The following is a 144,179-nucleotide window of genomic DNA, read 5'->3' as shown; positions in this document are numbered from 1 at the left end:
TATGTGGATAAAACCATTCGTAGATTGAGGGACAGGATAGGCGAACATGTAAGGGCTATAAGGAATAAAGACATACATAATGCTCTTTTTATACATTCCGAAAGATGCATTAATTTTAAAAAGTTTGTGTTTTTTGTGATAGAGTTTTCACGAATGAACATGGAGGTGATAATGATCTGTTGTTGGAAAGTAAAGAATCTTTATGGCAGTTGAAGCTAAATGCTTCTATGGAACCTGGTTTAAATGATTTTATTTCCATTAAGCCATTTTTGAAGATTAGACATAACCAAATTTCTTGACATATCTAATTTTCAGGATTTATTTTAAAAATCATGCAGAATGTAATTTTAATAATTTCAAGTAGATTTAGTATGTTGCTTAATGAATGATTAGGAAGTATTTTGTTACAATGTAGAAAAATTTGGAGTATTTTTTTTAAGAAGAATAGGCATTTGATAGATGTACTGTCTTTTTAAAAGTCTGGGCGGGAAAATTGTGGGTGGGTGCTTGTGTAGTTACAAACAGTATCTGTTACTATTTAACCTGTTTGGAGACAATGTTTAAACAACTCTGAAGATGCCTTTAGATTATCTGGCGAAAGCACTTAGTTGTTTGAATTGCAAGTACTTTAGATTGCAATAAACGGTTAACTGCACTGGTTTTGGTAATTTTTTTTTTTTTTTTTTTCTACATCTTCAAATTGATTATAATACAATTCACAACTGTACCCAGTTTAGACACCGTGTGTGGATTATTAACATTCAAATGTAATATCCTACAAAACATACTTTTTTATGCAATAATACAAAACACATAACTTTCTCCAGTGGGCAGAAGACTTTAATAAAGAAAAAGAAAGAACCAAAACCACACCAGTAAAAAAATGGAAAAAGTATATTAAGTTAAAAAAAAACCCTCAAGAAAAATGCCTCAATCTGCCATGTCCTTTGAAGCTTGATATCTCATGTCCAATAAAGTTGAAATGACAGCTGGAACCTTTGTATGGAGTTGAGTTATATAATTTCTACCCCACAATTCATGTCTGGCTTCTAAAGCTTAATTGAAAGTTAAGGTACTGATTTCAAAACAATTCAAAATTTAACTGGGTACAAAAATTTAGATTTAATATCTTTTCCCAAAGCAGAGTTCTAATTCCAGCAAAAGAAATTCCTCTGTTTGATAATTTCTTGTGGTAAATCTGCAAAAAAAAAAAAAAAATGAAAATTTGTCCACTTCATATTGTTTCTTTTTTTTTTTTTTCTTATAGCAGAAGCTATTTTTTCTCCATCATTATGTCTGGCAAACTTTATCATAACTACATGATAAATGTTTTTTGAATTTAGGTACTAGACCCATGGCTTTAAGCAATGGCATCTGTCCATCTCCACTCCTACTGGTACTGCTTTGTAGTCTAACAAAGTAGAAAATATTCCTTGCAACATGTTATCAAGCTCTCAGTGGTGTTACACTCATTTAGAATTCCTATAAGGTGCAGGTACCTCCACCTATAACTTTCCCCAAAACTGGTTATTTGAGCTTTCAGGAAATTATTTTTTTTTTCCTGAATTTCAGCTACTTGGTCTTGCATAGCTTTCATATTAAAATCTTCTGATTCATTTTCCTCCAAAGACTAATCTGCTCAGCTTGAGCTGCACGTTGTTTTTCTGTCTCTGTAACTGTATTTTGTTTTTATGTAATATTAGCCCCAGCAAGTTCTAGCCAATTTAGTTTATAAACTATTGTCTGAAGTCTTGGGGCAAAATCATTAGAAAAGTTGTAATCCTGCACTTTTTTAAATTCATCTGTTGTAGTTACACTGTTAGAAGGAGATTTATTAGGCATTGCATTTACATTGTTTTCAGAGAGAGCAAATTGGAGACTTAAAACTCCATTAACATTAAAGCTTTCTATTCCCAATCTTGACATGAGAACCTTACAGCACATACTTCCAGTGTTGCTTTCCTTGTCTTCAGGACAAATCAAGTCTTTATATTGTTTATTTGCTGGGGCAATTCTTAACTCCAAACTAACTTACTTAGCCATTTCTTTACAATAACATAGTTAATGTCCTTATGTTTTCACCCTAGGAAGGTTCATTGGGGTTTGAGGAAGTTTTAGTTCTTTATTTTTGCCAATAGATACTTTTTAAGCTTTGGACATATTCTTTTCCTGTTTTCAAATAATCCTCCAACATAAGCTCAACCCCCCACCCCCCATCTACGATATCTCCAACATTCAGTCTTGGTGTCTAATGCTTCTCCATACCCATATTGTCTATTGTCAGATCCTGCATTCAACTTATTTATTTTTCTTGCCCTTTTTATTTATAAACATGATGCATAGAACCCTCTTTCTTCTGTTTAGTACTCCTGCACTTCAACTCAGCAGTGATATTATTACAGCTCCATTCAAGATTATTTTGACGCTCAGAATGAACTATTCTCTTTTTTTTTCTGTCATAGGATCATTAGTTTATATGACAAAGCCTAACTCAGTTTCATAATTTCATCAGACCACTGGTTAAGTGATTTGCTGAGTAAAGGAAGACTATAGTAGCAAAGGCTAATGAAAAATTAGCACACAATGATGTAGTAGTGAGACTACAATGTATAATTTGGTATTGTATAAAGTAAGGAGATTAAATCCAAATTTAACACTAAGTAACTCATTTTCCCACATTTAAAAGAGAGCATGTTTACAGGTGATGCCTTCAGTCTCTGATCAGAATTTCACATGAGCTGTCACACAAGTTTAGACACATCAGATTTTATCATAATTTCATCACTTAACAGTCTCTCTGTTAGTGCAACAAATATTTCAGTATCTTTAGGACCATTTTAAAACACAAGTTCATAAAGTAGTAGGCAAAGATATTTTTTTTATTTTTTGCTAGAATTTCTATCACAGAACATTCAAAATGTTGACCCTCGAGATTTAATCACAACTTAATTATCTGTTCCACCTCACATTATTGAGAGCTCAGCTTATTAGAAGAAATGTAAAGCTTTCAGAACTCAGAGCTTGTTTTACGAGTAACAACAGTTCAAGCTAGTAGTGTTTGTTTCTCTTTGTCATAATCTTAATAGTCATGTTCTTCCATGCCCTTTAAAGCTTTCACTGGTACTCCACTAAGCTGGAAAAAGGAGTCTTCATCCAGTCAGTTCTATGCTATTCCTATTAGAGATAATACTGTTCAAAAGTTGCTAGGTATCCTGCAGTGCCATCTTCCTTGCTCAGATTCCTCAGTGACAGAAATGATTTTAGAATTCCCAGTTATTTAACAGTGGAACACATACTTTCAGTTACAGTGGCTATGACTTTTAACAACTGTTCCACTACAGTCATTCTTTATTCAGGTAAAACAGTCAGATACTTGCCACCTAACAAAGTTTGGAGAATGGACAAAGTGTACATGGGCACACTGAATGGAAAATGAACAGTCTCCAGCAGGGTGTTAACCTACAAGTAATGCTCCTGAGAAATCAATCCAATGCTTCACACAGCTTATCAAGCTGCCGTGGACCTTCGACTGAAAGAAAGTTAACATCTGCCATTATTTTACACTCGTTAAGCTATGTGTTATCTGTTTAGAGAGTATAAAATGAAAAAAGAAACATGCTCGTGTGCGTGTGTCTGTGTGTGTGTGTGTGTGTGTGTGTGTGTGTGTGTGTGTGTGTGTGTGTGTGTGTTTATGTCTCTGTGTGTGACTGCATGTGTGCTTGCTTGAATGACAGCAAAAGTGTGTGTGTGTGTGTGTGTGTGTGTGTGTGTGTGTGTGTGTGTGTGTGTGTGTGTGTGTGTGTGTGTGTGTGTGTGTGTGTGTGTGTGTGTGTGTGTGTGTGTGTGTGTGTGTGTGTGTGTGTGCATGTGTGCATGTATGTGTGTGTATCAGACATTGTGTAGTCTTAGAGTTTGCATATATATATATATATATATAATTAACAGGGGGTATAGACCACAGCAAAAAAAAAAATCTTTTGTGCTATTTTTAAAAATTTTGATTTGCATGCGCCACATTTTTTTTGCTCTGTGCAAGAGTAGTAGAATATCGATATTTGCAAAGTGAGCCTTTTGTGGTTGACCTTGCAAATGCCAATATTTGGGTAATTTGTTCTTTTCACTAAATCTACATACCACAGTGGTATAGTAGTTAATGTAGTTGCCTCACAGCAAGAGGATCTTTGATTTTATTCTTGGTTGGGGTGACTTATGTGTGGAGTCTGCATGTCCTCCCTGCATTCATGTGTTTTTTTCTCTGGGTGCTCAGATTTCCTCCCATGTTACAAAGACATGTGCCGAGTGTTTCTTCCTGGGCTTCCACTGAAAATTGTCTCATTCCATGTTGGACTTTCCTGGTAAACAAATGTTAAATAAATACAATTATAATATATATATATATATATATATATATATATATATATATATATATATATATATATATATATATATATATATATATATATTTGTGTGTGTGTAGAAAGAGAGAGAAATATGTGATTGCAGTGCACTCTGCCAAATGCATTGTTTGTTGATAGATACTTGTGGTGACAGAAAATTTGCATCTACTTTGGAAGCTCAAACTTTCAAAACTTCAAACTTTTTTATGTTTATGCAGGGGGACAATCCTCCCCTGCACCCCCCACAGACCCCCTGCTAATTAAATTTACCAACTCCGAGACCACACTACAGTGAAGAGAATGGCAAATATCCCATTCCATGCTGTATGATGATCTCCATTTAAACTGTTTGAAGTTTCAAAAGTTCAGTCTTATGGTTGAAACTTTGAGCTTCCCAAGTAGACCTATATATATATATATATATATATATATATATATATATATATATATATATATATATATATATATATGTGTGTGTGTGTGTGTGTATATATACATGTATATATATATATATATATATATATATATATATATATATATATATATATATATGTTTGTGTGTGTATGAAGAGAGAGAGAGAGAGAGAGAGAGAGAGAGATGTCTGTGTGTGTATGTATACAGAGAGAGAGAGAGAGGGAGAGAGAGACAGACAGCTATGAAAAGGAAGTTACATTGACATATGTGTACGTGCATGTATATATGCACATATTTATATTATATAATAAGAAATATTGTATGTCTTTAAAGTATTCTATTTATTCCCTATAGAGTTGATTGAGCATGTCAATTTACATTAAAAAGTTAGGCTTTTTAGTTTTCAAAATATGTGCCACAGCATAAAGCATATTGTTGAAGAAACTCCCTTATCTCTTTCAAGTGGCTTGTCTGCCATTTGAATATAATGAAAACACATTGCTATGAATATTTTCTTCATCTTTGCTCCTAAGGTTATTTGATGATTTATTTTAAATGTAGCCCATTTAGCTGTAATATATTCATAGAAAACATCACTGGGCAAAATGCATAGTGTTATTCAATTTCCTAGCTTGCAGAAATCAAAGTAGAAAATAACATTAGGAAAATAAACATTTAGTAATCTTCTGTACTTAAGACACAATTTAAGAAAAAATAAGCAGACGCAAGTGGTTATGAACTGCATCTGAATAACAGAATTGCCTCTCTGAGAATTAAAGGCACCAAGCTATATTTAGTATAGATTAATCTGATCACAATAAAATAAGATGTTACACTAACTGTGCCTCTATTTATCTTTTCTGGTAATCAAGTGCCTGTAAAATTATTAACACTTTTATCATTTTAAAACAGTCGCTGCTCAGAGACAAAAAATGTGTGTATACATTTATACAGATACCAACTAAGTATTCAGTTTTTAGGATTTCCAGGGACAGACCGGTGATGCTCAATTTAAAACGTGCAAGCAAGCAACATTTTCCATACTAAGCTGTACCACTCAGATGACTAGAACAGTCTTATAAACATGCAGAACAAACATTCATTAATATATCAACTAACATATCAGAGGGAAAGCATGGCCATCAATACGTAATAAGCAAGATACATGATATGAAAATAAGGGAAGAAAGTGCAATTTCTATATATGAAGAGAACCGAAAACAAGTTGTCAGAATGTAGGGTAATGCCAGATTGCACATTTAATGGCTTTGACAGTGATAAATGTAAGAAATTAGAAGCCACTCATTAAAAGGTAAATACATTTCAAAGTTTCACTGTGTCTTTATATGAGAGGCACGTTTGGGATATCTATATGTAACACCCTAGGACTGACCCACTCAGATACCACCCAGGTCCTACAGCTTCCAGGATCTGTCCACTGAAGTTAGTTGGCACAGCCAGCTGCTGGAGTCATCAACAAAACTGATGCCATAGTTCATTGTATACCATCTAACCTGAATCAGGCTCCTTATTCCTCCATTTCCATTATGTCCACCTATGCCTCCTAATGTCTGATCTATAGTTTAATTAATACATTTATTGTAAAAAAAAAAAAAGTGACTGCAGACTAAAAATCTTCATAGATTGTACAGACACTGAGTGTTTGTATCTCATTCAGTCCAATGGAGCTCAGGAAGTTTGCACTGTAACTTCCATTGGGAGGAGCCTAAGCCTTTGGAGAAAAACAAATGATGTCCTAACATTTCAAACAAATGTTCATATCTCTGGAAACACAGGGGTTATAAAAGAAGTATGAATGGCAAACTTAACAACACAAACTATTTTTACAGTGGTATTATTCTTTAGGTTCTAGGTCTTAAACCAAATTTTATAAGTCACAGTAAACACAGTAATCATTACATTGTAAACAATATACAATATCTCAGCAACCATTGAAGTTATACACATATAGTGAGCAGCATTGTATTCATCTAGCTCAGATCTTTCATATGAGGTTAAGGAGTTCTGTCTGTCTTACTTGGTTGTTGAGATATTTAGAAAAATGTGAAAATTATATCTATATAAATAAATAAATATCATAAAAATAACAGTTAATATCTATTTACCTGCACTAGACAGACATACAATATTAATGCAGTTGTGTTTGCCATTGTGTAATCTTTAAGACAAAATATTTTAAAATCTTGTACATAGCATGGTTTTAGAATTATTGCTGCATATATGAACAAGCAATATTTGATGCCTAGAAGTGTCAGTAGGAGTTAACGCAGATGCACCTGGAAGCATCACTCGGACGTAATGGGATATATATACACGCATACACACACATACTCCTTTTCTTTGCAAAATTCATACATATATGCTTTTGTTTTGTGTGTGTGTGTGTGTGTGTGTGTGTGTGTGTGTGTGTGTGTGTGTGTGTGTGTGTGTGTGTGTGTGTGTGTGTGTGTGTGTGTGTGTGTGTGTGTGTGTGTGTGTGTGTGTGTGTGTGTGTGTGTGTGTGTGTGTGTGTGTGTGTGTGTGTGTGTGTGTGTGTGTGTGTGTGTGTGTGTGTGTTGATGTATAAAAATTCACACTCACTGAGACACAGATGCAAGAATTTTTAAATGTAATTACTGAAAAAAAACAAAACATCTAACGAACACCTGATCACAAAATGAAAACAGTTTCCTTTTGTGATTGGTTAACCAAAGCCTTACCACTAAGTTCAGATGCACTTTGCTGGAATAGTGGTAATGATATGGAGAGGACGTTTCTAAGGTAAGGTGTAGGATTAAAGTTGGGGTAGGGACAGGCATAGACAAAGGGTTAACATACATTAGTAGGATGGGCAGGGGTGCTTTGCTCAACCCCAGTCCTACACCGTATCTTTGAAAAGCTTTCTGTAACCCTACCACTGCATATGACACTCAGAAACATGTCATATACTTCAGAAAGTATGCATAATACTTACCAATCCCTCCCCTAGCCTTTATTCTAACCTTAACTTGCAAACGCTCACTCATACACACTTCCCCATCCAAAATGCCAAACTTTTCTGCATATCCAAACGTGCTGCCATTAAAATTCCAAACTCACACTTATCTTACCCACACAGACTCGCACTTACCTTATCCACACAGACTTGCACTTCTCTTACCCACATAGGCTCACACTTCTTATTTTTAACATCTTCAGCTCTCAAGAAAGAGTCCATTCACTTAATTTTCAAAGCACTTCATTCTTTCAATGTGCTGACAACTTGACAAGCTGTTTTCCAAGAAAGACCTAAAACTGGTGCATCCAAGCATTGAAATGGGAGAAATATAACTGATCTCCCTAAAGAACTTAGGACTAAGCTTTTTTTTTTTTTAGTGATTCAGTGAAATGGTCATTTGATGAATTTCATTGTATGCAACAGAATTTGATGATTGTGTGGATCAGCTATAGGACATACATTCGTACAGATTTATATCTATAGCTATATCTATCTCTCTCTCTCTATAAATATATATATATATATATATATATATATATATATATATATATATATATATATATATATATATATATATATATATATATACATATAAAGAAAGAGAAATTACAAGATCAATTGTTTGATGCAATCTACATTGAGAATTGATATATTACAACACAAAAACCCAGAAATCAGCCAATAGATTTCATCACATTCATCAAAATCTTGACTCAATGTAAAAATCTCCAAAATGTTTTTTGCTGGAACACATAACTTTGCATCCCACCATACTTGCACTGCGTAAAATATACCGATTTTATGATTGCACAACAATGGTGAAAAGCAAAAATTTCCCCTTGCTACTCTCTGCCAGTCTTCGGAAAAATAAAACTATCCTTTCACCTACAATGATAAGTTACATCAACCTGTACTTAGCCACATACTTTCAGCATTCAAAAAAAAATAATGCAATGCTGCTAAGTGACCAAAGCAGGCTTAAGGTAACAAATTTTATCCTCTAAATGTAATTGCAATTAAAGTTTCAGAATCTCAAGCCCATTTGCTACTGTCATTTTATAAACTGTCAAAATGTTGACTGATGTTAACAGCTCATCATCTATGATAGCAGTAGAACAGAGACTGGGATTTTGCCCTTTTCAAACTCTAGGGAGATAACACCTTGAAGCTAACTTTGACTGTAGCATGAAGCAAAGGACAAACAATTGAGCCAACTATGCACATCCATTTATTTAACCTTAAATCGGTCATATCAAAGGCTCTGCTAGAATTCCATACAAACATAATGTTTCTAAAATTTAAGAATGTGGGACTCAGTGTATGCCATATTGGGCACTACAGACAGGTAGACTGAGTAGGTAAGGCTAACAGCTTTTATAAGAAGTCACAGTTTTGTTTATCTGTCCAACAGGAGAGGGATCATTAATAAGGAAAGTGCAAATAAAATCACAATACAATTTTTGGTTTCCCTACAACATTCAAAAGATATGCTGTAGGTGAGCTGACATTCCCCAGTCTAACATTGTTTGTGTGTGTGTGTGTGTGTGTGTGTGTGTGTGTGTGTGTGTGTGTGTGTGTGTGTGTGTGTGTGTGTGTGTGTTTGTGTGGTCTGCAGCATGTTTTGCAGTGTGTGTGTATGGGAGGAGGTTATTTCCCCTGAGGTGTATTTCATATTAGGCTAAAGCTCCAACATTAACCTCAGTAACATAAAACAGATATCAGTTAGATATTCATAGTTTTGCCTTCAATTTACATTCTAACTTGAACATTGCATGGCATATATTCTTATTATATATAGGATATATGTAGAGATTTTGGCTGGCAGAAACTGGTAGCATATACTTGATAGGGTACTGACTTCTAATTTAGAAGCATTCGTTTCAAGCCCCTGTGTGCCTGAATTTGCTATACTGTCCTTGTCTGGTCACATTGTATTAGATCCCTTCCCACAAATTGCTTGCATAAATTTTTCTGCATATGGTTTAATCTTAGTTAAAGCCACTGTCAGGGTTATATTTGTCACTGAAATGGTCTTTGTTTAAAAAACATTTTCTTGTCTGTCACATCTGGTTATTTTATGTCCCTATAAGGCTGCCTGGTGCAGTGCTGAAACTGTTTATCACAGACTATTGAGAGAAAGAGTAGATTAGCTATATATGTGGCTTAAATGATGCATTGTCACCATGCTCTTGATGCTAACATTAGTGTATGCAATAACTTTAGTAAGCCTAATAACTGCTAGAGCCCTATAAAGGCAGAAATATTAAAAACATTAAGCATATATCTGTAACATTTTAACTAATGAGTAAATATGAGTAGAGTACACTTAAAGCTGCTATTATAGCTATGTTGCAGGTCAAACTTTCTTGATCGTTAATTAAAGCATGAAGTAGCCTTGAAGCACTAAAATACCCTGATGTAGCCTTCTGCTCTTGAGGAAATTTCTAAGGTGTGTGTGTGTGTGTGTGTGTGTGTGTGTGTGTGTGTGTGTGTGTGTGTGTGTGTGTGTGTGTGTGTATGTGTGTGTGTGTAGTTAAATGAGACCAACTTTGTGCCTATCCTTGTAATAGTAATTACTACAATCCGATTAATGCAAAATTACTAAACACATATAAAAACTGGATAATTGCCCAGAAGTCTTCTCATCTGTAATTCTGTTTTTTAGGAAGGAATTTCAGTACTGTATCACTTTAAGCCAGCTATAAGCATGTGGCCTTTATTTGAGATCCATTGTGAATATTGCAAAAAGGGATACCCCAACTGGTTCCTTCTCACTGTTGTAGGCTGTGCATTATTCACACCTGTATGTGGAAGAAGAAGAAGGTTGGATCCCCAGGGTAATAGTCTGGATCCTGAATAGGATTTGTTAAAATGCAGTTATGCTGGCTTTGCTTTAAAAGTGAAGTGATAACACAGGTTCTTGAATCAGTGCAAAGCAGTGAACACATGTTGAACGCATGATGTCAGAAACATCAGTTCTGTGGCACTGGTTTAGAGACAAGGTCTAAAACTCAATGACAAAAAATGCATAGTGGTATCTTTTGAAAAGGCACCCACCCCTGGAGGTTGCTTCTTTGATAATATGACCCTAAGAATTGATCTTGTGGTCAGAAATTTGGGAATGCATGTAGAGAGTAACTTGGCCTTTGACCATCATCGTACTCAGTGATTATTTTAATGATGACTAAATGCAATAGAACAATGAGATTTTTGGACCTAGATGGCAAACCCTTGCTTATAAGTTGTGCAGTGTAGAATGATTTCTTTTCTACATAAGATACTCATGTAGAAAATAAACCATTCTACACTGCACAACGTATAAGCAAGGGTATGCCATCTAGGTCCAAAAATCTCATTGTTGTATTGTATTTAGTCATCATTAAAACAATCATAAAGTACAATGCCCCATTCAGTATTTACCTGACCAGAGGTATGCAATAACTGACGTGTCCACAAAGGTTCCTCACAAAAATTATACTTAAAGTAGAAAACGTGGCATGCAGACTGCCTCAAAACCTTATACTTGTAGTTTGTCTCCTAGGGACTGCTGAGAGGTGATCTATGCCTGACCATCAAAGCATCCTCTGATCCAGCCTTTATGGACCTGTTGCACATCTGCAAAACAACTGGCATCAGCAACAAACAATCTAAACCTTGTCTGCAACATGAAAAGACATGTTGTTGGGGCAGGTATGTGTGTCAGAGACTACCCTTTCTCTGGAACAAGCTTCCAATCCATGTGAAGCAGAGTTCCTCCCTGTACTTATCCAAGCGAAACTTGAATCCATACATGGGAAGCCAGAAAATTACCCCTGGTCTGCCACCCATGTCCTTGTTAGAAACAAAAACTTTTAACTGCTTTGTCACCCATATCCATATCATATCCCCCATAAAATAAATGACATCAAAACCTGTCAAATATATTTGGAAAGCATGGCTAGACTTAAAAAAGCACTTCAGGGTCATTAGCCTAGTAATTACTTATGAACCTATAAACCTAAAATAACCTAGAATACCCCCTTATGCAGATTCCTAACAAGCATTAAAAAACATATATGTCCCTGATTCCTGGAAACACTCTGCTGTAGTCCCAGTTCATATTGACATCCCTTTCACAAACACCAATATTTATAGACCTGTTGGACTCAAACATTTTGTGCAAAGTGATGGAGAGAGAAATTTCATAGAATTGATTCAAGTAGACACACAAAACCTTGTTCTCTGTGAATTCTCACCCAGTAGAGTTTTGTCAAAAGTACCTCATGTATGCTTAAAAATATAATATTTTTTGAGTGTGTACCTTGCAATGAATGAAGGTTTATTTATCCATGCAGACTACCTTGATCTGGCCAAAGCATTCAATCATTACACTCCATAAAGGAATTATCCATAATATCAGGGATCATACCTCTCAACTGTACAAAGTTTCACAGAATATGGAGATTTCTATCAACTCTTCAACTTTGAAAGAGCAATATTTAAACACTGTCCCTTTTTTTGGGCTTTTGTCCCACTTTTATTAATGGCTTTGCCCAGATTTCTTGCTCTAAGAGGTTGAGAGGTATGTCAGGGATATGAAGTTAAACAAAGCCATAACAGCTATGGACTATAATAGACTATATAGTCTCATGCAACATGTAAGAAGAGAAGCACTCCTCTCTCACCATCCATTGTCAGCATTTGAACCATTCAAGTCTCTCCTTGGCCTACTCATGTTTGGTAATTTTTTTCAGATGTTAAAATTAAGTCTGGTGCCTAGCTCACCAAATATGTACATGAAAGTTGGGAGCATTATTCTTAACCTCACTAGTATTGTATCCTTTTAAACACAAATTAACAATGCACAAATCATCATCATCATCATTATAGGCATCATCATCCACCTCCCTTTCCCATTTTCTATATGGGGTCAAGGTGTCTTGTCCATTGGTACCACCTCTCTTGATTCAAGGTGTCTTGTCCATTGGTACCACCTCTCTTGATTCAAGGTGTCTTGTCCATGGTACCACCTCTCTTGATTCAAGGTGTCTTGTCCATTGGTACCACCTCTCTTGATTCAAGGTGTCTTGTCCATTGTACCACCTCTCTTGATTCAAGGTGTCTTGTCCATTGTACCACCTCTCTTGATTCAAGGTGTCTTGTCCATTGTACCACTTCTCTTGATTCAGGGTGTCTAGTCCATTGGTACCACCTCTCTTGATTCAGGGTGTCTTGTCCATGGTACCACCTCTCTTGATTCAAGGTGTCTTGTCCATTGTACCACCTCTCTTGATTCAAGGTGTCTTGTCCATTGTACCACCTCTCTTGGTTCAAGGTGTCTTGTCCATTGTACCACCTCTCTTGATTCAGGGTGTCTTGTCCATGGTACCCCCTCTCTTGATTCAAGGTGTCTTGTCCATTGTACAACCTCTCTTGATTCAAGGTGTCTTGTCCATTGTACCACCTCTCTTGATTCAAGGTGTCTTGTCTATGGTACCACCTCTCTTGATTCAAGGTGTCTTGTCCATTGTACCACCTCTCTTGATTCAAGGTGTCTTGTCCATTGTACCACCTCTCTTGATTCAAGGTGTCTTGTCCATTGTACCACCTCTCTTGATTCAGGGTGTCTTGTCCATTGGTACCACCTCTCTTGATTCAGGGTGTCTTGTCCATGGTACCACCTCTCTTGATTCAAGGTGTCTTGTCCATTGTACCACCTCTCTTGATTCAAGGTGTCTTGTCCATGGTACCACCTCTCTAGATTCAAGGTGTCTTGTCCATGGTACCACCTCTCTTGATTCAAGGTGTCTTGTCCATTGGTACCACCTCTCTTGATTCAAAGTGTCTTGTCCATTGTACCACCTCTCTTGATTCAAGGTGTCTTGTCCATGGTACCACCTCCCTTGATTTAAGGTGTCTTGTCCATTGTACCACCTCTCTTGATTCAAGGTGTCTTGTCCATTGTACCACCTCTCTTGATTCAAGGTGTCTTGTCCATTGGTACCACCTCTCTTGATTCAAGGTGTCTTGTCCATTGGTACCACCTCTCTTGATTCAAGGTGTCTTGTCCATTGGTACCACCTCTCTTGATTCAAGGTGTCTTGTACATGGTACCACCTCTCTTGATTCAGGGTGTCTTGTCCATTGGTACCACCTCTCTTGATTCAAGGTGTCTTGTCCATGGTACCACCTCTCTTGATTCAAGGTGTCTTGTCCATGGTACCACCTCTCTTGATTCAAGGTGTCGTGTCCATGGTACCACCTCTCTTGATTCAAGGTGTCTTGTCCATTGGTGCCACCTCTCTTGATTCAAGATGTCTTGTCCATGGTACCACCTCTCTTGATCCAAGGTGTCTTGTCCATGGTACCACCTCTCTTGATTCAAGGTGTCTTGTCCATTGGTACTACCTCTCTTGATTCAAGGTGTCTTGTCCATGGTACCACCTCTCTTGATTCAAGGTGTCTTGTCCATGGTACCACCTCTCTTAATTCAAGGTGTCTTGTCCATTGGTACCACCTCTCTTGATTCAAGGTGTCTATTCCATGGTACCACCTCTCTTGAGTCAAGGTGTCTTGTCCATGGTACCACCTCTCTTGATTCAAGGTGTCTTGTCCATTGATACCACCACTCTTGATTCAAGGTGTCTTTTCCATGGTACCACCTCTCTTGATTAAAGGTGTCTTGTCCATGGTGCCACCTCTCTTGATTCAAGGTGTCTTGTCCATTGTACCACCTCTCTTGATTCAAGTTGTCTTGTCCATTGTACCACCTCTCTTGATTCAGGGTGTCTTGTCCATTGTACCACCTCTCTTGATTCAAGGTGTCTTGTCCATTGTACCACCTCTCTTGATTCAATGTGTCTTGTCCATTGGTACCACCTCTCTTGATTCAAGGTGTCTTGTCCACCTCTCTTGATTCAAGGTGTCTTGTCCATTGTACCACCTCTCTTGATTCAAGGTGTCTTGCCCATGGTACCACCTCTCTTGATTCAAGGTGTCTTGTCCATTGGTACCACCTCTCTTGATTCAAGGTGTCTTGTCCATGGTACCACCTCTCTTGATTCAAGGTGTCTTGTCCATGGTACCACCTCTCTTGATTCAAGGTGTCTTGTCCATTGGTACCACCTCTCTTGATTCAAGGTGTCTTGTCCATGGTACCACCTCTCTTGATTCAAGGTGTCTGAGGTAAAACCTAATAGTGCCGGGTGCTCTCAGGAGCCTTGAACCAGGTTTCAGTTACAGCACAGACATCGATGTTCTCCATACTGAGAAGGGCCTCGAGTGCATGCATTTTGAGATTTAGACTTCTGGCATTGAGCAGCATTACCCTCAGTTTCTTCCCATTTTGTTTTCTAGGGTGGTAGGTTTAGAATTTGAGCCTTGCCTAAAAGGCACTATGGGGTGGCAAGAGCCTTAGCCAATATCCGAACCCAGGGGTGACAGGTGCAAGCCGTCCCTTGAGCAGCGTGGCTTGTCAAGCATGTCATCCCAGGCAGACAGACACTGGATCCCCTTTGAATGACACCAGACATTAAGCCAATTGTTAAAGCTGATCATCTTGTCTCTATATTGTGGCATCATTCTTGGTGAAGGAAGGATACTGCTCAGGGTTAGGGTCATACCTGCCTGGGCTACATAATCAGAGAGCCCCTCTATGTCTCTTTTCATGTAGTCCAGGGAGGTACGTCTCAGGTCGTTCACACCAGCATGGACAATGACTGTGTCATATTTGTACTTGCCGTGGAGTGACCCGAGTGCTTGTGTTATGTGGCGGATTCTAGCGCCCGATAGGCAGCTTACTGTGACCCTCTCCTTGTTCAGCCTGGTGAGTGGGACGTCAGTGTGTCTGACTATGGAGTCACCTATGACAAGTATGTTTGGTGTTGTATTTGGCCTTAAAGGCTGTGACTGCTTTGCACACTGCTTTTGTGGTTTATGTGTTGCTTGTGGGGTGTATTGAGCCAGCAGTTGTTTGGGTGTCTGCTTTGGAGGCCTCTGCTGTTTGGGTAAATTTTACTCAGAGCCTCCGAGTATGTCTTTGTGTGTTTATGTGTTTGATTCAGTGGAGTGGTAGCATTATGTGAGGCTGGTTTTGTGGTGTGTGTAGTTGCCTTCTCCTCCTGTCTGGTCTTGCCAGTCCTGAGTTGAGAGAGCTCAGCCTCCAGTTTGGCTAAATAGCTGCATCTCTCGCAAGTATTTGTGTTATGTGGGAGGAGGAGAGGGTTGTCTGTGTACATGACGCAGTTATAACATTGCCTCAAGATTCCCAGATTCACCAGCTGGACCGGAGAGAAGATTGACAACTGACCTTTGGACATGCTAGAATAATATTGGGAATTCCTTAATTGAAAACAAGGGCCAGTGGGGAGTGAGGGTGTAGTGCTTTAATTTTTAGTGCTGACTTATATAATTGCTTTAGTGAGCAAGTGCCAGGTAACTTGAGTGCAATGTGTTACAAGTAACTAAATGCAAAACGACAAACAGTAACTTTCTTTCAAGTGAAACAAGGAAATAAGTACAGTAAGCAATGCAGATATCACTAGTGATCCACAGAAGCTGAGAAGTTGCGTATTAGGTGGAATTAGCTTCAGGAAATAACAAGCAAACAAACAGCAAGCATATAAACAAAGCTAGATTCAGCAGGCCTGGATCTAGTCTATGCTAGAGCAAACAAGGTGAACCAATTTCAGTAAGATACAGTTCAAATATTCAGGCACTATAAACCTTTAACCAGAAATTCCCAGCTCAGAAGGGCAGAGTCCAGCCTCTTCTCCCACAAGAGTGCAGACCACGAACCTTCTTAATGTAAAATAACTGGCCTGAAGCCCAAGTGCCTAAACCAGAACTAATACACTTGGACACTGGGCTCTCAATCAGCAGTTCCCAACTTAGAAGGATGAAAGCTACCTGTCCTGCCACCACAGTGCTTGCCACAAACCTTCCTAATGTAAAACAACTGGTCTGAAGCCCAAGTGCTTAATCCAAAAGACTTGAATGATAGCTACACTTTAATCAAGTTACAATCAAGCAGTAATAAATACCATTGAATACTTTAGAGAATGTCTGGATTGGTGCTCGTTACACAAACAAAGCTAGATCCAGCAGGCCCGAATCCAGTCTATGCCACAGCAAACAAGGCACCAACTTCAGTAAGAAACAGTTCAGATATGCATGCACTATAAGCCTTTAACCAGAAATTCCCAGCTCAGAAGGGCAGAGTCCAGCCTCTCCTCCCACAAGAGTGCAGACCACGAACCCTCTTAATGTAAAATAACTGGCTTGAAAGCCCAAGTGCTTAAACCAGAATTAATACACTTTTAGAATAACAGACACTGAGCGCTCAATCAGCAGTTCTCAACCTAGAAGGATGTAAGCTACCTGTTCTGCCACAACAGTGCAGACCACAAACCCTCTCAGTGCAAAACAACTAACTGGTCCGAAGCCCAAGTGTTTAAACCAAAAGGCTTAGAATGAGTTACACCAAGCAGTAATAAATACAATTGAGTATTTTAAGATGATGCAAAAGTAAAAAGTAGGTAAAAACACAAGTACAGTAAAAGCAGATGAAATTTTTTTTTTTTTTTCTGAACAAGTGCTGAGATCAAAGAAACAGATTTGAGTGCTGAAACTAGAAAACTGGCTAGTTATAAGAAAAAAACAAGCTAGAAGGCTTCCCTCAAACACAGAAGGGCTTGGGGGCTCAGAAGCCTACAAATAGTCTGTACCACTTAACAAGAAAGGCAGGAAATAAGCTTAATTTTTTTTCTATTTCCCAGATGCTCTCTTTGTACACAGTAGGAGTGCCTGAAATCAGAATATGATCTCACTGCACTCAGTTGAGTGAGCAAATGAGATGGGCCCAGAGGCAGGCTGAGGGGCGGGCAGTTTCAGTTACTGAAGAGCAGAATAACTTCAGTTAAAAATTCCTTCAACACTCAAATTAAATACTGTATTTTTTAAAAAAAAAGAGCAGATAAAGGTACTTAAATTCTCTTATACGTCCAGTTGAATATAACCAAGTTCTTAGCTGGCCAAGCTGAAGTTTTAAAGCAGGAATTATTTCACATGCACCAGTTTAAATATGCAAGGACAGGAATTCAAAGAATGTGGCTACCCCCACACCTGTAATTACTAGCAAATAACAAAATTCAGCCAACACTAGCTTCAGTTCAAGTTACTGAAGAGCAGAATAACTTCAGTTAAAAATTCCTTCAACACTCAAATTAAATACTGTATTTTTTGAAAAAAAAAAGAGCAGATAAAGGTACTTAAATTCTCTTATACGTCCAGTTGAATATAACCAAGTTCTTAGCTGGCCAAGCTGAAGTTTTAAAGCAGGAATTATTTCACATGCACCAGTTTAAATATGCAAGGACAGGAAATCAAAGAATGTGGCTACCCCCACACCTGTAATTACTAGCAAATAACAAAATTCAGCCAACACTAGCTTCAGTTCAAGTTACTGAAGAGCAGAATAACTTCAGTTATAAATTCCTTCAACACTCAAATTAAATACTGCATTTTTTTTTTAAAAAAAGAGCAGATAAAGGTACTTAAATTCTCTTATACGTCCAGTTGAATATAACCAAGTTCTTAGCTGGCCAAGCTGAAGTTTTAAAGCAGGAATTATTTCACATGCACCAGTTTAAATATGCAAGGACAGGAAATCAAAGAATGTGGCTACCCCCACACCTGTAATTACTAGCAAATAACAAAATTCAGCCAACACTAGCTTCAGTTCAAGTTACTGAAGAGCAGAATAACTTCAGTTAAAAATTCCTTCAACACTCAAATTAAATACTGTATTTTTTTAAAAAAAAAGAGCAGATAAAGGTACTTAAATTCCCTTATACGTCCAGTTGAATATAACCAAGTTCTTAGCTGGCCAAGCTGAAGTTTTAAAGCAGGAATTATTTCACATGCACCAGTTTAAAATATGCAAGGACAGGAAATCAAAGAATGTGGCTACCCCCACTCCTGTAATTACTAGAAAATAACAAAATTCAGCCAACACTAGCTTCAGTTCAAGTTCTTAGCTGGCCAAGCTGAAGTTTTAAAGTGCTGAAAGTGTTTATCACAGACTATTGAGAGAAAGAGTAGATTAGCTATATATGTGGCTTAAATGATGCATTGTCACCCTGCTCTTGATGCTAACATTAGTGTATGCAATAACTTTAGTAAGCCTAATAACTGCTAGAGCCCTATAAAGGCAGACATATTAGAAACATTAAGCATATATCTCTAACATTTTAACTAATGAGTAAATATGAGTAGAGTACACTTAAAGCTGCTATTATAGCTATGTTGCAGGTCAAACTTTCTTGATCGTTAATTAAAACATGAAGCAGCCTTGAAGCCCTAAAATACCCTGATGTAGCCTTCTGCTCTTGAGGAAATTTCTAAGGTGCGTGTGTGTGTGTGTGTGTGTGTGTGTGTGTGTGTGTGTGTGTGTGTGTGTGTAGTTAAATGAGACCAACTTTGTGCCTATCCTTGTAATAGTAATTACTACAATCCTATTAATGCAAAATTATTAAACACATATAAAAACTGGATAAATTGCCCAGAAGTCTTTTCATCTGTAATTCTGTTTTTTAGGAAGGAATTTCAGTACTGTATCACTTTAAGCCAGCTATAAGCATGTGGCCTTTATTTGAGATCCATTGTGAATATTGCAAAAAGGGATACCCCAACTGGTTCCTTCTCACTGTTGTAGGCTGTGCATTATTCACACCTGTATGTGGAAGAAGAAGAAGAAGGTTGGATCCCCAGGGTAATAGTCTGGATCCTGAATAGGATTTGTTAAAATGCAGTTATGCTGGCTTTGCTTTAAATGTGAAGTGATAACACAGGTTCTTGAATCAGTGCAAAGTAGTGAACACATGTTGAACGCATGATGTCAGAAACATCAGTTCTGTGGCACTGGTTTAGAGACAAGGTCTAAAACTCAATGACAAAAAATGCATAGTGGTATCTTTTGAAAAGGCACCCACCCCTGGAGGTTGCTACATTGATAATATGACCCTAAGAATTGATCTTGTGGTCAGAAATTTGGGAATGCATGTAGAGAGTAACTTGGCCATTGACCATCATCGTACTTAGTGATTGTTTTAATGATGACTAAATACAATAGAACAATGAGATTTTTGGACCTAGATGGCATACCCTTGCTTATAAGTTGTGCAGTGTAGAATGATTTATTTTCTACATAAGATACTCATGCAGTCTGACAGTATGACTGCTATATATGTTGCTGCTAGATATGGTGATGGAGGAGGAAAATCAGAAGAAGCTGATGAACTGGAAAATCTTGGCATAAAGAACTACCAAAATCCTCAGTAAATGACAGAAACATGATCCAGCAGTTTCCCCCAACATGCTCCGACCCACAGGGTTTGTTTGTTTGTGTCTTTCAGCTTTTCCCGTTTAGGGGTCGCCACAGTGGAACTCCGGTCCGCTAATGATTGGTAGTGGATTTTTACGTACTGGATTACCAGCCCTGATGCACAACCTTCAACGAAGGCACGCCCCATTCACATATGCCTCCACACAGAAGACGCTCTAGCTGAGAATCGAACTTATGAGATGACAACGCTACCGCAGCACCACCACCGCAGTTACTCCAACCCACATGGTACACGTCAGATCTTTACTTAAGGCTTTAGCCCATTTTAACCTAAACTATCCTCTCATTTGCTGCTTCCTTGCTCTAGAGTGGAGTAACAATTTGCCATGGTTTTCATATATGCATATATTTTAATATGCATGTTCAGCATATACTGAATATGGATTTTTCTATGTTGATTTTATTGAGATTGTTTTTTCAACCAGGGATAATAGTGAAAGAAAAATGACATGACTAGTCATAAGGTCATAAGTGGCCTCAGACATACATGTTATTGGCTAGATTTATAATAATCTGAACAGCATGGCTCACTGCAGACCATAGTCTAGCTAATAACCTGACCTGGTAAACACTTTCATTTAGGGGATGACTTATTATGTTTGTCTACAAATGAGGGCTATATGCCATAAGAATGTGTTACTTTATCAGCCCTTGTCTGTGGGATAATGCTGTGTGACTGCATCCTTACTTAGACGTTCTTACATTAGCAATGCTTATGTTTGCCTATACAGTCTTGCAGAGAAGACAGCAAAAATTGTTTAGCATTTTCAACGGTATATTTCCTTCTCATGTGATTTGGCCCACAAACATGTTTATTGAATTGCAAGTTAGGATATTTGCTTGACTTTCTATATTATTGCATTCTCAGCCAATAATGTTATAGTCTCTAATGTGGTGATAGATAATTATACATTGATAGTTAAAATGTACTTCCAAAGATGATAAACAACATCTGTTCAAATGAAGTGAAACTGTAGCTATGTTTGGAGTCGAAATGTTTTTTTTTTCTTCAAGAAGCCAAATTTAATAAGACGAAGAATGAACAGAAGGTTTTTGGTAAATGTTAGTTGGAAAACAGGTATTCTCAGGTACTGCTTCCTCTAAAAGAGGGGTCATTGTATTACTTCATAAATCCCTGGGAAGAAAAGTTAGGGGCCTAAGAAAGGACAACCAGGGCAGATGGTCAGCTTTGCCAGTGGAAGCATACAATGGGTCAATAATAATTAATAATTTATATGAGCCAAATGAACCTAATGTAGAGGCTCTCCACAGCTTTCTTAAAGCTACTCAGTCCATATATAGATCATCTTATCTGTTACTAATTAGGAAGGGGGACTGCAATGTAGCACCAGATCCATGGCTGAATAGATTCCCAGCAAGGAGTGTGCATTTGCTGAAAGTTACAAAAGAAATACATAGTTTCCTAACCAATAGATGGAGGACATTTCATTCAACAGATAGCAATTATAGCTTGTATAGAAATAGCACAGAAATGATTACCCAGGTGGATGTATAGCATGTTATTTTAATATCATCTTGTTGATATTTCCTGAAGGTTTAGTAATACATTTATGCAAGATAATTGTGGTTGATGCTTCAGCAACTATTGATAGATTGTCATTTGATAAAGCACCAGAGTTGCATGGTCTAGCAGCTGTTATTCATAAGAAGTACAAAAATATTTCATCCACCTATGATTAGCTTTGTTCCAAGAAGCTATTCAGGTTGATTACTCTCCCACAGATAGCACTAGAACCAGCTTTATGATATTCACAAAGTCTAGATGGGACAGCTCAGACTCAGCCAACTATAGTTGGACATCTCTGTTGTGGAATAAGTTAAACATTCTTTGACAATATTTTAGCAACATATTTAGAGAAAAGGTTACCACAAGTTGTAGGCAAAACCCCTTGTGATGTATGAAGAGAAGGCTGGGATGGCCAGACACCGCTAGATTATGGCTGAATTTGCTAATCTTATGTGATAAGGCGTAGGTCCAGGATGGAACATTGTTATTTGATTTTTAGAAAACATTTGATACTGTGCATTCATCTTTTCTGTGGATAGCAATATGCCAAGTGGACATTCTAGCCAATGTTATAAAATGATGCCAGCTTTTATATGTAAACACTTCAGCTTAGATCTTTTCTAATTTTGGAGCTCTCACCTGTAGATTATTTCAGTCATGGCACATACTAGTGATATACACTTTCTCCACTACTCTTTGTGTGTATTACCTTTGACATGGTTAACTATCTCTAGCTGAAATATAGTCATTATGGCATTTCTCCTAATAGGTGGGAAAGTACAGCTGTGTAAACTCTTACCATAACAGTAGATGTCCTTGCCTTCACTGCTACAGTATTCATCAAGTATGGGATTCCCTGCTGTGGAAGCCTGATGTCTGGCTGGTCTACCAGCCTACCATTGCTTTAAGGTATGATGAATGTCACCTAAATGCTCCTCGTGCACCGTAGGGCATAAAGGTCATGTTCAGCATACCATCCTCAGAACTGATTGGCCTAGTAGTAGTATCAGTCCAAGGAAGACCAAACAGGAGCTGCACATCCAAGAAGGAAAAAGACTAGGGAGATGGAGGGAGAGAGTGAATACTGCAGATGTGAAGGCAAGGACATCTACCATTATGGTAAGATTTTACACAACTGTACTATGTCATTACATTCACTGCTGCAGTATTCATTACATATGGGGAAGTGCCAAAGCTCAAGAAGAAACTTGGGAGGAGGAAGCAGCAGTAGAACCATCTAAGAAACCATGAAGAATGGCATCAGCAAAACCAACTCTTGCTCTGGAGATACCATCCAACTGGTAATGTTTGGTAAAAAGTATGCACAGAAGTCCAGGTAGCTGCTTTAAGAATACAATTAGTGTCTAAGCCCTTTGAAAAATCACCAGAAGAAGCCACAGCTCTAGAAGAATGAGCCTTTACAGAAGAAGGAGGGCTTTTGCCATGAAAAGTGTAATAAAAAGAAATAGCCTTTAAAATCCAAGTAGAAATAGTTTGCCTGGAAACAGCTAATGATAATGACCTAGGTTCAAAGGAAACAAGCAACTGATCAGATTTTTTGATAGCTTTAGTCTTATCCAAATAAAATCTGAGCTGTTTATGCATGTCCAAAGTATGCAACACCCTCTCACTGTCAGATTGTGCAGAGGGGAAAAAAGTTGGCAAATTAATAGACTAAGTGACAACTCATTAACCACCTTAGGCATAAAAGAAGGATTAGTATGCAAGGACACCCATGTCCTCATGGAATATCAAATGAGGAAGACAAGCCATAAGGGCTTGCAACTCAGAAAATGAATGGCAGAAATAAGTGATAAAAAAATCTGACTTCCAAGAACAATGCTGCAAGGAAGCTAAAACAGCAGAGTCAATTTCCCCAGAGCAAACTTAAGATCCCAGTGAGGAAGACAAGCAGAAAGAGCTGATAAGTGGGCCTTAATAGAACAATAGGCCAAACCAGCATTGAGCAACTCACACAAATAAGAAAGAACCAAAGGAACATCCACAGAAAGTGGGTCCAGGTCATGAGAAAGACACCAAATATAAAACCTCTTCCATTTAGATAAGTAGGATTTCCTAGTAGTAGGTTTCCTGGCCTCCTGCAGCACATCCTCAGAAAAAAAGGTGTCTATGAGAAATCAAAACCATATCACCCACAATGTCAGTTGAAGTGTGGACAGGTGGGGATGGATGAGAGACCCCTCGTCTTGGTGAGAAGATCCACCCTGTGAGGTAACCTGTAATGGTTTCCCTTGGCTAGATGCAGAAGTAGAGGGGACCAGTGCTGTTGTGGCCAAATGGGAGTCAACAACAAGATTTTGGAAGCAACCTGTTGAATCTTGAACAGGACTTTCGAACCAGGAATGACTACCACTTCACTATTTCTACATTTATTAAGTTGAGGAAGTGTAGTCTGACTTGGGTTGTGAGAGAGCTGCTCTCACTTCTGCCATTGCTCACAAGAAATGCCAGTTAGGAGCATTTTCCAAATTTTCTGAATGATAGGATGTGGAAGGAATTCATAAAGAAACATCCCCTTTCAAGAAAATGAGAGGGTGTCCATCTTCCACAGAAGAGGACCCAGGACTCAGCCCAAAACAGAGGAACTTGATTGTTCAGATGGGAGGCAAAGAGATTCATAGGTTCATAGGTTCATAGGTGTGTACTAGGCTAAGGGCCCTGGAGCCTATACAAACCTAACCCATAGGAATACCCTGACATCGTGCCACACAACCTTAGTTGGCAGTGCCTCTGTCAAGCAGAGCCACTGGAGTGATCCCTGGGGTGAATTTCCTATTCCTCATCCACTCATCAAGGTTTCTCTTGAAGAGGTCCAGTGAGGTGCTCTGTTTGACATATACTTAAGTTACCTACTTTCACATCCATTTTTTTCATCTTACCTTTAAGCATCCCTGTGACTAACACGTTCTCTAATACCTGCTGGAAAGCACTAGGAAGCCTTAAACTGATACAAGCACTCAGCTCTCCTTGTTAAAAAGGAGAAATTAATAGTAGGCACAAAACAGCCTATAATTGCAAAGTACCTTGCTAAGGTAAGGGAAAACAGATCCTGTACTTTACAAAAAAAAAAAAAAAGCACCAAACCAGGCATGTCCAAGGGTCAGCTTCCAGTGATTTCTCCTGTTCACCTGGTGAATCTGGGCATACTGGGGCAATGCAGCAATTGCCTCATGTACACAGACAACCCTCTCCTCCTAACACCCAATACTACAACCTGTGAGAGATGCACTTACATAGCCAAAATGGAAGCAAAGCTCTCTCCACCCAAGATTGTGCTAGACAGTCAAGAGGAGAAGGTTAACACCCACACTACACCTCAAGCAACACATAGCCCTTCTAAACCCAGACCACCAACACACACATATAGCAACACTAAATCCACATATGCAGAGGCCCTTAACTGTAACCTACCCAAGCAACAAGGACCTCTGAAGCTGAAACTCAAACAAACACCAATCACAACCAAAGTGTCACATAGGTCACAACATCAGTGTGCCACCCAGCAACAGCCCCTAAGGCAAGACAATGTACCTAACACTTTAGTCATAGGGGACTCTATAGTCCGGCACACTGATGTCTCTCTCACCAGGATGAACAAGGAGAAAGTTGCAGTCAGCTGCCTGTCGGGTAACAGGATGCGCCACATAATGCATGCACTCAAGTCACTCCACAACAAGTACAAATATGACTCTGTCATTGTCCATGCTGGAGTGAATGACTTGATATGTACCTCCCTGGACTACATGAAAAGAGACATGGAAGAACTCTCGGATCATGTGGCCCAGGCAGGTATGACCCTAGCCCTGAGTAGCATCCTGCCTTCGCCCAGAATGATACCACAATATAAGGACAAAATGATTGACTTCAACAATTGGCTAAGCTTCTGGTGTCATTCAAAGGGGATCCAGTATATGTCTGCCTGGGACGACATGATTGACAGACCACGATGCTTTGCCAGAGATGGTCTGCACCTGTCACCCCTGGGATTCAGGTTACTGGCTAAGGCTCTTGCCACCCCTATAGTGCCTTTTTTAGGCAAAGTTCAAAGGACAAAACTACCTCCATAACAGGTACAAGCATGCAAATCCGAAGGTAATGCTACTCAATCCTAGAAGTCTAAACCTCAAAATGCATGCTGTCGAGGCACTCCTAAAAATGGAGAACATCGATATCTGTGCAGTAACTGAGACCTGGTTCAAGGCTCCAGAGAGCACCCCTGCAATACCAGGCTACAACTCTTACCACACTTTTCAGCCACCAAACCAGGACCGAAACACTAAAGGTGGAGGAGTGTCAATATTCACCAAGGATATTCACACTACCAGGCTAGTTGCCCAACACAATGTGTCTGAAATTCTCCAGGTGCAACTAAAACTAGGTAAGAGTACAATCCAAATTGTAGCTTGCTACAGATCCCCCACCATACCCCAAGAGTCTCACTACACCTTTCTAAACATACTGGAAAATATTAAGATAGAACCAAACACCCTAATACTGGGTGATTTTAACTACTCTGCCATTAACTGGGAAAACTACTCATGTACCAACACCTTTGCCCAACGGTTCTTGGAATTCATAAATTCCAACGCCCTGGATCAACTAATCCATAGTCCTACCAGGGGCTCCAATATCCTAGACTTGGTCATTACCAACATGGGAAATCGATGCTCAACACCTATGGTTGCCCCCTCGTTAGTCAGGTCTGACCATAAGCTAATCACCCTTAACATCCACATCCCACCCCCACCCCCAGTAAGGAAACCTCCATAAAAAACTTCTCCAAAGCCAACTTCATGCTACTCAAGTCAGAAGTGACAGACTTCACAACAACCATGCAGACAGGAACTGAAAGTTCAACTGCTGAATCCTACACTAAGGCACTGTAAGAGCACATCCACTCATGCATGAACTGTGCCATCCCAAATAGGACCAAGATGCTCTCATCCAAAAAAAGGATCCCAATCTGGTGGTCACCTGCCATAAACAAACTTTACAACAAAAGGAAGAGACTGTTGCAGAAAAGAGGAAAATTCCAGGATGCAAAAAACTCCCTTACCAGCCTTAGTAAGAAACTGAGATCCCTCATAAAATCCTCCAAAGCTAGTTATGAAAATAAAATTGCCAAAGATTCCAAAGACAACCACAAGGCATTCTATAACTATGTCAAGAATCTAAATGGCAATGCTCATATCTGCTCTGAGCTAAAGCAGAATGGCATTAAATATACTGATCCCAAGGATATTGCCAATATCCTGGCAGATCGATTCAGTGCCAACTTCAACCCCCTCTCACCCCCTAAATGGCCCATCTCAATATCGGAAGATTGCCAAATTCTGGTAATAATGGCCACACAGGTACAAAATGCACTCTCCAAAGCTAAGAATACAGCATCCATGGGACCAGATAACATCCCAGGCTGTGTACTACATGAACTACAATATGAACTGGCACCTCACCTAAGTGTTATGTTTAATCATAGCCTCACCTCAGGTTTTGTGCCCAGTGAGTGGCGCAGAGCTACAGTTATCCCACTCCACAAGGGGAGATCCACTATGGATCCCAGAAACTACCATCCCATCAGTCTGACAAGCCTTATCTGCAAGGCCATGGAGCGTATTATCATGGAACTTATAAACAAAGACATTGGCAACCTTCAAACACTGGACCCCACCCAGTTTGGGTTCGTGAAGGGCCGATCTTGCCTCCTGAACCTGATTGACTTCTTCGAATCCGTCTCCAGAGCCATGGACAAGGGTAAGGTGGTCCACACAGCCTATCTAGACCTTGCCAAGGCCTTTGACACCATCCCCCACTCTGGAATCACAGACAAACTTACTAAGCTGGGCATTAATCCCTACATCGCCCAATGGGTTGCTAACTGGCTTACTGATAGGACCCACACTGTAAAAGTAGTTGATTCCAAATCCAGCTCCAGACAAGTGACAAGTGGAGTAACTCACGGTTCAGTCCTGGGACCACTCTTGTTTGGCATCTACTTCTCTGAAGTACAGGCCAACACTAAGGGACTCTGGCTAACAAAGTTCGCAGATGACAGCAAACCGGGAGCCATTATTGATTCCCAAAATGATGTGGATACTCTACAAAAGGGCCTTACAGAAACAGATGCTTGGTGCCAGAGCCATGGGCTCAAGATCAATGCCAAGAAATGTATAGTTATCCCCTTTGAGAAAAAAACATGTATCCATGAATTACCATATAGGTGGCAGTACACTAAACACCGAAAGCGTGATAAGAAACTTAGGGACACAGATGGACAGTGGTCTCACCTTCAATAACCACATTGCCACAACAGTCAGGAAACCCCTTCTATGTGGCACACCTCATCACTAAGGGCTTTTCATCTAGAAAAAAGGAGGTCATTGTCCCACTGTACTCATCCGTCATTAGACCCATTATAGAATACAATGCCCAATTTGGTATGTACCTCTCAAGACATCTGCAACAACTGGAAAGGCAGCAGAAATACCTCACTAAAAGAATCACAGGCCTAAAGCAGATGCCCTACGCTGACTGCCTTAAAAAACTCCAGCTATACTCTGTTGCATATTGTCTACTCAGAGGCGATCTCTGCTTAACATACAAAGCCATGTCAAACCCAGAGCTGTTGGACATGCTACACTTAAAGAAATCCCAATTCCTCAGAGCCACACACTCCAAGGATCTAAACCTTGTCATCACAATAAACAAAACATGCTGGAGGGATAGGTTCCTGACCCAGAGACTCTCCAGACTCTGGAATAGATGCCCATACATGTCAAGCAGAGTGCCTCTTTGGCCCTCTTCCAAAGGAACCTTGATGATTGGATGGGAGAAAAGAAATTCACCCTAGGGATGACGTCAGTCACCCTGCTAGACACGGGTCCAGGGAAGTAAATAATGTGGGAAGAAATAGCCAGGGAATTGTTATGGCTAAGCTTGTGTAGGCCCTAGGGCTGATAGCCTAGTACCAACCTATGAACCTATGGAAACTCATATTCCATAGGAAGGGCAGTCTCTTGGTTATGAACCTGTCCCTCCAGCACGTTCCATTGATTGTGGTAATGAGGTTGAGGTCACTGTTGTGTGGGGTGTGGAGGGACTGGGATTTCTTTAGATGTAACATTTCTAACAGAGCTGGATCAGACATGGCTTTGTATGTCAAGCAGAGATTGCCTCTAAGTAGGTGATATAAGACAAAGAATAGTTGGAGTTTTTTGAGTCTGTCCATATAGGACAAGTGTTTAAGGCCTAGGATCTTCTTTGTGAGGTACTTTATCGGCCTCTCCAGTTGTTGTAGGTGTCTAGTGAGGTACATGCCAAATGGGGTATTGTACTCGATGATTGGCCTAATGAGGGAAGAGTAGAGGAAGTCAATAACCTTTTTCTTCCTGGATGCACAACCCTTAGTAATGAGATGTTCTACACAGATGCATAGGTTCATAGGTTGATACTAGGCTATCTGCCCTAGGTCATTTATAAGCCTAGCCAGAGTGTGTTTGGCTTTCGCCACCCTTTTAGATTAGTTGACTGTGCCCATGTATAGTAGGTCACAGAAGATAGCCCTTTTAAGGTTAGTTTACTGTGCCTCTGTCTAGTAGGGACACAGAAGAGATCCCAGGGGTAAACCTAAGATCTCCCATCCACTTGTCAAGATTTCTCTTGAAGAGGGTCATTGAGGGGCTCTGCCTAACATGGATTGGGATTTTGTTCCAGATATGAATATGTCCCTCCAGCATGTCCTATTTATTTCTGTACTGAGGTTTAAGTCCCTGGAGCATGTAGATCTAAGGGATTTGGATTTCCTGAGGTGGAGCATGTCCATTAATTCTGGTTTGGACATGGCTTTATACGTCAGGCACAGATCGCCTCTGAGTAGGTGGTAAGCAACTGAGTAGAGCTGGAGTTTCTTTAGCCTAACTGCATAGGGCATCTGTTTGAGTCCCTTGATCCTCTTGGTGAGGTACTTTTGGGGTCTTTCCAGTTGCTGCAGGTGTCAGGTAAGGTACATCCCAAATGGGGCATTGTATTCAATTATGGGCCTGATGAGTGATGAGTAGAGGGGCACAATGACCTCTCTTGATCTAGATGTGAACCCTTTCGTGATAAGGTGGGCTATATAGAAGGTCTTTCTAACCACTATGGCAACGTGATTGTCAAAGGTGAGATTGCTATCTACTTGGGTCCCCAAATCCCTAATTACTTCTTCCATACTTAATGGATTACCACCTATGTGGTAATTTGTGGGCACTTTGTTTTTCCCAAAGGGGATGACTATGCACTTTTTGGCATATAGCTTTAGGCCACGGCTCTGGCACCAGTGAGACCCTTTTGGAGGATGCTTGTCTCAGACGATGAGTCGATTATGGCACCCAGTTTGCAGTCATCTGCGAACTTGGTCAGCCATAGTCCTCCCATGTTAGCCTGTACCTCAGAGAAATATATACCGAACAAGAGAGGTCCCAGGACTGAGCCTTGTGGGATGCCACTTGTAACTGGTTTAGAGTCTGACATGGCACGTGCAATTCTGACCATGTGGCTTCTATCCCTGAGCCAGTTTGCAACCCATCTTGTGACATAGGGGTTGATATTTAAGCTGGTGAGCTTATTTATGATGCTCGAGTGGGGTATTGTGTCGAAGGCTTTTGCGAGGTCCAGGTAGGCTGTGTGGACTACCTTCCCTTCATCTATGGCCTTGGTAACTATTTCAAAGAAGTTGACCAGGTTGAAGAGGCAAGATCTGCCCTTAACAAAGCCAAATTGGGTAGGATCTAATGTTTGGAGGTTCCCAATGTCTTTGTTTATGAGTTCCATGATGATACGCTCTATAGCTTTGCAGACCAGGCTAGTCAGGCTTACAGGGCGATAGTTTCCGGGGTACGTTGTGGCACCACCTTTGTGGAGTGGGACCACTGTTGCTGTATGCCATTCCTTGGGTACATATCCTGTAGTAAGGCTGAGATTGAACAGTGACTTTATGTGAGGGTTAAGTTCTTCTTGGAGCTCATGTAAGACGCAGCCCGGGACACCGTCCGGTCCCATTGATGCTGTGTTTTATGCTTTGGAGAGGGCAGCTCTCACCTGTGCATCTGTGATGTCAGGGAGGCTACACTCTGTTGGGATAGACATTTGCTCTTTTGGTGGGGAAGGGGGGGAGAAGTTTGCACTGAACCTGTCTGCCAGGATGTTGACAATGTCTGTGTGTTCAGTGTATTTTTGTCATTTTGCACTAACTCAGAGCATATTTGGAAGTTGCCACCCAGGTTCCTGACATAACTAAAGAAGGCCTTGTGATTATTTTTAGCGTCTTGTCAATTTTTCTTTCGAAGCTGGCCTTAGATAATTTTATGAGGGATCGTAGTTTCTTGCTAGTACTGATCAGAGATGCCTTCCCTTTTTGGGATTTTGCTCTAACATGTAGTAGCTTCCTCCTTCTGTTGTATAGCATATTTATGGCTGGGGTCCACCAGATTGGTCTTCTGCCTTTGGAGGAGTGAGTCTTGGTTTTATTTGGGATAGCACAATCCATGCATTCCTGTAGCTGTCCATAGAATGCGTTTGTAAAGGATTATGAAGTTTGGGCTATATTTTCCACTGGCCCGGGGGCTTTGAAGGATTCCACCTTGGTTTTCAGAAGTGTGAAGTTTGCTTTTGAGAAGTTCTTCACTGTGGTTTCCTTGGTTGGGGTTGGGGATGGGATATGGATGTCCAGTGAGATTAATTTATGGTCAGATCTTACCAATGAGGGGTATACCTCTGGTATGGAACACTGAGTCCACATGTTGGTGATGATCAGGTCCAATATGTTTTCCCCTCTTGTGGGAGTGGTGACCAGTTGTTCCATAGCATTTCAGTTTAGAAATTCTAGGAACCGTTGGGCTTGAGTAGTGCTCCCTGTTTATGTTTGGGTAGTTGAAGTCACCCAATATGATGGTGTTTGGATAGACCTTCATATTCTCTAGTGTTCTCAGGAAAACTGAGTGGGGTTCCTGAGTTTGGGAGGGTGGTCTGTAGCAGGCTACAAACTGAAAGGCAGTTTTGCCCACTGTTAGTTGCACATGGATGGTCGCCGATGTTTTGTGCAGTGCCACTAACCTGGATGTGTGGGTATCTTTGATGAATATGGATACTACCCCTCCTTTTGTGGTTCAGTCCAAGTTTTGGGGCCAAAAAGCATGGTATGAGGTATAACCTGGTAGTGCTGGGGTGCTCTTGGGAACCTTGAACCAGGTTTCTGTTACTGCACAGATATCGATACTCTCCATACTGAGGAGAGCCTCGAGTGCATGCATCTTGAGGTTTAGACTTCTGGCGTTGAGCAGCATTACCCTTAGTTTCTTTTTCCTTGTGTTGTCTATGGAGGTTGGTTTGTCTTTTGAGCCTTGCCTAAAAAAGGCACTATGGGGGTGGCAAGAGCCTTAGCCAATATTCAAAAGCCCAGGGAAGACAGGTGCAAGCCGTCCCTAGAGAAGCAACATGGTTTGTCGAGCATGTCATCCCAGGCTGACAGACACTGGATCCCCTTTGAATGACACCAATACTTTAGCCAATTGTTAAAATTGATCATTATGTCTTTATACTGTGGCATCATTCTTGGTGAGGGTAAGGTGCTACCCAAGGTCAGGGTCATACCGGCCTGGGCTACATGATCACAGAGTTCCACTATGTCTCTTTTCATGTAGTCCAGAGAGGTATGTCTCAGGTCATTCACATCAGCATGGACAATGATGGAGTCATATTTGTACTTGCTTTGGAGTGACCTGAGAGCTTGTGTTATGTGGCGGATCCTGGCACCCGACAGGCAGCTTACAGTTACCTTCTCCTTGTTCAGCCTGGTGAGTGGGACGTCAGTGTGTCTGACAATAGAGTCACCTATTACAAGTGTATTAGGTGTGTTGTTTAGCCTTAAGGGCTGTGACTGTGTGGCACACTGTCTTTGTGAACTATGTGATACGTGGGTATTGTTGTGGGGTAGCAGTTGCTTAGATGTCTGCTTTGGAGGTCTCTGCTGCTTGGGCAGATTTTTATTTAGAGCGTCCGAGTATGTTTTTGTGTGTTTATGTGTTTGGTTTGCTGTTGCGATAGGTCTATGTGAGACTGGATTTGTGGTGTGTCTGGTTACCTTCTCCTCCTGACTGACTGCACCAGTACTGGGTTGAGAGAGCTCAGCCTCCAGTTTGGCTATATAGTTGCATCTCTCACATATATTTGAGCTTGTTGGGAGGAGGAGAGGGTGGTCTGTGTACATAAGGCAGTTGTAACATTGCCTCAAGATTCCCAGATTCACCAGTTGGACTGGAGAGTAAACCCGAAACTGACTTTTGGACATACCAGAATAGTATAAGGAACTACTTTTTGACTGATCAAAAAGGACCAATAAGGAGCCAAGTATTTAAAGGGAGTATAAGAGGGTGTAGTGCTTTAGTTTATTAGTGCTTACTTATAAGATTACTTATACAAGCAACTGCAGGCCTTTAGAATGAAAATAGAGTGCTTACTTTGAGATTTAGAACAGTTCTAAGGGAAAAAGTGAAGAGCAGACTTTGTGGAGCCGGGAATAGTTTAAACCCGTTTAAGCGGTGCTGTCCGATGCTGCTCTATGTGCAAAATCGTGCAAAACTGCGCAAATGCAGGTTTTAAAGCAGGGAAACTGAAGCAGATAGGAATTGACCCAAAACGGCCAATAAGCTACTAGGTTAAAAGCTGAGACCTCTCCTCCAGGGACAGATAGGCTGCTCAAAGCTCCCCACTCTCACTGGTGAACAGTGAAGCTTCCTCCTATCCAAGTAAGGAAATGGGCAACACCAGAAACTATACCACAGCAAAACCTGAAATCTGGACTAATCTAGTTCGGCAAAGGTGGGAAAAGAGAATATGTATATATATATATTTTGTTTTTTTTTTAGGAAACAGCAGAAAAACACACAGAAAACACTGTAAATACTATAAACAGGCTAACGCACTTTAGTGTGTAGCCTACAACAGTTATACAATACAAAAACGACTTAAATTGATATAAAACAAGTGCAAAAAATGTAAAAAGCAGAAGGCAAATGCAATTTAAAGCACAGATCAGTTAGAAATTCACTTTTTAGGCGGGAAAAGGCAGTCAGAGCAAAAAAACAGAGAAAAAATACTTACATCTGAAAAAGTCTGTCTTGGGTCTCTCTGTTGCCTGTATCACTCTGCAGGACACCACGAGGAGCTGTGCAGAGTTGTATACTGGCGCAAAGCCATGCAAATGCGGGTTTTAAAGCAGGGAAACTGAAAGAGATAGGAATTGACCCAAAACGGCCAATAAGCTACTAGTTTCAGGGCTGAGACCACTCCTCCAGGGACAGATAGGCTGCTCAAAGCTCCCCACTCTCACTGGTGAACAGAGAAGCTTCCTCCTATCCAAGTAAGGATATGGGCAACACAGGAAACTATACCACAGTTCGGAATTCAGCAAAACCTGAAATCTGGACTAATCTAGTTCAGCAAAGGCAGGAAAAGTGATTTTTTTTTTGTTTTGTTTTGTTTTTTTTTTTTTTTTCAGGAAACAGCAGAAAAACACACAGAAAACATTGTAAATGCTATAAACAGGCTAGCACACTTTAGTGTGTAGCCTACAACAGTTATACAATACAAAAATAACAAATTGATATAAAACAAGTGCAAAAACTGTAAAAAGCAGAAGGCAAATACAATTTAAACTTTTTAAAGCACAGATCAGTTAGAAATCCACTTTTTAGGCTTGAAAAGGCAGTCGGAGCAAAAAAACAGAGAAAAAAATACTTAAATCTGGAAAAGTCTCTCTTGGGTCTTTCTGTTGCCTGTATCACTCTGCAGGACACCACGAGGAGCTGTGCGGAGTTGTATACAATAACAAACTTTTTAAATCACAGATTCGCTAAAAAAAAACTGGCATTTTAGGTGGAATTATTTAAGACAGCAAGAAAAGCAGAAAAGTGATACTTAATCACTCCAAAGTCACTCTTTTGTCTCTCTGCTGCTGTAGACTCTGCAGAACACCTGGAAGGAACTTGCTGAGTGGAATACAAGTGTAAAAACTGTGCAAATGAGGTTTTTATAGCAGGGAAGTGAAAGAGATAGAAATTAGCCCAAAATGGCCAATAAACTACTAACTTCTGGGCTGAAACCACTCCTCCAGGGACAGATAGGCTGCTCAAAGCTCCCCTCTCTCACAGGTGAACAGAGAAACTTCCTTCCATCCAAGTAAGGTAATGGCAACACAGTAACTTGTAACACAGCCCTGGATTCAGCAATAACCTGAAAACTGGACTATACTAGTTCAGAAAGGTGGGAAACAAGTATATCATTTTTTTTTCAGGAAATAGACCAGATAAAATCAAAATTAGCCCAGAAAGACCAATACACTACTACCTTCTGGGCTGAAACCACTCCTCCAGGGACATATAGCCTGCTCAAAGCTCCCCTCTCTCACAAATGAACAGAGAAACTTCCTTTTTCGGAGCAAAAAAAACAGAGAAAAAAATACTTAAATCTGGAAAAGTCTGTCTTGGGTCTCTCTGTTGCCTGTATCACTCTGCAGGACACCACGAAGAGCTGTGCAGAGTTGTATACTGGCGCAAAACCATGCAAATGCGGGTTTTAAAGCAGGGAAACTGAAAGAGATAGGAATTGACCCAAAACGGCCAATAAGCTACTAGTTTCAGGGATGAGACCACTTCTCCAGGGACAGATAGGCTGCTCAAAGCTCCCTACTCTCACAGATGAGTAGAGAAACTTCCTTCTATCCAAGTAAGGTATGGCAACACAGAAACTTGTAACACAGCCCTGGATCCAGCAATAACATGAAAACTGGCCTATACTAGTTCAGAAAGGCGAGAAACAAGTATATATATTTTTTTCCAGAAACTAGAGCAGATACAATCAAAACAACACTTTACTCAATTAACCAGTTAAAAAAGCTTAAAACTGAGCCCTGTTCCAGCAGTCTCCAATCAGACAAGTTCTAACTGCACCGTCCTGCCACTAGGGTACAGAGAAACCTTCCCTAAAAAAGATGGCCTGTATCAGAGCACAAGTTATACAAACAAAGCTAGATCCAGCCGGCCTGAATCTAGTCTATGCTACAGCAAACAAGGCGTACTGATTTCAGAAAGAAACAGTTCAAGTAAGCATGCGCAATAAGCCTTTAACCAGAAATTCCCAGCTCAGAAGGGCATAATCTAGCCTCTCTTCCCACAAGAGTGCAGACCACAAACCTTCTTAATGTAAAATAACTGGCCTGAAGCCCAAGTTCTTAACCCAGAACTAATACACTTTTAGAATAACAGACACTGAGCCTTCAATCAGCAGTTCCCAACTTACAAGGATGTACGCTACCTGTCCTGCCATAACAGCGCAGATCACAAACCTTCTTAATGTAAAACAACTGGTTTGAAGCCCAAGTGCTTAAACCAAGGGCCTTAGAATAACAGTTACAATTTAGTCAGGCTACTAATAAGCAGTAATAAAGGCAGCAGAATAAATTCAATTGAGTACTTTTAAGAAGGGGCAAAAGCAAAATAAGGTAATAACGTAGGAAGAAACACAAATACAGTAAGGCAGATGAAGTGCACATTTTTTTTTTTTTTTTTTTTTTGAGACGGAGGAAACAGAGCAGATTAAGATACTATAGGGGAATGCCCTTCCCAAGTGCTCTCTCTGTTCACCCCAGAGGAGATGGGACTGGTAGGAGTATCCAAAATCAAAATATGATCTCACTGTACTCAGTTGAGTGAGCAAATGAGATGGGTCCAGGAGGAGTGTGCAAAAAGAGATTTACAGCAGGGGCGGGCAATTCCAAAGCCACCAAAATTAACACCACAACTAGAACACAGAAGGGGGGTGGGGAACTAACTGCAGAGAGACAGAGACACAATATTTAGTGAATCAAAGACACACAATATTTACTGACTCAAATCTTAAATAAGTGCAGAGAAAATATACTTAAATCAGCTTGTGTCCAGTTGATATATGCAGACAAGTCTCAGTAGCCAGCAACTCGATTTAAAATGATTACTAGAAATGTAAGGACTTTCTGACCACAGTGGCAATGTGGTGGTCAAAAGAGAAGCTGCTGTCAACCTGTGTTCCCAGATTATAACACCTTCTGTGTTCAGTGTACTACCATCGATGTGGTAATTCTTGGGAATCGTTTTTTTCCCAAAGGGGATGATGACACATTTTTTGGCATTGAGCTTAAGGCCATGGTTCTGACACCAGTCGGTCTCAGTAAAGCCTTTCTGAAGGATGTCAACATCACTTGGGGAGTTAATAATAGCTCCTAACTTGCAATCATCTGCAAACTTTGTCAGCTATATACCCTTTGTGTTGGTCTGGACTTCAGAAAAGTAGATACCAAACAGGAGAGGATCCAGGACTGAACCCTGTGGGACTCCACTTGTGATTGGTCAGCAGTCTGACTTGGAGTCTGCTACTTTCACACTGTGTGATTGGTCAGCAGTCTGACTTGGAGTCTGCTACTTTCACACTGTGGGTTCTATCTGTGAGCAAGTTTGCAGCCCACCTAGTGATATAGGGGTTGATGCCTAGCTTAGTGAGTTTTTCTATGATTTCTGAATGGAGAATGGTACCAAATGCCTTGGCCAGATCAAAGTAGGCTGTATGAACCATCTTGCCTTCTTCCACAGCTCTGGTAACTGACTCAAAGAAGTCGACCAAGCTGAGCAGGCATGATCTACCCTTCACAAAACCAAACTGTGTGGGATCCAGAGTTTGGAGATTCCCTATATCCTTGTTTATTAGGTGCATGATGATGCATTCCATAGCTTTGCATATCAGACTCATCAGGCTAATGGGGTGATAGTTCTCAGGGTCTGTAGTCGCTCCTCCTTTGTGGAGTGGGATGACTGTAGCAGTGTGCCATTTGGTAGGGGCAAAGCCTGAAGTGAGGCTGAGATTGAACAGGGCACAGAGGTGAGGGGCCAGTGCACTCTGTAGTTCATGTAAAACACAGCCAGATATATTGTCAGGTCCCATGGAAGCTGTATTATTGGCCTTGGACAGTGCTATTGTAACCTGTGCAGCAGTAATACTGGGTACCTGGCAATCTACTGGCTGGTCCTTTGGGGGGGGGTAAAGTTGGCACTAAATCTGTCGGTCAGTATATTGGCAATATCTGTTGGCTTGGGATAGAAGGTACCATTGTGCAGTAGCGCAAAGCAAATCTGGGTATTGCCGTAGAAATTCTTTACATAACTATAAAAGGCCTTGTGGTTGTTTTACTATCTGCTGCAATTCTGTTTTCATAGCTAGCTTTAGAGGATTTGATGAGAGATCTCAATTTTTTGTTGAGGCTGATAAGGGAGTTTTTCCACACTTGGGACTTCACCTTATTCCGCATCAGTTTCCTCCTTCTGTTGTAGAGTTTGTTTATGGCAGGGGACCACCAGATTTGCTTCCTTTTTTGTTTGGGAGAAGAGCATCTTGGTTCTATTGGGTATGGCGAGAGCCATGCATTTGTGTATGTGTTTGTACAGTGCATTGGTGTATGATTCAGTGGTCATGCAACTTTTCTCCATTTGCATGGGTGCCATGAAGTTAGCCACCTCTGTTTTAGGAGCCCAAAATTAGCTTTGGAGAAGTTTTTCATGGTGGTTACCTTTGTCGGAAGTGGGAGGTTGTAGGGCTGTGGATTACCATGGTGATTAGTTTGTAGTCAGATATAAGCAGAGAGGAGTTAACTATTGGTGTAGAGCAATGGCCGCCTATGTTAGTAATGACCAGGTCGAGGATTTTGCTACCACTAGTGGGAATAAGAATGAGCTGGTCCAGGGCATTTGAATTAATGAATTCCAGGAAACATTGGGCAAGTGCATTGATACATGATTAGTTTTCTCAGTTAATGGAGGGGTAGTTGAAGTCACCCAGTATGAGAGTGTTAGGTTGGATGTCAGGGACCTATAGCAGGCTACGACCTGAATCACTGTCTTACTCAGTGTTAGTTGCACCTGCAGTATCTCTGATGCTTTTTGTTGGGCTACCAGTCTGGAAGTGTGTGCATCCTTTATGAATATGGAAACACCACCGCCTTTGGAGCTTTGGTCCATGTTCTGGTGCCAGAAGGTGTGGAATGAGTTATAGCCTGGTAGTGTAGTGGTGCTTTCTGTTGCCTTGAACCAGGTCTCTGTTACTGCACAAATGTTGATGTTCTCCAGTTTAAAGAGTGCTTCGAGCGGGTGCATTTTCAGATTTAGACTTCTAGCATTGAGCAGCATGACCCTCAGATTGCATTTGTTTGTGGCTGTTACGGTGGCAATTTGGTCTTTGGAACACCACCTAAAAAAGGCACTATAGGGGTGTCAAGAGCCTTGGCCAGTATCCCGAAGCCCAGGGATGACAAATGTAGGCCATCTCTGGCATAGCATCGAGGTCTGTTAATCATGTCATCCCAGACACACAGATACTGGATAGTCTTAGAATGACACCAGAAACTTAGCCAGTTGTTGAAATTGATCATTTTCTGCTTGTACTGTGGTATCATTCTGGGTGATGGTAGGATGCTGCTCAGGGCTAGGGTCATACCCACCTGGGCTACATAATCCAAGAGCTCCTCCATGACTCTTTTCATGTATTCCAGGGAGGTACATCTCAGGTCATTCACACCCACATGTATAATGACAGAGTCATATTTGTACCCGTTGTTGAGGGACTTGAGTGTGTTCATTATGTGGTGGACCCTGGCACCTGACAGGCAGCTGACTGTTACTTTCTCCTCATTCAACCTTGTGAGTGGGACATCAGTGTGCCTCACTATCGAGTCAGCTATGACTAGTGTGTTGGGCATGCTGTTCTACCTTAGGGGCTTTGGTTGAGGGGCACATTGTTTAGTAGAGTTATGTGTCTTGTGATTAGTGTTGTGTTGTGGTGGTCGAGTGCATTTCTGCCTTGGAGGTCTCTGCTGTTTGGGTAGATTTTTATTGAGACCCTCCACAAAGGTGGGTGTGTGGTTTGTGTTTTTAGGTGAAGACAGTGCTGGTGTGTGTTTTGGAGGGCTATATGTTCCATGTGGTGTGGTTCAAGTGTTGACCTTCTCCTCTTGACCAGCTATTCTGGTCTTGGCTGGAGAGTGTGTGGCTTCCAATTTGAATACATAAGTGCATCTCTCACAAGTCTAAGTACTGGGAAGTAAGAGGAGAGGGTTGTTGGTGTATATGAGGCAGTTGCTGCATTGCCTCAGGATGCCCACGTTTACCAGGTTAATAGGATAAGCACAGGAAACTGATGTTTAGACATGCCTGGATGGGTGGGTATTAATAATAAGTACTGTGTTTGGGTTTGTGTGCTACAGTAATTGCTGCAAGAAGTCTGGTAAAGTGCTAGACTGATAAGCTAGTAAAAGTGCAGGTATTAATAATAAGTACTGGAGCTGTTTCCTTGTTCATAGGTTAGTACTAGACCAACTGCCCTTGCAAGCCTAGCCAATTATTTCTTGTGAGACTCAAACGCTGCACCTTGTGTTTGTAAGGCAAACACCTTAACCATTAGGCCAGCCTCCCAATGTTGTACAATGTTTATTGCTGGTAGCACTTTTGTGTGCTGCAGTAATTGCTGCAAAAAGTCTGGTAAAGTGCTAGACTGATAAACTAGTAAAAGTGCAGGTACTAATAATAAGTACTGGAGCTGTTTCCTTGTTCATAGGTTAGTACTAGGCTAACTGCCCTTACAAACCTAGCCAATTATCCCTTGTGAGACTCAAACCATGCACGTTGTGTTTGTAAGGCAAATACCTTGCCCATTAGGCCACCCTCCCAACATTGTACAATGTTTATTGCTGGTAGCACATTTGTATGCTACAGTAATTGCTGCAAGAAGTCTGGTAAAGTGCTAGACTGATAAGCTAGTAAAAGTGCAGGAGTGGAGAGAGCTAGCAGGTCTAAGGGAAAATTTGAAGAGCAGACTTTAGCACTGCTCAGAAGCTGCAAACAGTCCTGGATAAAGCAAATCTGTATCTGGGCTAGACTAGTTACAGGAAAGGCCAGAAACAAGTGCAAATATAGGCTTTTAAACAAGAAAGTTGAAAGAGATAGAAAAACTGCCCAAACGGACAATAAGTAAATCTACCTGAGGAGTACCCCACTGGTGAACAATGTCCAAAAACACATCCCTGTGACGCATCCATTCATGGGATTTTATGAAGGACCTGTTCAGAGTGTCTGCAACAATGTTCTGATCTGAAGGGAGATGCCTGAAGAGACACTTGATACTTGACAGCCAGATCCCATACCAGAAGTGCCAACCAGGAAAGAAGATAAGCTCTTGTTCCCCCCTGTTTGTTGATATACCACATAACTGTGGTATTGTCTGTGAATACCTTGAGAAGCCCCGGAGAGAAAACAGGATGAAAGGCCTGAAGAGCCAGTGTAAGAGTTCTCATCTCTTTGATGTTGATATGCTCATTCTGCTGATGAGGTGACCATACCCCCTGTACCTTCAGGGAGCCAAAAGATGCTCCCCATCCCACAACTGAAGCATCTGTGAACAGATCCTGAGAGGGAAGAGCAGGATGAAAAGGGAGCCTTGGATTCAGAGACAACTGCTAAATAAACCAAAGAATTTCCTTCTTGAGACAAGGAAGAACAGGATCTGTAATGTCTAGAGGATGTGCATATTGAAGCCACACATACTTCAGAAACCACTAGAACTTTCTCATGTGGAGTTTGGTCAGAGGAAGCATCAGAATGGTGGACGCCATGAAATCCAGAGCTCTCAGAAACTCCCTGGCTGTAATGGACCACAGGGGAAAAAGAGTTTGAAATTAAGAAATGAGAGTTAAGGCCACTGGAGAAGGCAGAAATGCCAGCGTTGGCACCGTCTGAATCCTGCAACCCAGAAAGACATGATCCTGAGAAGGAGTCAGAGAAGACAACCCAGAAAGACATGAGCCTGAGAAGGAGTTAGAGAAGACTTTTTGAAGTTTATCATGAACCCCAGGCTCTGAAGAAGAGAAATGGCAAAACAAAGATTTTGCAAAAGGCTCTCTAGAGAGAATGCCTAAATCAGCAGGTCATCCAAGTAAGGAAATATTTGGAACCTTTGAAGCCTACAAAAAGCAATCACAGGAGCGAGACATTGGCTGAACACCCTTTGGGTAGTACAAAGGCCAAAGGGTAAAGCACAGAACTGAAAATTCCAGGAAGCAACAGAGAAACACAAAAACTTCCTGAAAAGAGGATGGGACGGAATATAGAGATAAGCATATTTTTGAATCAGAGACACCAGAAAGACCAAGAGAACAAGAGAGGAAACAGAATCTGAAGGGACAACATCAAAAAGGAAGGCACCTTCAGAAAAGTGTTTAGATGAGCGACATCTAGAATCAGTCTCCAAGTATCCTCTTTTCTGAGCACTAGAAATATTCTTGAATAAAACCCTTTCCCCTTTTGGGACACAGGCACATCTTGATTAGTACCCTGAGACAAGAGATCTCAAAGAACCGCTGGAAAAAAAGGAAGTTGTTCCCAAGGAGACTGAGGAATGCCCATAAAAGGAGGATGGTATATCCACACCATGAAGTACCCCTGAAAAATGATTGACAGAACCCAAGAATCCTGAGTGTCTACAAGCCAAAATAAGAATAGAAAGAGGAATGTGGCTGGGAACAGGTGGATAGTCAGACAGCACCTGGTTTGTCAGGAAATAAAGGCTTCTGAATCCCTGCAGTCTGAGTGGCCTTAGCAGGAGGAGCTTGTTTACCAGCATTTTTACCTTTAGTAGGAGAGTGAGATTTTCTATGAACAAAGGTTGGCTTAGAAGGGTAGTTTCTCTGAAATATAGGCACAAGAAAAACAAACACACTTAAGCACCATTAAGGCCTTCCTCCTGTCCTGAAGAGATTTAATTCAAAATTATTATCCAGAGGAGCATCCATCAACTTAGCCTTAATAACATCAGGTAAAGGTTGAAGCCTACACCAAAAATACCTCCTTATTACTGAACCAAAAGCAGCAGCCCTAGACGAGGAATCTGCTGCATCATAACTAAATTTGATAGAATGGTGAACTACCTGAGAGGAAGTTTCTAGCACGGAAAGAGCAGAAGGTATAGTCTCAGAGTCTGGAAGATAAGAATAAGGCTGACAAGCTTGAGAAAGAAGAGCCAACGCATACCTAGATATATGGGTCTGATAATTAATTGCCCTAAAAGCTAGGGTAGCAGAAGTATAAACCTTCATACCCAGACTGTCCATGGTTCTGCTGTCCTTGTCAGAAGGCAGCAATTTGGATGAAGGAAGCATTTGAGATGGCTAATCAGAGGCCACAGACACCACAGAGAGGTCAGCAGCAGGACATTTGAACAAGAAGGAACAGTCCTCAGGTACCCTATAAAACCTAGCAGGCTTTTTGGGAGCAGAGGGTAAAGAATCAGGTGCTTTAGAGGCATTGTAAAAAGCATCCAGTAAAGCAGCCAAAACAGGAGGAATGGCCGTAGAATTAGGAGAGTCCATCCGCAGTAACTCATAGTGCCTCTTATGGATATCAGAGACCTAAGCACAATCCCACTTAAAAAAATTCCATCATCCTAGAGACTGTGTCCCCAAAGGAAATTAACTCAAAAGGAGTATCAGGACTATTAGATTCCTTCTCCTCCTCCTTTACCCATATTCTAAAGGAAAAGGAATCTGAGTAGAATAAGTAAGGGATACTTCACCAGAATACAACTCTTCCTCAGAAGAATTCAGTTCTCTGGGCCTTTTAAGTGGAGATGAGTAGCAAGAAGGATCAGGAACCGAAACCCCTTGAGGTGGCCTTAATGACAGAGTAAAGCATTAAATAACCCCTGAGTAAATGCCTGCCACTCATTTTATGACTCTCTAGGAGCAAAAGAAACATGTTTAGTTTTCTTTTCTTTTTTAAGCGAACATCTGTCCTATAAAACTGAGAAGACTCTGACTCAGGATGACATTCAGCAACCATAGTAGGAATGTTTTCCCTAAGAATCTGTGGAGCCCCCCCCTTGACCCCTTGGAAACAATCAACCATAGTTCCCCCTAAAAGTTTGAAACAGACACCTGCATAGCCTCATCAGATGTGCTGCCTGCCAGATCCTCACCAGCCTCCAGTTCATACGTGTCAGAGAAATACAATAACACATCCAGGCGAGCCTCCAGTTTTGTAACAACCTTGGGAGAAACACTCAGCAGTGGCTGGACAGCAGAAGATTCTGGTCTTACCTTTTTCGCCTTCTTCTCCCCTGATGGCTGACCCTCAGGGTCAGAAGTTCTTTCCACTGTACCTTTAGCAAAAAGCTTAAGATGATTGTTCTCAAGATACAATGAAAGTTAAGAAAGCCTACTGCAAAGGGTTTTTGGGACGATGCCTGACACATTGAAGGAAGTGCATGGCCACGAGAAGCTCCTAGGTAAAAAAGGTACTTATCATGGTGGTCATTTTGGGGAATCTGTCTCCCTCACTGGTATTTACCCTTCCTGGAAGATATTAACCCCAAACAGCACAACAAATTCAAGAAAAAGAACAAAACCCCAAACCCCAACTTGGTCCTTATCTGCAATGGTGAGGACTTCAGCAAACAGGAGAAATTACCGAAATACAAAAATGCAGTAATATTGGCAGCAACAGACATAGGCAAACAGATCAACAGTTAGAAACAGCATTCGGGCTGGTGGAAAAGAACTTCTGAGTATGGTATGCCTGAACATCACCTTTATACTCTGCACTACACGAGGAGCATTTGGGTGATGCTCAACATACCTTAAAGCATTGGTGGGCTTTGGTAGACTGGCTGGATGTCGGGCTTCCACAGCAGGGAATCCCATATGTGATGAATACTGCAGCTGTGAATGCAAGGACATGTGAGGTTGTCAACATGGTTTGTGGATGACAGCATGTTGTATATGAATGATCCAATACAAAAGGCTTGAAATACTGAGCAGGCACTTATCCAATCATCTACATATACAAACTTGAAAGTAAATGTTAATAAAAATGGTCATACAGAACTAAATGTTAAAATGCTGCTGGGTTGCCATCCAGATTCTTTCAGAAGTTACCTGTCTTTGAGGTTAAGCTCTGTCCTTAAATATGAGAAGTGATTAAAAAGAATAAGAAACTCTTGGTGCTGGAAATAAAGGAGAAATTGATCATCTTAAATAAATTTCATTTTCCATTTCTATGGAAAATTAAAGTTACAAAAATGATATGTCTGCCCAAAATTCTTTTGGTTTTTACACACCTACAACACACTATGTGGTATAATGGCATTAGGAAACTCCGGAGCTGTTATTCTGAATTATATATGGAACAGTAAGAATCTATGGATTAGTCATAAATGCCTATTTGTTTGTAAGACTAAAAGTTGTTTTTTCTTCCAAATTCACTTGGATATAGAGCACAGATTTCATGTGACAGTCCTATTTCTAGGTGAGAGAACCCCAAATCCATCTGGTTATGGATAGAAGTCTCCTTGTGATAGCTTGAGCCTAAAAGAGTAATGCCACACAATTTTATAAGGTGTGGGATACACAGGGGTCTAGATTAATGCTTTAGAAGCAGAAGGTGGAGTCCCGGTTTAAGAAGTCCTATAATATACTCCTATATTTTGGAAGAATCATATTACAGGACATAATGGCATCTCCCTTTGGTGGAGTAAGTGGGTTAAATGGAGTTAGTGTATGTTAAACATGTGTGGGATCATATGGTTGGTCAGATGTTATCCCTGGATGATATTTGCATGAATTTAATATGAAGTGTATTTCCAGCTTCAGTCTTTATTAAATGCACATGGGGATTAGGTTAATGATAACAACTAGGTGCTGGAAGTGCTCAACACGGATGTAATGATGAATGTGGTGCTCATGTTAACTGACTGTTAACTAAGGTATAAATACCAAGTATATTCTGATGATTTTATGGGCCTGGGATACATGAAATAATTAGCTAGAACATTCTGTTACAGTTAAAGAATGCCCTACCTGTTTAGTGTTAACTCGTGACAAACATTGGCATGTCCTCTTTTGCATCTGCTAACACAGTCTCCTGGAAATAATGATGTTATATTTTGATTACTTGGAATTTTTTTTCTAAGAATTTCACATTAGATATGTCTGAATAGTTTTGGAATTTAACTAACATTATTGGAAATCTGAGGTTTAATATGACAATTCTCTGACAAACATAAATTACTTGAATATTATTGCATCTTCTAGTAACATTAGGAGTTTTCTATACCCATATATTAAAAAGAAATAAAAGTGACTAACATTCTTCACAGACACAGTATACTCCCAAAGCATATTTTACACAATGGAGGGACAGCTATTATGAATGAGTAGGGTGACTTCTTCTTCTTCTTCTGTCTTTCGGCTTTTCCCAGTTAGGGGTCACCAAAGCAGATCTCTGGTCCGCTAATGATTGGCAGTAGATTTTTTTATGTGCCGAGTTGCCGGCCCTGATGCACAACCTTCAACAAAGGTATGCCCATTCACACATGTCTCCACACAGAAGACGCTCTAGCTGAGAATTGAACAGGACAACGCCTTACTCTGAGGTGACAACGCTACTGCAGCACCACCACCGCAGTAGTAGGGTGACAACATCAGATAAAAGTTGTGACAACATCAGATAAAAGTTATTTGTACAGAAATTGATAATATGGTTACTTGTTTTATTGAGAGAGAGAGAGACAGGTTATTATGAACATGGGCTAAGTGACCCTAAGCATAAAGCCTTAAAATAAAGCACTGGACAAGGAAAGCCATACTTCAGTGAGTGTGTGGACTGCGAAATAAATACATTAGTGCTAAATTATGCAGTGTTACTACATACAATAGGACATTTCACACTGTGGTACATACATTAAGACAGAACTGGCACATTTTTTAGCAAATGACAGCATTAATAAATATATTTTTGATAGTCACTCATATACATTTAAAATAGCAAGCAGTAACAAAGTTACAAAAACTTTTATTTATTTATGTATTTATTTGTATTTTACTTTTCATTTATTTACCGGGAAACTATGACTAGACAGAGGTCCATTTTCAGCAGAGGCCTGGAAGAAAAACTCCAATTAGATACATAATGTTTACATAAGAATCATATGAAAATCACACTTGTTTAGGTCGGTCTTGTGAAGGTTGGTCTGTATTGGAGTAGCGTAGAGGAGGGTAGACAGTAAATGTGTCCTAGCTATAGTAGATTTAGTTTGCTTAGTAAGACATGATTTGTTTTGATAGAGGAGTCCAAGTTTTATGTGCACTTTTTTGATAGTTTGGGCTATATGAATATCAAATTTGAGGTTATTGCCTATTTCTACCCCTAAGAGTTTGTGTGGGAGGTGGGGGTGATCTTGTTATTGTTCCTGGACATTATGGAAAACTTGTCACATGGAGAGGATTTGCCAGGTCCAAAGATGAGATTTGTTTTATTTGGATTTAAGATAACTTGTGAATTGGTAAACCAGGTCTCAGCTAGGGAGAAGCATTTTTGGGTTATTGAGTGGCGATCATGTAGTGGGTGGGCTGTACATATAAGGGTGGTGTCACCTGCACATTGAACTACTGAGGCATTGGGTGTGGCGGTAGAGGGTTGGTTAGTAAATAGAGAGAAGAGTAATGGGCCAAGTATAGACCCCTGAGGGACTACTAAGGATACTGGCAGTTGAGGGGATAGTTGGTTCTGCCATAATACTGCTTGTTGGCACCCTGATAGGTAGGATTTAAACCATGAGATGGATTGGGTTCTCATGTTTAGGTTGGATAGTGTTTTGAGGAATTTATCATGGTTGACCATATCGAAAGCTTTTGACAGGTCTAGAAAAATGTCTGAGACTAGTTGGTCCATATTTCTATGGCTGTTGATTGTGTTGGTAAAGGACATAAGAGCAGTGGAAGTGCTATGGAAGGGTGTAAACAGTCCTATATTGATCATGCCATTGACATTACAAAGACTAGAAACATTTCCCTTTTGGCAAAGTTTAGTTAGTATAAAACAGTTCAAGGTATAAGATCACCTGGAGGGCAACACTGAGCATAAAGTTTTTTGGATGTGCATATCTAATTTGAGTGACTGCAGTCCTGTAAAAACATAGCTTTAAGTCTGAAGTGTTTTGTTTTTCTATGAATAAAAATACTGAGGTTATTTAGTGTGTAACTTGATTCCCTGCTGTTAGACATATAATAACCAATTACGATTACACAAGTCATTCTAAGAGACATAGTCATGTGCCTTATTCTGAGCCTAAAACACATGCTGACATAATTGAATTACTAGACCCTTTGGATACCTGTGGAAGGACACCATTGATCCACTATTCCTTAGTCAAGAGGAATCAGCATGGTTGTTGTGAATAAGAAGATTAACTATTGAACAAAGTCTCCCTTCCAGTCCTGGCACATTTTTTCCAAAGGAGGTTAAGTAGTGTAACCCTTCTTTAACCCTTGTATAATTCAGACAAATGCTCCTGTCACCTTTTTTTGGAAAACTAAGACCATTATTCCCCCTACCAAATAAAATCCATGGTGCAAACCTTCTGTGCAATACTGAAAAGGTACGTTAACCATGATATCCTAACAGTGTCTGGTGCTTTCTGAATTTTCAGAATGATGTCATTCATTCATTCATTCATTCATTCATTCATTCATTCATTCATTCATTCAGACATAAGACAGTTGAACTGCTTACTCACTGCAGTAACCTCAGGTAGTGAAATAGATCTGTTTCCATAATCTGCTTCTGTCACTACCAGTTGAAAAAAAAATGCACATTTACTATTTTAACACATTTATCTGTGTTCCTTTTGCCTCTTAATGACATATCTAGTAAAGGTTAATTTTTCTCCACCCTTACTGGGAACAACCTAGATAATATTTAAACACCCTATTCTGAGTTGGCAGATGGTTTGCCATGATACTTTGTGGCCATCCAAAAGTCATTCTGTGTGGCTTTACGGCTTTACCAAACTCCTCCCACAAAAGAGCGATTGCTGTCATGCTACTTTACCTGCTGCCTGACCTCACCTATCAGCACTTGTCAGACAGAGCTGGAGTCTGATCGAGTAGAATTACATGGAATACTTTTTTTCCTTTAATCTGACAATTTGTCTTACTGTCAATGTTCACTAGCAGTTATTAGAGTTACCACTATGCCTTCACTGATCACATCTTCTTGCCACTGCCTCAGACAGGGTCTATATCACTTTGTTGAAACAACTAACCATCAAATCCCTAGTTGTTGAATCCATTGAAAGCTAAATCCATTGAACATTCATTTATGCAATTTTTTTCTCAGGGAAAAAAAAATAGTTGGCCATCATCGGGAATGTCCCCTTTTTCCCCACAGTAGTACAATCTCAGAGTTGGTATATTTAGTTAGAGGGCTGTGGAAGGCACAGCCCTCCACCTGGGTGGGATTTAAATAATATGTTTTTTGTGACAGTCGCTAGGTTGGTCTACTAGTTTTTTTTCCCCTGGAAAAACATTTGCATAAATGAACGTTTAATGGATTTAGCTTTCAATGGGTTAAGTTAGATGAATATGGATTTGATAGTTAGTGCCTCAACAAAGTGATTTAGACAATCTCAGACATTGAGGTTGAGTACAGGGTCTAGTCTAGCTCCATTCTAACCAGCTCCCCAATTATAAATGATAATCTTTTCATGAGCTGAACTCTTATTGTATAGTAACACTGGCTACAGATTGCAAAGCACACTACATGTTTGGGTTCCTCAGATCTGAAAGTTACAGCTTCTATCATCTAACTCAGCATAGAAGCAAGATGTGATTACCTGATAGCTATATGTTTTTCTATTTCTGTGTATCTAGAGTATTTAACTTTTTGTCTAATGATATGCCTTCGAGTTGATCCCTGAACTTTTTTATGTATTTCTGTAATATTTATTAATGGTGTAAGCTAGCTAAACCATTGGGCATAAGGGCAAGGGAAAGTACTTCAGAAATAGATAGATATAGATAGAAAGATAGATATATAGATAGATAGATAGATAGATAGATAGATAGATATATAGATAGATAGGGTATATGTTAAATCATCGAACGCTTAAAAAAGTGAACGGTGATTTATCAAACCCATGTAAACGAAAGCTTACAATCTCAAATGCTTAGAACAGTGATTTTTTTTCCAAGGGAAAACAATCGCTGTTCCACAAAACAAAACAAAAGAAATGTAAAACATTACATAAAGTGGGGGGCTTCACCCCCCACACCCCTGACAACACCCTACTTAAATATACCAACTCCGAGATCACACTACAGTCACGGAAATGGCAAAGTAATGGAAGCAGACAAGCAATTTCTTTCCCAGGGAAAGAATTTGCTTATATGCTGTTTCGCTATTTTGCCTTTTCGTGCTTTCAAGTTCGATCAAGATGGATTCAAAAGAATTTGTCTTCGATCATTTAATAGGAACCAAGATAGATAGATAGATAGATAGATAGATAGATAGATAGATAGATAGATAGATAGATAGATAGATAGATAGATAGATAGATAGTTACACAGATAGATAAATAGATAATTTAGTACTGCCAATAAACTAGCATATTTTGAAAGGCAGAAAGACACCTCAGTACCCACAGAAATCCCTCACAGACACAGGGAGTTCATGTAAACTTCACAAATGCAATGATTAAATGCAGGACTGAATCCCAAACCCTGGAACTTTGCCCTTCACCCAAAGTGCTCTCGTACTAAATATATTTCTGTTAGCATGTGGACAGTTTCCTAACTTTTGGAGACAAGCTGTAGTGATAATTCACAAGTGGATGGTTAGTTCAGACCTAAACAGTTTTAAACCCTTTCACCCTAACTTGTAGGCTACCTAAAATTATGGAGAGGCTAATAATACAGCAAATACAAAATGGCTCAGTGAGCCTACTTCTGTAATATATGAAACGGCATGGGTTTAAGATAAGACTCTGCCTTTGGAATCTTGTGATATCATTTGGGGAGGTAAAGGCAGCACTTAATGAAGAGCTGACAGTGGATGCTGCTTATCATGATATTATTGAGATTGCTGATGCTATTTCACTTACAAGCAATAAATGTCAATCTTTTGGCCGGATTCTATAAAGTTCATAGACTCCAGCGCATTTCTCTGATATCAGAGCAAAAGTTATGGACAACCCTTAAAACATAAATATACCTCAGTTAACTTAGACTATCTCTGTGCATTACAGATTTGAGCATAGGAACACTGCATAGCAGTCATAGCCACTCTGTAAGTCATGAAAACTGTCTCATAAAACTTTGTGTAAATTAACAAAGTTAAGTAAATTATACTATTCCAATGTAAGCTGCATGGTATTCATAAGTAGTACTTATTTTCAGGAAATTCTCCAGTAAGCTTAGAAAAAACTATGGCTATCTCTGGAACTCATTTACTAATAAAATATACTTGCATTTCCAATAAAAAATGAGTAATGTCAAAGGGCAATCATGGACACATCACCACAGTTAACAGCAGTTAACAATGGGTGTGGGATGGAGATAGAAAAGCAGACATAGGTTGTGGGTGAAGAAGAAGGACACACAAGTGATATGTTGGAGTAGGAAAATCTGAGGGACAGTCAGAGGGACATGGGTAATGTGTTTTGGGTGGGAATAGGCCCCATTTTTTATTTTTTAAAAATAGAAGGATGGAAAAGACAGGGAACGAGGAGGAGAAGGACAAGCAAGCAGGTATACACACATAAGAAATATCACAAGACATGACAGACAAAGGTCAGAAATAAACACCAAGGAATGGTAAGGTACACACAGACAGAACAGTCTACAATATGGGCAATGGAAAGTAAACAAACAAGGTGGGGATACATAGCTATGGTGAAATGCAAACATACATATGTACCAATGCACTATTATGGTATGACATGTTGCAACCTGTGTGGTAGTCATACCTGGATGTGTACAACCAATGGCATTTGTGCTCTGTCGGTAATAAATAGGGATCAAAGTACACATTGCATATTGACTCCAATACCCAAGTAGTCTGTCAATGTTAATACACCTACACACATCAATTACATGTAATGTAATAATATACATTCAGAAATCTACAATTAATGCTATGTAGTGGCAATTAGGTTGTGCACATGAATTCCAAAAAGTACACTTGTTAATATGTAACACACAAATATAACAAGAAAAAGGATGTATTGCAAGCAATAGCCAGCAATTTGTGTGCATATGTCCTGCATCTGTCTAATGCCCATAGAGTTGGCACAAGTTGACCTTCTAACAAAACAACTACATGAAAATGAAAAAGAATTCCAAGAAAGGTGAACATATAACATGCATGTGTGCAAGATATCTGACATACCTACAAAGGTGGAAGGGAGGGAGACGACATGGGGCCACTTCAAGGAGGAGACATCAGCACAGCTACATAGGCAAATGATAAAGCTGGACAACACTAAGGGGACACATTGTAAATCCATGTGTGCATCACATATGGTGATGCTGAAGTCAACCCAAACTACACTGAAGTGAATGTCCAATGTATGTCACATGGGCAGACTGCATTGCCAGTGCCAATAAAAATGGCCATGTAAAAACAAACAGGCTCAAATAAACAAGATACGAATCGGTATCACATACCCATGTATTCTGTCATGCCAATGTAAAACAACCTGTTGAATAAACAACTGTAATTAGCTATCACTAACCATGGGTATGACTGAACAGAGGACAGTCCTGTGAACAGCATTATGGTACATTAACTTGAAGTCAATGACTGCTCAAAGTCCCAAGGTACAATGCTGTTTCTCTATTGAAAAGAATATGTGCAGAGACATGTACATAAATCAGTGCATATGTACAACATTTGCTGAAATGTGCAAATTTATGTGGATAAGAAATGCATGCAGAAATGTAACATAGACCAAAGAAAGCATACTGCAATGTTACAGAATAAATCAGCAGTACCAACAGTACTGCCCGTATGTAGCAAACACATTTATATGATACAACATGGCATCATCACACAAAATGCCAGTTTCCCAGTATGACAGCATGAGAAGTGTCACCTAAAACACAGGGTCAAGGACATGTCTTGCTGTTGAACAGGCATGACATGGCAACCCACAAATTAAACCCATACCACTGTGTAATTTGTGGAGTATGGGCAAAATGTATTTTTTGGAGTTTATGTCAATCCAACACATGTATACAGTGGAACTCTTGTAGCAGTAGCACCATGTAAACTGCCAAACCTCATGGAGAGTAGAAAGCTGAATGAAAGTTTAGTCTGGTAATGACTGTCATACACCCATTTCTACATAAAGCTAAATGCCACATGACATCTGCACTGTATGTTTGGCCATGCATCACATAAGCATGACAGCAAAATGCTATGCATGCACAAGATTGCCTATACAGTCCAATCATTTATAAGGCAAACAACATGTCATACAGACGAGGTATTACCCTTAATACAGAAGAGGTAATAAGAGATCTGGGGATCCGGGTAGATAGTAATCTCTCCTTTGACAATCATATTGCCAAAGTAGTTAGGAAATCCTTCTGTGTGGCCCATCTAATTACGAAAGGGTTTGCATCTAGAAATAAAGAGGTTGTAGTGTCCCTCTACTCGTCACTCATTAGACCCATCATAGAGTACAATTCCCCATTTGGGATGTACCTCACAAGACACTTCCAACAGCTGGAAAGACCACAAAAGTACCTCACCAAGAGGATTACTGGCCTCAAACATATGTCCTATGCAGCCTGACTGAAAAAACTCCGGCTATACTCAGTGGCATATCACTTATTCAGAGGTGATCTCTGCCTGACTTACAAAGCCATGTCCAACTCAGAATTGATGGACATGCTCCACCTAAAGAAATACAAGTCACTGCGAGCCATGTGCTCTAGTGAGCTAAACCTCACTACAACAATACATAGAACATGCTGGAGGGATAGATTCCTGTCACAAAGACTCCCCATGCTTTGGAACAAAATTCCAAACTACAATAGGCAGACCCCTCACTAGCACTCATCAAGAGAAACCTTGATGAGTGGATGGGTAACAGAAAATACACCCCTGGGATCACTTCATTGTATCTGCTTGACAGAGGATCAGTTAATTAATCAATGGGGGCGGTGAAAGCTGACAAACGATGGCTAAACTTATAAATGCCCTCAGGCAGATAGCCTAGTACCTACCTATGAACCTATGGCGGAAACATTACACAAGTGAGTCACACAGACAATAATTACAGTTCTTAAGGCCTGTAGTGATGAGGATGAACCTCATGAATGATCTCCCGGGCTATTTCCCCGAATGAGTTCCACATAGCTCATGCCATATCCTGGAAAAAGTTCTCCATTGTGTCCCTCATCTGTGTTTGAAAGACATCAGTCATCTCCTCCCAGATCTGTTTTGTTGTGGTGCTGGGTGGCATCTCCACCAGGGTGCAGCAAAGATGATGGCATGTGCAGGTCCATTTTCTTCATCATCATCATTGTTTCCATCATGGTCATCATCATCATCATCATCATCATCATTGGAGGACTCACGTAATGGTCTGGCATGTGCTCTTCTCTGATGTCTGATGGGTGAACGTCCATGAGTCCCATGCTCTGTCAAGGTAAATCTCAAGAGCAGAAAGAAAGTTCACATGCATACTTGCTACTATATGACTTCATAACATACCCACTATGACACAATGCACTGGCAGAAAACAGTCAGTATGAAACCTTTGAATAAGGTATGCCCAGCTGCATCACCATATATGATGTAGATCATTAATCAAAACCTGAATAATGAAAACCACATGACTATCTAGCTGCACATTTCTATAAAAATCATGGCTGACATTAAACACAAATTGTTGTGCATATCTGAAATATAACATACATTAAGTACTATCTTGTCAACATGTAAAGTCTGCATATGAGAATAAAGATATATCAGCATACATTGCAGGTGTTATTAAAACCAAATTCTCAGATGATAAGGCCTAAAATGATTATGTAGGAGAAGTATAATAAAAATAATTGCTACTAGTGGATGAATTGTCATGCACATGACACATTCCCTGTGTCCTATTATCTATACTTATGGATGTTTTTAATACAGACTCATGTCAGAGTCACGGTATCCATCACATAATTTGAGCAGGTTACTCCTGGCCATACCACACAGGTTACCACTGGAAATCCTACCATTTTCAGAACACTTTTCATTCATCATTATGCATGACAAGCATGTGCACAGCCATCACATGTACATATCTTGACATTTGAAAAGAAATATGTCAAGACACTGTGTCATGCAACATTGACATCTGTCTACTGTCAAAACAAGTCTGTGAAAATGACAACATAACACAATTACTGTGACCTGCAGTGCTTAGTACTTGTGATGTATGCCTCATTACACTGGCCAGTGGACTACCTGAGAGAATATCACTTTTGCCATGTTTCCAGTCTTGTATGTGTCATAGAGTCATATATTTTGACTAGGTTAATAACCTAAGGGGGCTTTCTAAGCCTAGCCAAGTTTTTCCTGAAAGAATAATGATGTTCTGTATCCAAACATAATATCGAGGGCCAGGCCATTAATAAGCTCCCTCTTATAGGCTCATAGGTATTTACTAGGCTAATGACCAGAAGGGCCTTTTTAAGCCTAGTCATGCATCCCAAATCTCTGACAAGTTCTGATACCCTTGAAAAGTGTAAGGAGGGGTTTGGGAGATAAACCATTTACAAGTTACCTGTGTCCATTAGAGACATAGTTGCCAAACCAGGGATGAATTTCCAGTTTCCCATCCAATTGCCCAATTTACACTTGAATTGGGTTAGGGAGTAACTCTGTTTCACATAGATGGGGAGCGTGTTTCATAGATGTGGAAGTTTCTGGGATGCATACCTATCTCTCCAGTAGGACCTATTTATATCACAGGCAAGGTTTAAGTCTTTAGAATGGGTAATTCTGTTGCTGTTTATTTTGTGGATATACAGGAGGTCCATCAGAGTGGGGTCTGACAATGCCCTTGTATGCCAGGCATAGATCTCCCCTCAAAAGCCTGTAGGAGACAGAATACAAGGATAGGGCCTTGATGCAGTCTGCATAGGACATTTTACTTACACCCTGCATTCTTTATGTTCCATTCCATTAATGTTAGTGTGTGAATGTCAGCTGTAATCCAGGTGTTTGGACATGTAATGAGTGATATCAACAGCTGCCACTTAACATATTGGTACAAATAAAATATAGTGAGATGAGAATCCAGTGGGAAATATAAAAGTTATATGTCAATGAGCTGAGCAAGGTGGGTCTATATTACAACATCGAAAAGACCGGCATTCAAACGGCTTAAAACTTGAAAATGGCGTACCTCAAAGTCACTTTCGTGGGACGCTGCACCCATCCACCTCACTAATTATATATGCCAACTCCAAGATTGCACTACAATGAGGAAAGGGCAAATTTTCTCATCTCCACTGTACCACAATCTCACAAAAAAACTCATCAATGAACAGCATTTCCGATATTAAAGCCGTTCAATCTTCATAGGTTCATAGGTGTGTACTAGGCTAATGGCCCTGGAGCCTTTACTAGCCTAGCCCATAAGATTACCCTGGCATCATACCACCCAACCTTAGTTCCCAGTGCCTCTGTCAAGTAAAGCCACTGGAGGGATCCCTGGGTGAATTTTCTATTTCCCATCCACTTATCAAGATTTCTCTTGAAGAGGGCCAGTGAGGTGCTCTGCTTGACTTGTATGGGAAGTCTATTCCATAGCATGGGCAGTCTCTGGGTTATGAACCTGTCCTTCCAGCATGTTCTGCTGATTGTGGTAATGAGGCTAAGGTCTCTGGAGTGTGTGGTGTGGAGGGATTGGAATTTCTTTAGATGTAGCATTTCTAACAGGGCAGTGCCAGACATGGCTTTGTAAGTCAAACAGGTATCACCTCTAAGTAGGAGATATGAGACCGAGAATAGTTTGAGTTTTTTGAGTCTGTCCATATAGGACAAATGTTTAAGGCCTAGGATCCTCTATGTGAGGTACTTTTGCGGCCTCTCCAGTTGTTTGCAGGTGTTTAGTGAGGTACATGCCAAATGGGGCATTGTACTCAATGACTGGCCTAATGAGGGAATAGTAGAGGGAGACAATGACCTCTTACTTCCTGGATAAAATCCCTTAGTAATGAGATGTGCCACATAGAATGACTTTCTGACCACAGTGGCAATGTGATGGTCGAAAGAGAGGCTGCTGTGAACCTGTTTTCCCAGATCTCTTATAACACCTTCTGTATTCAGTGGACTACCATCAATGTGGTAATTTATGGGAACTAGGTTTTTCCCAAAGGGGATGTCGACACATTTTTTGGCATTGAGCTTTAGGCCATGGCACTGACACCAGTCATTGGTCTCAGTGAAGCCTTTTTGTAGGATGTCAACATTACTTGGGGAGTTATTAATAGCTCCCAACTTGCAATTATCTGCAAACTTTGTTAGCCAGAGTCCTTTCGTATAGGCCTAGACTTCAGAGAAGTGGATACCAAACAGGAGAGGACCCAGGACCAAACCCTGTGGGACTCCACTTGTGACTGGTCATCAGTCTGACTTGGAGTCAGTTATTTTCACACTGTGTGTTCTGCCTGTGAGCCAGGTTGCAACCCACCTAGTGATATAGGGGTTGATGCCAAGCTTAGTGAGTTTTTTATGATTCCTGAGTGGGGAATGGTATCAAACGCCTTGGCCAGATAAAGGTAGACTGTATGAACCACCTTGCCTTCATCCACAGCTCCGGTGACTGACTCAAAGATGTTGACAAGTTGAGCAGGCATGATCTACCCTTTACAAAACCAAACTGTGTGGGATCCAGAGTTTGGAAATTCCATATATCCCTATTTATTAGGTCCATGATGATGCATTTCATAGCTTTGCATATCAGATTCATCAGGCTAATGGGGCAATAGTTCCCAGGGTCTCTGGTCACTCCTCCTTTGTGGCTAGGGATGACTGTAGCAGTGCACCATTCAGTAGGGACAAAGCCTTAGGTGAGGCTGTGATTGAACAGGGCACAGCTCACTCTGTAGTTCATGTAGAACACAGGCAGGGATATTGTCAGGTTCCATAGAAGCTGTATTTTTGGCCTTTGACAGTGCTGTTTTAACCTGTGTGGCAGTAATACTGGGTGCCTGGCAATTTTCTGGTATTGTGACTGGTCCTGTGGAGGGAGGGGAAAGTTGGCACTGAATCTGTCGGCCAGTATATTGGCAATATCTGTTAGCTCGATATAGGAGGTACCATTGTGCAGTAGCTCAGAGCAAATCTGGGTATTGCCATGGAGATTCTTTACATACCTATAGAAGGTCTTGTGGTTGCCTTCACTATTTGCTGCAATTCTGTTTTCATAGCTTTATAGGATTTGATGCAGGATCTCAACTTTTTGTTGAGGCTGATAAGGGAGTTTTTCCAGACTTGGGACTTCACCTTATTCCGCATCAGTTTCCTCCTTCTGTTGTAGAGCTTGTTTGTGGCAGGGGACCACCAGATTGGCTTCCTTTTTTTGGAGGAGAGTGTCTTGTTTCTATTGGGTATGGCAAGATCAATGCATTTGTGTATGTGTTCGTACAGTGCATCGGTGTATGATTCAGCAGTCATGCAACTATTCTCCATTTGCATGGGTGCCAAGAAGTTAGCCACCTCTGTTTTTAGGAGCCCAAAGTTAGCTTTGGAGAAGTTTTTCATGGTGGTTACCTTTGCGGGGGAGGGAGGAGGGATGTGGATTTCCAAGTTGATTAGTTTGTGGATGGATGTAACCAGGGATGATTTGACTATTGGCATAGAGCAACAGTCACCCATGTTAGTAATGACCAGGTCAAGGATGTTGCTACCCCTAGTGGGAGTAAGAATGACCTGGTCCAGGGCATTGGAATTAATGAATTCCAGGAAATATTGGGCAAGTGTATTGGTACATGAGTAGTTTTTCCAGTTAATGGAGGGGTAGTTGATGTTGCCCAGTATGAGAGTGTTAGGTTGGACCATAATATTCTCCAGGCTGCTTAGGAATGTGGTTGGGGACCTATAGCAGGCTATGACCTGAATCACTGTCTTACTCAATGTTAGCTGCACCTGAAGTATCTCAGATGCATTATGTTGGGCTACCAGTCTGGAGATGTGCGTATCCTTTATGAATATGTAAACACCACTGCCTTTGGATCTTTGGTCCAAGTTCTGGGGCTGAAAGGTGTGGAATGAGTTATAGCCTCTTCGATTTCATAATAGGAACCCAAGCAAGGCAACATGGTCATTGTTTGACTCAACATCAAACCTTTGGAATGCAACACAACACCCTAGAAACATTGACCAATCAGAAACACAGTGACAGCCTGTGATATATGAAACAGTACTGTCTACTAATGTATCACTGCCCTACATAAATTTATTAGCACTCACTGTGCATGACAGTGCAAAATGCAAACAGCATAATGCTAATTGCTGACTATGTAACTGACAGAAATGATAAAAAGGAATGCCTATGTACACAACTATCCCTAAACACAGGAATACAAGTGTGCTGTAACCAAACCATCAAAGGTGCTATAAGCAAATACAGTACCAATGTTGAACTGAAGGGCATGTGAGACATAGACCAACAACAACAAACACTCATTCAATATGTGAATAGGCAGGCTATGCACAACAAATCAGTCACTAAACACTACATTCAGGCATATATATGTGCCAATGTCTGCATTATAAATAGCAGATAAAAGACTATTAAGTTATATATAAATCCTCATAATCAAAAGCACTGTGACAGCTACACATACCTGACTGTCATCTAGGCTGTGATGTACACTTCAAAACATTATCTTCAACAAACATAGCTTGCTGTTAACTTATATGGAAGCATATTTTTATGTAATTCATACTTGTGTCATAGGGGCTGCATGTCTATTGCACTTTCCTTACAGATGCATGATGGGTATTGCCTTATTATTAGTAGTTTACTGGTAATGCAAAAATAAATAAATAAATAAACAAACAAAGCAATCCTCTAACAATGATCAGTTCTTTTTTATTTACAAAACAGTTAAAAATTAATTAACATACCTCTCTCCCTGTGCTGATCCTCCAGCATGTGCATCCACTTGCCAGTGCACTCTCTCAATGCACAGAGCCCAATTTCTAGCACTCACTTCAGCACCTGCAAAAAGTAAAAAACATGTATGAATGACATAGGTATAAACTAAAACTGAAATATGTTAATCAGCTCTTGTTCTCTAATTTTAATCTGAATAACATTGCAGAATTTGCATACACAGTTGCGAATGTTTTACACACAGTCCTTTGTATATTGGAACATGAGTGAAAACAGATTGGAGGACCTGAGATTCAAACCTGTCGAGCTCAGCTATATTCACATTATTACCCTAATGCTTACTTGCATAACTAATACGTATTGCCTAATATTGCATGGAGGAAATGCAGTTAAACAAATCAGAAGTATGAATGTGTGGGTGGGTAGTAATATGGATCATGGCTTACACTTTACAAGATGGTTTACAAGACAGCTAAAATGAAAACTACAATGTGCTCCCTAGTCACAAACTGCAAACATGAATGCATGTCAGCACAGTGGTCTCAACACAAAATATGATTGTAAAAGTTCATACATCAGACATTGGAACACTGTCATGTAACACATAGCTGCTCTTAACAGACAGCTATAAGTTACTGTTCATCACATGCACATAAATGTAGATTAGATCGGAGGATAGAACATGTGCACATATATTTTGCTGTCACATTACAAACTGTGCATCAAAAATATCCGTTGTTTTCCATTTTAAGAAATCTTGGCCTGGCTATTTTATATTTTATGAGAGATAGACACAAATTAATTAAGCTGATATTTCACATGTTTTTTCATTTGTTAATTTGAATTGTCTTTTGAGTGATACCAAAGTGAAATTCTGGGGCTTTGTCTTTGTCTGAAGGATTTCAAGTCTGCATAAAGCATAGCACTGCTGGTGATTCCCTAGTCAGTGAGAAAGTAAACCATTTTTTTTTTGTCTTTGACTGATAGCTGCTTTCTTTCTTACCTGTTCCATTTTGTTTTCTGTTTTAAGAAATCTTTGCATGGTAACTTTGTTCTGTGTGAAAGATAGGCACTTAAATTATCTAGGGTCATATTTCACATGTTTTTTTCATTGGTTAATTTGAATTGTCTCCTTAATGATATTTAAATACAAAGTGAAATTATGGCCTGTGTATTTGTCTGAAGGATTTCAACCCTACATAAGTTGTAACACTGCTGATAATCCCCTGCTAACATTTCCCCAACCATCCTCCTTTTTGTCAATCTTGTTTTTAAACCTGGTGATTTTAAGCTTCCCATCCCTAATGTAAATTGAACTTATTGAACTCTCCTTTCTACATTACTGCTGATATCTTGTGATTTTTATTTGAATTATTTATTTGTCTTTCCTTGTGCTTATATTGTAAAAGTGCATGTTGCCTCTTATTGCCTGTTGTGCTGATTTACTTTATCTGATAAAGTAGTGCATTTTTACACTCTAGCAAGAACTTGTTTTCACATCCAGGTCAGTGGATTTTCCTTCTGTAGTTTTATTGGCTGAGAGCTTATTAATCAGCTTATCTTATTTTAATGCCTTTATACATTCTGTACAATTGAGTGGCTCTTGGCTCATTTATACAAAGCAAACTAGTTTTATTGAATAATCACAGGTTTATGTTTGTTTGTGGTAGCACTTCACCTCGGATACTCTCTTACTCTGATTTTACATTAGGAGGACTGGGATTATTCATCTAGTGGCTGTAAGTATTTACCTGAGCTGGGAAACCCACAAACGGACTCTAAGTATTTTTTATTTGCACTTCTCATATAATGTAACTGTACTTCAGCAGTTTAAAAAAAACTGTACTCTGCTGCTGCTTTGCATTATATTTTACTACTGCATTTGTTGCACTTTGTATTTCACATGAACTGCTGCTTTTACTTAATTTAACTCATTACCCACGACTACCGTCTCATGGCACCTATGTGGTTGCATCCAAGTGCGCTGTGATACGATAGTAACTGCATGTTGTTAAACCCGAGTGCCTTCTCACAGTGCAATTAACTTTACAGACAGATAGTAACTCCACTGTTGAAAATTAAGCTGAAAAAGTAACTGAACTTTGTCAGTTACCTTGTCATCTTAATTTTCAGCATGGAATTACATGGTGTTCATATTTGAGTTTTCCGAGAAAATGGGTTTGCAATTCACTCTGTACGTTCCTCTCCATAGCAAAGCAAATGTCTATGCCTGTAATCAAGCAAGTGGTGGCATCCAATACCAGTCTTGCAATCCAAGCCTCCAGTTGTTTAACACCTTCACTCCCAACATAAAAATCCTTTGTTCTGCGCAAATAAATAGGGGGTCCAACAGTAAAAATTCCCTTTCTTTTTCTGGCTTGTGTGAAATTTACTGCTGGATCCATTTATCTTGGTGATCACTTCACGAAGTCAGAGTTTTGCTACAAAAGAAAGACCTGCATCAGAGATTTGTCTGTTATTTTCTAACTAACTTGCAAGTCTCTTCTATGGACCCATTTCACTCCGAACCAGAATAAGGAAAGATGATATCTTGTTACAGCTTTGCTTCTCTCATAGCAATGCTGTATGCTGTTGGTCTGTTATTTTTTAATGTGCAATTATTTGCTGTAGTTAGAAACCCTTCCATAAACCCCTAATGCAAAACCTGTTGTTATATCAACTTTCAAAGGCTGTATGAGCCATTTCAAATTGTCACCACTCTTGTCCAGCTTCCCGCTCCAGAATCCACTCATATTATGCCCTCCCCAAGCATAGGTGTTGCTTTCAGCCAATTGCTCCATTTCCTACCACGTTACAGAGACTCTCGTCTGTAGCATTTCTCCCCATGGCCATAGCATAATGTTTGTGAGATCAATGTCTGACTTTTTCTGGTAAACAAATTAGTTATGGGGCACAGTTAGTTTCAACAGCTTGGCCTTCATGTTGGTGATTGGGATGTGTAGGCCAGGCTACTTTTTTGAAGATGTATGACTATGCACTGACTAATTATGACCAAGGGCAGTGGTAATGTTGTATTGGGATTTTTTGTACTGTCAGTAAATGGAGTGTAGCCAATGCTTGGTAAACATTGACGCTCTTTCCTCATCCACTGCTAATGTTAGCTGATTCTGAGTTAGGTGAAAACCAATGGCGTAATAGCAATGTTTGATCAGGCATACTCGATCATTTGTAGGAAAGTATCAAAAATCAACTGGAAGCGGTTGTTGTGCTTTTTCTGAGCCAAAGTTTGTCAGATTTCACCACTCAACAGGCATTAACCAGTTTCACTCATTGCCACAAATAGAATTCCAGTATTAGAAACCATTAGTGCACTTCAGTAATGACTGCGCCCCATAATCCTGTGCACACTCGGTAATTCTAGTTTCATAGCTCATCTCAGACTCCATGAGGGCTTCTATTTGCTGATAACCCACACAGCCTCAGAGTTGGCAAGCAGTAATCTGAGAGATTTACCCTATTTTTTCCTTAGCAAATGAGGGTGTTTTCCTTTGCAAGTATAAAGCATTAGCTGTGGCACATTAGTAATGATGTTTTGTTAATGGATGACAGTACAAGATACCTGCCTTTGGGGAAGCTTGTTCTGCAGTGAATAGGGGTCACCAAAACTGGCAGACTGGCAGAAGTGTGTATTTATTTAGTGATGGTACTTTGTGCTGCAGGGATATCATGATGAGAAGGGAAGGGGTCGCTACTATGAAAGCAAGGGTGGTCAATATTTGTTTTCATTTCCAAGAAATATTTAAGAAATTTGCGGAAGTATATGGGAGGAAAAGGAGTTTGTTCAATAACTTTGATTTAAGCGACTTGTATGATGTCTGTGTGAAATTAGTAAAGGTGATATTTAAAATGGAAAGAGTTAATGAAGGAGGTTTTGTTGATGTAGAAGATTTAGCTCCACTCATATTGGATGTTGGAGGACTTGTGGAATGCTCAGCATTTCTCATATGCTTTATTTCTGTTGGTAAATAAAGGCATGTTTTCATGCAGGACAGTCAAAAATGCATTCACTGCAGGTTAAAATGGCATATTAAATGTTTGTGGTAATTACCAGATGTATTTACAGAATAGCAAGAGACATGAGTGATCAGAATATTATTTTGTTTTGCACAATGTGTGATGCAAATGACAATTTATTGAATATTACAAACATCAGTGAGACATAGAACTGAAGGCATTGAACTGATGTAAGCAGAATATACTAAAAGTGTGCAAAGGCAAAATTATGCAGAGCACTATAAATGGTAGCAAAGATATTAGGATCTAAATGATAGTAGAAGATGGAGGACTAGAGTTGCTGTTCCTCGTCCTGAAATTGTTTTTGGACTGGGTAAAGAAACAAGATGTTTTGGCTCTCTAAAGGACTTTTAGATTGGGGAGGTTACATTCACTTTAGAAAATCCAGATACCTGGACATTTATAACCTCAAAGAGGTTCTCTTTCTTAAGGAGTAAAAAGAGAAGGAAATTATATGATTTCTGAGGATGAGTCCAGTATATCTGACTTTGGAGCTTCCTTTATTGAAACTTGAAGTAGATAAAGTTTAGTAAAGTTTTTGTACTTGGCAATAAATATTAAAAAAAAAAACAGCAGGGAAATGATTAAAGTGGTAAGTTTGCTTGCTGGTTTTCATATAGATATATATATATATATATATATATATATATATATATATATATATATTTATTGAATGAGACAATCTGACTCAGGTCATACAAGACCCCTTTCCAGCAGAGGTCCTAAAAGAAAAAGCTGCATTTATTATAAAGATTAGTAGTTTTACAAATTATCTCACTATTAATAAGCAGACGTAGATAATGGTGTTATATACATTTTTACAATATATAAAGGAATGCAGGGTGTTATGCATTATGAGATGTGCAGTTAACATGGCATAGGTAGGTAAAATGTTTGCAACAATACATTATGATATATTAGGGTTGCCACCCCTCCGTTTTTTTTTCTGGACTATCCAGAAATCAAACTGATTCTCCGGTAGTCCGGAAAACACTGTACAAACTCCGGTATTCTGTTTCTAAAATGAAACAGACTATTGGAGTTTGTAAATTGGCTAATTTACTATGCTTTTTTTATAGAGAAGCATAGTAAATCAGCCGAAAGCAGGCACCAGGAACGAAAAAAGAAGGCATCCCTGTCAAGTGATGTCATCATGATGTCACAAAATGGGTGGAATGTGGGCGGAAAATGGGTGGGGTGTGCGGGGTTACTGGTAATACAAGGGGTGTGGCTTTACTCCGGTTTTAGCCATGAAGGAAGGTGGCAACCCTATGATATATAGAGATCAGTTTTCAGAAACACATGCATGTAAGTACAGTTTTAACAAGCAAGCTTTGGGACAGTCAGGAAGAAGCTTTCATTATGTACAAATTCACAAACTGCAAGCATTGTAGCAGAGAGTAAAAATTTCCAAGTGAGTGTCTGTGATATAAATAGGACCTGCTAGAAGGATAAGTATGTATCCCAGAGACTACCCCAGTCTATGGAACAGGCTCCTCACCCATGTGAAGCAGAGTTCCTCCGTAACCCAATTCAAGTGCAACCTGGACAACTGAATGGGAAACCAGAAATTCATCCCTGGTTTGGCACCCATGTCTGTAATGCAAGCAGGTAACCTGTAAATGGTTCATCCCCCAGGCCCATTCCTACACTTATCAAGAGTATTAAAACTTGTCAGAGATTTGGGATGCATGGCTAGGCTTAAAAAGGCCCTTGTGGTCATTAGCCTAGTAAACACCTATGAACCTATGAGTGTACGGTCATATACTTCTCTTTGTGGTAAGTAACTACTATATGCTTTCAAACAAGATACTGTATGATGAAATATTGCTGCTAAATAATAGAGAGTTCTTATGGGTTTTTTGGCTCCTTATAACACCCCAAAGCTACATTTTCATTTAGAAATAATGAAATACAAATTTATTATCAGAAAGATTGGTCTAGTTTGGCTATCATTATTAGATTTAGGAAGTGGTTAAATAGACATTTTTGAAAAAAGTCTATATTGTATCAAAATGGCAATATATTAATCGACATTAAAGCCTAGCTACTCCACATTAAGGTTTCACAATATAACCTGGAGAGCAGCTGGTGAGAAATATTTCTGACAGTGGACATTGTTCAGAGAGATAGACAGACTGCAGATCATAGATGCTGTGATAGTTGCTGGTTTGAGTCTTGATGCTGTTATTGTAGTTTTTTAGTGCCTGGTATTGTTGCATTGTATGTTTCTGTTCTGTGTTTGCTCTGTATTGTTTCTCACTTTAATATTTTTTTAAAGCTATCCTCCTTGTCTGCTGTTGAAGGTTCTGATGCCAAAAAGGGTCTGCACTCCAACAAAGACTGTTGAAATGTTTGATTATTTAAGTGCTCAATGAAAAACTCACTCTACACATGTTATACACTAATGAATACTGATTATGCAATGTTATCAAGTCTCCTTTTGTCTTTTACGTCATATCTATAACCTCACAATGCTGTGCCACCAATTTCAAAAAGCATAATTTTCTTGCACTGCGACTAACAGTAGCTGACTCCAAGTCAGACTGCTGACTAGCCATGAGTGGACTATCACAGGGTTCGGTCCTGGGTCCTCTCCTGTTTGGTGTCTACTTCTCTGAAGTCCAGGCCAACACAAAGGGACTCTGGATGACAAAGTTTGCAGACAATTACAAGTTGGGAGCTATTATTAACTCCCCAAGTGATATTGACATCCTACAGAATGGCCTCACTGAGACCAATTGGTGTCAGAACCATGGCCTTAAGCTCAATGCCAAAAAATCTGTCTTTATCCCTTTTGGGAAAACCCGGTTGCCATGAATTACCACACATATGGTAGTCCACTGAACACAGAAGGCGTTATAAGAGATCTGGGAACACAGGTTGAAAGCAACCTCTCTTTTGATCACCACATTGCCACTGTGGTCAGAAAGTCTTTCTATGTGGAACATCTCATTGCTAAGGGTTTTGCATCCAGGAATAAAGATGTCATGGTCTCCCTCTACTCTTCCTTCATTAGGCCAATCATCAAGACTCAAAAAACTCCAACTATTCTCTGTGTCATATCGCCTACTTAGAGGCGATCTCTGCTTGACTTATAAAGCCATGTCTGACCCAACTCTGTAAGAAATCCTACATCTAAAGAAATCCCAATCCCTCCACACCAGACACTCCAGAGACCTCAACCTCATCACCACAATCAACAGAATGTACTGGAGGGACAGGTTCATAACTGAGAAACTGCCCATGCTATGGAATAGACTTCCCATGCATGTCAAGTAGAGCACCTTGCTGACTCTCTTCAAGAGAAATCTTGATGACTGGATGGGAAATAGAAAATTCACCCCAGGGATCACTCCAGTGGCTCTATTCCACAGAGGCACTGGGAGCTAAGGTCAGGTGGCATGATGCCAAGGTCATCCTATGGCTAGGAGTGTAAAGGCCCCAGGGCCATTAGCCTAGTACACACCTATGAACCTATGAACTAATCCTGGCATGGAACAACCATATGTTTTGGGCAATATTTCCGGCTTTATCATTCATGACAGTTTGGGTGAGAGAAAGGTGTGAATTAAGCTGATAGTTTAGACATTTCTGACTTTCTGTGTCTGATTTGTGTGTACAGTTTGGGTGAGAGGAAGGGCTTGGTGAGATATATGGTATTACTGATTTTATACTAATTGCAACATTGATCAACCAGATATTCTGGACAATATTTCTGCCTTTGTCACTTATGTGTCTGATTTTAATCAGAGGGATGGTTCAGTGTGATAATTTTATTATTAATGTAGAAACTGCACACAACTTATAAAGCAGAAACTTTTAATAAAATAAAATAAAATAAGGTAAGCGCTTTCACGACTCACATGCCACTTCATCAGACAATACTAGAGTTAAGGCCATTTCCTTGTATAGTGCTGCAAAATCATGTGGTACAATTAGGCATTTAAAGAAGTAATACTCATCTTAAGCAATATGCAATCGTGATGCAGTTAAAAATTAAAAGAGATAAATATTCATAAGCAATAAAAATATATATGTAAAAACATTATAAGATAATTACTACTAGAGTCCATATATAGTACATAAATAGATAAATAAATATATATTTAAAAGTCTATAATTTAATGAATATTTCATGAAATATATAATGTATATTCAATATTTATGTTTAAGAGGTCATGCTTTTAAAAAAGATTTCAAGGAAGATATATTATTTAAGCCTGGGAACTTTTCTGCATTGGATAAAATAATCCTTTTTTGTTTGGCGGCTTCAGTACGGTTTTCTAAATCACCACCTCTAATAGTATTGTCAATGATTGTAAAACTAACAATTTAAAAACATGTGATGAATCTGTATGCATAACATGAGTAGCTAAAGCATTAGTTGCCTTTTTATTTCTAATGTCTCTGTTATGATCCAAAATTCTATCTTTAAATGACCTATTGGTTTTACCTATATAGTATGCATGACAAATTTGGCAGAAGGCAAAGTAAACAACATTTTCAGTTTTACAATCAGCATAGTGATGCAAAGAAATTTTAAAGTGATAAGTAAGATGTATGTAAAAAGCATGACTATAAATGTATTTGCAAGCAGAACAGTTTCTACATGAAAAAGTGCCTATTCTACTAGAAATAGATCTAGTAGAATGCATGGGTTTATAACAAAGATGCTGTTTAAGTGATTTGTTATTTCTAAAAGAAAATGATGGGGTATTACCAAAAATGTTCAGAGAATTAGGGATGGCACTTAAAATGTTCCAATGTTTCTTAATAATGTCACTGTAACTATCAATGTCACTAGAATATTGTAAGACCACTCTAAATGTATCTGAAGGTTGAGTTAGAGGTTTAACTGTCATTTGTCTATTATTAGTAGTCTTTGAAGTATTTAAAAATGGTTTACATCTAGTGGTTCTGTATGTCCATGCTTCTTGAATGATGTCTTCTATGTCATTTTCTAAATATCCTCTCTCCAAAAATTCAGATTTAAGGTCTATAAGAGCTTTTTTGGCATCTGTGTCATTATTGTGTAGTCGTAATATCCTAAATACTTGCCCCTTAAGCACATTTCTGGAAATATGCCTAGGATGCATGCTCTTTTTATGGAGAAGGGTATTCTTTTTAGTAGGCTTCTTGTATATACTACTGGAGACATTGTTAAGTTCAGATTTAGTAAGTAATATGTCAAGAAATTCAATTTGACTATCAGAGTAGTTACATGTAAACTTGAGAAAATGTCTAGTACTGTGCATAAATGTAACAAAATGCTCTAGTTCTACAAAATCTCCCTTCCATAACAAGAACATGTCATCGACAAAGCGCACACACCAAAGAATATGCTCAAAGTATTGATTGGTCAGTGTAAGGATATGTGTGTGTTCCCAGTGTACTAAAACCAGGTTGGTATATGTACTTGGACAAGCTGTGCCCATCACTATGCCAACTTTTTATAAATATATGTTATTTTCAAAGACAAAAATATTGTTTTCAAGGACAATTTCTAAAAGTGCACATATTAACATCACTTTATTAGCTAAAAAACAATTATTGACAGTTAAAAATTCTCTGATCATATCAACACCTAGATCATTAGGAATGCATGTAAAAAGTGATTCTACATCAAGTTTAACAAAAATGTAATCACTATTAATAGTTAACAATCGGGTGTGAAGTCTTTCAAGGAAAGACTTTGAATCTTTCAAAACAGTATGACATGTGTCTACCTCTGTGTGCAAGTTATTTTCTAGATAAATTGATAGAGGCACAGTACACCAGCCATGGCCGCTACAATTGGTCTCATGGGTGGGGTGTTGTAGTTCTTATGTATTTTCGGTAGTCCATAAATTGAAGGAATTAAAGGATGGGCTGTATTAAAAAATTTAAATAATTCATCATTAATAAGATCTGTCATTAATAAGTCAAATATTAAAAAGGACACTTTTTCTGTGATGCTATTTACAATAGGCTTAGAAATACATTGGTATGTATTAGTGTCATTTAATAAAAGCATCATTTGCTTAAAATGCATTTCTTTGTCTAGGACTACAATTCTTCCCCCTTGTCAGCTGGTTTAAAGACAAGTGACTGTACATTTCTTAATTCATCTAGGGCTAAAGTATCACTGCTAGTCATGTTATAAAATTTACATTTAGTTCCTTCACAGAATAGCTGTCTAAAGTCAACTTCACAAACATTGATAAAAGATTGAACTACTGAGTCAATAATCAGACTAAATGTACTAGGTTTTCTAAAGGAGCTTGTGTGATTGACATTGTTGTTGGACAAAATTGTTTTTAAAGTCAATTGTCTTCCTAAAAGTCTTAGGTCTTTAAGCATTTCGGCATGATTTGCCTTCTTTGAAGGAATAAATGATAGACCTTTGTTTAGTAAGGAAGTTTGTTGTTCAGTTAAATCAATAGACGAAATATTAAAAATCAAACCTGTGGTTACTGGCTTCTCCTTTTTTACCATTGACTGATTTCTGTCCATGCTTGCAGATCACTATAAAAGCTCCCTTTGCTCGACCTGTTTCTCGAGCAGTCCTTAATTGGTAGGGGGTCTTTTATTTGTAAAAAAGCCTCAGAAACCTTTGTTTCAGTCAAAGGGAACATATTATTTGAAATAGTTGGTTCAATAAGCCCAAAGGAATCCTTAACAGTACAAATGCTTGTGTTAGAAGTGGAAGCAACATTGTTAATATCAATAGAAACAGTGTCCTTATGCGAAAAAGGAGTATCCATTAAAGTTATAGAAGTAGATGCTTCTGCATTATGTTTAATTTCACTGTTATCAGTTAATGTAGCAGTTCTTTGTGGATGCGAAGAAACTGTTGCAGCCGTAGCATTGTGATTTGGCACATTTGATTGGTTCAGCTGTGGATATGTATTTCTAACAGACGTTCTCTCAGCGGCAAAATGTCTTGCCCAAAAGAAAACATGCTGATTACAAAAGTTGTTGTAATACCTTTGCAACTTCTTAACTTTGGTTAGCTGCAAGTGTTTCTCATAAGAAACAATGTTATCTTGCAGTGAATCAAGTTTATCAGTAACAGTGTTAGAATTAAAACGTTTGAAAATGTAATTCTGACAAATAAGAATGTCATTTTTTAATTCATTCTCTATTGGTAGAAAATAATTAATTAATAAATTTATATATTGTGCACTGAATTATAAACTGAGTTTTTGCTATTGTCTCAAAAGTTCCGAATATTCATTACCATAGCTAGGCATATTTAATATACGCAAACCTCTGGGAATTACCTAGTGTTGTAGAGAGCCTTGAAGATGCAGACGTGGCCATTGCAAATGTTTGTATTCATACAGCTTATTTTTGAGTTCTTTATAAAGGTGAATAAACTCTTGTGGTGGTGGCACATTGACATCATTGTCCATCACATTTAAGGTAGATGTATTCAGCAGAGGGTTGTCCAGGATGTTAAGAATCCGTACTTGACGCTCACAAGTAGTAGTTCCATTGTTTAAGTCCATCACAGGATCAGATTCATCCTGGACAACCCTCTGCTGAATATTATTTTTTTTTTATTTTGGTGAATAACTGTGGTAGATACCATATCATTGTGCTAAGTAATACCTCATTTTGAAGACAGTGTTAGTGCTTACAACATGGTTAAAGAACTGTGCCCCTGTGCTGTACACAGATAGAGATATTACAGTTTGTTTAGGACTTAGGTTATGGAAATTATGATTTTTTTTTTCATATTTTTGGTAAATAACTTTGCTAGGGAGCATGTCATTGTGCTAAGTAATACCTCATTTTGAAGACAGTGTTAGCCCTCATAACATGGTGCAAGAATTGTGACTGCGAGCTGCACACATGTACAGATATCACAGCTTGTTTAGGATCTAGGTTATGGAAGTTATGATTTTTTTTTTCATATTTTGGTAAAAAACTTTGCTAGGGTAGTTGTCAATTTTCTAAGTAATACCTCATTCTAAAGACAGTATTAGTACATACATTATGGTAAAAGGCTTGTGTCTGTATGCTGTGCACATCTACAGATATCACAGTTTTTTTAGGACTAAGGTTATGAAAATTATTATATATTTTTTCAGATTTAAGTAAATTACTTGGGTAAGGAAAGATGTCAATGGCTTAGTAATACCTCATTTTGAAGACAGTATTATTCCTTATAACATGGTAAAAGAACTGTGGCTGTGTGCTGTTCATGTGTATAGATATCATAGTTTGTTTAGGACTAAGATTATGAAAGCTATGACATTTTTTCATATTTTGGTAAATAACTTTGCAAGGGAGCATGTCAATGTGCTAAGTCATATCTCATTTTGAAGACAGTATTAATAGTTACAACATGGTACAAGAACTGTGTCTGTATGCTGTACACATGTACAGCTATCAGAGTTTGTTTAGGACTTAATATTATGGAAATTATGATTTGTTTTCATATTTTGATAAATAACTTTGCAAAGCAGCATGTCAGTGTGCCAAGTAATACCTTATTTTGAAGACAATATTACAGTTTGTTTAGTCTTGTAGGATTATGACAATTATACATTTGCCATATTTCTCATTATTATGCCCATATCTTTGCAAGGGAGCATGGTGCCGACACACATGATGCATCATTTTGAAGTTGACATTGAGCCACACATCTTGTACACTGATATGCAGTCTCTGTCTGTTACAGGCGATGAGATGTTATGCTTTGTTTATTTATCAATTATGAGAAATATAATCATATTTCTGTGAATATCTCAGTAAAGAGCATCACACAGTAATGGTTAAGGTATAATTTTAAAGCTGACATTCATACAAATAAATTAATTACAAATTGTATGGGTCTGCATGGTACATTCATCAAGATATTGTGATTTGTATTACCAAAAGGGTAAAAAATATGCATAATAACAGCAATCCTTGGCAAATATTTAATAATGACTTAGATATGCACTATCAACATTTACACTGTTGGAAAGATCAGTGTCTCCTGAACAACTTTTGCATTTACATTTTTAGCCTATCTCTTATGGTTAGAGTTATGAACATTTGTTTTCTGTATGGTATTACAAATGGATTATCCGAAAATGAGCTCAGGCTGCACTGTTGTTCCTATGGTGGAAGTAAGTAGGCAGCTTTTTCTGAGGTGCTCCAGAGTGAATGAGTTAAGAAAAGATCTGTTTCTGCTGTTTTATTCTGTTGCTGTTATTAATTCAAGAAAAACTGTGCTACTTTTTATACTGTTGCTTATTTAATTTAAAAAAAGAAAAATGATCCTGCTTTTTTTTCTGTTGCGCTTCTGTTGGCCATAATATAGATTGGATTCAGACCAGATGAATTCAGTTCTGTTTGTAGACTGAGCACTAAAAATCATCTTTTTTCTGGAGAAGCCCCCCAGTTCTCTCATGGCAGGAGCGTAGAGTAGGACTATCTAACTGAAGGTTACTGGTTCAAAGCTCAGTTTGAGCTATTTCATTGGTGTAGGGCTCATTTGCAACTATTTCACTGGTGCAGAACTCAGATTGAACTATTTTAGTGGTTTCTTTGTATTAGCTGCTTTGCTCTTGCTAGTGTGTAGTGCACCATTGTGCACCACGTGCAGAGGGGGTAACTCTTGGCAGTTATAGATGCAAAAGCACCAATAGATGTATTTTCCCTTAGAAGTGGCTGCTGTCTAGCAGAGCAGTTCTTGAATAGCTCTCAGCTGCTCAGGGAATGACCCAGCAGAGATTTTACCTCTTACCTATCAACATCAGACCCTATACATCCCCTCTTTTGTAGACCTCCTACCATACACCCCAAAGGTTAGTCACCCTAAAATAGCTCCCTGCCTGATGCCCCCATCTTTTTCTCCTTAAAGTCAAACCTTGCATTATGGACTGTCAGTTTCCCTCTGTTTCTCCAGCCAGCCTGGTTGACATGGGTTTTTTGAGGCAGTGTAGCAACTGCCTCATATACACTGACAACCCCTTACTCCTAAATCACTCAAGTACAATTTGCATGAGATGCTCCTACACTAAGAATCTGGAATCACTGTTCTCTCATGCCCAGAACAGCAGCACAAAATAGGTTGTCTGTGCACACACGATAACTCCTGTTTGTAATATGCACCCAACACATAAACCTTCATATGCAGAGGTACTCTTCAGAAACCTATCTAAAAACCAGAGACCTCCAAAACACAAATAAGCTACACCTAACACAACACTAAAAGCACCCAATACACATAAAAGCACTACAACCCATGCCTTCCCAAATAATCCCTTAAGGCAATGCATGAGTGTTCCAAATATTTTAATTAGAGGTGACTCTATAGTGAGGTATACAGATGCCCCACTCACCACATTGAACAAGGAAAGGATTACAGTCAGCTGCCTGTCTCATCCAAGGATTCACCAAATCACACATGCACTCAAGTCTCTTAACAAGTACCGTTATGACTCCATCATAGTTCATGTTGGTGTGAGTGACTTGAGACATACCTCTCTGGACTATATCAAGAGATACATTATTGAGTTCTCTGAATATGTGTCCCTGGCAGGTTTGTCCCTAGATTTGAGCAGTGTTTTACCCTCACCTAGGATGATACCACAATGTAAACAGAAAATGATTTACTTCAATAATTGGCTTAGTTTCTGGTGTCATTCTAAAGGGATCCAGTTCCTGTCAGCCTGGGATGACATGGTGGATAGACCACATAACTTTGCCAGAGGTGGTCTTCACCTGGCACCTGTAGGCTCTTGGATGCTGGCTAAGGCACTTCCCTCCCCCATAATGTCTTTTTTAGGCAAGGTCACAACAACACAATTCCTGACATGAAAATATCAAACATAAAGAAACTACGGGTCATGCTGCTAAATGCTAGTAGTTTAAAACAGAAATTGCACTCTCTGGAAAAAGTCCTCTCCTTAGAAGATGTTGACATCTGTGCAGTCACAGAAACCTGGCTCAAGACCATAAAAACTACCCTGGCCTTGCAAGACTACAATGCCTTCCATACTTTCAAACCACAAATTGAAGGTGTGAGAACCAAAGGAGGTGAAGTATCTATCTTCACTAAAGATAATTGCACCTCTAGCATGGTGAGACAAGAAAACTCTATGGAGCTACTCTAAGTCCAACTTACCATGGGTAAGATCCCCCTCTCAGGTCATCGTCAGTTACAGGTCCCCTTCTGTGAAACAAGATGCCCACGCAGCTTATTTAGACCTACTTGGGACAATTAATGTACAACCTAACACCCCAGTCATGGGTGACTTCAACTATTCTTCCATTAATTGGGAAACTTATATAAGCCTAAACTCACTTGCACAAACATTCCTGGACTTTGTTAACTGAAATGCCCTGGAATAAATAGTGTATCTCCCCACAAGGGACTCCAATATTCTAGACCTGTTCCTCACCAATATGAGTTACCGATGCAATGCCTCAAGTGCAGTGCCCATACTGGTTAAACCCAACCATAAATCAGTTATTTTGAAGTAGCAATAATACCAGAACTCCCCAAAGTAGAATTCATGCTAAGAAACTTCACCAAAGCTAACTATATCTTCCTAAGGGAAGGTCTAATTGACTTCCAAGTGCCAGTTTCCATGGATGGCATTCACGGCTATGTTAAGGTATGCACTGGTGCCCTGTATAAACATCTACACAAATGTATAGACACAGCCATGCCACATAGGATTAAAGCAAAATCCTCAAGAAAAAACAAACTGCCCTGGTGGACATCTAGTTTTAATAAATTATACGATAAGTGAAAGAAGCTACTGTCTAAAACTACAAAAGTGAGATACCAGAACTGGAAGAGCACCCTCCTCAGCCTAAATAAGCAAATAAGACAACTCATAAAAATCTTCAAAGAACAACTATGAGAAAAATTTAGCAACCATAGCCAGGGAAAAAACATAAGGCGATCTTCATCAACATCTGCAACCTAAAAGTAAGGACTCAGATGTGTGCTGAACTAATTGTGGATGGCATCACACACATTGACCCTGGGGAAATTGCAAACCTGCTAGCATACCACAAACCATATCTTCATCTTCTCCTCCTCCCTGCATCTCCAAAGAGCAAGTCGTCAATGCTCTCTCCAAGGCTAAGAGTACAGTCTCCATGGGACCAGAAGGCATTTTGGGCTGCATTCTTAATGTTCTAAAACAAGTACTAGCTACTCCATTAGGCACACTTTTCAACCACAGCTTGAGTGCTGTCTTTGCGCCATAAAGGGAAAACAGTAACTGTTTTTTTCCTTCCACAAGGGCAGCTCAGCAACAGGCCCAGGTACGATAGACCCATAAGATTAACCAGCCTCATCTGTAAGGCAATTGAATGCATCATCATGGACTTCATAAATAAGGTTACAGGTGACCTCCAAACCCAGGATCCATCTCAATTCAGTTTTGTCAAGGGCAGGTCATGCCTGCTAAACCTGTTGGACTTCTACAAGAATGTGACCAGAACCATAGATGAGGGCAAAGCCATGCACACAGCCTATCTTGACTTGGCCAAGGCCTTTGACACTATACCACATTTAGGCATCATTGACAAACTAGCCCAGTTGAATATCAACCCCTGTGTTGTCAGGTGGGCTGCGAACTGGCTCATAGATCAACAACAGTCAGTCAAAGTGGGAGACTTTACCTGTACCAGTAGACCTGTCACCAGTGGGGTCCCACAAGGGTCAGCGCTGGCCCCCCTCTTGTTTGGCATATACTTCTCAGACATCCAGGCCAAAATGGAAGAGCTGTGGCTAACAAAGTTGGCCAATGACTGCAAATTAGGTGCTATCACTGAATTCCCTAGCAATATCAGCATCAAAGGGGGCTTATACAGATCACTAATTGGTGCAAAAGCTGTGGTCTTAAACTAAATGCTAAAAATACATCATCATTCCCTTTGGTAAAAAACAATGTTCCTGCTGATTATAAAATAAACAATAATAGCCTAAGTACAAATTCAGTAGTGATATACCTGGAAACACAAGTTGACTGTGACCACAACTTTGACCATCATGTGTCTACTGTGGTGAGGAAGGCATTCTGTGTCACTCATCTGATTAGCAAAGGCATCACCCCAAGAGCAAAAGAGGTTATAACTCCCCTGTACTAGTCCCTTATAAGGCCTAGTATTGAATAGAAAACTGCAACAGTTTGAGAGACCTCAGAGATTTCTAACTAAGAAAATTCAGGATCTCCAGCACATGTGTTACACAGACAGACTGAAGTTGCTGTCAATGTACTCAATAGCGTATAGACTACTTAGAGGTGATTTATGTCTGGTTTACAGGGCTATCTCTGACCTAAATCTAATGGAAATACTGCACATCCATAAGATAAATGGGACTAGAGTCACCCATTACAAGGACCTAAATCTAGACTGCAACATAAACAGGACCTGCTGGAAAGACAGATACATCTCTCAGAGTTTGCCACTCTTCTGAAATAGGCTTCCAATCCATACCAAGCAGAGCACCTCCATGACGTTGTTTAAGTGTAACCTAGATGACTGGGTGGGAAACCTTAAATTTCTGCTGGGGATTGGCCCGGTTTCTCTCCTGGACATGGTTAGTCCTTGCTAGGAAAAGCTTGGGCATAAATGATATCTCTCATCTAGTATTATATTGGGATTTAATGGCTAGGCTTGTAAAGACCCTCAGGTCAATAGCCTAGTAACATCCTATGAACCTATGAACCTATCCATGATATCAGGGTATATCCCTGTTCTGCAGTCAGAATGTATATCTGACCATTTCACTCCCTCCAAATATAAGTATGAGAAGGGTGCTGAATTGGAATTAATAAACAATGACACATATCTACACTGAATTCAATTTGCCAGTATTGTCCTATTCCACATTCATATTGCAGAACTATCCTAGTATGTTCAAAGCTTTACATATAAAACTGAAGTAAAACAGTTGCTGTTGGCAGAACACTACAGATAATGGAGGTATTCAAAGAAATCTGACCAATAAACACTATAGTCATAAGCGTGTGTAAAATACTTGTTAATATCAACAAGCAGGTATCTATACAAGCATTTACAAAACTTTTACATAGACACAACAATCAAAATCTACTACAGGGATTTGAACCCACAGTTAGCCATGATACATGTACAATGGTCTCTTACTTTACAGGCTGAGCTAACACACAGCTCAGTATTTTCCTTTTTAACAACCTATCAGTGTGTGTGTGTGTGTGTGTGTGTGTGTGTGTGTGTGTGTGTGTGTGTGTGTGTGTGTGTGTGTGAGTGTGTGAATTCCTGGGGATAACACAGGAATACAGAAACATCCAACACCTAAACGCTATAAGCCCACATGCTCCATACAACTGCCAGATAGCATCAACTTTTACAACGCTGATGATATGGGTAGACAATCAAGCTTGCAGTGGTCTTATGTTGAACAAATAGTATTTTTGTAATACTGTGCACTTCATAAAGAAAAATGGACTAGATGTCTGTATGAGTTACTATTCACATATACACAAGTAGACTGGGGGTTACTCTTGAATACAGATAACAGAGAAATTCATAGTCATCAGTGCTTAGGTGCTATAGTCCATCAGCGATACACGAGAATACTGGAAGTGTAAAGTGATGTACATATATATTTTGGAAAATATATATGTACATTTAAACTGTGTATTACTATGTACATGATAAACAATGTTAAACAAACCACATGGCAATCAAACACATAATTACAGGGAGAAGAGTCACCTTGCCTCCTGGGTCCTCTCCTGTTTAGTATCTACTTCTCTGAAGTACAGGCTAACACAGAAGGTCTTTGGCTAATGAAGTTTGCAGATGACTGCAAACTTGGAGCCATAATCGAAACTCCTAATGATGTGGACATCCTACAAAAGGACTTCACTGAGACAGATGCCTGGTGTCAAAGCCATGGCCTCAAGCTCAATGCCAAAAAGTGCATTGTCATCCACTTTGGCAAAAACTCTGTACCCAAGAACTACAACATAGGTGGTAGTATACTTAACACCGAAAGTGTGATAACAGACCTTGGGACACAGGTGGACAGTAGTCTCTCCTTTGATAATCACTTTGCCACAGTAGTCAGGAAATCCTTCTACATGGCACACTTCATCACAAAAGGTTTCTCATCCAGAAAAAAAAGAGGTCATTGTTCCCCTCTACTCATCACTCATTGGACCCATTATAGAGTACAATGCCCCTTTTGGTATGCACCCCACAAGACATCTACAACAACTGGAAAGGCTGCAGAAATACCTCGCAAAGAGGATTACCAGCCTCAAAGAGATGCCCTACGCAGACCGTCTCAAAAATCTCCAGCTTTACTCTGTCGCATATCACCTACACAGAGGTGAACTCTGCCTAACATACAAAGCTATGTCAAACCCAGAGCTGTTGGACATGCTTCACTTAAAGAAATCCCTATCCCTCTGAACTACATGCTCTAGGGACCTAAACCTTGTCACCACAATAAACAGAACATGCCGGAGGGATAGATTCCTGTCCCAGAGACTTCCCATACTCTGGAATAAACTACCTATCTATATTAAACAAAGCTCCTCATTAGCACTCTTCAAGAAAAATCTTGATGATTGGATGGGAAATAGGAAATTCACCCCGGGGATCACTTCTGTAGCTCTGCTTGACAGAGGCACAGGAAAATAATTTTCTTGGGTGGCAAAAGCCAGGGTACCTTTTTGGCTGGGCTTGTATAGGCTCTAGAGCCAATAGCCTAGTACCTGCCTATGAACCTATGAACCTACAGTGCTTCCTTCTGTATGTGTCTCACCAGACATCTACAGCAACTGAAGAGACCTCAGAGGTTTCTCACCAATAAAATTAAGGGCCTAAAACACATGACCTGCACAGATAGACTGAAGGCCCTATCACTTTACTCAGTATTATATAGACTGCTTAGAGGCAACTTGTGCCTGGGCTACAGAGCAGTCTCAGACCCTGCCTTGATGAAGACCCTGTGCATCTTTAAATCCAATGGGACAACTTTCACTCGCTCATCTTAACCTAGCCTGCAATATGAACAGGACATGCTGGAGAGACAGATATGTCTCCCAGAGGTTGCTACTCCTCTGGAACAAACTCCCAATTCATGTAAAACAGAGATTCTCAATGACCCTATTTAAGCTTAACGTGGAGAATTGGATGAGATGAAAATTGGAAGGGATACCATAAATTTACACCAGGGGTTTCACCTATATCCCTCTTAAAAAGGCCAGCTGGTGCTGATCTTACATTCATGTGCAAACATAGACTATATATCTTGGCCCATAAGGGAGCAAGGATATAACATAACTAGGCTTGTAGAGGCCTTAGGGCCAGTAACCTAGTAACCTTCTATGATCCTATGATCCTATGATTGCACAAATGAGCTAATTGTCAGAAATAGCTAAACAATGGGCTAAAAAGGCATATATCAGACATATAGTTCACAGCTATAGCTCTGATTTCCTTAGGAATATGCAGCTATATTTAGATGTGCATCCACTGACTGTCTCTGCACCTCAGTGACCATTTGACAATGATCCTCAGCATTCCTCCAATGCAGGTCATTGTAGTGGTGGCAATCCTACACTTCAGTCCTGTAGATTTGTGTACAGTGATGATGCTCCCTTGTAATCCGGTTCCATATATCGATCATCTCAAAGTTCCTTGGTCTGGATCTCATGCAATGCTCCACTCCAGCATAGATAGTCAGCATCTGGGTGATCTGCTCCTCAGTTCAACTGGGCACCTGGACACATCAAAGTCTCCTGAAAGTAGCCATCTTGATGATAATGCTGATAATATCTATAGATCACAATTCAAAAAACTGCACACTGAGGTCCCACTCAGTTCACAGGTAGAAATGGTCTGATATGTAAATGCATCAAATCACAATTTAACAGTGGTGCTGAAGGGATGGTATCAGATCATTCGAAGATAACAGGCATGTGCTATATGTGGTTCAGTTTAAAAATATCTAATGGGTATTCACATGGAGCAGCTTCCAGTTACACTGAGATATTGGATAATGTGAAGAATTTCAAGAACTTCTAGAGAATTTTAATTAATCTCATTTATTATGTGTAACACAAATGGGACTTAAAGCTGTGTGCAGATCGCTGGTCTTTTTTTCAGGTATACCCAGGGGTGGCTCATGCTATAGGACTGCAGGACTGCACCCCCCCCCCCCCAGCTTTGGAAAAGGAAAAAAAACAAACTGGTGAGTCAGAACGTTTCCAAACTTCTGCGCATGTGCACTCAGCAATCCCAGAACTCAGAGGGGATCCAGACTGCTGCAACAGCAGTCTGGAGTAGGAAGATGGCATCTTGGTACTCTGCCCAGAATTCTATGCAGTGATGACCACATAGAATGGAAGAGATCTGGACTGCAACATCCACAGGCTGCAGCCTGCTCTCTTGCGGGAGGGGACAGACTTGGGATTGAAGCTGCTGCAGACAAACAGCATGTGTGTGTGTGTGTGTGTGTGTGTGTGTGTGTGTGTGTGTGTGTGTGTGTGTGTGTGTGTGTGTGTGTGTGTGTGTGAAATGTCCCAGTTGATATATACTGGTGGCTAGAGAGAACTCAGGATATCTGGTGGTGGGTAGGGAATACCTCAGGCTTGAACCCTGTACCTTGGGTGCAGGTAGTAATTGCCTGAATTTCCTACCCACCACCATATGTGAAAACTTTGCAAATTTTTGCCTCATATTTTTGTTCTGTTTTGCTCCTCATAAAATCTGTGGATTTTTAATTCAGTACATAGCTGATGGCGCAGTGGTAGTATTGTTGCCTCCCAGCTAGAGGTTCTCTGGCTTGATTCTTGGCTGGGGTGCCTTCTGTGTGGAGTCTGCATGTTCTTCCTGTGTTTGTGTGGGTTTCCTCTGGTGTCCTCCCATGTTACAAAAGCATGTGTCTGGAGTTTTTCTTCCTGGGCCTCTGCTGAAAATTGGCTTTTGTTCCAAGTTTGACTTTCCTGGTTAACAAATGTTAAATAAATAAAAATCACAGCCATTTGAATTTCAGGCTTCATATTCTTCAGAAAGCACATGGTAACACAAAACCTTTTATTCTAGCAATCTTCTAAGTTTATAAGATGAATATTTGAAATTTGTCTCTATTTTTGGGACTGTTTTCCCCTCATTAATGGCTTCATCCAGGTTTTTTGTGCTAAGGTTGAGAGCTATGGTGAGAACTGAATTTACTGAATATGTTTGGGGGCTGTATTTCCCTATTACTGGCTTTGTCCAGGTGTTTTGTCTAAGAGGTTGACAGCTATGATGAGAACTAAATTCACTAAACGGTAGCCATTTAAGTTTCAGTCTTCCTCTTTCTCACAAAACAGCTGATTTGGCATAGTGGTGTGTTGTTCTGACTGTTTTGCAAAGAGTCCGAGTTCAAGACTTGGCAGTGAAATGTATGGTAGTAACACAGCATTTTATTCTAGCAACTTTCCAACATTATACAAGCAATGTTTAAAATATGTGCTTGTTTTTTAGGGCTTTTGTCCCCCCCCCAATAAATTTTGTTTTTTTCCAGATTTCTTGTGCTGCAACGTTGAGATATACAGCTGAGTGTCTAGTAGATTGTACAAGGAGCTGAGAGCTGCAGGGGAAGATAAGTTTAGTGCTGCTTATGCTAAGTCTGATTGCAATGTTAATAGCACAATAGTTAATATATTGGCTTTTGATGCAGAAGGTTGTGGGTTCTACTCCCACAATATGTAGATGCATTGCTGATACTGTGTTGTAAAGGGGATGGATGCTGCAGTTCTTTTTGGCAAAGATACCTAGTAACTATGAAGCTATCAGTTTGCCACTCATTCCCTATTGCAATATTACTAGCTTATCATTTTTTAATGTAACATAGGCAATGCATTCCTCAAGGGCAACAGGCACTTTATTCTTAGATGAAACAATGAAATATAAAGTTGTTTGCTAGCAGCAGCCTCTTCATTAGTTTCAGATCTCTTTAATGTGGAATTATTTAGATGACATTTACTTCTTCAGAGATTGTGCAAATGTACTGATACTGGTGGATTGTTGAAGTTTGAGCAGACTTTTATGATGGAAATGTTCTAAATTATGCAATTTTGTCATTATTGGTGCATGCATTTTGTTTCATTGTTTACTGGAAAAAATGTTTAAAACAATACATTTAAAATGCACTCTAACAACTGTACTGTATTATACAAGGACTATTATTTAATACAATCAGGAAGGTGTATCAAAAAACACATGTATGTTTCATGTGCAAGGGGCCTATGATTTGAAAACAGCCCAAAATTAATCTTTATCTGCCACTGGCAAAATGTATTTTCTTTGAATGTGGGTTTCAGTGCTGTTTCAATGTATGTGAGATTTGAGGGCAGAGAAGTTTTAATGCTAAGTTTATTTTCATTGTGAAACTACATTGCTTTGTTTAGCAGGTCAATTGATGTTTGTGCTGTAAAATGCAAAATAAAACTTTCAAATTAAATCCAAGTCATCACAGAAGTAAATCAGTATGCACATTACAGTGTTTATGGTAAATGGAGCGAAATAGCCAAGTAATGGGACATTGGAATGGCTGCAAGGGGGAGGCTCCATTCGACCATGATTTTGTGAGGGGGGGCGGCAAACTCAAAGACAGTCCCGGCTGAACTATAACTCTCAACTGTCCAGATTTTTTACAGAATTAATAGATTTTTGTTTATTATTTTTGGTTTGCTCCTCATAAAATTTGTGGCTTTCTGACAAATCATTTAGGAATGAAGTCACTAAATAATGACGGACACTGAGTTTCAGACTTCATAACCTTCAAAAATTGCATGCTAAAGCAAGACCTGTTAGTCTATTAGCTAAGTTTATACAAGAGAAAATTTTAGTACTGTTTGTATGTTCCCCCAATATATTTGGCCTTGTCCAGATTTCTTGCATTAACAGGTTGAGAGGCACGTGCAAATAAATCGCTTTATAGAATTAGAAATATCCAAACCTCTCAACTCTCCTGGATTTTGGCTCAAAATATTGCTCTCCCCCTAACAATCCCTCCGCAAAATAGCAATTTTGGAAGAAAATGTGGAGAGTTTACAATTATAAATAACTGTAATGCTCAGAGTTATAGATTACGTTTATTTCAGAAATGCATGTAGATTCTCTTATTTTGTCAGCTGTTCAAGTTAACAGTGTTAATATTAAAAAAGTGCCCCTTTGACAGGTTCCCAACTGTATTGTGTGGCAATTTTATATTTCTGCATCACATTTTTGGTCAATTTTTCATAAAATTGTGTTTCATTAAAGATTGAAGTTAGAAAGTAATGACAGACATTTGAGTTTCAGATTTCATACCCTTCAGAAAATTTATACTAATGCAAGACCTGCTACTATTCTATTATCTTTCTAAGTTTATAAGAGCAATATTTAAAAATTGTCCTTATTTTTGGGCCTTTGTCCCATTTCTATGTATGGCTTTGTCTAGATTTCTTGCTCTGAGGTTGAGAGGTATGACAAATGTGTCAGAGTCATCACCATCAGCCAGAGACATTTCAAATGGTGACATACTTGTTTCACCCCATTCCCCCATGTAGTGACTCTGGATGTGTCCAAGCAAGCCAAGGAGCAGTTATGTAGTGTAAGTGTGCAGAGTATTCTCCCATCCAAGGTAGACACGAGTACGACAATGGCGTTTCATCTTTCCTTGATTTTGCAAAATGTTCTGGTTTTCTGTCATATTTTTATACTGTTGATTTATGCTTCTTCACATGTGGTTCATAACCTGTGCAGTAATCCTTTAAGCAATTTATCTTGAGCTTGTTTCTTGTTTACTGTTCATTTTTTTACTTTGATCATGTTTTCCCCATGAAACAAGTGGATAGTTGTTGTCAGGTAGCAGGTCTTTTTTGGATAAGAAACATTTTTACAATGCTATTTTCAGCATGTTACTTGGTACTTTTATAAAGCTGAATATAAATTATAATTAGAACTGCAGTGCAAGAAGAAGTGGTTTGAGTTAAGTGCTGCTTGTTTTTTTTATACTTGATTTTGACTGACATTCCAGTAATGTATTTAAAAAATAATTTATTTTTTCATGCCTCACAACCTTTTTGTTTCCATCTAGATATTCAGTAAGCTGTCATGTAGCCAATGCATTGAAATATTTTTTTCTTCTACACTTCATTTTATTTTGATTGGACTCTCGTAATGATGGTTTGGCACCCAGGGCAGCCTATTTAATTAAAGTTCCAGTTGTGGTTTTGAGCATAGCTCTGGCCCTTTCTAGTTGGCCACACCCCCTTCCCATTGCTCCCCCCATTCAGCTGTCTCCTGCAGCTCCCTTTTGATTTGAAGTCACCAGCCGCCACTGGGTATACCTGACTTATAGGTAGCTGCAAAGGTAATGTTGCACCTGCTAGCATTGTTATGGTGGGTTTTTTTCTCTCCCTATAGACTTATGTTTTCATTACTCCTTCGAAATGTATGTGCATATGCTTAGACTGATGCATTGAGGGAAAATTGTGTGCAATATAAAAAATGTATGTGACCTACTGGAAGGGTGTAGGAATGGCTTCTATGCATAGATGTGGGTACATCTGCATTATTAGCAAGCACAACTTCCCCATATAAAGGTGTACAGAAAAAAAGTAAATAGCTCCAGTGAGTAGAACATAAGGATGTACTAATTGATCTTCCATATATATTGTTGGTGACTACCTAAAATTTGTAGTATATGTATGGAAACCTAGGGATGTCGACATTATCCATATGTTGCTGTGTAGTATTTATTTATAGTACTGTTACAGATATTTATTCACTGATTCTTATTAAAACATGTACTATAACTGTTGCCTCAATAAAACTATATCCGTGTTTATATCTGTTTACCACGTATTATGTGTAGTATGCTTATTGATATACAGGCTTTACAACACTTTCCATAAGTTGTTAAATTGATAGTTTTCAAATACTCTCTGCCAATGTGGGATAGCATTCACTGCTCAGTATCAAATGTGTTGATATAAGCTCATCATATATAACAGTTTATGTTAATAGGCAGGTTGTCTGTTTAAGCTTTCATAGCATTACAGCTAAAGGATGTGTGTGACAGCCATCAAACATTTTTGGTTTACACATATGTTATGTGTAGTATGTTAATGTGAACTACTGGATTGTGGGGCACAATACTGTTGTGTTTTGACCTTCACTATTGTGATACCCTTTGTAACAGATTCAAATCCCACTGACATCCTCTATATATGTCATGTTATGTTGTTGTTCCAAGTCTTACGTACTCAGGCTTTGTTTTCATATCACATATGGTTTTATATGTCGTAGTAATATATGGGACAGGGATTATTTCCCAGATTTTGGCATTTCACAGCAGAGCGGGTAAATTGGAATAAAATGTCAATATAATCTTCTCGATATCTGGGCCACCACATTAATCTAGACATTTGCATATAACTGTCTTCGAGATGGTAAACAGACCTAGGGGCAACAATGTTTCACCACAGGAAAACATAATTATGATAGAAGCTCTACAACTGCATAGGTGGAGACTCCTTGAATCAGCATAAAATACAGTATAGAGGAATGAAGTGAGGACTGACCTCACCAATATAATTAATTCTGTGAGACATCACAATAAATCCTGGTAGGCCTGTTGTTGCTGATGCTCTGACATGATCCTTCATGCAGATAACAGTATACTCTAGCATGAGAGGTTGATCTATGTCACCGGGGGTGGCCCACCATTGACACCCCCTGATGAAATGACACAATTTCTTGTATCACTGCAAATGGCAAGTGGGGAGTGCTACATACCCATAGTGGGATAGAAGCAGGTGTTACAGACTGCACATGTATGTACTCCTTTGCATAACATTGATGCATATAGAGTAACCCAGTACATAATGCTGCTGCTGCATGCATATTCATGTATTTTTTTTTGTGTTGCAGTTGTAGAACTGCATTGCAGACATGGATGCACACAGGGTGATAATGACCAATGTAAGTGTAATGACATGTTGCCATACAACTTGAATACATGCATAACAGTACCTTTAATACATGTATAACAGTGCAAACAACATCAGTAGTGTTGACTGCATTTATTTGCAGAGGTCCATCCACTTCTGCACAATACCAGGACACGGCAGGTAGGTATCCATATACTTTTACTGTGTCCATTACCTATTATTGCCTCTGCATCCTGTCATGCCAGTGTTGTATATTGTCATATTGATATTTCCCTGACATTGTAAACTACAGGTACATTTTCTTGGGACATGAGCCATGCAGCTGCAGTCATAAAAAGACCGGAAATGGTTCCCCATCATGTTTAAAGGCTGCAGCACAGTGTAGCATAACTATGTTATATGAAATTAATGTCACTGTTTTTCTACACAGGAGAATCTGGCCAACAGGTGAACCGTAAGTCACATGAGTATCACATAACCTGTTACTATACATACATTACTGTGTTTACTTTGTCTGTATATTCTCACTGTAAGATCCGCATTATGACAGACGAAATCACTAAACTGGGAGGGTGTCACTGGTATGCTATTACTTCTTTTTCATATATATGATTCTTGTTACTCTTATTGTTGTCCTCCATTAATACTGTGTCCGACCTTCTGCATGCAACAGCCACCATCAGCATCTTACCCACGATCAACTGGTATGTGTATGTATTGCCTACTGTGTGTTGTACTTCAGTTGGAATGGTACATGCTGACAATTATGTGATTAATAATGCTGTGTTTATACCTTTATTTCCCTACAATAGTTGCATTTCAACCCTCACCTCCAGTGCCAGATTACCACGAGTACATGTCAGGTGTGTGGTGTGTGTTATTCACATGGGTATATATATATATATATATATATATATATATATAGATAGATAGATATAGATATATATATATATATATATATATATATATATATGTGTGTGTGTGTGTGTGTGTGTGTGTGTGCGTGTGTATGGTACATGTCAGTACTGATATCCAGCATGTGATTTAAGCAAGTTTTCATGACCTGTGTCATCTGTCTCTTCTTTTGCATGTCCACTGCCTTCATCTTCCATTAGCCCATCCACTAATTCCAATGTGGCATCTGATGTGCCTCAGTATAGTAGCATGGACCCTGGCACAGAGGACACAGATATGGTGATGCAATCCAGCCCAGGTGGTGACAGTCATCTATAGCCTCAGATGTAGAGGAAAACTTGTCTAGCCATTCTGATAATGTGGGTACATCAGTTACTGGACAGGATGAGGCCTGTGACCCACAACCCCATGTTAAGTCTGTTGGTAATATTGTCACTTCCCCACAGCACAGTGATACTGCCTGACACAGTAGATGTAACCATGTAGCTGGTGCACATAGGCAAGTATCAGGTGGTGTCTGACTACTCCTAAAGGCAAATGAACATTCCCAGTGATGTCATGGATCTGCCATTCGCGCACTTGCCCATGCCATTGATTGTATTGCCCACCAGCTGGGTGCACTGCATGCAGAACAGAAACGCAGACATGGTGATGTCATAACAGAATTGGCTGTACAGAATAAAAGCATGTTATCTGTGGCATGGACCATGGAATCCCTGGTTATGGCAGTACTAAATCAGTGCCTTCATAAAGGCAGGGTTTTGCATGCCTTGACTGTGCTTATCTGAGTGCCACAAAGGTTAGGCAGGACCCAAATCAGCAGACCAATCTTTGCCCATTGGACATCGAGATATGTGCTGCAGTGTGAACATGTGTCTGATGCTAGCCAATCCGGTATAGTCCCTGCAGCCATGATTAAACAGTCAACTCACATCCAAGCTCCTTCCCACAGTCTGTCTCCACATGCTGATATCACCCCATCTGTCTCCTCTGTTGAGAAACCTAGGCTATGTGCTGCCATACGTGGTAGGGACAGCCAGGATCATGGTTTGAGCCATCAGTGTGGGCAGTGTCGTAGACTGTGTTAAGGTAACACTGACAGTTAATCCACTATGTCCTGTAGTGTCAATATCACCACATGGTGATGATGATTGCTGTGCAGACCACTGACAATGCCATCTATTTGTGATTGTTGTTAGTTCTGCAGTATGTCCTGATTTGGTTTCCTGCTTACATCTCTTGATAGTGGACAGATAGGAAGGGGTTTCCCATTCACATAGATATGTCCATTGTTGTGTGCCATGCTCACGTAGACCACTATAAGTCTGTATGCCTACCTGTGTCACTTGCAGCCTGAACTGGTGGCCATGTTGTGATAGATTTGTGTATGTTAATACTGTTATATGTTAGAATTATGCTGTTATGCCTGATGCTCGGTGTGTACATCTATTGGATAATTGCCATTATATGCAATTTGTGCTGCTGTGGTGCAGCAGCACATGAACATCAATGTCTAATGCATGTACTTCTGTACATGTGGCTTGTCATGACTCAAAAGTAGATGCTGCAATGTCAAATGGGCCTGGACTCGCTGTCACATCCTCTGTCACCTGCTCCTGTTTCATCTGGTCCCTTTGTTCTCCTGCTCCTCATCTGATAGCTGCAGGATGTTATCTTCAGACATCTGGGGTTTTTGGGGTAGTTCACCCACACCTGCAGCAGGAAGACTGCCATGTGATGTTGTTAACATATTGTGTAGCATGGCACAGCCAATAATCATCTGTGCTGCCTCTTCAACTGTATACTGCAGTGCACTCCTGCTGTGTCCAGACATCTGAAGCTGGGTTTCAATACACCAAAGACATGCTCTTTGGTATTTTGTGTTGTTACATGCACCCTATTGTAGGCCTCCTCTGCAGAGTTGAATCGTTCTCTGTATGGGATGATTAGCCACAGCTTGAGTGGATAACCACAGTCACCTGTTGTTGGGAGGGAAAACACATATATTATCATCATGAATAATGTTGACAGGGATGTATTTAGCTTATATCCTATCTGTGTTCCTGTACTTACCCAGTAGTAGTCCCTCAGTTATTTCACTTTGCTGGAATGCAGCTCTCAGACCTGTTTCCCTCCATATGGCAGCATCATGGACACTCATGGGGTGTGTCACTATGGTGTTTGTTATGCTGTCATCTCCTGCACACATCACCTGGCAGTTCAGGGTTGGCAATCCCTTTCTATTTATGTCTTTTTCTGTTTCTAGGTGTATGGTGGTCTTAATAGGGATGTGGGTGCAATCTATTGCTCTGAAAACTTGGGGGAGTTTGCAATATCATGGAAATGGTGTATGACAGTTCACTGCTCCATGGGGGTAGATGGAAAGTGTATATGTTCATCTACTTTGGTGCACATTGCTGCCAGGAACTGTGTGAGGATATGACTGGCAACTGTCTGTAACAGTCCTACAGCATCTCCCATATATCATTGGAATGTCCCAGATGTCAGTACACCTAGGCTCAGACACACTTTTATTTCAAGAGGTATATGGTTGCCTGACAATATCCCCACAGATAAGTGTGGAGCACACATATTGCACACAGCCTGCACCAGCTTTTTGTCTAAGTGGTACAGGTCAATGATTTCTTGATATGAGAGTTGGCTTAGTTGTAGCCTGGCTCTCTGTCTAGCTGGCTGCCTTCTAGGATGCACAGCCAGATCCTCCTCCATATTTAGCAGTACCACAGCTTGTTGCAATTCATTCACTGCAGGTAGCATTTTTTAACAGTATTTTTATGGATTCTGTAAGATTCCTTGGAAATAGCTTCTTTTCTTTGTGGTGTGGTATGGCATTCACTGATGATTTCGAAAACAGTGCTGACGTTGCACATTCTTGCATTTAAGTTGCATTTGGCATGTACAACGTGTTTTGGAATCCAATGGGTGTGCACAGAGTCTGTAATTATTCTACACTGAATAAGTAATTATCAGACTGCTTGCATTGTACCTTTTTAAATCACGTCCATAGCTGGTGCACTGAAGTCTTCCTTCAGCAACTAGCTTTTGGAATCTAGCCCTGTTACGTACTTCAATGGATAAAACAATAGTTAAGCAAAAGGATGCAGTATGCCAGTGTTGGGATCATTGCCATCAAATGGAAATACCAGTAGCGTCACACAGCATTGCATAATGGGCCTGCAGCTTTTAGAAGTATTTTTCTTGAATATAAAAGGGGCGGGGGGTGGCTATGGGTAACCATACCTTTAGATGACTGCCAAATGGGTAATATAATTGCTTCAATATAAGAAGCTGAAGTTTTGCAAGGTGGTCTAAAAATACAGTGCAGTAATAATAGTCTTGCCATTCATGTCAGTAAATGCAGGAACATGAGGCTTTGCAAAAAGGACATAAATTATGATTGTAAAATATATGATCCAATATTAAAAGGAGCACAATCTTTAAAATATAGGTGAAACTATAGATGCAACAGTAAACAGCAATATAAATTTGGACTAGAGTATATCCATCCATGTCAGAAAACCATATTCTGAAGAATATCTAATTTCAGAGAACAAGTCTAATCACTTAAGGGATACAAGTACAATATTCTATACATTTCTGAGGAGTCCCCCTACTGAATACAGCGCTGTGTTGTATAACCTTTATATGTCACCTAAAAGAACTTGAAAGAACTTGAAAATGTGTAATGGTTTCTCACCAGGAAAAACTATACAGTTGAGAACCTTGAAGTACTTACAAAGACTTCTGAAAATACTATTACATTCTGTTTCTTACAGAATATGGAAAAGATTACCTATGTCTAGTCTATAAATTGATTGTTGATTCGCTTCTTTTTGAAGCCCAGTGCCTGGAACATACTGCTGGCAGAACTGACTTAGTTCAGGGAACCCAATACTAAATCTAATATCAATAATACTAAAAAATAATACAAGTGCCATACGTAATCCTTATTACTGAATAAGCTTCCACTTGCATTCAGAAATAAAATAATAATCCTCCTATATATGTATGGAAAGCAGAAAATACCAGTATAGGGTTACGTCAATATGCTTTCTGAAGGCCTGTAGAGTATACACTTGGCAGTTAAATGCAGAACAAGTGAAATATCATGATCAAGTGACAAGGAAACTGCATAATTTCAAGAAAAGTGTTCCTGACTCCTACCATATAAACACCAGCCACTCGTTATTCTTCTCTCTAGTCAATTTAGCTATTAGGAACTGAAAAAAATGTTCCTGTGACTGTTTTTAATATTGTCTAAAATGTCCTTCCAGTTAAGAAGTATGAATGAACATCACATTTGTTTTCTTTGATTAATTGCCATTAGGGTTTTTTTTCTAATTTCATTTGATTTGTATATAATAAGATTGTTGTTTTGCCTTTAACTATTTCATTATATTACTGTTCTTTACTTTCCAAAGCAAACCAATGGATTTTTCTTCCTTACATTTGATTTATAAATATTTGTGTGCGTGTACATATATGTATTGATATATATATATATATATATATATATATATATATATATATATATATATATATATATATATACATATATATAAATTAAACCAGATGGAAAATGTTTACATCATTGCTCTCAGAAACACCTTTTAATTAGGAAACAGATGCATGTCTTTGCTCTTCACTGGGCTATATCAGATCTAACTTCAGTTTATGACATGCAGTATTTCAATGCTTTACTACATAATTTGTTGTCAATTCAATCAACCTGGGATCATAAATGTAAGCAATAGACTGTTTGGCCAAGTTTCAACAGGTCAAGTCTCATGTTTCATACCTTTTCTGCATATCTGCTCCTGTTGGTATCTGATAGTGAAAGTGCTCATCTGTTAGTCTCAACCAAGATTGTCTACAATTCATGGTTCATATTTCTTGATTATAAGGATTATAAAGAGCCAGCAGTTTCATTGCTCATGAGGTTCTGGTGTTCCCTGTGTTTTAATGTTTTTTCCTTATGGATGGGAGATGTCTTTTTTGGATTTTCTATTCAACTGTTATTAGATCTATAGCGCATAAAATCTTAAAATAATAACTTTCTGGTCTCAAAAGATGAAGTTGAATTAAGATGTCTAAAAATTGCAATGATTTATGTGGTTTGCCAGTTTTGACTCCATTCAACACTTTCAGTTTGGAAGGGTCATTACAGATGAAGGGAGAATACAGTGTTTTTAACAAAGAAAAAAAAAGAAAAGAAAAAACACAAAACTAAAGTCTCTAAATTTACATCTTGGGCTGCTCTTTCTCCAGTATCAACAAATATTTGAGAAACATTTAAAATCACAGCTGATAGATTGTTTAGAAAATGAGATGAAAATAATGAATTTCAGCATGATTCCAGAAAATTCATTTGATTAAAACAAAAAAGTAGTTCTTGATGATTAGCTATATTAAGAATGTGATGAGGCCAAACACAGTTGAGGTTTGTTTATTTATTTTTCTCAAGAATTTGATATGATGAGGCAATCGAATGCTATTGGGTGCCATTCAAATGTTTCCCTACTGAAATATCAGTACATAAAATGCTGAATGCCAACAAGTTGAAAAAAAGACTGAAAACCCATAAAAAGAGTGAATATGGAAGATTGTTCGTCTCATTTAAACTTTTTTTTGTATTTAATAAACAGTCTTAAAATCATGTCAGCCATGCTGATGGAACAGAATAATTTGTATAACGATTCATTCAACCTTTATCTGAATTTGTTAGTGCTCATTGAGGGGTGCCACAAGGTTCACTTCTGAGGTCTTGTTGTTTTCTTGTTATAACAGACACTTTAAATTTGATATAGCTTACTTCTCAGATTGTTGATTATTCTGAAGATACTGTACTGCATAAACCTGATGATCAGTCTGTAAAATGTTTTTAAAGAATTGTTCTATAACACATAATTTAAAGATTAAGCTTAAAAAGACAAACCTCAGGATTCAATAAACTCTGTGTAGGCTTTGCGCAGAGCCTACATGAAGTTTGCATGTTTGCACGATGGTGCACAGGAAGTAGTAGCTCCCAATGCATATTAATAATGTGCAGCATGTCTAAGTTAGGTTATGCATCTGGCAACAGTGTTGCCAGCCAGGAAACCATGTAAGTGAACATGGATACAATTCTGTTTAAGGCAGAGTACGTACGGTCCGTGGATTTGCATAGAATGCCACAGTGACCTTCAGGGCTTCACAGATAGATGTGAATCTGCTAGTGCAACAAATCTCCACAAAGGCCAACCTAATGCAAGGACATTTAACCAAAAATAGGATCATATTTGCCATAGATGTCACATAGACATGTAGAAGAATGAAACTTAAACATACCTGTCATTCTCTTTGAGCAAGATATGTGGACAAAGGCATACATAATGGGAGACAAATGGCCAAAATAGGGATGGATTTTTAATATTACACTTCCAAACTTAGAAAGTTGATAGACTAAACAGGTTGTACATTAGCATGAACTTTCTGAAAAGCATGAATTTGAAACTCAAATGTCAGTCATCAGCCTTTGACTTTTCTCTGCAATGACATGACAATGCTTTGCCAGAAAGAAAATGTGAGGTAAAGATCATAAATATGTGAAAAAACTGGAAATTCTGCACACATCAGGGCAATTGTGAGGTATGCACTCAAATGTATATAATAGCAGGTCACATCAGTCCAGAGATTATCCCAGTGATATGGAGAAAGCCATAAATTTGATAAGGAAAACATCTGGACAGTCTGGGAATTTATGGACAGTTAAGAGGTATGAATGTGAAGTATATGGTCCAAAAACAGTGCAGAACAGTGTACTGTGCAGAGTATTGTGATATCCCATTCCTGGCATTCTGTACCGAAACTGTGTTACTGATCTGTAACAGGACATGGACTGCCATATAAAAGAATCAATCAGAGGAAGTGTGTGTGTTGAGTTGGGACACATGGATGAACTGTCGGAATGAACACAGAAAAAGAGAACAGCTAAAATTCCCTCATGTGCAGCAGAGGAGGGCATGTCAATGGAAGATGGTTGTAACAGCAACATCAAGCACATATCTATATGGTACTGTAAGGACTGTACAGTGAAAATGTGTTGCCTTTGACTGTCATACAAGTTGACATAACAATGGGGGGGATGTCTGTATGAGATAAGCATCATTACATGAATAACGCAGACTGCATCTATCAGGGATATGACATGCAATTGAAGCAGGGTCCATATTCTGAAGTTGTGCAAATTGATTTGTCTGAATATGAGTGTACTCTTAGCTGAGGTCTCCACAAGGTGGTCACCGGTAAAAGATCATGGAAAACATTACAAGATCTAACCACAATCAAGGACAATATCAGAATAATACCACACTAATCCCATGCCTCTGACATAACATATTTAATGTGGCATGATACATAAGAGATGAGCCTGCAGACACACACACACACACACACACACACACACACACACACACACACACACACACACACTTGAACAACTAGTAAAATGCATCCATGCTCTATGAAGGTAACCGCACACACTGTACTGGCACTGTAATATCTGCAAGAGGTGTTAGGTGGGACACTGCTATACCTGTATACGACAGTATGGGCAGTACAGGCTAGTTTTCTTGTGTGTGTGTGTGTGTGTGTGTGTGTGTGTGTTATATATATATATATATATATATATATATATATATATATATATATATATCACAAGCCACACTGTCTTGAATGATATGCATGCATTTAACGTTGTCAAACACCTATGTATGTAGTGTGTGCATAAGCAGAGCAGATAGCATACACTCATGTGGTGTAATAACATCAGACAGTCATGTATATGCCACAGAAAGAATACTTAGGTATGGCCAATAAAATGTGTGATGGTGCACTATGACAAAGATGATACACTTCAGTTACACATCACTGGAAGATGTGTAGGGAGGTACATGAAGAACAGTGCATTGTATACTGTTATTGGTGTGACATAGGCTGGGAACCCTGAAGGTATTATGGCCTCTGATGTTCATGTCCTTCACATACCCAGTACTTGTGTCACATTCAAGGGAGTAGTCAACACTGTGACCACATGCTGGTGGATGTACCACTTACCCTCTACCCCAGGACACAGGTCACATGCCTATTAGTCTGATTATACAGTGTGATGTCAACATTATACTTGGGTGATATATTTGTCTTCTGATTCAACAAATTTCTCCATGTTTCTTATCAATGCCGGTGTTGTCATGGCTGTGGCAGCAGTTTTTGATATGTGTTGATACTGCCTGTATTATACTAATATCACAGCTGGAGTCAATGATTTCCACAGTGTGTAGCCCTTCAGGCAGCTGTTTGGCCACAGCATGTGTATGTCACCTGTGATGTCCATCATTTAACTAATGGGCAGGAAAAGGCTGAGCAGACAACCCTGATGTACGGACCTGATCACTGGACCTGACATAAGGGTAACATCACACATTTCAACATAGTGAGATGCCATGTATGTCATACACTAGTCTACCCATCTGGTGATATAGCTTTATATGGCCACATATGACAGTGTTGATTAGATACCTCAGTGTGGATTTGTGTGAAATGCCTTGACCTGGTCAAATTTCACAAGATGATACTGTTGTCATCATGCATGCCCTCAATGACCTCTTTGAGGACATCTATCAGATGTAACAGACTTGATGCAGCATTAACAACTCACACAGGTCTGTTGCACACACCTGGAATATTACTAGGGTACATGTAGAAGAGGTTCATGATGACATGTTGGTCTACCTCACAGTCGAGAAGAGTAAGGCTGTCTCTATACATGCATGCATCTGGTGTTGACCCCCCCCCCCAACTCAGGTGGATGCATGTTGATGTACACCCTTGTATATGAATATAGGCCAGGTGGAGAGTGTGTTAAAATGTGTATTCAACCATGTCACACCATAGGTGATCTGTGATGTTTCTACAGGCCATTGATTCCATGTGATAGGCCTGGAGGAAGGTAAGACAGTGCATACTGCTTATCATGATCTGGCCTAGGGTTTTGACACAATCCCCCATGCAGGTATCATTGAGAAAGCCTCCAGGCTGGGGATTACCCCTTATATCAGTTGATGGGTAACCAATTGGCTCGCTGACAGAACACATTATGTGGAAGTTGGTGAATCAACCTCTACTAGTAGTGTTATCACCATTTGCAAACCCCAGGGATCTGTTCTTGACTCTTCACAGTTTGACCTCTATTTCTTGATAGTTCAGGCTAATGTATATGGCCGTTGGCTTACCAAGTGTCCTAATTCTTGCATATTGCATGTACTCATTGAGTCCACCAATGGTGATAACATAGCACTGGAGGAGCTAACTCACACAACTGAATGGTGACAAAGGCACATGATCTACAAATAAATACCGAAATGTATGTTTGTAATGTTGTCCAGCTAAAAACTGGAATTCCATATTAATCACAGCATTGACAGCAGTCATGCTATGCAGAAAATCAGTGATGCAAGCAATGGGAACACATGTAGTTAGCACTCTGAGCTTTGACCACCAAGTGTCCACATTGGTATTGAAAGCCTATGCTGTGCACATCATTCATCATGCCATCATATTGAGATCTTAGGATTGTATTACAGCACTGTAGTAAAACCTCATCACAACACTAATAGAGTATAATCCTCTCTTTTTTATGTACCTCACCAGACACATTTAGCAGCTGGATAGACCACATGGCTTTCTCACAAGATAACCAGGGCCTACAAACCATGCCATGATGTATGTGTATAGATTAAAATCCATATCACTGTAATCTTTATTGTATAGGATGAGGTGACGTCTGCCTGGCTTTCAGGCCAGTCTCTGAACCTGCCCTGGTGGGAGTACAGCATATCTGAAAATCTGATACAGCTGATGACATCAGCAGTGCCTGTTGAGGAGAATATAACAGTGTCCCACATGCTGATGTAAAATACACACACCACACACACACACACACACGCACACACACGCAAACACACACACACACACACACACACACACACACACACACACACACACACACACACACACACACACACACACACACACACACACACACACACACACTCACACACACACAGATGACTGCAGTGAGAATAGGACCCCCCAACTAAGTACACAGACTACAGAACACAATACTTTACACAATCACCACAGCTAAAGTCCAACTTGAATTGTCGCAGACAACACTTTATAGCTGATGAGATAAGCAGTGTCTGTTGAGGAGAATATAACAGTGCTTGTGTAAAATACACTCTGCAATGTCAAGCAACAGCTCACACACACACACTTGACTGCAGTAAGAATAGAACGCTTACCTATCTAAGTGTACAAACTGCACCATAGTACAAGTCTGACTTTTACATGGCTGCAGGCCAACTTATAGTGGATGACATCAGCAGGGCATGTTGGAGAGAAGAAGTTGGGAGACCTGCATGAATGCAAGTATCAAAATACTGTCAGTTCATGAGATTGGAGCAGTAACTGCAGGATGCACACTTCTGTTCTTCTGGACACACACACACACACACACACACACACACACACACACACACACACACACACACACACACACACACACACACACACACATAGTTGACTACAGTGAGAGCAAAACTCCTACCCAAGTGCACAGGCTACTAAACTCAGTACTTTATGCAAGCGCCATGACACAAGTCTGACTTCTACATGGCTGCAGGCCAACTTATAGTGGATGACATTAGCAGTGCTTGTTGGAGCAAATAAGTTGGGAGGCCTGCATGAAATGGATATGTAGGCATTTGCAAGCATTAAAATAGTGTTAATCCAGGGAATTGGGGCAGTAACTGTAGGATACATGCTTCTGGTCTTCTGGCTAGACACAGACATGCATGACCAGTTGACTGCAGTAAGAACAAAACCCCTACCTATCAACATACACAGACTACAGAACACAGTACGTTATGCAATCACCATAACGCAAGTCTGACATTACAAGACTGCAGATTATCTTATAGTTGATGACATCAGCAGGCCATATGGGAGTCACAATGTTGGGAGACCTGCATAAGCTCATAGCTTCATATATACATAGGAGGCTATTAGCCTAATGCCCCTACAGTGTTTAGAGGCCTAGCTGTGTAAAAGCACAGTTACCCTTATTGAGCATTGTTGGGTGGTCATTGTTAGCAGAGCAATTTTGTGAGCAGCACCAACTGGCCGTATCCATTAGGGACATAGGTTCCACCCCAGAGGTGACTACAATCACCCAGCCAGTAGTTAAGATTGTGCTTGAATAAGGTCATTGAGCAGTACTGATTCATACACAGTGGGAGCCTAATACAGAGGATTCTGAGTTATGGGGGGGATATATCTGTCTCTCCAGCACGTTCAGTTTATGTCACAGGCTAGGTTGAGTAGCCTAATTCAAGTTATTTTGTCCCATTTGGGATGCAGATGTGCAGCATTTCCAGTAGGGCATAGTCAGACTGCTCTTTAGGGCAGGCATAGGTCACCTGTCTGCATCCTGCATGATACTGAGTACACTGACAGATCTTTTAGTCTTTCCATGTATGTCATGTTTGTAGGCCATGGAGTCTCTCAGGCATAATCCTGTGTTTTCTCCAATTGCTGCAGGTATTTGATGAGGTACAGACAGAAGGGAGGCTGTACTGAATTAGTGGTCTGATAAGGGTAGAGTACAGAACCCTAGTCTCAGATTTGATGTCCATATGTATGATGTGCACATTGTGATAAAAGTGTAGATTGCTATCAATATGTGTTCCCAAGTCTCACAACACTGTGTTTGAATTTAGAGGAATGCTATGTATATCATAGTTAGAGATGTACTTCTTTGCTAAAGGAGACAATGAGCCATTAAATGTTTGGCACCAGTAACTTATGTGTGGCAGTCCTTTACATGCACTTCAAATAGCTTAATCATTTTGCACTACAGGCTTTTATAGCAATTATTGTAGCACACCTAAGTGCCATCAGCACTAGTTGTTCTTCACAGAAATAGCTCCAGTACTTAGTAGTTATGACCACCCCTCCTGGCATGATTAAAGGGCAGTTCTCTGTGATTTCTCCTATTAACCTGGTGCACTTGGGCATTGTGAGGCAGTGTAGCAACTGCCTCATGTACACAGACAACCCTCTCATCTTACCTCCCAACACTCAGACTTGTGAGAGATGCACTTATATCACCAAATTGGAAGCTATGAACTCTCCAGCCTAGACTGGACTAGCTGGTCAAGAGTAGAAGGGCAACACCTGCACCACACCACATGGACACATAGCCCTCAGGAACACCCACCATCATATTTCTCAAATAAAAACACAAACCACGCATCCACCTTCGTGGAGGCTCTCAATAGAAATTTACCCAAACAGAAGAGATATCCAAGACAAAAATGCACTCGACCACAACAACACAGCACAAACCACAGGACACATAGCTCACCTCCACAGTGTGCCCCTCAACCTTAGCCCCTAGACATGTATGACCCTAGCCCTGAGGAGTATCCTATCATCACCCAGAATGATAACGCAGTACAGACAAAATAATTGACTTCAAGAATTGGCTAAGTTTCTGATGTTATTTAAGGGGATCCAGTATCTCTCTGCTTGGGACAATATGATTGACAGACCTCGATGCTTTGCCAGAAATGGCCTGCATCTGTCACCCCTGGGTTTCCGGGTACAGGCTAAGGCTCTTGCCACCTCTATAGTGCCTTTTTTAAGCGGTGTTCCAAAGACCAAATTACCACCATAACAGCTATAAATAAATGCAATCTGAGGGTCATGCTGCTCAATGCTAGAAGTCTAAATCTCAAGATGCACTCACTCAAACCACTGCACAAAATGGAGAACTTTGACATTTGTGCTGTAACGGAGATCTGGTTTGAAGAGGCAGAAAGCACCCCTGCCTTACCAGGCTATAACTCAATCCACAACTTTCGGCCCTGAAACATGGACTATAACTCCAAAGACAGTGGTGTCTTCATATTCATAAAGGATATGCACACCTCCAGATTAGTAGCTCAGAATAACGCACCTGAGATACTTTAGGTACAACTAATATTGGGTAAGATGGCAATCCAGGTCATAGCCTGCTATAGGTCTCTAACCATGTCCCTAGACTCTCACTCCATGTTCCTAAGCCCCCCTGGAATCTATCAAGGTCCAACCCAACAATCTCATACGAGGAGACTTCAACTACCCCTACATCAACTGGGAGAACTAGTCAAGCACCAATACACTGGCCCAACGCTTCCTGGAATTCATCAGTTCTAATGCCCTGGACAAGCTCATTCTGACCCCCACTAGAGGAAGCAACATCCTTGACATGGTTATTATTAATATGGGTGACCATTGCTCTACACCAGTAGTCAATCCCTCCTTGGTCAGATCTGACCATAAACTAATCACCATGGAAATGCACATCTCACCCACACCCCCCACAAAGGTAACCACCATGAAAAACTCTCCAAAGCTGACCTTGGGCACCTAAAAACAGAGGTGGCTAACTTCATGGCACCCTTGCCAATGGAAAATAGTTTCATGACTGCCAAATCATACACCAATACTCTGTATGAGCATGTACATAAATGCATGGAACTAGCCATACCCAACAGAATCAAGACACTCTCCTCCTAAGAAAAGGAAGCCAATCTGGTGGTCCCCTGCCATTAATAAATACTACAACAGAAGGAAGAAACTGTTGCAGAAAAAAGTGAAGTCCCAAGACTGGAAAACCTCCCTCATCAGCCTCAACAAAAAGTTGAGATTCCTCATCAATGCCTCTAAAGCCAGCTATGAAGGCAGAATTGTGGCAGACACTGAAAACAATCACAAAGCCTTCTTTAGTTATATCAAGAACCTCCACAGCAATACCCAGATTTGCAGTGAGTTAATGTACAATGGTGCCTCCTATACTGAGCCATCAGATATTGCCAACATACTGGCTAACAGATTCAATGCCAACTTTACCCACTTCTCCCCCCTAAAGGAACAATCACAATACCGGAAGAATGCCAGGCACCCAGCATTACTGTAGCACAGGTTAAAGCTGCATTGTCCAAGGCCAAGAATACAGCTTCCATGAGACCCAATAATATCCCTGGCTGTGTTATACATGAACTACAAAGCGAACTGGCACTACATCTGTGTGCCCTATTCAGTCACAGCCTCACCTCAGGCTTTGTCCATACCAAATGGCGGACTGCTACAGTCATTCATCTCCATAAAGGGGGAGCAACTACAGACCCCAGGAATCATTGCTCCATTAGCCTGATGGGTCTGATATGTAAAGCTATGGAGCGCATCATCATGGACCTGATTAACAAAGATATAGGAAATCTCCAAACTCTAGACCCCACGCAATTTGGCTTTGTGAAAGAGAGATCATGCCTGCTCAACCTGGTTGACTTCTTGAGTCAGTCACCAGGGCTGTGGATGAAGGTAAGGTAGTGCATACAGCCTACCTCAATCTGGCCAAGGCCTTTGATACCACCCCTCACTTAGGAATTATTGATAAACTCACCAAACTAGGCATCAACCCCTGTATCATTAGGTGGGTTGCAAATTGGCTCACAGATAGAACACACAATGTAAAAGTAGTAAACTCCAAGTCAGACTGCCGAACAGTCACTAGTGGAGTCCCATAAGGATCAGACCTGGGTCCTCTCCTGCTCAGCATCTACTTCTCAGAAGTCCAGGCCAGCACAAAGGGACTCTGGCTGACCAAGTTCACAGATGACTGCAAGCTGGGAGCCATTATTAACTTCCCAAGTGAGGCAGACATTCTACAGAAAAGCCTCACTGAGACCAATGACTGGTGTCAAAACCATGGCCTTAAGCTTATTGCCAAAAAATGTGTCATCATCCCCTTTGGTAAAAACTCAGTTCCCACTAATTACCACATCATAGGGAGCTCACTGAACACTGAAGGAGTTATAAGAGATCTGGGGATGCAGGTTGACAGCAACCTTTCCTTCAACCATCAAATTGGCACTGTGGTCATAAAGTCCTTCTATGTGGCACATCTCATTACTAAGGGTTTTGCATCCAGGAAGAAAGAGGTCATCGTCTCTCTCTACTCTTCCCTCATTAGAACAATCATTGAGCATCACACCCCATTTGGCATGTACCTCACTAGACACCTGCAACAGCTGAAGAGGCCTCAAAAATACCTCATGAAGAGGACCCTAGGCATTAAACACATGTCCTACATGGACAGACTCAAAAGACACCAGCTATTCCCTGTCTCATATCGCTTACTTAGAGGCAATCTTTCCTTGACTTACAAAACCATGTCTGACCCAGCTTAGTTAGAAATGCTGCATCTAACAAAATCCAAATCCCTCCACACCACATGCTCCAGAGACGTCGACCTCATTACCACAATCAACAGAACATGCTGGAGGGACAGTTTCCTCACCCACAGACTGCCCATGCTCTGGAATAGACTTTCCATACATGTCAAACAGAGCACCTTGCTGTCCCTCTTCAAGAGAAATCTTGATGAGAGGATGGGTAATAGAAAGTTCACCCCAGGGATCACTCCAGTGGCTCTACTTGATAGAGGCACTAGGAACTAACACCGGGTGGCACGATGTCAGGGCACATCTATGGGCTAGGCTTGTAAAGGCTCCAAGGCCATTAGCCTAGTACACACCTATGAACCTATGTTACTATGACTGGGAACACTATATTAGTGCATTTAGATACCAGTCATCTGCAAACTGGGTAAAGCATAGGTCATCTACCATTGCCTGTGCTTCAGGGAAGCAATTAGCAAAGAGTTGAGGGCCCAGCAGAGATCCTTGTGGTATTCTAATGGTAACTCACTACTGGTGCAGGTGCAGTCCCCAACTTTGAGAGTGTATGTTATATCAGTGAGTCAGTTGCCTATCCCTGTACTGCTCTATTGCTTAATTTCCACATGGGAGATCTTCACTAAGACACATGAATGGAGAATAGTGTCAAAGGCTTTGGATAAGTCAACATAGGTGGTATGCCCTTTTGTTCCTCATCCAGGTGTGTGGGTTCAGTATCCAAGAATCCACAAGGTTCAATAAGCAAGATGTACCCTTGTCAAAAACAAAATGGTTAGGGTTAAGTGTGTTGAAGGTCACTTATGCACCTCTGGATATGGTTCATGCTGATTCCTTCTTTAGCCTTGCAAGTAAGTGTTTTAGGCATATGGTTCAATAGTTGTAGTTATAAATGTTACCAGATTGATGTGCATTGCATAGCACACAACATTTGATATTACATTTTGTACTGTGGGTAATATACATGTGGAAAAATACTGAAACACCAGGGTTGCAGTTGCTTGGAGGGACGGGAACAGATGTATATATTGTGAATATGTGACATATTGTTAGATAGTGCCCTCACTTTGTAATGTTTACACATGTAATTTCATGTCATACAGAGGGAATGGACAGTAAAGAGCAGTAATACAGCACAATATGTACACATCCCTAGCATGGTAAGCAGTGGGTTTGCATGACAGTTAGTAAAGTGCATACACTTGCTAGATGCACATGTTTGCACATCGTCAAGCAGTGTGCAAATGTGAGATGCATTGCTAAAGTCTGACACTTAGTATTGAGTCTATGAAATACACCTACTGCTTAGCTGACTCTGTGCCAGCACATGTTAATGCATTGATACCTTCCTTGTTGGGGACATATGGTACTGGATTCAAATACAGGTGTATCTAATACATTTAAATACATTGCCACCCTATCTAAAACTTTGAAATACATGTAAATACATTGCTGCCATTCCCCATTACTTCACGTTGGTGCATGAAGAGGTGAAATGGGTAGATAGCACAGTGGTGAAATTTATTTATTTAATTTCTTTATTTATTTAACATTTGTTAACCTGGAAAGTCCAACTTGGAACAAAGCCAATTTTTAGCGGAGGCCTGGGGAGAAATGCTTCAGATGCATATCTTTGTAATGGGAAATGGGATGAAAGTGGAGGAAGAACAAAAGGAAAGCAGGGCAGAAATGTGCCGGAGGGAGATAGGATTGAACTATAGCTATCCATTTCTTTAATAGTGTAAAGTGAACAGATATGGAAAATATTAACTGAATTTGCACTGTCACCTCCAGAGAGTGTTGACCACAACATAATCATGTTGTATAGCCAATTAGACTGAATCAAGTATGTCAAGAAGACGCATGTGGGAAATGGAGAACTACATATGGGAAGAATGTTTTTATGAGACATGTCCCCATTTTCTTTCCTTTGGAAAGAAAGAGAGGAATGATGGAGAAAGACTGTAGGACTGTCTGGGTCAGGTAACTTTGGTAGAAGAGGAAGGAATTGCAGACAGACATGACAAACAAGACAAGAAACAGGGACAGTAATGGACACAAAAGGTTGGTAGACACCATGATTGTAGTGAGGGTGGGGATATCCTGAACCCATGCTCATCAAGCTGGGTGACATTGAGAATCAAGTTCTCACCTAGTGGACTGTCATCATCATCACCTTACTGTGCCACTGGCTGGAGTGCTTGATATCTCCTTTCTCCTCCTACTGATGCTATGTAAAATTAGGGAGAGCAGCCTCTACAGCTGGCATAAGCTTGCATCAACAGTGCGATGCACAACCTTACGCACCATCCATGGCTACTTGGTGTGTATAATAAAATCATCACCTCTGCCACTGTTCCCAGAGGGGAACCATTGGACTAGCCTTCAGGGCAGGACTACCTGAGGGGGCAGGAAGTGTACAGGCAGCAGAGGCAGTGATTCCAGTTTGGCTCCCAGACATGATGGGGAATGGTGCTGGAACTAGTGGAGGGGAGGCAGGTGATCCAGTAGAGCAGGCCTAACCTGCTGTACTGTGGAGTATTTAGTGATGTGGTGCACATTTTGATGACAATAATAAAACTAAAAATAAAATAAAAAATAAAATAAAGTACAAATAAAATAAAAAAGAGAGATAAGGGTTGGGGTGAGATAAAAAAAAAAAGAGATGAGATTAGCACCTTCATATGTGACATACAATGCATTAATACAATTATTTTACTCCATTATCTTAACTTTTACTTTTAAGACTATCACCTCCTTACATATAACTTTTACTTTTAAGACTACCAGCTCTTATCAGATGCACACTATACTACAGATTTCAGGAAGTACTTTTTGACGTGCCTATATGCTTGTTCCAATTATGCAGATTACAGTTTACAGCATTTTTGTGCCACTGGTATAGAGGTTTTAATTTAATTTAAATATAATTTAGGAATTAACAGTATTGTATAGTTGGGAAGTGTGGTATTTGAACCCACAACCTCTGACAAGAGTCTAATATTGCACTCTTCATTTGTGCTACAGACTAATTCATGCATACTTGCTTTTACAGTTAAGATATGCATGCTCAATATGATACAACTCTATAAAATACCAAAAAGCTATTTTTAACTTTTAATGCCACAATAACACTACTCTTCTACTGCATACATATCACATGCTCACATGCTTCCCTCATCCTCGACAATCTAGACCCATGGGTTTGACATTGACCTCCTGGTCCCCTGGCAGTTGTGGACAAACAGAACAGAATATCATTATGAATACCAGTTCAGCCTATATTCAGCTTTTAAGTCTTACAAGTACTCTCAGTAGTTTATACTTATACAGGTGTGATATGTCCGAGTCCTAAATTCTGTGCTCCATAAATCAAGGGTATCCCTCTTCCTCCACTATAGGTCATTGAATGATGCCTTCATTGGTCACCAGTTCTCAGGATACTAGTGGCACTGGATACAGCCCAGGCTAAACTATCCCAAGCTTCCGACATATGTTGGGAGCCAGAATAGTCCTTTTGCAGAAGCCTGGTACTGTGGCTCTTATCTAGGAGTCCAATAAACCTGACACCTTCTCCACAAATGCCTGCCATGTCTACCACAGATCAAGAGCAATTAATAGTGATGGCTTCCTGACAATTCCAGTTATCGTGTTTGCTGGGAGTGTGCACGCTGTTTGAAACTGTTGCACTCTACTTACCATCACCCAAACACAGTGCTCAGCATTGCATACCTCCAAGCACTGTGTTTGTGTGATTGTAGATGTAGAGCAACTGTGCCAAGCAGTAAGACATTACATAACTGCAGTTTCAATTTCAAAGTTATTGGATATACAGGCAGTTGTGTATGTGTGTTTGGCAAATGTGAAGGCCATGCCAGTCCAGATAGCAGAAATACACTTACAGGAATATTATACACAGTATACTGAGTCATACATACTAACCTGGACTGGGATTTTATTCCAGAGTGAGGGGAGCTCTGGTTATGAATGTGTCTCTCCAGCATGTCCTATTTTATTTCAGTGCTGAGTTCAAGTCTCTTGAGCACGTAGCTCGATGGGATGGATTTTTCTTTGGTGCAGCATGTCCATTAATTGTTCCGGGTTGGACATGGCTTTGCAGAGATCACAGATACAACCTGAACAGGCGGTATGCCACTGAGTAGAGCTGGAGTTTCTTTAACGGCAGCATATGGCATCTGTTTGAGCCCTTTCTTGGTGAGTACATCCCAAAGGGGCATTGTACTCAATTATGGGCCTGATGAGGATGAGTAAAGAGGCACAATGACCCTCCCCTGATCTAGATGAATCCCTTTTGATTTTAGGTGGGCTATATAAAATGACTATACACTTTTTGGCATTTAGCTTGAGGCCATGGCTCTGGCACCAGTGTGTCTGTTCTTATGAGGTTGTAACTGGTTTGGAGTCTGACATTGCCCACTTGTAACTGGTTTGGAGTCTTGACTGCTCAGCAGCAGCTAACCATGTGGTGGGTTCTGTCCGCAGTTTAATCCATCTAGTGACATAGGGGTTTCGTCAATGGCCTTGGTAACTGTTTCAAAGAAATCAACAGGTTTTTATTTATGAGGTCCATGATGATCCTTTCCATAGCCTTTGCAGACAGCTAGTCAGGGCTTATGGGGGAGTTTTTCCCAGGATCTGAGGCACCACCTTCACCTTTAGGGACCACTGTTGCTAAGGCTGAGATTGAACAGTAGTTTTATGTTTGGGTTTTAGCTCTTCTTTGAGTTCATGTAGGGATGCAGCCCACCCATCTGGTCCCATTGATGCTGTGAAGTGTACACTGGCTTTGTGAGATATGTGTTTGCACGGTTTTGTTTTTTTTAAGGGCTTGCTGGGTGTCTGCTTGCTTTGTCTCTGCTGCTTGCAGACAGATCTTTTACATCTAATAATAAATGTGATTTTATATATATATATATATATATATATATATATATATATATATATATATATATATATATATATATACTGAAATAACTGACACAATGCTAGTGTGTCAGCCATCATACATATAATTCATATGAGTTCCATTATGTTAAGTGTAATAAGTGAGAATGACTATAACGCAAAGTGGAACAAAGTAAATATGTATGGAATGTGCTGTATTTGAGCCCAGGACCATGTGCATAGCAGTCCTACACTTACACCTGTTGCCACAAGAAGGTTGAAAAACAGTTGACTATGTTGCAATTCATTGCTATAAAATGCAATGTTACAACAGTAAAAGAAAGGCTGTACACCCTATACTAGAATCCAGGACCATCTGTACTCCAGCCCTACATTTACACCTGCTGCCACAGGAATAATTACATGACATTCCCTATTTTACTAATCATTCTTAAGGTCTCTCTGTTAATGGCAGCACAATGTCAATTAGCAGGTTTGCACAATGGACAATAATGTTAATTAAATGCATCCTCTTTCTATTTTTGGCCGCCTGGGTCCTGTCTGCTTCCTGGGTGGACCAGCTGTCCAGTTTGCACCCTGCCATACTTCATACAAGCCAGATAAGCACAGGTAAACCTAACATCCATTTTTCTCTGTCTCCCATGTTTGCATTAAGTGGCACATTGCAGAAACATTGGCCAATAAAAAAATAATAAAGAAATGGGAGATGTAGTTGAAATAAGGAAAAACAATCTATGATTTACACATTAGAAAATGTTAGTATACATGAAATATTTCTACATAGGTCTTAGTTTGAACTCTCACTCCAATGCACTTTCAGAACACAGGATGGGTGCCTTATCCGTCTTTACCACACAAACAGCATTGCAACAAAGAACTTAAATCAATATGCACACAACAAACTGCAACAGCACCAACACTGATATTAAATCATACAGGTATAATTTGTACATGTATTAGTTTTGGATGTAGTGCACCTATTGATTACACAACCTGTCATGATTATTCCTTGCAAATATACAGCTCTGCCTTACATTTCTGTATTTATTGGCCATTTTTCATTTAACAGAGTAGTAATCTGAGACATGCAGTATGTAAGCCATTCTATATCATTGGCCTTAAAATGTATGAGGATATTAAGTGGAAATAATATCATATGCAGTTGCCAACAAATGAAGAGCAGGTAGGATGTTAAGTAACACAGCCTTTAACTTGTGTGCTGCTTATTTACATTTCTAACCTTACATCTAGCATTTTGTGGCTCCAACCTGACACACCCAGTGGAAGTAAGGCAGCTTGCAGTGTTGGTGTGTTTTCCATCTCCCAACCACTAATTATTCACAGTTGCAATTCATTAAAAATAAACACTGAGGAATTGCCTGCACTATGTTTACATTTCCTACACAGATCCATTTTTTGGGATTCAGCAATTCTAATGAGTTTACAACTCATTTGCATCTTCACAATGTTAACAGCCCTAACTCTACATCAAATAAAAAGGCAATCATATAACTATGCAAACTGATGGTAAGGAGACTATGCTATTTCTTCATGATATATCTGTACAGAGGATTACTGAACTTCAGAAGATATGCATCCATTTATTCAGCTGCATACTGCATATTCTGGAATGTATTTAAGAAAAATTTAAATCTAAGGACTTTATGCTTTTATCTGTATGCATTAGTTAGAACTGTACTGATGGCATGGGCATATTTGCCAAGCCATTTCAGAGGTATACATGATTATCAATACATGAAAATGGAATGCTGTATGAAAAATATGTACAAATGTTTCAGGGACAGTTTCTTTGATAGCATTTGTAACAGTTCAAAGATGGTTTGTTAGAAAAATGTGTAATTTTCCTGTTCTTTTTTTTTTGGGGGGGGAGCAAAGGTAGGCTACTATTATGACACAGATAAAGGATATACTGCTCTTGTTATACTCCTTGTTTTGCATCCTGCCTGTTTTTCATATTTCACATCTGTAGACCATTGTATGTTCTACATGGGGTAATGCTGAGTGGCTACCTTTTTCTGTTTTATCTGAAATCAGTTATTCAGTATTGATGTGATACTTATGTGTATTATCCTTCTGTTGTCTTTTAGGTCACTGAGGAGTATGCCACCCAGTTGTGTCAATCCTCAGAGACCCCCTTTACCAATAACCAGGTCATAGCATATATATTTAGGCAACATGGTGCTTTTCTGCTGGAAAAGAGATGGGGAGATATGGCATGTATGATGCAAATTTGGCAACAGATAGTTGCTGATCTGAATGCTGCGAGTGACAATGGCAGGACATATGAGCAGGTGTATCACAGGGCCACTGATATGATCACATCTGCAAGGAGGAGATCAGCTGCAGTAGGCCATCACCAGATGGGTACTTGAGAAGCACCTGTTAGGGAACCAGTACTAACAGGCAATGAAGAGTTCCTGGCCAATATCAGGGATCCAGACATCTCACAGGAGAGTGCAGTACAGCATGTCCTGGATGTGGGAACAATAGTGTCAGAGACAGCAGGCACATACCAGCAGGATCTTCCAGGTTGGCTTTGGAATCTCAACAGTGGAATACTGTTGTATAGTAAAACAATTGAAATCAATATGTTACTTCTATGTCACATATATTTTTTTTGGGGGGGGTTAAAGATTGCTACAGTTATTAGCCTAGGTTTGAGTTGGCAGCCACGTTCATTCTGAAAGTATACTTAATGGACATATAAAGAGGTAAAAGTATTACCCCATGTGTTACTGTTAATTGTGATGATGTTGCTCTTACCTACTGCTTAATGTCTTACAGGACAGTCTGTATTACAGAGGAGAATCTCTTCTGCAGATGGTAAGCCAAACATTTTATGTCAGTACTGCTGAACAATTTAAAGAAATATTTTGTGGGTGCTGTTGATGTCAGGCCTGTTGTGTGTATTGTTGTACTTTCTGCAATAGTGGCAATCATACTTTGTTAGCATATATTGCAGTATAGCAGTGTAGGTACTAATGCATTCATGTGTTTGTTTCTTTTTATCACAGGTGATCATGGCAGTGGGAATGTGAGCTCTCTATCACCTAATGTCAGTGTATCAGCAGACTCTGCTAATGATGGTGGAAAAACTAAGGCACAATTGTGGGTGCAGAGGTTGAATCTGACACTGAAGTTGACATACAGCCATCCCACGCAATTCCATTAGACACAGCCAGTAGGCATATGCCTACCCATTAAAATGAGCCACAAATATTGGACAGGTGGAAGATGAGGCCATTGATCAGGGAAGTGTGGCTACTGTGGCTTCAGTGCCTATTGTCTGGCCCTAGCCAAAGTGTGGGTGAGGTGCCTCACAAGAGGGTTGATAGGAGTTCTTGGAGGGGACCTGCTGTCCCTCCACCACCTGGTGCAGGGGTCTCTTCCCATGCCACTCAATGTATGTTTAGGGCCATCATGGAGGAACTGAAATGGCCCCATAGGTGCTCCAGACAAATGCTCAGGGTTGTATATGTGGCACAGTATGACAGGTGTGACTGCCTCCCATGTGTTGCAGATTCAATGGATCGGATAAATGACAAACTGGAATGAGCGGTGTCTGTGATGGAATGTCTGCTGGGACAGGAACATCATCCTTGTGGGAGTAGGTCAGCCACATTATCTGCTGTAAGCCAACGTGGCCATGCCTGATCACGGTCTAATAGTGGCAGTATTTCCACTGCTCGATCAGTGTGTGTGCTGTCATAGGTTCATAGGTGTGTACTAGGCTAATGGCCCTGGAGCCTTTACAAGCCTAACCCACAGGATTACCCTGGCATTGTGCCACCTGACCTTAGTTCCCAGTACCTCTGTTGAATGATCTCTGAGTTGAATTTTCTATTTCCCATCCACTCATCAAGATTTCTCTTGAAGAGGGCCAGTGAGGTGCTCTGTTTGACATGTATGGGATGCCTATTCCATAGCATGGGCAGTCACTGGGTTATGAACCTGTCCCTCCAGCACATTCTGTTGATTGTAGTAATGAGGTCTCTGGAGCATGTGGTGCAGAGGGATTAGGATTTCTTTAGACGTAGCATTTCTAACAGAGTCGGGTAAGACATGGCTTTGTAAGTCAAGCAGAGCTCACCTCTAAGTAGGCAATATGAGACAGAGAATAGTTGGAGTTATTTGAGTCTGTCCGTACAGGACAAGTGTTTAAGGCCTAGGATCCTCTTTGTGAGGTACGTTTGCGGCCTCTCCAGTTGTTGCAGATGTCTAGTGAGGTACATGCCACATGGGGCATTGTACTCGATGATTGACCTAATGAGGGAAGAGTAGAGGGAGACAATGACCTCTTTCTTCCTGGATGCAAAACCCTTAGTAATGAGATGTGCTACATAGAAGGACTTTCTGACCACAATGGCAATGTGGTGGTCAAAAGAGAGGTTGTTGTCAACCTGTGTTCCCATATCTCTTATAATGCCTTCTGTGTTCAGTGGACTACCATTGATGTGGTAATTCATGGGAACTGTGTTTTTCCCAAAGGGAATGATGACACATTTTTTGGCACTGAGCCTAAGGCCATGGTTCTGACAGAAGTCATCGGTCTTAGTGAGGTCTCTCTGTAGGATGTCAACATCACCTGTGGAATTAATAATGGCTCCCAACTTGCAATCGTCTGCAAACTTTGTCAGCCAGCATCCCATCGTGTTGGCCTTGACTTCTGAGAAATAGATACCAAACAGAAGAGGATCCAGGACCGATCCCTGTGGGACTCCACTCGTGACTGGTCAGCAGTCTGACTTGGAGTCAGCTACTTTAACATTGTGAGTTCTATCTGTGAGCCACTTTGCAACCCACCTATTGATATAGGGGTTGATGCCTAGCTTTGTGAGTTTTTCTATGATTCCTGAGTGGGGGGTGGTATCAAAGGCCTTGGCCAGATCAAGGTAGGCTGTATGAACCACCTTGCCTTCATCCATAGCTCTGGTGATGAATAAATGATGAAGTAAAATGGTAACAAGAAAAAATATTTTTGTGGAAAATATAAATTGATGCTATAGAAAAAGAAAGAAAAGTATGGTATAACAATGTAATGATAAAATATTAGTATGTAAAACCATGGGACAATCTAACAGATTAAAAAGTTAAAGCTATTAAAAAGAACCAAATAGTTTAATCAGAAAGTAGAATGTCAAGGTTTTTTGTGGAGATTGATAATAGATAAATTGCCAGTAAAAAGAATATGCCATATAAGAAGAAAAGTGATAAAATATGTTTACATTGTCATAAACAAGAAACCACAGAATATGTGTTTTGAAATGTAAAAGAGTAAAAACGTTATGGAGAAAACTATGTAAAGAAGATTTTTTGAAGATATAAAAGAAGTGGATAAAATAAACATGGATATGATTAAATATGGATATGATAAGAATAGAAGTAAAAATATGTTAAAAGAATATATGAAAAGTTATATTATGTTATATGGGTTATATGAAATGAAAGAATAAATGAAATTATGTTTAATTGTAAATGGATTTTAGCAACAGCAATAAGTAAAGTCAGATGGTGGCTGTGGAAAAAGGCATATGGGTCTAATAGAGATGAAAATTATTAACAGATCTGTGAGTATGGATATATATATATATATATATATATATATATATATATGGATTCCCTTCACAAGCTTGAAGTTTCAAAACTTTGAACTGCAAATGGTTAAGACCATAAGATTGAAGTGTTGAAAATGAAACTTCAAACATTTGAATGGAGATCGCAGTACAGTGTGGAAAAGGAAAATTACCATTTTCCTCACTGTAGTGTGATCTTAGAGTGGGTATATTTATTTAGCAGGGAGTGTGGAGAGTGCAGGTGGGCTTGCCCCCTGCAAAAACAAAAAAAAAAAACTTTGCTTTTACTTTTTTTATTACAGTACTGATATGCAGCTAACTAGCAGTTCAGAAGTACACAAGAGCCACATGGTACAAATGCATTTTAGTGACTCATTTGTATGATAGTGAACTGGATACTTAATGCAGTTGTTCCATCTGAATTAAGCACTTGATTTTATTTACCATAACTGGATATGGTACCCGAGCACCCTAGGACAAAGGCCAATGTTTGAAATCATATTCATGTTGTCAAACATGAGGCACTCTGGTATGATCACTTCAGTCAAGATAGGTACTAAGCTATCAACTCATCACTATTTGATATAGAATGGGTAGAGTGGCAACTGGGCAGAACCAAAGAACTTAAAATTGGTATAGAGTGAATCCAGTGAATGCTTATCTGCCTATTCTATGCTGGAGGACTTCAGATCCTACCTCCAGAAAAGCTTCTTATATGTACAATGGCAGATAGGAATGTAGAGTTTGAATGGATCCTGTTTAAGACCACGAGAGTGATAAGGAGCTGTTGCTAAAAAGTAATACTTGTAATCTTGGAAACCTTAGGAAAGACTAGTGAAAAGTAAAAGTAATGGACACCATCAGTTAGGAAACGTATATGCAGTTCTAATTGGAGGAAAGGAGTCTCTGAGTCTGACAGATAGGTACCAGCATTCTGAGAAATTAGTAACTGTAACAGTTGTCAAAACAAAGGCCTGAATCTGGAAGAGGTTTGGTAAGGCCATGAAGATCAAAATTTGGATAACCTCAAAGAGTTCTAGTAAATTTTTCAGGAACATAAGAGGAAATGGAGATATTTACCATATTTTTCTCAGTCACTGTAGAATAGCAATGACCTGAATATGTGACATTTCTGAGAGGTAGAAAGAACACTTTAAGAAACTCCTGAATCGAGTGGCCATGCTTTCATTTGAAGAAGCAGCGCAAAAAACAGATAGGCAAATCATATCCATCTATGTAGATAATGTTGCTGCAGCAATTAAACAGTTTCACTGTGCTAACTGTGAGGGTAGTTGAGATTTGGCCAAAAATCATAAAAGCACTGAATATTGTTGGGGAGTCTTAGGTAACATCCTTTTTCAATCCTGTGCAAAGGAAAGGGACAACACCTCTGGATTGGATACTGAGGTATAAGTCCCTGTTTTCTGAAAGGTGGCCAGAAGGATATTTCCCAGTTATAGAGAAACCATGCTCCTCTGCATCCATTGGAAGGTGTGTGCCACTGAGCATACACCTTCTCATGGAGATGTATGCGACATAGCTGGGAAGGAGACATTATCAAGTTGTTAAGGCTCTAGTTCATGAACAGCATTGCAAAGTCTGTTCTTGCCATGGAAATGCTGATTAACTATTTGCCCTTGCATAGATAATGGAGGTTTCATGGGAGTTTGTTAGTGGTGAAAATATGTGAAGTGAAGACCAAGAAATGACTGCTCACACCAAAAATATGTTAAGTACTTTCATTCGTTTAATCACACAAACTTCTTCAGAACACCAACAGCAATACAACCCACATACTCAATTTATATACAAATAAATTAACCATACAATGGTATAACAGAATTATTGATTAATCAAATAATTAATCCACTCATAAAAATATATAAAAGAGAGCACAATAAAGAAACCTTCATTCAATAATGGTTTCTATTATTTAAAATACATTTCACATTCAAAGTCCCATTTATCCCTGGAGAAATGTCAGCATTTACAAATACCTGCCATCTGAGCTCCTTAATCTCTAAGGCAGTGTTAAAATTACAGATGAAAGTTAGCATATTTATACTATCTAATACAAAACAAACACAAATTTCTTAAATTCAGAACATTACATAGCATGCTTAACTAATGCATTGTTAACATCTTTGTTTCTAATGGCTAAGCAATGTTCATAAATCCATTTATATAAACTCCTGATAGTTTTGCCTACATATAAATTATGACAAGTGCTACAGAAAGCCAGGTAAACTATACCATAATTTTTACAATAAAATCTACCTTTACTAGCTACCAACTTCTGAATGTGTGAAAAGTAAATACTCTTAGAAGAATCGATATATCTGCACTGTTTACAGTTATGGCAGGGATATGTTCCAATCGCTCCTTTAGATGTAATAGGAAAAGAATACTCCCCTATTTCTAACATAGATTTTACACTAGCTACTTTTTTATAAATAAACATAGGATGATCACCAACAACTTTAGCTAGGTCCCTATTCCCAATAATAACCTTCCAATTCCTGTTAATAATTTGGCTAATTTCAAAAGAATCAGTGCAGATAGGGTTAGAGAAGGCACAGTTCATTGTACTTTCCCCTTTGTTATCTACATCTTTGTCTTTAACTATAGGGGTAAAGCCACTTAATAGAATTGGTGGGAATTTTAGATACCTGCCTTTAAAAACCTCATCTCTGATATTATTTAATTTATCCAAGGGGTATCCCTGCTGTACAAACATAAGGACCAATTTATTGGCTTCAGTGTTGAAAGCTGCTTAAACAAATAAACTGACCTCGTACCAGATTTAATTTCATGAACAATGGATGTTTACTTTCAAAATGAAGAAAATTATTTGTATATGTATCATTTCTATATATAGTACTAATAAACTTCCTGTTATCAGAATCCATAAATATATTTAAATCCAGAAAATGGGCATTCATCCCAAAAACACCAATTTCAAACATCAACCCACATGCGTGGCTACTGATGTCTTGTAAAAAGCTATTCAGCTCATCAATTGACCCATTCCAAATAAAAAACAAGTCATCAATATAACATTTATACATAGAAATATATTTATACTCCTCAAGTTTTGTAAAGACAGTTAATTCCACCAACTCAAAAATAAATTGGCAAAAGCTGGTGCAACTTTTATACCCATGGCAACCCCACACAGTTGTCAATATATCTTTCCATCAAAAAGAAAGAAATTATTTTTTAATACTAGATCTAATAAAATACAAATGGACTTCACCACCACTTCTTCCATCCTAGAATGATGAATCAAAAGTTTTTTAACATAATCCAAACCTAAAGTTTGGTCTGTAGACATATATAGTGACACTATATCAACCGTTACCATAAAGGTTTCAATACCTTGAAAAACATAATTTTTCAACAAATCTAAGAGTTGCCATGAATCTTTAATAAAATGTGGAGTATCTGACTCCAAGGGATTTAATAAAAAAATCCAAATAATGTGAAATGGTCACCATCTTTCCCTTTTTGGATGAAACTATAGGTCTAAATGGTGGGTTAGAAGAATTCTTATGAATTTTTGGTATACCGAAAAGTAGACCCAAAAGTGGTTCTTCCATTAACATAAATTCAAAGGTGGCCAGGCTAATGTAATTATTATTTAACAATTCCATTAATACATTGTCAATGTTTTTAAAGTTTTTCCTAACAAAATCCTTACTGAAAACCTGATAATTATTTTTGTTATCCAACAAACTATTCATACAAGCTTTGTATTCAGACGTTTTCATAATAACTAAACCATTGCCTTTATCGGTGTTCATGTACCTATAATGTTGGTTTTGTCTTAGTTCTTTCAAACTTGCTAGTTCTCTCATATCATAATGAACTCTTCTGCCTTCATAACTATTGTTACAGATTCTTCTAATATCCTTTTCACAAAGTTCACTAAATACACTTAATGTAGGCAATAATTAGGATTAATATTACTTTTTTTTTTGCATTCATTACTAGTAGCAAAACCAATTCCATCAAAGGCATATTTTAAATTTAATTTCCTGATGCATAACTTGAAATCAAGTATTGTGTCAACAAGAGGAGCTTTAACCGAGGGAACATAAGAAGAAACCTTTTTCCAAAACCTTTTGCTGCATTTCACTTAGTACCACATCACTCAAATTATATATAGTACATAGCGGAACTACATCTTGCGCTGTTTTCCCTTTTTTCTGCTCCCTAACTTCCCTTTTCCTCCTGCTTTGCTCACATTGTTCCCCTCTTTGGATGACTTCATCTGAAAATAATTATTTGGATTCACAGTGTCTTGGTTACTACAACCCTCACCTAAATCCTTATCAGTCACAGTATTTCCATTGTCATTGGTAACAGATACTTTAACTGTACCATGTGAATTACTAAAATCTACTTGATTAAGCCTAAAGTGGTTTTTATTATTGTTACTGTTAAACGTATTGCCTTTACCATCTTTAGCACTACACATATGTGCTGTGTTATTAGCATAAGATGTGAAATCATGAGCAAGTTTATTTCTTTTCCTGCTGATCAAACTAACTATATGTCTCTGTAATTTGGCTTGTATCCCATCATGTAAGCCTTTAAAACTATTAAAGCTCAGATCATTAACAATACTATTGTTTAATTCAGAATATTCCTGCTTCAAAACAATTTTTCTCATGTTAAATTTAAGCAATAGCTTTAAAGCTTCAATGCCAGTATTGTTGTACAAATTCTGAAAAAAACATCATCAGTTTCTGAAACACCGTTGGGAGAACAATAGCACCTAAGCCCAAATGGTACTTGTTTGCAGTCAATACATGTTTCCAAGTAAAAGTTGTCATATTCTAAAGACCACAATTTGAACAACGTCTTTTCCAGTTGAAAAATGTTTGACTTACAGTTTAATATGATATCCATTTTTATCAGCTTCATTAGATACAACTTGAATGTTGGTGAACTGCGATACTTTGGCAAAAGGATTAGCAGCATTAACAGTTAGAAAATTAAAACCATGGCTTTCGCCAAGTCCTGCTACCACAGTGAAATCACTTCTGGAACTGCTGGCTGACATATTCCTCTCATGACTGGAAGACACCAAATTGGAAATGGGGGAACTGGAGGCCTTAGTCAAGGAAATCAATTTGTTTAACAATAATTGCACTCTCTCAATAGCGATGTTTAAACTGCTGGTAACCACAGTAAATTCCTCTGGAATACTATACACACTCAAATCAAGAATTTCTTCTGAATTGCTGTTAGATCCCACAATGGAGGCATATGAAGCCGACCCATTTTCAGTGGTAGAAGCAGCCATTTAAAAGTCGAACAACCAGTGAAATAACAACAAAATAAAACAAAACACCGCAACTACACAACAACTGAATACAATCCAGATATAGCCAGTATCTAGATAGTGTCCATTCTTGGGGCTTGAAGATGACATATTTGGTATTTCCAGATGATTTTGTTCTCAAAATATCAGCATACATTAGATAGATACACATGCTTGAGGTGAAATTGCTTGAGCATCAGTAGTATATATATATATATATATATATATATATATATATATATATATATATATATATATATATATATATATATAAACTAGTAACCTTCTCCATCAAAATCTCCAAATCATCATAAACTAATATCACTGAATTAAAGGACTTCAGTGTATAAATTGCACACAATTCCATGATGGAATCTCTAAATCTGAATGTAATACCATTACCCATTAGTTATATTTGTACCTGGACAGATGTATTAAATTTGAAATCCCAATTAGATCCAAGCAAATGAGGAGATCTAAAAGTAAACCAGTGTGGTGGTTCTCAAGCAGTTTATTTTATTTGTATTTGTTTTCTTGGGTAGATCACTGATCTCTATGGACTTTTTTTTCAGACTCAGCCTGTTAGTGGTGTCTGGATAAGTGACTTGTTCTGAGTCTCATAGTTAAGCAATGGAGGCTAAATGAATCAAATCTTGCATCACTGGACCACAGGAAACAACTTGTTAGCAACTACGTAGTCCTCAAAACTATCTGCCAGACTATGTAAAAAAGGTAAGAAACACCTAAACTTATATAGCAAAACAAGTGAATTCCAGATTAAGGAGAACATCAAATAGATAACAAACTGCAAGTAGCATAAGAAAAACAAAAGCATTTCATGAACTTGGTTTAGCTAAAGAAGCCAAAGACAACTACAAATCTTTTTTTGCCTGTCTCAGAAAAATAAGAAACAGCACTAAACATTGATAGAAGCTTATTCATAATGGTATTAGCTACTCTGATCTTATGGATATTGCCAACATACTGGCTAAAAAATTAATTGCCAGCTTCACCACAGAGACATCCATTCCAAATCCTCTTATACCTCATGGAATAAAGACACCAACTATCTTGAATGAGCATGTGATGAAGGTACCCCCCAAAATAAAGAATACCTCAACCATGGGACCTGACAACTTACCCAGCTGTCTAATTAATACCACTCCTAAACCTCTTCAACTTGAGCCTAGCAATTAAATTTGTCCATGGGAATTGGGAATTGGACATGGCTGTTGTGATGCTACTCCTCAAAGGTGACCTCACAATATACCCCAGGAATTGAGGACCTATCAGTCTAATGAGTCTTATATGCAAAAGACATGAAATGTTTCATAACTGACCTTATTGACTATGATATCAAAAGATGTATTATAGGTTTATAGGTAAAAAAACTTCTTCTCCATAACTTCCAATTCATTTCTTAAACAATGTGACTGGACCCCATTAAGACATCTCCACATGGACTCTGCTATGGAATACTTCAATACCAGCTTCTTAAATCTCCTAAATTCCCTAGCACCCCTTAGAAAAATCAGGGCCAAAACAAGGAAGCTCCCATGGCTAACTAAGGATACCATCCAACTCTTCAAATGCAGGGATAGGGCTTGGTTTCAATACCAACACATCAAAAACCAAACCTGCTATGAATCTTATCGCCAACTCAGAAAAAAAAAAAAAAATAGATCAACTATGAAAAAAAAGCCTATTATGCCTCAGTTCAACAAATTCACCATACTAAACCATAAAACTTCTGGGCAGTGAATAATCAGCTCCTCAACCGTGGTCAGGGTACTAACCACCCACATCTACCACAAATACCAATGACAGTATAGCATCACCATTTAACTCCCATTTCATAAATTCAGTACTGTCCCTAGTAAAAAGTGAAATCAACACATCCCCATTAACACTGACACACAGTGAACCCAGCCCTAGTTCCTTCACTATCAAACATATTTATATCAGTACCATCAAAACATTGCTACGAAAACTAAAACCCACTACTCTAGCCATTGACAAACTTCCAAATGAATATCTCCAAATGGCAGCAGAATCTATATCATAATCTGTCTGTCTCCTGATGAATAGCTCCATATCAGAACAATACATGCCCATGCCCTGGAAAATCTCTCATATCATTCCCCTGCACAAAGCCGGTCCACTGATTTATCAAATTATATACCAATTGCAATACTCTCAACACTGGCAAAAGTTCTCGAAAAATGCATACATAAACAACTCCTCAATTACCTAGAGACAAAAGACCTACTCTCCAATACCCAACATGGTTTCAGACCCAAGCATAGCACCTCAACTGCTCTAATAAGTTTCACCAATACTATTTATGAGCTCAGAAACAAAAGCCAGCATGTATCTTCCATCCTCCTTGACATGTCAAAGGCATTCAGTACAGTATCACACTGAATACTACTTGAAGAACTAGCTTCCCTTAACTTCTCCCATTTGATTCTATCTTTGTTTTGTAACTACCTGACTGTCAACAAACAGTTAAGTGGCAAAATGAACTATCAACTCTATTACCTGTCTCAGATGGAGTACTGCAAGGCTCAATTCTCGGTCCTCTCCTTTTAACCATATTTATCAACAGATTTTGCACAGCCACCCAGTACACCATCATTGTATAATATGCGGATGACTCTACCCTTATTTGCTCAGCCTCATCTATACCAGAACTCCTAGAAAGGACCCAAAAATCCTTGCTAGATACAGAAAACTACCTCTCAAATCCTCCTTTTACCATATTCTCCAGCAAGAGAAGAAAAATCATACCAGTTAAACATTCCAAACTACTTGGTGTAACAATTGATAATGCCCTCATATTTGATAAACACATAGCACTTTCCATAAAAAACTCCATACTAAGCTAAGAACACTATACAGATCCAAATCTTACTTCACCAACAATACAAGACAACACATTGTTCATATCCACCTTCTCTCCACCCTTCTATATGCCTCCTGAATTTTTCCTAACTTACGTAAATCAGATACAAACAAATTAGAGTCATGCTACAATAAAACAGCAACATTTGCCATTGGTCATACCAACAGATCTCAACACTGCTCTGCCCTTTGTGAACTAAACTGGTTCAAACTACCAACTCTACTATCCCTGAACCAACTAATTGTTGTCTACACCATAGTTCATAAACCTAATAGCTGCCATGCACCCAAAAACCTAATTTAGGAATACAACATCAGAATACTTAGATCCTCAGATAAACTCCTACTAAAAGTCACCAAGGCATACAATAGCTTTGGAAACGCTGTCTTCTCTAATCAGATATACAAAACATGGAACTACAGTCCGCAACCCATTCGAAGCACCCTTAATCAAACTAATTTCAAGCTACTGCTTAGGGAACATGTAGCAAACAACCGGCTATGTTCTTGCACTTAACCCGGATGACCTTCTTCAACTTACTGATAATACTCATTCTAACTCATTACATGGCACATTTCCCACACCCCCTTATCCACTCTAAAAATTATCTTGTGTACCTTCTACCTTCTATATACCCCCTCTTTTATTAACCCAAAAATTACTAATTGACACAACTATGAACTGATCTCACTTGGATCATTAATGTATTTTTTATCCTTTGCTTGAATTATAACAATTATCATAATGCTTAACTACTATATACAGTCCTGTCTTTAATAGGTATATTTTGCTTGAATGTATTGTATCCTATTATGGAACTTTCCTTGCAATATATTTAAGTTAACATTATTCTTTTAACTTTACTTCATTCTTTAGTCTATAAAAACAGCAATATGTTTGTATAGATGTACTGTAATGGAGCTTTTCTCCCCGGACATCCTCTAAAAATGGGCTTCTTGCCGAGTCAGACATTCCCGGTAAATAAATGTAAAATAAAAGTAAAATAAGCAAGCTGAAGAAGGTTCAAATTGCCTGGCATGTGGTTAGTTGGATTACAAACTGGCTTAGGAAATAGGACTCTCACAATAAGGGATGCATCCTCTGAGAGTATGAGGGTGACTATTTGAGTTGCAAAGAGATCTGTGCTAGGACCTCTGCCATTCAGCATCTACTTCTCAGATCTCCATTTATCAGGTGAAGATCTTTGGTTAACAAAGTTCATGGGTGATTGTAAGCTAGGTGTCATTGTTAAGTTCTCCTCTATTTTATATGCACTCCAGCGTGAGTTTCACCTGTTAATAACTGGCTAACTAAAAATGCTCTCAATCTCAATGCCAAAAAGTGCAACACTGTTGTATGTTGTAACCATCCCCTAGCTTCAGCTTATAGAATAATTAATATACAACTTCAAAACAGAATGTTGCAACAAAACAGAATGTTGCAACAAAACAGAATGTTGCAACAAAACAGAATGTTGCAACAGCAGTTATGAAACTCTTTTTACTTTGCACAGTTCATAGCAAAAGGTATTTCATCCAGACAAAAAAGAAGTTCTCACCTTCTTGTGCTCTGGTTTGAATTGTTCCATCACTGAGTACAAAGTCCAGTTTGGGATGTTGTTTACTAAATATATTAAGCAAAAGGAAAGATTCCAGATGTTTCTAACTAAAAATATCAAGAGTCTAAAAGATGTGAGCTACTAAGAGAGACCAGAGACTTTTTCTCTATACTCTGTTTCGAATAGATTCCATAGGGGAGACCTATGTCATGCTATGCAATAAGGGAACCGATAATCCAAGAACTCTTATACATCAACAAATAAAACAACTCAGCTAACATTAGGGCCAGAGATTTAACTCTACTCCAACAGATAAATAAGACTAAGAGGAGGGATAGATATGTCCTGCAGCATCTTCCCTTTCTCTGAGAAAAAAACCTTCCTGTCCAGGTTTGACAGCTTAGCGCATATTTTGTCATTTAAAATGAGATGGACAGCTGGATAAGTATCCATAATTCACCCTTAGTGTGGCTGGCCTAGTCATCTTTCAAATGAATGACAAGGGTAGGTACTGGCAAGGTGGAAATTGTCTCATGGCTCAGTTGCCTTGTAACTCCGATGATCCTATGAGCCTAGATGATTCAGTCCTTACTTTTAGGGTCCTAATAACAATGACTTCACGCAATTTCTTATAGATTTATACCTTGTCGACTCAACAAAAATACTACTCGACTAGAACCTTACTCAAACCAATATTCTCTAGTTGACTTCATAGCTGCCAACCCACCTTCAAAATATCAAACATCAAAGTGCTCCCAAACATCTTCAGTGACCACCACCTCATTAACATCAGCATTCACAACCTTCCTATCAAATATCTACCAAGACTATTCTCCACATATGTCAAAAAATATATATTACCAAACTAAAATCACTCGTTTCATCTCTGGACTGGTCTTCCATTTTTTTTTTTTTTTTTATTTTGTTTTTTTTTTTTTTGTTTGTTTAAAGGCCCAAACACTGCTGCTGAAAACATTTCTTCCATCCTCTTTAAAATAAGTTATTTTCAATGATTTCTAGAATCTTTAAACATAATTCCACAGGCTGGCTTACAAAAGAATTTTGGCACCTCTTAAAACTGTGAGACAAAGCCTGGTATAATTGCTAGCAAACCCCCACCTCAGCAAATCACACTAAATTTATCACAATTAAAACTAGCTTAACAAGCAACTTGGAGGCAGGAAGCCAAATCCCTCACCTTCAAATGGGTTCCGGCATGTAGCTTGCAAGACATTTCCCTGTGAGCTACATCGCCAAGACCAAATGGCTGCAGCAGCAATTTGTTGTAGAGCAATACGGCTGAATAGCATAGCCGCTGCTGCTGTAACCTATACACAGACATATTTCCACTGGTGGCGATCCTTACAGACAGCTGCCTGGCTGTATTCTAGAAGGGACAATCATACTAGATGTGTACCACGTTCCATATTCTCATGTAAGGAATGCATTTATTTTATTATTTATTTATTTTATTGTCACATGTCTGTATTTAGAGATTTATTTATGATAAGTGAAGATTTATGTTAGGAGTATAGATTTCTTCTTAGGTTATTATGTTAGATCATAGATTTAAGGGCAGGGTATTTGTCCTCGTTGTTTTATTACACTACGGACTACTAAAAGCTGGGACTGGGGAAGGATGTGGGTATTATATTCCAGTTTAAAACACTAAGGGCATGGCACTGGTCAGTATGATAAGTGAAAGTTGAGGCAGTTTTTACAATTTTGTTATAACATTGTTCAAGTTTTGTTCTCTGGAGTAGGGGCAAGCTTGTGAAGATTTGCGAGGTGTATAGTAGTGTGGGCAATACATTTTTGCAATTGTTTCTCTGGCTTTGTCTGTGAGGAAAGGTTTAGCTCTACACAACAGGCCAAGCTTCTGGTGTGTCATTTTGACTGTTATTTGGATGTGGGGATCATATTTTATATAATCATGGATTGTGACTTCAAAAAATATAATGTGTGGTACAATTTCTAGTTTAGTGTTATTGAATGAGATGTTGTTAAAGTAGTCTTTACTTTGTGGGTGTGATTTAGGTATGAAAAGTTACAGCTTAGTTGTTGGGGGTTTTTTTTGGGTGGGGGTCAGTAGTAGTTGTGAGTTGTCTAAACCAGGTTTCAATGGATGTGAATGATACTTGGGTCAGTTAATTTAATCAATGCAGTGTATGGGCAGATCAGATTAATGTAGAATAAACAGTATGTTGAATAAGAGTAGCACATTTGGCTGCTGAGTATGCATCATTTAACAATACATTACACAGGAGTGGCCTCGGTATGGATCCCTGTGGGACACAACATGTAAGGTAAAAAGGAGAAATACTCATTTTTCCAGTCTGCAGCTTGGTATCTATGTAATAAGTATGTAGCTTTTAAACTAAGAGAAGCAGGCAACAAAGAGACCTGGAAAAAATGGCTTATGTAGAAGTAGATGAAGGGAGACACTGTTGAATGCTTTCAACAAGTCAAGAAATACTGAGGAAAATAGATTGCTGGAATATCTGATTTTATTAATGGTCTAGTAAAATGTAATGAGGCTGTTATGGTACAATGGTTATGTCAAAAGCCATGTTGTGTTGAAGAAAGAAGGTAATTTATTGTTAAATAGCTGAGTGTGTATGCATTTTTCAAGGATTTTAGATATGGGAGATAGTATAGCAATTGATCTGAAATTACAATAGTCATTAGATGAGCTTCCTTTGTGAAGTGGTACTATATATGACTTTTTCCATACAGCAGGGATACAACATTTGTTAATGGATCTATTTATTAGGATGGTTACAAGCTGGTCAAGGCCATCAGCAACTATTTTCAGATACACTGGTGGAAATCTGACTGCAGCTATGGTTATGGTTTTCAGTTTGAGGAGGTGTTTTTCATACTGATAGGGTGGATACAGGTTTTAGAGGGCTAGATTCTAGCAAAGGTTTTGAATTGCACATATTGGACTTTTTTCAGTATTGAAGGTTTGGAATTGCCAATGGTGTGTTTTTTTTTTTGTTTTTTTGTTTTTTTAGTATTGAAGTTTTTTTTTTTTGGTTTGTATTAGTATTGAGGTAATGGATTGTATCACATAACTGTTCAATCTGTGAGCTACTTTTGTTGAGGGATCTTCAGGTGATGGGTCTGGTTCTGAACTGTAAGCTGGATTTAGTAACTTTGTGATGGATGCCCAAAAGAGTTTTGGATTGTTTTTGGTAAATTTCCTATGTGCTACAGTAATGATTTTTTTGCCCAGTTTTATGCTACACTTGGTTGTATTTCTGAGGTATATACAGGATAGCAAACTTTCCTTATCATTTATTTATTTATTTTGAGTTAGACATGATTTTCAGGCTTTGTCCCTTAGTCTCATAAGGATATTTTTGAGTGATAGCCAAGAAAGAGGGTTCAATTTAACTATGTTCTTTCATAGGGGGCATGTTCATTTGGCAACGAAGATTTTATTAATTCAAGTGCTGCTTTATCTAAAGGTTGTGTTTTTAGAAATGCCAGTTGTAAAATTTTAGAGTGGAAGTAAAAGCCTCTGCACAGAAGGTGCCACCTCATATGGCAGAAAAGAATGGATACTGGCATAAGATAAGCACATTGACTGCTCTTTGGTTCACCATTAAAGAAATCCTGATAAACATGGCTAAAGGAAGCATTAATGATGCTCCTTTTTGTTCATACTTGGAATTTGCTCTTGTAAACCTTTCTATACTGCTTTCACATTTGATCCCGATTGATGACAGCCCAGAAGCTTCTGCCCAGTTCAAAAACTTTCTGTGCATAAGAAACTTTAAAATTAAAATTGATTCAGCCACTTCAGCAGATGTTCTAATCAGAGCCAGTGTCCCATAAGGTTCCATTCTAGCTGTCCATTTTTTTTCCTGATTTTATAGATTTCAATATTATCTGCAGATGACTCTGTCATTTATAGATCAACACAACTTACTGTAGCACACAAAACCAGTCCTGAGAAGACCTAATTATTACCACTTTGCTCACTTACCAAAAAATTTGTCTCAATGCAAATAAAACAGTGACACAAAGCCAACCCCAAGAAGTTCTTACTATTATCACCTTACTCATTATGAATAAACTTATTCTCAATATAAATAAAACCAAGTCAAATGTTCTTTGGAACAAACCAGAAAGTTATCAAAATCCCATAAAACACTTGACATAAAAGACCACAACAACTTTCCCATTGAGACCACCTCCAACTGCAAGTATTTTGGTATTTCACTTGAACAACCTTTAAACTATCACTCTCATATAGAAAAAACTAGATCAAAAGTCAACAACCTCCATTTTTAGGCACATAAGGTTTCCTGCTTCATTTACTTTCTTACCCTAGCCAACATAGTTAAAGATGTATTATTTGCCCATTTGAAATGCAGTATCACAAATATCCACCACCTCTAAGAAACTGCACAACCCTACAAACATACTCAAACAAAATCTATTAATTAAACTTCTCAAAATAAGAACATTGATGCCTTTACATTAAAAAGGCTATCTGGCGACACATAAAGCAAAGAGACAACCTCCTACTAGGGTCAGAGCTGGATCATGGTCAAATGGGGTCCTAGGCAGGGTAATGGATTGGGCCATCCCTGCAGCAGTTCCCCCCTTCACAGTAGCCCTCCCCTTCCTGCAGCCATTCTTGTGTCTCAATTCATGGCTATTTTCCCCCGTTACCATAAACTCTGTTCAAACCTGTCAGTGTACATACTATTTTTTCTTTACTTCTACAATGATTGCAGATATTTGGTTTTAATTTAAAACTGTTGTTTCTGTTCTTTCAAATTTTACAGCACAAACACTGATAGCCATTTGCTAAACAAAACAACACAGTCTCAGAATAAAAACAGACCTAGCATGAACTTCTCTGCCCTTGAAAGAGCATTGAAACCCACATTCAAAGAAGATGCATCTGACCAATGGCAGATTAAGTTTACCTTTAGGCTGTTTTCAAACTATAGACCCCTTGCACACATTTTTACGATTATGTATACATGCATGCATGTGTTCTTTGATTCATCTTTCTAATTGTATTGAGTTATATTCCTTGTATAATTTAGCACCACCTGTTACAGTTTGTTTTAAATTTGTAGTTTTGAACATTTTTCCCAGTAAGCAATGGAACAAAATGTATGAACTAGTAATGATTAAACCATCTATTTCAGAACATTTTAGCAGTAAAAAGCAAAACTTCATTAAAATCCACCAGTATCACTCAATATGCACAATCTCTGCAGAAGTACATGTCATCTGCATAATTCTATATTAAAGAGATCTATAACTAATGGAGAGATTGTTGATGGCAACAAATGTACATTTCAGTGTGTTTCATCTACAAATTCAGTGTCTGTTGCCCTTGAAGAAGTAATTGATTATGTTACATTAAAAATGGTAAGCTGGTAATATTGCAATAGGGATTGCCTGGCAAACTGACAACAGGTTCATAGTTACTAGGCATCTCATCCAAAGAAGGACACACTCAGGAGAGCAGCACCCCTCCCCAATAATGTACACTGCAGTACCAATAATCCATCTACATGATGTGAGAGTAGAACCCACAACCTTCTACCCCAAAGGGCAAGTATACTACCTATTCTGCTACTAATACTGTTTTAAGGTATATAACACAAGAACCGATGGCCATTTGCTAAGAAAAACAGTTGCACATTGAAAACAGATTTAACATGAAAAAACAGTAAACTTATTTTCCCTAGATGCTCAAAATTCCTTGAAAATGCACAGAAACTCACAACTCATAAAAAATGCACCAAATGAAAAATCCACTGAAACTCACAATTCCTTGAGAAACTCTTAAGTAGTCTGGTAGTTGGTGTAGAGGATTCAGACTCTTTCTTTCTGAACCTGAGCAACTTAATTAACTAACCTTCCATCCCTAATAAGGGCATTTTACTCATGCACACAGTACTCATCTGACAAGTAACTTTAAATTCTGTCCATGCAGCACAGAAAAGAAGAATCAGCAGCAGCAACAGAAATATGCCTGCATCAATGCATTTTGTCTCAGCAATGTAGATGTGCATGCCTAGACATAGATAGTGTTCTTAAAGAAGAAGCCCACTGGTCAGTGGTCCCCCTTTCCAGCCAATGGGCCCTAGACAACTGATTAGGTCACCTAGTGCTGGATATGGCTCCGATTAAGGTGTATAATGTTAAAAACTCCTAGACAGTCCCTGACCAATGTCCTCTAAACTCTCTCCTTATAGCCTAATACATCAACCTACTTCTTAACAAGCCAATGTCTGTCTGGGTCAGCACTGCAAATACCCAGTAGCAAGCTGAACTTCCCCAACAACAGCTTGTCAATGCTAGACACCAAACTCTGGCATGATTCCCCCTGATCCTAAAAGAGATTTGTACATACAACAAATTCAGATGATAATTTAAAACATACCTATTGAAAGAAATCCAATCCAAATGCCCAAACGCAGGCCATAGAATTTAATGCATTATTTAAGATTTGTTTATCGGATAAGTCTGAAAGACAGTTTTCAGCAGAGACACAAGAAGAAACACTCCAGACACATCTTCATGATGTGGGAGGAAACCCACACAAACACAAGGAGGATATGCAGACTCCACAAAGAAAGCACCCCAGCTGAGAATCGAACTGGAGAACCTCTTACTGTGAGGCAACAGCACCACCACTGCACCATCCATACATGCATCTGTCCTCATATTAAGCTATTCCATTTCTCAGTAGATGGATATGGATAAAACTGCTTACATGTATATAACTTTCTTCAGCAACTTTTATCTTTGCTCTTTTTAATTTTACACACACACACACACACACACACACACACACACACACACACACACACACACACACACACGTGTGTTTGTGTGTATATTTATATATATATATATATATATATATATATATATATATATATATATATATATATATATTTCTTAAGTCTTTGTAATAAAAAAAGTTTTGTATGCTAATGCCTGTATTTTCTCATCTCTTATATTATATACCTAATGTTTTCATGTATAACATTATGTTTCTGTCAAGCTGGAGCTGGCTTGAAAGTTTTCATGGATGACCAGTGCCCTACCAAGGTAAACAAACTAAAATAAATACATAAATAAGTAGCGGCCTTCATCACTTGGTTGTCTTTCATCCATTTCTCATACTATCTATAGTGATATGGTATAAAATTTACACAGTGAGCTAGTATACCAACTTTGGTTTTGGAACACATTAACCTGCATGTTTAATATTCTGCTAGTGTTTTATGCAGCAGCTGATTTGTAAGCATCCTTCAACCTTAAGTATCACCCGTTCCTTATAAATCTGAGACTGAATTAATATAACACCATAGTTGACTGTCAGGAGCTGTATATGTCTTTGCCCGGGTGAACTACTGCAATAACAATGTACAGAAACTGCATTCTTTGACTAATAATGTTTGACTTGGTTACTGATGACTGGTGCTGATTTGGGGTTAAAAATAAATTGCTACAACTTGGGTTGAGTCATATGCAATTCTTTTTGTTTAAAGTCACAAATGAGTTGACTAATGTTGATGGTGATCCAGTATGACACAAAACTCACAAAGACTGTATACACTCCCATATAGTTGTGTAGCGGAACTGCAAAATGCATTCTACACTGGCAGTTTTTGCTTACACTGGAAATTCAGCATTCTGCAATAGAATGTAGATATTCTTGCATCTATGCCTTTCCTAGATCAGACAGCCTCTCCCCGACTTTAAGTTGAGGAGCTAAATCAAAAATTTAAAAACAGCTATTATATCCTTTTAAACTATAGCAAACTGCTTGCTATATTTGTGGCAAGCGGCTTCATAGTTTATGTCTCACTAGGAGCACTACAGTGCCTCAGTTCTGAAGTCTGACCACAAATACAATACTGGAATGCCAATAATGTACTGAAGACATGGAGAGCTACATCACGTCAGTTCTAACTGAAAATACATAAACAATGAATGTCAGTAATCCACTGAAGACCAATTAGGTTCATGCCCCCTACCATCTGCACCCAATGTGGCTGCACCCTTTACTCCACCCTAGCTATGTGACTACTCTGCAATGTAATTTGTAAGTACCTATAACATCTTACAAATTAGAGTAAGTAAACAGAAGAGGCAGGAATGTTCATGCTCTACATATCACCTGGTGCCAGCACATTAAGTTTAATATGCAAAATATTGCCTATGTATTTCAGGCATATGCACACTATGCCTAGAAAATACAGTGGATAATTGTACAATGGATTTGGGCTATGTGCACATCTGATTATTGCAGAGAATAATGTTATTTACGTATGAGAATACTGAAAAACAGCCTGTTTACATAGGTTGTATATACACCTTAACCAAGCACAAAGTTCTCACTTTTTGCATTTGGTAATTTATGTCCTTACAGACTGCATGAGAATGTGGCACTGTATAAAAACAGCTGATTTCAACAATGTCTAATGTTACCCTTACTGAGTTAATACAGTTTTGCATTATGTGAGAGATGGAATTCCTGTTTATTATATTGGCATTAGAATATTTCTGTTTAGAGGGACATGAAGGTTTCTTATAATGACTGCATTACATTCAGAATACTGGAGCCTGTAGGGTATCAGATTTTCTTAAATACAAATTATAAGTTATATGGCTATTGTACTCAGTTATTTTAACTTTCCTAACTCAGCCTTTGAGATAGAACTGTATCACTCCAAGGTTCTTTTAGATTGGGGTTAAGCTGCATGAATGATCATTTGGTCCATTAGCACCTAATTTTATGTTCCTCTGTTGTAGCATTGCTGTTTATCTTCATCTTCTCCCTTGATGTATTGCTTTATAGCAAATTTAAGTTGGTTGCCAAATGCATTAGAATAAATATTCAGGCAGCATGTTCATGGCAGGCGTACAAAAAACATTTAGAATGTCTCTAAATCACTGTTCATTAAGACAAGATCATTTTTGCTAGCTATAAATTAAACTTACAACATTCTGCCATCTATCTTACTCTGCATATATGTGTGTGCATGTGTGTGTGTGTGTGTGTGTGTGTGTGTGTGTGTCTGTGTGTGTGTGTGTGTGTGTGTGTGTGTGTGTGTGTCTGTGTGTGTGTGTGTGTTAGCTAATATGTTAATGTCCATGATTTACAAAATCTATAGATTTGTATCTAAGTTACTGAAATGCAGCATAGCCATTTCAGATCATTAGCAGTTCTACAATACCATTTTCATGTTGATACCACTACAACATTTGTGTTGCATTCAAAATCTTAAAATGAAATACTAGGTCAAAAAGCAAATAGCAAACTAATGTCTTTCGGCTTTTCCCAGATAGGGGTCGCCACAGCAGAACTCCACTCCCTAATGAGTGCCAGTGGATTTTTTTTTTACAATGCTAAGTTGCCAGCCTGACACCCAGCCTTCAAAGAAGGCACACCCATTCACACACACACCTACCTGCATGTCTTTAAATGTCACTCTACCACAGGGAGGACATGCAGACTCCACACAGAGGGTGCTAAATCTGAGAATCGAATGGGAGAACCTCTTGCTGTGAGGCGACAATGCTAACCACTGCACCACTGCGGCTACCTAGTTCAAAAAGCAAATACTATGTTAAAAAGCAACATTATAAATACTTCTTACAGATGATTGTCTGGTTTGGAAATTAGTGGTTCCTTTGACATAATATGTGATTTTCAAATAAAATGCACTATTCCAAAATTTGTACTTGTATGCTAGGAACTGCAATCCACATATATTCTATGCATAAGAGTTAAATTTATTGAAATTTTGCAGCCATTATGAATGATTTGTCAATACTGATAATCATGAGATTATTGATATTGGATTATATTTAACTAAAATTATGTGTATTGGTTGTTCCGGGTTCATAAGTGTGTACTTGGCTAATGGCCCTGGACCCTTTACAAGCCTAGCTCCCCCCCAAAAAAAAAAAAAATTGCTCAGGTACTGTGTTACTTGATGTTAGTTCACAGTGCCCCTATCCAGTAGAGCAACTGGAGTGATCCCTGGCATGATCTTTCTGTTACCCATCCACTCATCAAGATTTCTCTTAAATAAGGCCAGCGAGGTGCTCAGCTTGACATGAATGAGAAGCTTATTCCAGAGTATGGACAGTCTTTGGGAAATGAACCTGTCTCTCCAGCATGTTCTATTAATTGTGGTAATGAGGTTGTGATCTCTGGAGCATGTGGTATGGGGGGATTGGAATTTCTTTAGGTGAAGCATTTCAAGTAGTGCTGGGTCAGACATGGCTTTCTAAGTCAAGCAGAGGTCACCTCTAAGTAGATGATAAGAGACTGAGAACAGTTGAAGTTTCTTGAGTCTGTCCATGGAGGACACGTGTTAAAGGCATAGGATCTTTTTTGTGAGGTACCTTTGTGGCCTCTCCAGCTGTTGTAGGTGTCTGGTCAGGTACATGCCAAATGGTATGTTATATTCAATGATTGGTCTAATGAGGGACAAGTAGAGAAGGATGATGACCTCTTTCTTCCTGGATGTGAAACCTTTGGTTATAAGATGTGTCACATAGAAAGACTTTCTGACCACAGTGCCAATGTAGTGGTCGAAGGTGAGGTGGCTGTCAACTTGGTTGCCCAGATCTCTTATGGCCCCTTCAATGTACAGTGGGGTCCCATCAATGTGGTAATTCGTGGAAACTGAGTTTTTTCCAGAGGGGATGATAACGCATTTTTTGGCATTAAGCTTCAGGCCATGGTTCCAACACCAGTTATTGTTCTCAGAGAGGCCCTTTTGTAGGATGTCTGCATCACTTTGAGAGTTGATAATGACTCCTAGCTTGCAGTCATCAGCAAACTTGGTCAGCCAGAGTCCTTCTGCGTTGGCCTGGACTTCTGAGAAGTAGATGCCAAAGAGGAGAGGGCCCAGGACCGAACCCTGTGGGACTCCACTCATGACTGGTCAACAGTCTGACTTGGAATCCACAACCTTCACTTTGTGGGTACTGTCTGTGAGCCAGCTTGCAACCCACCTTGTTCTGACCTCAAATGTTCAATATATACACTATTAAATGATTATGTACCTCTCAGGTTTAAAACCTTTTCTGTGTGAGACCTTGCTAAGGGAAACTGTCTCTGTTTTATTTTGCCAGCTGTAAGTAACTACATTGCATTGCTTATATTGTCCTGATGTGATTTGAAGGATAAGTCTAAATAGGTGCAGTGTTTATTTATGAATAAAAATATTCTCTTTCATTACCAAAGCTAGAACATTTCAAGAAAATGGAATATCATTGGTATTAGTAAATTTCATAATATTCATTGACTGTCAAATCATTTTTGTTGCTCAGAAGTGTTTCAATTTCACTACTCTACAACAATGCAGATAACTGCATGGTTTTGAGAGTTTTCTAGAAATAAAGTTTCACCTATTGTTCAAGCGCTATTAATTGTTGCAGAAGGCATATTCCTCATCTAATTTTGGAAACCATTTTGCCATGTCAGTTTACTTTATTGAGGACATATCTTATCTACCCTTACTGGAGATAGCTTATTAGTCTCAGTTTTTTATTTAGTTATTTATTTATTCCTTTATTGAACTGCGGTGGTGGTGCTGTGGTAGCGTTGTCGCCTCACAGTAAGACATTGTCCTGTTCGATTCTCAGCTAAAGCATCTTCTGTGTGGAGACATGTGTGAATGGGCCTACCTTCGTTGAAGGTTGTGCGTCAGGGCTGGCAACTTGGTGCGTAAAAATCTGCTGCCAATCATTAGCGGACCGGAGTTCCACTGTGGCGACCCCTTACCAGGAAAAGCCGAAAGACACAACAACATTTATTCTTTATTTATCATTTGTTTACCAGGAAAGTCTAACTAGCACAGAGCCCATTTTCAGTGGACCTAGTGAGAAAAGCTCCATAGGAAAATTACATGGTATTACACATACATTAGAACATTCAAATGAACAAAATCAGATTCATTGGACTACATTTTGATTCATTAGTACAATAAACATCACTGTTGCAAAAACATTGTATGGGATTCCAAAAGGCACTGGGTAGTGTAGCAGAGAGCCTCCACCATCTTCTCTCTACAGCAAATCTGAATTTCATCCCTGATCTCAGGAATAACGTCAGCCTGGGAGGTGGGATACACCCAAATCAGTACCTTTCCATTCCAAATGAGAAATGGTTGGAATTCTAACTGCATTTGGAGTGTGTAATACTTTGAGACATTCTATGGTTATGAATTTTATTACCCATTCTTAGTATATCAAGATATCATGGTTGATGCTATGAGCAGGGAACCTTTCTGCAGTATCACAGCTGTCCCACAGGTGAAGCTGCATGGCCATAAGGGTTTCCTGCACAGCAGCTCCACCTGCATGTGGAATTTGCTACTACTGGAAGTCTGGCTTCCCAACAGGTACTGCCCGCAGTATCAGGTCCCTTATACAGTTTGAGCTTATACTTCATTGAAACACTTCCTTGATGTACACCGGTACTTGAAGAGTTTCACAGCAGCAAGCATGATTTCCCTTTTGAAATTAAGCAGAGCCCTATGCCCGATTCCAAAAGAGGAATCTGGTTGCAGCTGAATGAGGACAGACAGGGTGCTAGGTTTTGGACTAAGATGTGGGCTAACTGTTTATCCTTAAAGGATATGGCTAATTGACATTTAGCATCATTGCTCCATTTACCATAAGGATACAGCTGAAATAAGTATTATAGTTAAAAGCAGTGATATATCATTGCTACAACCATATTAAGGATACATTTGAAAGCTGTGTTGCTTATTCATAGATGTAGGTTGCACTGTACAAATGTTTACATATATCATACAGTATTTACACATATCCCAGTCACTGTTACAATATTTACACTTACCCTGCAGGCTATAATGAAAATTATACTGCAGTATAGTCATTGCAGTTTAAGTGGTGGAGTATTAAATGGAGCTATGTTGTTCAACTGTATATTCTAACAGCTGTTTTAATATTCATAATTATTAATAATTATTACAGTCTAAATATTATTATAGGTTGTCAGGAATAGCCAAATAAAAGAGGTATCCAGGCAGAACTCGTGATGCAGCTACAGTTTATGAAAGAGTGGCAGTATCATATTGCACATAGCTCCCACTGTGCTCATGTCTTCTAAAGAAATTTGCTATTACTTCACATATCTCTATATGTGATGGCCTCCTTACTTCAAAATAAAAATGAAATCTTGCTAAGTTTACATTGAGAAGTTAAAACATTATAATTATATTTTGTATTGACCAAGTGTAATGCAATTCCAGACAGATAAAGATCAGTGCATTGATACAAACATATCATAGTCAACTGTGTGCAATTTTACTATATTCATGACATTGAGAACAATCTAGCACAACAAAAACATTTTGTTGCAGTAATATTGCTGACATGTAGCTCTTAAGTAATTTTATATCAATAAGTAGAACTCATTTTAAAATAGCCAGATGCTCAGGAATGTCCAGATTATCATTTTGCATTGTGTTTTTTTTTTTTTTTTGCATTTTATCCATGTCACATTAGGTATTGGTATCAAATAATTCAGTTCTCTTACGAGCACTAGATTCTATGTTCTGCACTGAAAGTATTTCAAGAATTCCTTCTGCTATTTATTTTGATGGCTTGCTGAGAAAACCTGAAAGAGGGTGATCTTTGTTAAATGATTTCTGTTTTATTTAAATATTCTGTTATCTTGGTGTTTATTGAGTTCTGCATCTTCCAGCCTATTAATATTCATGAACTCATGATTTCTTGTTTACTGTTTTCTGTCTTTTCAAAAAGGGCCAGTCCTTTGTTATTCTGTCAGTCCAAAACGTCTGTCTTCTGTCTTCCCTGTAGTAGTTCATTTGTGAATTCTTTACTGTCTGGAGCTAACTAAAAATCAGGCTAGTAAATTTAATTTTAAATATATACTCATCCTAATGGAGTACTGTAATTTCTCAGCATAGACAAGTAATAGTCTACCTTTCTTCAGTATGATGATACAAAGTTCTTTCTGGTCACACTAGCCTGCAGTATAATAGGTTGCAATATATTACTATAGTTGTGTGTAGATACTGTAGAGATGAGGCATTTCTAGCTATCAAATCTATGCTGGTGGGGGGGGGGGTGCAAAACCTGTAGGCCTGTATGCCTTGCCTTAGATACACAAATTGATCTATATTGTGACTGGGAGGATACTGAAATTTCCAGTTTCTTTTAACCAGTACTCCTATAAAGTATAATTATTTGATTAAAAGTGTCTCATTCATTATGTTTCTTTAAGTAGTGTTGTAAGTCCTCCTTAAATTTGCTGATCTCCTACATCCCTAAAAAATAAGATCCCATGTACCTCACTCACCTGTATCACATCTTTAGAATTAGCCCCTGGGAATATCTTAGTCAGCCTCAATTGAGTATAAAAATATTTGTGTTGACACATCAAAAAATAAAGTCTATACTTGCACCTTTGTTGCCACTCTAGGTAACCAAACCACTTTTTTCCCATAATTTATTGTCAGTTACTTATTAAGGTATTTAGTTTAAGTAATTTTGTGCTTTGTATTTGTCTTTTGATCTAGGTGATATATGTTTTTTTTACAATACTGGCAATCAACTTTTTATAGGAATTGTCATCCTCTCAAATATTTGTCATTCATTTAATGATTAGAGGACAATCCTCTTTTTCAGTCTTTACACAGTTTAATGTCAATATTTGTCAGTTTATACCTTCATATACCTATTTTCCCTCTCTTTTAGGCCATATTTCCCTACTGCCTGTTCCTGTGTTTAGATCTAACTTTGGTCAATCAAATGATGCCAGTAATGATTCTGAGATTTATACTGCGTCTAGATCCAGTCTGCTGATTTTCTATCTCTGTCTTTTTCACTTTCCCCTGTGGGCAGAATGTCTAGTTTCTACACTTTGAGTTGTTTGTTTGAGAATAATTTTGCAAACTCCTTTTTTCATTATTCTAATTAGAGGTGACTTAAATTTCCACTTATTTACTCCCCATTAAGCTAAATAACTCACTATCCCTGATCTGTGGATCAATTGCTATTGTAATTTCCTTCTCTGTTGACATATCTGTTACGTTTTGGCATCTCTCGAAGAGGACTAGCATTGCTGCTTTAATATAATATCGAAGGTCTAACGCCCTTCCTTTTAAAATAATTATTTTATCCCAAGCTACACTTGGTTTCTCATCTTGTCATAGAAATTCTTTGATCAATCTCTCTGTTTTCTGTAATTCCTTATTGCCTATGGGCCAGCAAAAGGTTTGGGCGTAGTAGAACATGTGCAGTAATACATGTGAGTGTATTATTTCTATACTCTGGTCCAATTTAGGATTAACATTTTTCCACTCTTTGAGGTTTGTTTGTGTTTTTTGCATAACTTTTTGTAAAGTCAATTTCCTCGAGTTGTACAATTCCCTAGTAAACCAAAGCCCTGTTATCTCATTGCCTGTTTGGCCCACATGCCTGAATATTGCTCTAGTATTGGCATATTTGATATATTAATACGTAAAATGAGTGTTTTATGTTTAGTTATCTTACACCCCAGTATTTTGCTATATTTTTCCAAGATCTTGCATAATTTAGATGTCACATTTTGGTTCTGTCATGGTGATCAGTAAGTCATCTGCAAAAAGGGCAATTTTCAAGCCCCAGTTTCCCCATTTAGACCCTTGCAGAGGAGATTTTCTAACACATTCTACCAGTGATTCTTCATATAATGCAAATAAGATGTGGGAAATGTGGCAGCCCTGCCTAGTAACTTGGGATATCTGTAATTCTCTTTTATGATTGCAGCCCAAATTCATTTGGGCAGTAGAACCTTGGTATGTCCCTTTTATAAGATTTATTAGTTCCCTGGGAAAATTCATAATTTCTGGCATACTAAAGGGAAATTATCATTCTACCCATACCTCTCAACCTGGAAACATCAAAAATCTGGACAAAAGCCCATGAACAATATGCACAAATCTGTATGCTGATTAACAAGCAATTTGCATACATAAATATGTAACCCCACCCACACCAATGAAGTTGTGGGAAATCAACTTTCAAACTCAAATTGAAGAGCAGACATCCAAAATATTGCCCCAGAGACCCAGCCAGACCCTGTAGTAAATGGTAACCATTTTCTTTTAAATGTGTAGCAATTATGTTCACTGGGAAGGAAGAAGATGAACCTTAAGATTTTGTTTTCAGTGACTTGCAGTATGTGGGTTTTATGGCAAAAGTAGAGCATTTAATGACAGGCAATATTCTAATTTTAGCAAAAGAATATTATTGTTTGCTAGGACCTCCAAAAGTCATTCTTCCTGGCTTACTGATCAGTGGCATAGCTACAGTTTGTGCCGTCTGGGGCTGTCTGACTTTGCCGCCCTTCCCCCTCACAAAATCAAGGTTGAATGAGGCCGCACAATATACAGTCCTCCCCCCGCAGCCATTCCAATGTCCCATTACTTAGCTATTTTGCCCCATTTACTACAAACATTATAATGTACATACTGCTTTACTTCTACAATGATTTGGATTTCATTTAAAAGTTTTATTTTACATTTTACAAAACAAACACTAATAGACTTCTGCTAAACAAAGCAATGCAGTCTCAAAATGAAAATATACTTAGCATTAAAACGTATCTACCCTTGAAACTCACATTCATTGAAACAGCATTGAAACCCACATTCAAAGAAAATACATCTGGCCAGTGGCAGATAACGATTAACTTTGGACTGTTTTCAAATCATAGGCCCCTTGCACACAAAACATACATGTGTTCTTTGATATACCTTCCTGATTGTATTAAATTATATTCCTTATATAATACAGCACAGTTGTCAGACAGCATTTTAAATTTATTATTTTTAAGATTTTTCCAGTAAACAATGAAACAAAATGCATGCACCAATAATGACAAAACTGTCCAATTCAGAACATTTCTATCATAAGTCTACTCAAACTTCTATAATCCACCCGTATCAGTACATATGCACAATCTCTGAAGAAGTTACAGTCATCTAAATAATTTCACATTAAAGAGATCTGTAACTAATGAAGAGGTTGCTGCTAGCAAACAACTTTATATTTCATTGTTTCATATATAAATAAACTGTGTGTTGCCCTTGAGGAATAAATTGCCTATGTTACATTAAAAAACTGATAACAGGTTCATAGTTACTAGTTGCTGATGCCAAAGAGGAAATTCTCAGGACTGCAGAATCCACTCCCTTCAAAACTATAGTATTTGCAATGCATCTACATAGTGTAGGAGTAGAACTCACAATCTTCTGCATCAAAAGCAAGCATTCAACCTGTTATGCTATTAACAATGCAAGCATACTCAGCATCATAAACAGCACTAAACTTCTCTTCCCCTGAAGCTCTCAGCTCCTTGTAAAATTCACTCAACACTCAACTGTATCTCTCAACTTTGCAGCACAACAAATCTGGAAAAAGCCGACATTTATTGGGGAGAACAAAAGCCCAAAAAACAGGGACACATTTTAAACATTGCTTGTATAATCTCAGAAAAGTTGCTAGAATTTAAAGTGTTGTGTTACCACCATGCATTGCACTACCAACTCTTGAACCTAGGACCCTGTATACTACCACTATGCCAAATCAGCTGTTTCCTGAAAGATAGGAAGACTGAAACTTAAATGGCTATCATTTAGTGAATTCAGTTCTCACTATAGCTCTCAACATCTTAGCACAAACTACTTGGACAAAGCCAATAATGGGGGAAATACAGCCCTCATGCATATTCAGTGAATTCAGTTCTCACCATAGCTTTCAACCTCTTAGCACAAAAAACCTGGACAAACACAATAAATAGGGAGACATTTCAAATATTGATCTTGTAAACTTAAAAAAATTGCTAGAATAAAATATTTTGTGCTACCATGTATTTTCTGAGAATATAAAGTCTGAAGTTCAAATGCCTGTCATTATTTAGTGAATTCAATCCTTCACTGATTTGCCATAAAAATCCAGAAAACCAGGCAGAAGTTGTGGTGGGTAAAGAATTCAGGCTTTGGTCATGTGGACTCAAGGTACAGGGTTTGAGCCTGAGTTTTCCTTAGTCATTTCATTGAACTGCTTCAGCTGCTTCTGATTGCAGCCTAACAAAAAGGAAGAACATTGTACTGATTTCAGTTTCACTGATCATATATGACTGGTTTCAAAAGCCAAAGCACCTTGTCAAGTGGGTTATAGTCAACAAAATTTGTTATTCTTAGCTCTAGAAAAATTAAAATCAGTTGTTAAAGCAAAAGCTCTGTTGGCCAAATAAAACACAAATGTAATTGTAAAAACTAAGTTTATATTCCACATCTGTAAGCTATAATAACATCCCCAGTAACAACCACAGCCTAGTCCTCATGCCTTTGGATTCGCAAAGACAATACTCCACCCACCCATACCCAAATCGTCACCATTTTCTAGATGAGGCAAGCTACTTCAAACATGTTAGACTATTTAAACTGAGACAAAGCAAACAAATATAAGCATTTGTCTAGAGAAAACTATGAGTGACCCTCTGCTGTCCCAAGGGGAGCAGTAAATGACCGGTGCACCTGCTGCATCATTGTGGTTGGAAACTGTTCCTATTTGGTAAGAGTGGTCATGCATAATTCAGTGCAGGGAAGCTGACAGCAGAGCCCATCACTTATCCTCAACTGCTGCTCAAAACACCTTTCTGATCAGGTTTGCCAACCTTGGGCCTCACTTACTCAAGGAAATTTTATTTTCAATTGCTGAAGCCCAAACCTCTGGCACAAGCCTGACTTTTACAGCGGTATTTGCTATGGGCTTAACTATTGTTCAACTTTTGTATTTTCAGTGCTGTCTTTGCTCTGTCAGAGATGGTTAAACCAGTTAAAAATGGCTGCAGATAACAGGTGCATCTCTCTCATCACGAAAAATGTAACGGACACCTAACATCCCAAGCAGCAAATATGACAGACACACACAGAGCAGCTTTGCAAAAGCTAACATCCCTAGAGTGCTACACACAGCAGCTTTGCAAATCCTAACATCCCTGGAGTGCTCTCATCATGAGAAATATAACAGACACCTAACATCCCAAGCAGCAAATATAACAAACACAACACTTGCAGCTTTGCAAAAGCAACAAATATAATGGACTCACTTCCCTGGTGGAAAGCAGCTTTGACACACACACACACACACACACACACACACACACACACACACACACACACACACACACACACACACACACACACACACACACACACACACACATACTGCAGCAACTTTGCAAAAGCTAACGTCCCTGGAGTGCTCTCATCACAAGAAATATTACGGGCACCTAACATCCTGGAGTGCTCTCATCTCATCACTAGAAATATAATGGACACACTTCCCTGCTGGAAAGAAACATAAGTAACTATAATGGATACACTACAGCTTTGCAAAATAAACCTCCTAGGGGAGCAAATAATGAACAAACCTTTTCTTTTTCCCTCGTGAGCGCCATCTCTTGCAGCCTTGCAGCCAGTTCTTCTCTTCATAATTCCCTCCTGGAGCAGCTGGAAATGCTTGCACTTCTTCAATTCCGACAAGCTGGCAACCTATTCATGGAGCTAACATCATTGTGCATGTGATAATGTTAGGTCAAAAGGCTGATAATTTAAAAAAGAGCTGAGAAAATCTGAAATTAAGGGGTGCCAATCGGGAATCGTGGCACCCCATTATTTGGACCTCAAAACCAGTAAAAAATGAGAAATTTGGGACGGTTGAGAGGTTTGATTTTACCTAATCAAATGCCTTTTCAGCATCAAAACATACTAACCTAAGAGATAACCTTTTCATATTAGTCGTTTGTAATATCATTAATGTGTGTGGTAAATTATTGCAGTCCTCCTGCCTCCCAAAAAATTTATTATCATGGGAATCTGGTTTGGGTATTATTTTTGTTAATCTATTAGCCTGAACAGTCATAAATAATTTATAGTCTTGATTCAAAACTGAAATGTAATGATAGTAGGAAGATAGCCTGTTTTTTTTATGTATATAGAGGTAATTACTGCCCTCTTCCATGAAAACAATACATCTTCAGTCATTAAGACCATACTAAGTAATTTACTCCACATTAAGGTTTTGTCATTCTCTTTAATGCCAAGATTATCTTGACATCCCGACTGACCCTGTAAGTTGGTAATTATATGTTTCTTACAGCTGCTTTTTTGATAGGTTTAACCTTGCCAGTAATAGATGTGCTCCCGCCCTACTGTCAGATGTGCTCCTGTCCTACTAATAGATGTGCTCCTGTCCTACTATCATCTTTCCTGGCCTCATATTCATAAATAGTCTTAAGCTGCTGTTTTAGTTCACACTGTACTTCCATTGCATTATATAGTGCCTATCCAGAGGTGGCCTCAGTTAGAGTACGGCTCACTCTTGCCTGTGCTTGTTGCCTCAGTCTCATGTTTAGTACTCACATGCTTCTAGGTGTATTAAGAAAACACATACCTTTAACAGTTTCATGCTTAATTATTAATCTAGTGTTTTCAAATTGTTGAATTTTTTTGTATGGTCTTCCTTAATTTTGCCTGCTGTTCTAATGAGCTGCCCTTCCTTTTCAAATGTGTGTCTTTTATAGATTTATACAAAGCATCCACTGCTTTTGCTCTTATGTGTATTTCATTTGCTCTTCAGTTTGTATAAATGCTAGCAATTCATAGGTACACAGGTTCATAGGTAGGTACTAGGCTATTAGCCCTAGGGCCTATATAAGCCTAGCCAAAAAGGTACGCTGACTTTCGCCACCTAAGAAAATTATTTTCCTG

The sequence above is a fragment of the Protopterus annectens genome, chromosome 5.part0 (genome assembly GCF_019279795.1).
Source record: "Protopterus annectens isolate FY-2018-M chromosome 5.part0, PAN1.0, whole genome shotgun sequence".
Lineage (NCBI taxonomy): Eukaryota > Metazoa > Chordata > Ceratodontiformes > Protopteridae > Protopterus > Protopterus annectens.
This window is presented reverse-complemented; position numbering follows the sequence as displayed.